Raw genomic sequence first — 144179 nt, 5'->3', positions numbered from 1 at the left:
GACCTGTAAGCTCAGGAAGAACCAGTCACATTGGGTTTACAGATATTTGTTTCGCTCCTTCTCCTCATTTATCATCGGCAGCAGCGACACCTGACAGAGGATTCATGAGACGGCGCTGGATGTCTCGCTGCCCCACAGTCGCCTGGAGAGAACGCCAATATCTCACTTACCTGGATGTCTCGCTGCCCCACAGTCTCCCGTCTCCTGCAGAGAACACCAATATGTCACTTACCTGGATGTCTCGCTGCCCCACAGTCTCCTGCAGAGAACGCCAATATCTCACTTACCTGGATGTCTCGCTGCCCCACAGTCTCCCGTCTACTGCAGAGAACGCCAATATCTCACTTACCTGGATGTCTCGCTGCCCCACAGTCTCCCGTCTACTGCAGAGAACGCCAATATCTCACTTACCTGGATGTCTCGCTGCGCCCATAGTCTCCTGCAGAGAACGCCAATATCTCACTTACCTGGATGTCTCGCTGCCCCACAGTCTCCTGCAGAGAACGCCAATATCTCACTTACCTGGATGTCTCGCTGCCCCACAGTCTCCTGCAGAGAACGCCAATATCTCACTTACCTGGATGTCTCGCTGCCCCACAGTCTCCCGTCTACTGCAGAGAACGCCAATATCTCACCTGGATGTCTCGCTGCGCCCATAGTCTCCTGCAGAGAACGCCAATATCTCACTTACCTGGATGTCTCGCTGCCCCACAGTCTCCCGTCTACTGCAGAGAACGCCAATATCTCACCTGGATGTCTCGCTGCGCCCATAGTCTCCTGCAGAGAACGCCAATATCTCACTTACCTGGATGTCTCGCTGCCCCACAGTCTCCTGCAGAGAACGCCAATATCTCACTTACCTGGATGTCTCGCTGCCCCACAGTCTCCTGCAGAGAACGCCAATATCTCACTTACCTGGATGTCTCGCTGCGCCCATAGTCTCCTGCAGAGAACGCCAATATCTCACTTACCTGGATGTCTCGCTGCCCCACAGTCTCCTGCAGAGAACGCCAATATCTCACTTACCTGGATGTCTCGCTGCCCCACAGTCTCCCGTCTACTGCAGAGAACGCCAATATCTCACCTGGATGTCTCGCTGCGCCCATAGTCTCCTGCAGAGAACGCCAATATCTCACTTACCTGGATGTCTCGCTGCCCCACAGTCTCCTGCAGAGAACGCCAATATCTCACTTTCCTGGATGTCTCGCTGCCCCACAGTCTCCTGCAGAGAACGCCAATATCTCACTTACCTGGATGTCTCGCTGCCCCACAGTCTCCTGCAGAGAACGCCAATATCTCACTTACCTGGATGTCTCGCTGCCCCACAGTCTCCCGTCTACTGCAGAGAATGCCAATATCTCACTTACCTGGATGTCTCGCTGCCCCACAGTCTCCTGTCTCCAGGAGAACGCCAATATCTCACTTACCTGGATGTTTTCTGTGTCTATGGGAGAAGCCGAACAACACAACCCGCCCCCTCAATAACGGACAAACATATTATAACACGATGCTGTTTTTTTTTTTTATTATTATTATTATTATTATTATTATTATATTTATTTATTTTTTATTTTATTTCTCCAAAACAGCACAAACATTCTTTTGCTCGGACGCCAAACAGACGTTGCGGATTATAAAGCAGAATAAAGTGTTTTCTAAGCAGTGGTCGTTGCGCTCGGGCGGCGTGGAGCGCCTGCTTTGTATTCACCGTTTCCCGCTCCGGGACTGATTGACTTTAGACGCCGCGTAGATGTTTTTCATCTAAGTTTCATTACATGGAATAAGACAACAAGTCAACCTGAACTAAAAGTAATTAAAGAAGCGGAGAGAGAAAAAAAACCAAATCCCAGCGATCTCGACTCTGAACACAAATTACAAAACAGCCGAAAGTCCCAGAGAATCCGCTCATTAACGCCAAACCGCCGCCGTAATTACCGCAATGGTCCAGAGGCTGCAGGCGGGAGGCGGTCGGGGACACACTCACACAACGCCCCATCTCATTGGCTCTCACTTCTCATATATCAGGATATAAGTGACAACAGCAAAATGGAACAAACTCAACCAGGAGTCATCGCAACCTGCCGCCTCCAAGAGGAAGGATGGGTGCAACGCTCTGCGACACCTGTCACATTGTATATATGTATCTCAAGTCTGACACATTGCTCTCGGCTGCCACCTCTGTCCATGTCAGGAACTGTCCAGAGACGGAGAGGTTGTCTATGGGGATTATACTATTACTATTGCTCTGGACAGTTCCTGACATGGACAGAGGTGGCAGCAGAGAGCACTGTGTCAGACTGGAGAGATGACACCACTTCCTGCAGGACATACAGCAGCTGATAAGTACTGGAAGACTTGAGATTTTTAAGTAGAAGTAAATTACAAATCTGTATAACTTTTTTCACCAGTTGATTTAAAAACTATATTTGTTCTCAGGAGTGTCCCTTTAAACTATGCAGTAACTTTCCCTATTCACTACATCTGTGCCTTCCGTCCAAGATCGAACATTCACTGCACAGGTGGGCATTATTACTATATGGGGGCACAGCAGGAGGCATTATTACTATATGGGGGCACAGCAGGGGGCATTATAACTATATGGGGGCACAACAGGAGACATTATAACTATATGGGGCACAGCAGGGGACATTATTACTATATAGGGGCACAGCAGGAGACAATATTACTATGTAGAGGCACAGCAGGAACATTATTACTAGGTGAAAGCAAAGCAGGAGACATTACTATATGGGGGCACAGCAGGGGACATTATTACTATATGGGGGCACAGCAGGGGGCATTATTACTATATGGGGGCACAGCAAGAGGTATTATTACTATATGTGGGGCACAACAGGAGACATTATAACTATATGGGGCACAGCAGGGGACATTATTACTATATAGGGGCACAGCAGGAGACAATATTACTATGTAGAGGCACAGCAGGAACATTATTACTAGGTGAAAGCAAAGCAGGAGACATTACTATATGGGGGCACAGCAGGGGACATTATTACTATATGGTGCCACAACAGGGGACATTATTACTATATGGGGGCACAGCAGGAGACATTATTACTATATGGGGGCACAACAGGGGACATTATTACTATATGGAGGCACAGCACAGGGGCACATTATTACTCTATGGAGCACAGCAGGAGACATTATTACTATATGGATGGCACAGCAGGAAACATTATTACTATATGGATGGCACAGCAGAGGACATTACTACTATATGGAGGACACAGCAGGAGACATTATTACTATATTGGGGCACAACAGGGGGCATAATTATTATAGACGCACAGCAGGAGACACTTTTTTATATATGTAGGCATAGCAGGGAACATTATCACTATATGGAGACACAGCAGGGAACATTATTACTATATGGAGGGCACAGCAGAGAGCATCATTACTATAGAGACACAGCAGGAGATATTACTACTATATGGGGGCACAGCAGGAGACACTATTGCTATATGGCGGCACAGCTGGACACATAATTACTATATAGAGGGCACAGCAGGAGACATTATTACTATATGGGGATGCAGCAGGGGACATTATTACTATATGGAGGCACAGCAGTAGATATTACTATATGGAGGCACAGCAGGAGGCATTATTACTATATGGCTGCATAGCAGGGACATTACTACTATACGGGGGCACAGGAGAAGACATTATTAATATATGGAGGCACAGTAGGAGGCATTATTACTATATGGGGCACAGCAGGAGGCATTTTTACTATATGGGGCACAGGGGACATTATAACTATATAGGCATACTGGGGTTATTATTAGGGTGTAGGGTTATTATTACTATTTAGGGCACAGGGGGGGGCATTATATGGGGCATTATTAATGATTATTATACACTAATGGGGGCACCATACTCTGCATAGATTAGGAGTCGTATTTGGGAGAAGTCTTCCTTAGAAGGAGAAGAAACTGGAAAAAGAGCAACCTTAGGCAGAGATGGCGTCCCCTGTAGCCACTTTCTTCCAGAGACAGCACCGCTCTTGTCTCCAGGTCAGGCGCGGTTTAAAATTAAACTCCATTCACTTCAATAGAACTGAGTTACAAAACCTGTACCCAACCTGGAGACAAAAGTGTCTGTAAGAAAGCGGCCATGTTTCTCAAACCCTAAAGAACTCCTTTAATGATCCCTGAATGTTCCCACACACTCAACAATTAGATCTTGTCATAACAATTGGATTGAACGCCTTCAGCTCTGTGTTCAGCACCATGGGCAGGACCTCAATTGCTGCATCTCAGGGAACCATCTCAGTTGTTGCCGTTTCTTTGCTGATAACGTTTCAAAGACAAATAGCAGAACTGGTGGCGGCAATCGATGTAAGAGACAATTGAGTTCATCTCTGATCTGCCACATGATAACCTTCCCATTGATAAAAACTTGCTTGAACTAATATGGCGGCTTTCAAGATGCCGTCCATGTTCCAGACATAGCCTAAAAGATGGAACCCCTCCCCCTTGTGACTTGCTGGGGTATCAGATGCGTCATCTTCCCTTCCTTTCTGAAATAAGAGGCATCCTGGGACCCCTGACTCCCCCTGTACTTGTCATTGTGTATGGTCCCCCAAGTAATGGCCGTTCCTGGTATCCATTCCCCTCATCTGTTTCCTGGATCGATGTTTGCTGTATTTTAAATTCTTTATGTTTGATCAGGAAAATAATAGAGATAAGAATTAATTCTGTAACCTCCATGATCTGTAGATGTAGATGTCCTCCCAGCCAGCGGCTCCTGCTCCCCGCAGGTCGGCCATATTCTCCCCCTCCCAGTCCCCGTCCCCCTGTCTCGCCCGGCTGGAGAGAAGTCTCGGATTCAATATTCCTGGGCAGATCTGTGAGATTTTCTGCCAAACTCAACTATTTCCAGCCTGAATCCTCGGAGGTGTCGCTGGCATGGACGCCTCAGCCTGGTGCACCGGAGCCGCCGCTGTGTGATCCAGACTGGTTATCCATGAAGCATCTGTCCCTGTGTGACCATAGATATAACTACAGCCCCCCCATACCCCAGGACGTGTCTGTCCCTGTGTGACCATAGATATAACTACAGCCCCCCCATACCCCAGGACGTGTCTGTCCCTGTGTGACCATAGATATAACTACAGCCCCCCCATACCCCAGGACGTGTCTGTCCCTGTGTGACCATAGATATAACTACAGCCCCCCCATACCCCAGGACGTGTCTGTCCCTGTGTGACCATAGATATAACTACAGCCCCCCCATACCCCAGGACGTGTCTGTCCCTGTGTGACCATAGATATAACTACAGCCCCCCCATACCCCAGGACGTGTCTGTCCCTGTGTGACCATAGATATAACTACAGCCCCCCCATACCCCAGGACGTGTCTGCCCCTGGGTGACCGTAGATGTAAGTACAGACCCCCATACCCCAGGACGTGTCTGTCCCTGTGTGACCATAGATATAATTACAGCCCCCCATACCCCAGGACGTGTCTGTCCCTGTGTGACCATAGATGTAACTACAGCCCCCCCCCATACCCCAGGACAGAGCACCCCGTTGTAGATGATTTTGCCCCGATCTGCTGATGACGAATGTTGTTTCTGTGTATAGGAAGTTGCCCGGTTATTACCGATTCTGGCTCCGGCATTGTTCCCGGCAGATCTTGGCTTCCGAGTCTCAGTTTTCATTGCTTTCCTGTTTTTTTTTTTTTGTTGTTGTTTTTGGCCTCTTAAATCCTCTGCAAGATGTTTCCTTTAACTCCTTCTGGGCCCGATCCGCCAGCCCAGATAGACAGCGTTTGTTTTAGACACAAATAAAAGCATAAAACCTATTGCTCCTAAACAATCTTTGGGGGTCTCTCACCTGCCGGCCAAAAAGCAGAGAGGCAGCGGATATGATGGTGAGTCAGTGCGCCCGTGTCGCCTTATTTGTCTTCCGGTGGTGTATCGGTGCCAAGTCCAAGCTCCGGGAGAAGGGTCTATAAAGAGGAATATAAATGATCTCTATGGAATATAAATGATCTCTAACGTTGCTTTAGAGTCGTCTAGGGGGGCACTTGGAGCCCTATACAAATGAATATTATTGTTATTATTATTATTATGATCAGTCTTAGAAGTGACTGAGACTTATTCCTTGTACCTCAGTGATATTAATTATACTGTATAGGATGCGCCGGAACTGGAGGAGATGCACCAGAACTGGAGGAGATGCACCAGAACTGGAGGAGATGCAGTAGAACTGGAGGAGATGCATCCGAACTGGAGGAGATGCACCAGAACTGGAGGAGATGCACCGGAACTGGAGGAGATGCACCACAACTGGAGGAGATGCACCGGAACTGGAGGAGATGCACCGGAACTGGAGGAGATGCACCACAACGGGAGGAGATGTATCGGAACTGGAGGAGATGCACCAGAACTGGAGGAGATGCACCGGAACTGGAGGAGATGCACCAGAACTGGAGGAGATGCACCGGAACTGGAGGAGATGCACCAGAACTGGAGGAGATGCACCGGAACTGGAGGAGATGCACCAGAACTGGAGGAGATGCACCGAAACTGGAGGAGATGAAACACAAGTGGAGGAGATGTACCAGAACTGAAGGAAATGCACCAGAACTGGAGGAGATGTACCACAACTGGAGGAGATGCACCAGAACTGGAGGAGATGCACCGGAACTGGAGGAGATGCACTAGAACTGGAGGAGATGCACCAGAACTGGAGGAGATGCACCAGAACTGGAGGAGATGCACCGGAACTGGAGGAGATGCACTAGAACTGGAGGAGATGCACCGAACTGGAGGAGATGCACCAGAACTGGAGGAGATGCACCGGAACTGGAGGAGATGCACCGGAACTGGAGGAGATGCACCAGAACTGGAGGAGATGCGCCACAAGTGGAGGAGATGTACCAGAACTGGAGGAGATGCACCAGAACTGGAGGAGATGTACCACAACTGGAGGAGATGCACCAGAACTGGAGGAGATGCACTGGAACTGGAGGAGATGCACTAGAACTGGAGGAGATGCATCCGAACTGGAGGAGATGCACCGGAACTGGAGGAGATGCACCAGAACTGGAGGAGATGTACCACAATTGAAGAGATGCACTAGAACTGGAGGAGATGCATCCGAACTGGAGGAGATGCACCAGAACTGGAGGAGATGTACCAGAACTGGAGGAGATGTACCAGAATGGAAGTAGATGTACCAGAACTGGAGGAGATGCGCCGGAACTGGAGGAGATGCACCACAACTGGAGGAGATGCACCGGAACTGGAGGAGATGCACCGGAACTGGAGGAGATGCATCGGAACTGGAGAAGATGCACCACAACTAGAGGAGATGCACCACAACTGGAGTAGATGCACCACAACTGGAGGAGATGTACCGGAAGTGGAGGAGATGAACCACAACTGGAGGAGATGTACTAGAACTGATGTCACATATTTCTGGTTACCTGCAGGAGCCACCTGGGGGAGCTTACTGCATACAGATCTCCCATAGGAGTCAATACTAAACCTGTATGCAGTCTGCATTCCATAGTGGTGGCTGCAGGTAGATTCATTTCTCCCTGCACTGTGGATATTTACTCCAGCAGCCCCATAGAGAATGAATGGAGAGCCGGCCGCTGGGTACTCCCTACTCACTGCAGGGATGACTCTGTCCCTGTTCCCAGGATCAGTGAGGATCAGTGGTAAGACCCCATGATCAGTTTTTTATCCTATTCCCTGTGAATATCCTGTGGATAGGGACTTATGCAGAAATTTAAGCCATTCCTAAAGATTGCATTATTTCTCTTGCATCTTGGGTGTTCCGGAAGGTCTCAAACTTTTGCTTTTCCATAATTCAGAAACTGAAGTTGTTCTGTCTAATAAGCGGGAAATCCAGTGCAGTATGTGCAGAATATCTGCAGCGTCTGCCCTTACACCATTGGGTCCTGATTGATTTTGGTGCATGAAGCCTGGAATCAGTAGAGGAGAAGGTGCGGCCAGATCTAGCCTGGCCCTAGAACACGGCGCTGCTGGGGCTCCGGAGCAGGTGCATTGCTGTCGGAGGTTTCACAGACTTTGCCAACACAAGAGTCAGTGTGAAGGTGAAGCAATGGATGTGCACTGGTAGTTGCTGCCAGACTTCCCTGAGACGCCCTCATATGCCCCCTATATCATCATCAGCCATTGAAGTGGATAAAGTGCCCCATAAAAGCCATTGCATGCTATCCCGGCCCTCGTACTCTATGAGAGTGCCCGCTCCGAGCCGTTCCGTACACAGGTAATTGCACTGAGTCCCGCGATGCAAATGAGTTTTATTTTTTTCCTAAAGACGACTGTCTGCGGTTTTAATTATACGAAACAAAAATAATACGAGCGAGCACAAAGCCTGAGTCTCCGCTGAATAATAAAGAACCCATCCAACTCTGCGTTGACATTTGCTTGCAGCATTTAATAGGTTTTTTATTTCGTTACTAAACAAAACAATGAAACTTAAGCCAGACAAAAAAGAGCTGCACCTTTCCTGCGCTCCCAGAGCGGCCGTATTATCCGAGCTGGCAGGAGCAAAAGAGGGAACCAGAAAGAGCCGGATAGACAGAGCAATAGCACGCCGCCGCGCTCAGTAATGGCCGCCGCCGCCAGCCGGGCCGCAGCCCACAAATAAGTGCAGCTCTGTCAGCTTTGATAACAAAGAAAATCATCAGTTTTCACAACCCTGAATTGAAAATATTCAAGATGCGTCTGCGGCTGGAATGGCTCGCTTTCTCGTCCTCCTTTCAGAGCGGTTCACTTTCCACAATTGTTCCTGCCCGACTAACTAACCCCGGGTGACACGACAAGAAAGAGGGAGAGCGAAAGGCGCGCTGGTGGATTACAGGCCCCACTCTGTTCTCTGCGCCTTCACCTGGAATTGTTCTCAGTGCTACAGAAATGGTAAAAGATAGATACATATTACAGAGAAAGATACACAATATACATATACATACACATTACACACATACATTACATACACAATATACATATACACATTATACACATATACATACATTACATACACAATATACACATACATATTACACACATATACATATACACATTATACACATATACCTACATTACATACACAATAAACACATACATATTACACACATATACATATACACATTACACACATACATTACATACACAATATACATATGCACATTATACACATATACCTACATTACATACACATACATATATCACATACATATTACACACATATACATATACACATTACACACATACATTACATACACAATATACATATGCACATTATACACATATACATACATTACATACACATACATATATCACATACACATTACACACATATACATATGCACATTATACACATATACATACATTACATACACAATATACACATACATATTACACACATATACATATACATACACATTACACACATACATTACATACACAATATACACATACATATATCACATACACATACTTTACATTCACATTACACATACAGTACATTACATGCCTATACACACATACATACACATATGCATATATCACATACACATTAAACACTTATACATACACATTACACATACAGTACATTACATAAACAATATACATATACAGTGGTGCCTTGGATTAAGAGTATAATCTGTTCCGGGACAGCACTTGTAATCCAAATCCACTCTTACACCAAAGCAAAACTTCCCATAAGAAATCACTGATCTGCAGACAATTGGTTCCACCCACCAAATATAATGATTATTATTCTGAACAACATGTAGAAGAGATGAAACAATGAGAAGTAGCAGAATCTGTGATATTGTAAGTTACTGTACAGTATAGCAGCATGTGGTATGTAATGTATAGTAACTGTATAACCCTGATAACACAGCAGCTGGATATGTGATATATAAGTTACTGTACAGTATAGCAATCAGCATGTGGTATATAATGTATAGTAACTGTATAACCCTGATAACACAGCAGCTGGATATGTGATATATAAGTTACTGTACAGTATAGCAGCATGTGGTATGTAATGTATAGTAACTGTATAACCCTGATAACACTGCAGCTGGATATGTGATATATAAGTTACTGTACAGTATAGCAGCATGTGGTGTATAATGTATAGTAACTGTATAACCCTGATAACACAGCAGCTGGATATGTGATATATAAGTTACTGTACAGTATAGCAACATGTGGTATATAATGTATAGTAACTGTATAACCCTGATAACACTGCAGCCGGATATGTGATATATAAGTTACTGTACAGTATAGCAGCATGTGGTGTATAATGTATAGTAACTGTATAACCCTGATAACACAGCAGCAGCTGGATATGTGATATATAAGTTACTGTACAGTATAGCAATCAGCATGTGGTATATAATGTATAGTAACTGTATAACCCTGATAACACAGCAGCTGGATATGTGATATATAGGTTACTGTACAGTATAGCAATCGGCATGTGGTATATAATGTATAGTAACTGTATAACCCTGATAACACAGCAGCTGGATATGTGATATATAAGTTACTGTACAGTATAGCAGCATGTGGTGTATAATGTATAGTAACTGTATAACCCTGATAACACAGCAGCTGGATATGTGATATATAAGTTACTTTACAGCATAGCAGCATGTGGTATATAATGTATAGTAACTGTATAACCCTGATAACACAGCAGCTGGATATGTGATATATAAGTTACTGTACAGTATAGCAGCATGTGGTATATAATGTATAGTAACTGTATAACCCTGATAACACAGCAGCTGGATATGTGATATATAAGTTACTGAATAGTATAGCAGCATGTGGTGTATAATGTATAGTAACTGTATAACCCTGATAACACAGCAGCTGGATATGTGATATATAAGTTACTGTACAGTATAGCAGCATGTGGTGTATAATGTATAGTAACTGTATAACCCTGATAACACAGCAGCTGGATATGTGATATATAAGTTACTGTACAGTATAGCAGCATGTGGTGTATAATGTATAGTAACTGTATAACCCTGATAACACAGCAGCTGGATATGTGATATATAAGTTCCTGTACAGTATAGCATTTGGCATGTGGTATATAATGTATAGTAACTGTATAACCCTGATAACACAGCAGCTGGATATGTGATATATAAGTTACTGTACAGTATAGCAGCATGTGGTGTATAATGTATAGTAACTGTATAACCCTGATAACACTGCAGCAGCTGGATATGTGATATATAAGTTACTGTACAGTATAGCAGAATGTGGTGTATAATGTATAGTAACTGTATAACCCTGATAACACAGCAGCAGCTGGATATGTGATATATAAGTTACTGTACAGTATAGCAGCATGTGGTGTATAATGTATAGTAACTATATAACCCTGATACACAGCAGCTGGATATGTGATATATAAGTTACTGTACAGTATAACAGCATGTGGTGTATAATGTATAGTAACTGTATAACCCTGATAACACAGCAGCAGCTGGATACAGTATGTGATATATAAGTTACTGTACAGTATAGCAGCATTTGGTATATAATGTATAGTAACTGTATAACCCTGATAACACTGCAGCTGGATATGTGATATATAAGTTACTGTACCGTATAGCAGCATGTGGTGTATAATGTATAGTAACTGTATAACCCTGATAACACAGCAGCTGGATATGTGATATAAAAGTTACTGTACAGTATAGCAGCATGTGGTGTATAATGTATAGTAACTGTATAACCCTGATAACACAGCAGCTGGATATCTATATAATAAAAATGAAAGTCTGTCTGTCTGTCCCAAATAGACTTCCAAACGCCTAAACCGTTTGACCCCAAAATTGGCACACAGATACATTGGGTGGCCGGGAAGGTTATAGCGAAGGTCCCGTCCCCGCCAGATGTACAGGAGGGGAGGGGGAGGGGAAAGAGCGGCACCCCATAGAGATGAATGGGAAAATCTCCTCACTGCAAACACAGGTGATATAATTAGCTGCAGCAGACACAGCAGTTGGAGCCTTAGCAACCAATAGGATTACTGCTTTCATTTTCACAGGGAGCAATGGTTGCTAGGGCAGCTGCCTCACAACATCCACAGTAATAACTGGTAGACCCCCTACTCCATCTATACAGTACATGTATACAGGAACCCCTACTCCATCTATACAGTACATGTATACAGGGCCCCTACTCCAACTATACAGTACATGCATACAGGAGCCCCTACTCCATCTATACAGTACATGTATACAGGACCCCCTACTGCATCTATACAGTACATGTATACAGGACCCCCTACTCCATCTATACAGTACATGTATACAGGACCCCCTACTCCATCTATACAGTACATGTATACAGGACCCCCTACTCCATCTATACAGTCCATGTATACAGGACCCCCTACTCCATCTATACAGTACATGTATATAGGACCCCTTACTCCATCTATACAGTACATGTATACAGGGCCCCCTACTCCATCTATACAGTACATGTATATACAGGACCCCCTACCAACTATACAGTACATATATATACAGGGCACTACAGGTATACCAAACTGTGACTGGGTAACACTGCCACACCAGACCTGACCAATACCGCCATACTGTGCTGGATAACACTGTCATACCACACCTGACCAATACTGCCATACTGTGACTGGATAACACCGCTATAACAGACCTGACCAATACCACCATACCATGACTGGATAACACCGCCACACCAGACCTGACCAATACCGCCATACTGTGACTGGATAACACTGTCATACCACACCTGATCAATACCGCCATACTATGACTGGATAACACTGCCATACCAGACCTGACCAATACTGCCATACTGTGAGTGGATACCACTGCCATACCACACCTGACCAATACCGCCATACTGTGACTGAATAACACCACTATACCAGACCTGACCAATACTGCCACACTCAGACTGGAGAACACCGCCACACCAGACCTGACCAATACCGACATACTGTGACTGGATAACACCGCCATACCAGACATGACCAATACCGACACACTGTGACTGAATAACACTGCCATACCAGACCTGACCAATACCGACATACTGTAACTGGATAACACCGCTATACCAGACCTGACCAATACCGACATACTGTGACTGGATAACACCGCTATACCAGACCTGGCCAATACCGACATACTGTGACTGGATAACACCGCTATACCAGACCTGACCAATACAGACATACCCCCCTCGAAAAGACAGTCTGAATGGGAGGGTACTGCCCCTCTGCAAGGTGCCACCCTACGCACCAAACCATGGGTGCCTAATGGTAAATACGACCCTGCAGGTATACAGGACCCCAAAACTATACACTACAGGTATACAGGACCTCCACCAACTCTATACTACAGCTATACAGGACCCTCAAACTATGCACTACAGGTATACAGGACCCCCGAACTATATACTACACGTAAACAAGACCTCCACCAATTATACACTACAGGTATCCAGGACCAGGGCCGGCTCCAGCTTTTTGTGGGCCCTTGGGCGACAGAGCCTCGGCGGGCCCCTTTGAGGAGCAAATCATGGAGAGACAGGCGAGGAAAGATTTGCAGCAGAAGAAACATGCGGCTGCTGCATATCTTTCTCCTCCTGTATCTCCTGATCTCTGCAGTAGTCAGGACTCTAGAGGAGTCAGACACAGTGACAGGAATATATATATATATATCATGCTGGTGCTGCTAGTTCTCTAGTATACAGCTCCTTCTGTGTGTGTTTGTGTGTGTGTGTGTATATTTATATACATACACACACACAGAGCAGGAGCTGTATACTAGAGAACTAGCAGCACCAGCATTATATATATATATATATATATATATATATATATATATATTTATAATATGAACATGGTGAGACCTCTAGTTCTCCTATATTCAGGCCCTGCAGTGATATACAGTGTGTGTATATATATATATATATATATATATATATATATATATATATATATATACACACACACACACTGTATATCACTGCAGGGCCTGAATATAGGAGAACTAGAGGTCTCACAATGTTCATATGATAGATAGGAGATAGGGAAATAGATAGATAGATAGGAGATAGATAGATAGATAGATAGATAGATAGATAGGAGATAGATAAATGATAGATAGATAGATAGGAGATAGATAGATAGATAGATAGGAGATAGATAGATAGGAGATAGATAGATAGATAGATAGATAGATAGATAGATAGATAGGAGATAGATAGATAGGAAATAGATAGATAGATAGATAGATAGATAGGAGATAGATAGATAGATAGATAGATAGATAGATAGATAGATAGATAGATAGGAGATAGATAGATAGATAGATAGATAGATAGATAGATAGATAGGAGATAGATAGATAGATAGATAGATAGATAGATAGATAGATAGATAGGAGATAGATAGATAGGAAATAGATAGATAGATAGATAGGAAATAGATAGATAGATAGATAGATAGATAGATAGATAGATAGATAGGAGATAGATAGATAGGAGATAGATAGATAGATAGATAGATAGATAGATAGATAGATAGATAGGAGATAGATAGATAGATAGATAGATAGATAGATAGATAGGAGATAGATAGATAGATAGATAGATAGATAGATAGATAGGAGATAGATAGATAGGAGATAGATAGATAGATAGATAGATAGATAGATAGGAGATAGATAGATAGGAAATAGATAGATAGATAGACAGATAGATAGATAGATAGATAGATAGGAGATAGATAGATAGATAGATAGATAGATAGGAGATAGGAGATAGATAGGAGATAGATAGGAGATAGATAGATAGATAGATAGATAGATAGATAGATAGATAGATAGATAGATAGGAGATAGATAGATAGATAGATAGATAGATAGATAGAAGATAGATAGATAGGAGATAGGGAAATAGATAGATAGATAGATAGATAGATAGATAGATAGATAGATAGATAGATAGATACAGATATCTAGTTGTTTTGTGCATAGAGGTCCTGCTGTAATATATATATATATATATATCCTGCTGTAATAGATAGATATATTACAGCAGGACCTCTATACACAAAACAAGTAGAAGAACCAGCACATACAGAACACTTAGTTTGCAGAGCCTACCTGCTGCCCTCAGGTCATGTGTCCGATCACATGACCCGTGACATCATCAAAGGTCCTTCAGACTCAAAGGTCCTCTTTCCTACTCGGCTGTAGGGAAGATTTGTGATGGAAGACAGGTGCTCGGGGGCCCCAGTATGGATCGGCGGGCCCCTAACTGTCACATGCAGCCTCTAGGGGCCCAGTCCACTTTGTTACTACACTTTTTTTTCTTTTTTACTAACAAAAAAAATGTAGTAACAAACGGGAGTGGGCCCCTAGAGGAGCTGGGGGCCCCGGCATTTGCCCTACTTAGCCGGGTGCTGACGCCGGCCCTGTCCAGGACCCTCAAACTATAAACTACAGGTATACAAGACCTCCACCAACTATTCATTACAGGTATACAGCACCAACTATATACTACAGGTATACAGGATCCCCAAACTATACAGTACAGGTATACAGGATCTTCACCAACTGTACACTACAGGTATACAGCCCCCCAACTACAAACTACAGGTATACAGGACCCCCCCCAACTATACACTATAGGTATACAGCCCCCTGAACTATGCACTACAGATATGTGAGACCCCTAAAAACTATACATTGTGGGTGTACAGAACCCCTCCAACTATGCACTACAGGTATACACTAATTCCACTGATTAACTCAGATGAAACAATACCTTTAGCTTGGCCTCCTGGACACCTTAGAACAAATCTAATTAACACACTGACACTTTATACCCGGGCAGCGCCGGGTACATTTTCTAGTGTGATATATAAGTTACTGCACAGTATTGCAATCAGCATATGGTGTATAATGTATAGTAACCGCATAACCTTGATAACACAGCAGCTGGATATGTGATATATAAGTTACTGTACAGTATATCAGCATGTGGTATATAATGTATAGTAACTGTATAACCCTGATAACACAGCAGCAGCTGGATATGTGATATATAAGTTACTGTACAGTATAGCAGCATGTGTTATATAATGTATAGTAACTGTATAACCCTGATAACACAGCAGCAGCTGGATATGTGATATATAAGTTACTGTACAGTATAGCAGCATGTGTTATATAATGTATAGTAACTGTATAACCCTGATAACACAGCAGCTGGATATGTGATATATAAGTTACTGTACAGTATAGCAGCATGTGGTATATAATGTATAGTAACTGTATAACCCTGATAACACAGCAGCTGGATATGTGATATATAAGTTACTGTACAGTATAACAGCATGTGGTATATAATATATAGTAACTGTATAACCCTGATAACACAGCAGCAGCTGGATATGTGATATATAAGTTACTGTACAGTATAGCAGCATGTGGTGTATAATGTATAGTAACTGTATAACCCTGATAACACAGCAGCTGGATATGTGATATATAAGTTACTGTACAGTATAGCAGCATGTGGTGTATAATGTATAGTAACTGTATAACCCTGATAACACAGCAGCAGCTGGATATGTGATATATAAGTTACTGTACAGTATAGCAGCATGCGGTGTATAATGTATAGTAACTGTATAACCCTGATAACAGCAGCAGCTGGATATGTGATATATAAGTTACTGTACAGTATAGCAGCATGTGGTGTATAATGTATAGTAACTGTATAACCCTGATAACACAGCAGCTGGATATGTGATATATAAGTTACTGCACAGCAGCTTGTAGATACAGGATGGAACTGCGGATCCCCATAATCGAGAGGTTAGGAGACACAGAGATTGCAGGAAGCATGAAGGAATGAGCAGGGGGTAGAGTGAGCACAGTATAGCAGCACTCTGTCTGGGGAGCTATGAAAAGATTACCTTCACAGTCCTGTCCCCTGATGCAAGCCCCAGCCTGAAGTGGATCTGCTATGATTTGGAAGGTGAGGGAGACTTCCTGGGTCAGAGTACAGTGCTGTAGACCCCACTATGCAGACCATGCCCCTCCCCCTATCCCCCTCCCATCCACCACACGGAGCTCTTACACCAAAGCAATGCTCTTACACCAAGTTACAATTTTGAAAAACTGTGAGCTCTTTTTGCAAAACCCTCTTAATCCAAGTTACTCTTAAACCAAGGTACCACTGTACATATATCACATTACACATATATATATACATTACATTCACATTACACACATATACATACACATTACACACATATACATACACATTACACACATACATTACATACACATTACACACACACATACGTACACATTACACACACATAACATGCCTTTACACATATACATCCATTACATACACGTTACACACATATTTAGTATACACATTACATACACATTACACACATACATACATAACATAGATGCATATCATTCACATACATTACATCTACAGATATGCACGTAACATCTGGAAGAGCAGAATAAGGACACAGAAGAGGATGGCTGCCTGCGTGTCCTGCTCCTGTAGCCTCAGCCAAGGAGACAGTTCAGTATGTGGAGAGAATCATAGTGTGCACTGCCTAAAGGGAGAATCTCTGATCCTGGAGGAACCTCACGAGCCTAAAAGGGAGAAGCTCTGGTCCTGGAGGAACCTCACCAGCTTAAAGGAAGAATCTCTGATCCTGGAGGAACCTCACGAGCCTAAAAGGGAGAAGCTCTGGTCCTGGAGGAACCTCACCAGCTTAAAGGGAGAATCTCTGGTCCTGGAGGAACCTCACCAGCCTAAAGGGAGAATCTCTGGTCCTGGAGGAACCTCACCAGCCTAAAAGGGAGAAGCTCTGGTCCTGGAGGAACCTCACCAGCCTATAGGGAGAAGCTCTGGTCCTGGAGGAACCTCACCAGCTTAAAGGGAGAATCTCTGGTCCTGGAGGAACCTCACCAGCCTAAAGGGAGAATCTCTGGTCCTGGAGGAACCTCACCAGCCTAAAAGGGAGAAGCTCTGGTCCTGGAGGAACCTCACCAGCTTAAAGGGAGAAGCTCTGGTCCTGGAGGAACCTCACCAGCCTAAAGGGAGAATCTCTGGTCCTGGAAGAACCTCACCAGCCTAAAAGGGAGAAGCTCTGGTCCTGGAGGAACCTCACCAGCTTAAAGGGAGAATCTCTGGTCCTGGAGGAACCTCACCAGCCTAAAGGGACAATCTCTGGTCCTACAGGAACCTCACCAGCCTAAAAGGGAGAAGCTCTGGTCCTGGAGGAACCTCACCAGCTTAAAGGGAGAAGCTCTGGTCCTGTTGGAACCTCACCAGCCTAAAGGGAGAAGCTCTGGTCCTGGAGGAACCTCACCAGCCTAAAGGGAGAAGCTCTGGTCCTGTTGGAACCTCACCAGCCTAAAGGGAGAAGCTCTGGTCCTGGAGGAACCTCACCAGCCTAAAAGGGAGAAGCTCTGGTCCTGGAGGAACCTCACCAGCTTAAAGGGAAAAGCTCTGGTCCTGGAGGAACCTCACCAGCCTATAGGGAGAAGCTCTGGTCCTGTTGGAACCTCACCAGCCTAAAGGGAGAAGCTCTGGTCCTGTTGGAACCTCACCAGCCTAAAGGGAGAAGCTCTGGTCCTGTTGGAACCTCACCAGCCTAAAGGGAGAAGCTCTAGTCCTGGAGGAACCTCACCAGCTTAAAGGGAGAAGCTCTGGTCCTGGAGGAATCTCACCAGCCTAAAAGGGAGAAGCTCTGGTCCTGGAGGAACCTCACCAGCCTAAAAGGGAGAAGCTCTGGTCCTGGAGGAACCTCACCAGCCTAAAGGGAGAAGCTCTGGTCCTGGAGGAATCTCACCAGCCTAAAGGAAGAAGCTCTGGTCCTGGAGGAACCTCACCAGCCTATAGGGAGAAGCTCTGGTCCTGGAGGAACCTCACCAGCCTATAGGGAGAAGCTCTGGTCCACACCACACACTGTACACATCACATCTATTGGTGAACAGTGACAGAGGTGGTGGAGAAGGAATCATATAACTATATATACACAGACTGTACACATCACATCTATAGGAGAATAGCTCAGGGGCAGGGAGAAGACTGGGATCATGGCAGGACATAGTGTGGTCCTCTTATTATCAGTGCCGTGTTACTCCTGAGATCACACATCATCCTCTGCTGTCTCAGGAGGCGTGTCTGAATCTTGTCTCTGACCTGAAGCCCCACCCCCTGAGTGACATCATCACCTCTGACCAGGCCCTCCAGCCTACATCACAATCTCCCTGGCATATACACAGATACATACATATATCTTTGTTAGGACATTCAGATAACAATGAGGTGTGGTTACAGCTGCTGCTTTGTGCTGAATGATGCCACAGGCGGAGGATCAGACGGGGAAAGAATGCAGCAGCTGTTCAACAGGAAGTATTGAGAGGATTACAGGCACATTGGATTGGATTTTTGGGGAGTTTTAGACCTGGGGTATACGATGCTATATCCTTCTGCAGTAGTTTACTTTTGCACCTGATCTCAGAGAACCCCTTTAATCTCAAACTATTGGGGGGGAGGGGGGGTACAATGCTTTATATTGTAAACAGCTCCGCCTTTCACACAAAAGGTAAGAGTGTATACAGCTGTGGTGGGAAAGGGTTAATCCTCTGAAATAGAATGTAAAGTGAAGGGAATAACGGGATTGTAGATGCGGAGTCAGAAAACCATCAGATACATGGCGTATCCGAGTGTATCCAACCAAGAATCACTGTGAACGCTGATCCGATAACACAGAGACCCCCCCACCCCCATATGATGACCCCAGAACCTGATCCGATAACAAAGAGACACCCCCTCATATGATGACCCCAGAACCTGATCCGATAACACAGAGACCCCCCCCATATATGATGACCCCAGGATCTGATCCGATAACACAGAGACCCCCCCCCCCCATATATGATGACCCCAGGATCTGATCCGATAACACAGAGACCCCCCCCTCCCATATGATGACCCCAGAACCTGATCCGAAAACGCGGAGACCCCCCCACCCCCATATGATGACCCCAGAACCTGATCCGATAACACAGAGACCCCCCCATATGATGACCCCAGAACCTGATCCGATAACACAGACACCCCCCCCATATATGATGACCCCAGAACCTCATCCGATAACACAGAGAACCCCCCCCCATATGATGACCCCAGGATCTGATCCGATAACACAGAGACCCCCCCCCCATATGATGACCCCAGAACCTGATCCGATAACACAGAGACCCCCCCATATGATGACCCCAGAACCTGATCCGATAACACAGACACCCCCCCCCATATATGATGACCCCAGAACCTGATCCGATAACACAGAGAACCCCCCCCATATGATGACCCCAGGACCTGATCCAATAACACAGAGACCCCCCCCATATAATGACACCAGGACCTAATCCAATAACACAGAGACCCCCCCCCCCCCATATATGATGACCCCAGGATCTGATCCGATAACACAGAGACCCCCCCCCCCCCCCCAATATAATGCCCCCCGACGCTGTGTAAGGTTCCGGGCTCCTCTCTCTCTCATACAGATGAGTGCGGCCATCAGTGAGTTACAGGACGGAACGCGGAGCAGGGGGGGGGGTGATGAATGGGATTTCTGATAATCTGATTTGGGGAGTGCAGCGCTGCCTGCAGGGGATTAATCAGCGGGCGGTAATATGGCTGCGGCTGTCACCTGCCGGGGAGTAATGACAGCAGAGAGATAATAAGTCACATTCATGACACGGGAGCAGAACAGCTACAGCAAAGAAGGGGGGTCTGTGCGGGGGGGTCACTCACCGCCACCAACCAGGGCTCAACGGGCCACATTCTGAGCGGCTGTATACTAAATTACAGGGGAACTCCAGAGAAAGTTCTTCACATTGTTAAATTATTTCTATGTAAAAATCTCCAGTCTTCCAGTACTTAGCAGCTGCTGTATGTCCTGCAGGAAGTGTTGTATTCTCTCCAGTCTGACACAGTGCTCTCTGCTGCCACCTCTGTCCATGTCAAGAACTGTCCAGAGCAGCAGCAAATCCCCATAGAAAACCTCTCCTGCTCTGGACAGTTCCTGACATGGACAGAGGTGGCAGCAGAGAGCACTGTGTCAGACTGGAGAGAATACACTTCCTACAGGACATACAGCAGCCGATAAGTACTGGAAGACTGGAGATTTTTACATAGAAGTAAATTACAAATCTGTAAAACTTTCTGACACCGGTTGATTTGAAAGAAAAAAAAGATCTCGGGAGTGCCCCTAAAGTAGTCCTCTAACTGTCCCCTAAATATTCCAAACTATTTCAACAGAGAACTAACAGTAAAGTCTTCAGGATAATGTGTCCTGTGTGTCCGGCGGAGAAGGTCGCCCCCAAACAGCACAAGTCTGGTGTAAATAAGGGGAGGATCTCCTAGAGCTTGTTCACACTTGTGTTGCTTGGCGTCCACTTTTTCCGCCGGTGGCGCCTGCGGAGTCTGGGGGGGCCCTTTAGGGTCTGGTCCTGTGACAATGGGGTTGCAGGGCCATTCCGTGGCCCCCCTTCTCTGCTTGCGCACGTCTTGCGGGGATTGTGGTCGCTGACCGGCACAGTGATGTTTTTTGGTTAGGGACTCATGTGTATCAGAAGACCTGCACGTGGTACATGAGGCAATATGGTTTGGCCAAATTATATACTAACTCCTGATGTTGGTTTTAAATGTAGCTGAATAAGCTTTCGTTTCAGCCATGGGTGCGATGTGCAGCGATGTGTCTTTTTGGCTTATGCATATTATAGTAGTTATATCCCTGTATATAGGAGCAGTATTATAGTAGTTATATTCCTGTATATAGGAGCAGTATTATAGTAGTTATATTCCTGTATATAGGAGCAGTATTATAGTAGTTATATTCCTGTATATAGGGGGCAGTATTATAGTAGTTATATTCCTGTATATAGGGGGCAGTATTATAGTAGTTATATTCCTGTATATAGGAGCAGTATTATAGTAGTTATATCCCTGTATATAGGGAGCAGTATTATAGTAGTTATATTCCTGTATATAGGAGCAATATTATAGTAGTTATATTCCTGTATATAGGGAGCTGTATTATAGTAGTTATATTCCTGTATATAGGAGCAGTATTATAGTAGTTATATCCCTGTATATAGGAGCAGTATTATAGTAGTTATATACTGTATATAGGAGCAGTATTATAGTAGTTATATTCCTGTATATAGGGAGCAGTATTATAGTAGTATATTCCTGTGTATAGGAGCAGTATTATAGTAGTTATATTCCTGTATATAGGAGCAGTATTATAGTAGTTATATCCCTGTATATAGGGGAGCAGTATTATAGTAGTTATATTCCTGTATATAGGAGCAGTATTATAGTAGTTATATTCCTGTATATAGGAGCAGTATTATAGTAGTTATATTCCTGTATATACGAGCAGTATTATAGTAGTTATATTCCTGTATATAGCAGCAGTATTATAGTAGTTATGCGGTTCAGGGAAGAAACAGAGTGCTGCACCTCACACCTATGGCTGATACTAGTGCCGCTTGGCTAAATAAAAAACACATCAGAATTTTGTGTATGAATTGATCAAGCCATACTGCCCCATGTACCTCGTGCCGGTATCTGATACACATGGGTCCCTACACTAAGTCCACACCGTGCCAGTCAGTGGCCACCAACCCCGCAGGCACGCACAGCCAGGGAACGGGGGCCATGGGACGGCCTGGGATTAGCAGGATATGCCTGTGCTCACATGTCTGGACCTTATGTCTTCCCCATTCTGTGAGAGCAGCAATGGTAAGTGTAATACCATATCCATACTTGTGTCGTTTGGGGGCAGCCTTCCCCGCCGGTGGTGCTGGCTGGGTTTTGGTGGGCTTTTTGGGTCTGGTCCTGTGACATTGGGGTTGCAGGGCCGTTCCTTGGCCTCCCTTCCCTGCATGTGCACGCTTTGCGGGTTTGGCGGTCGCTGACCGACACGGTGTGGAGTTAGCGTAGGGACCCGTGTGGACCAGAGGACCTGCGCGGTGGTACACGGGGCAATATGGCTTGATCAATTCATATACAGACACTCTGGTGTTGATTTTTAATATAGGCCTAGCGGCATTAGTATCAGCCATAGATGGGATGTGAAGCCGTTCCACTCTCTCCAGTTTCCGTGTATTATAGTAGTTATATTCCTGTATATAGGGGGCAGTATTATAGTAGTTATATTCCTGTATATAGGGGGTAGTCTTATAGTAGTTATATTCCTGTATATAGGAGCAGTATTATAGTAGTTATATTCCTGTATATAGGGGGCAGTATTATAGTAGTTATACTCTTGTATATAGGAGCAGTATTATAGTAGTTATATCCCTGTATATAGGGGGCAGTATTATAGTAGTTATATTCCTGTATATAGCAGCAGTATTATAGTAGTTATATTCCTGTATATAGGGGGCAGTATTATAGTAGTTATATTCCTGTATATAGGGGGTAGTCTTATAGTAGTTATATTCCTGTATATAGGAGCAGTATTATAGTAGTTATATTCCTGTATATAGGGGGCAGTATTATAGTAGTTATATTCTTGTATATAGGAGCAGTATTATAGTAGTATATTCCTGTATATAGGAGCAGTATTATAGTAGTTATATTCCTGTATATAGGAGCAGTATTATAGTAGTATATTCCTGTATATAGGAGCAGTATTATAGTAGTTATATCCCTGTATATAGGGGGCAGTATTATAGTAGTTATATTCCTGTATATAGGATCAGTATTATAGTAGTAATATTCCTGTATATAGGAGCAGTATTATAGTAGTTATATTCCTGTATATAGGGGGCAGTATTATAGTAGTATATTCCTGTATATAGGGGCAGTATTATAGTAGTATATTCCTGTATATAGGAGCAGTATTATAGTAGTTATATTCCTGTATATAGGGGGCAGTATTATAGTAGTATATTCCTGTATATAGGAGCAGTATTATAGTAGTTATATTCCTGTATATAGCAGCAGTATTATAGTAGTTATATTCCTGTATATAGGGGGCAGTATTATAGTAGTATATTCATGTATATAGGAGCAGTATTATAGTAGTTATATTCCTGTATATAGGGGGCAGTATTATAGTAGTATATTCCTGTATATAGGGGGCAGTATTATAGTAGTTATATCCCTGTATATAGGGGCAGTGTTATAGTAGTTATATCCCTGTATATAGGAGCAGTATTACAGTAGTATATCCCTGTATATAGTGCAGTATTATAGTAGTTATATTCCTGTATATAGGGGGCAGTATTATAGTAGTATATTCCTGTATATAGGAGCAGTATTATAGTAGTATATTCCTGTATATAGGGGCAGTATTACAGTAGTATATCCCTGTATATAGGAGCAGTATTATAGTAGTTATATTCCTGTATATAGGAGCAGTATTATAGTAGTTATATTCCTGTATATAGGAGCAGTATTATAGTAGTATATCCCTGTATATAGGAGCAGTATTATAGTAGTATATTCTTGTATATAGGAGCAGTATTATAGTAGTTATATTCCTGTATATAGGGAGCAGTATTATAGTAGTTATATTCCTGTATATAGGGAGCAGTATTATAGTAGTATATCCCTGTATATAGGAGCAGTATTATAGTAGTATATTCTTGTATATAGGAGCAGTATTATAGTAGTTATATTCCTGTATATAGGGAGCAGTATTATAGTAGTTATATCCCTGTATATAGGAGCAGTATTATAGTAGTTATATTCCTTTATATAGGAGCAGTACTATAGTAGGTATATTCCTGTATATAGGGGGCAGTATTATAGTAGTTATATTCCTGTATATAGGGGGTAGTCTTATAGTAGTTATATTCCTGTATATAGGAGCAGTATTATAGTAGTTATATTCCTTTATATAGGGGGCAGTATTATAGTAGTTATATTCTTGTATATAGGAGCAGTATTATAGTAGTTATATCCCTGTATATAGGGGGCAGTATTATAGTAGTTATATTCCTGTATATAGGATCAGTATTATAGTAGTAATATTCCTGTATATAGGAGCAGTATTATAGTAGTTATATTCCTGTATATAGGGGGCAGTATTATAGTAGTATATTCCTGTATATAGGGGCAGTATTATAGTAGTATATTCCTGTACATAGGAGCAGTATTATAGTAGTTATATTCCTGTATATAGGGGGCAGTATTATAGTAGTATATTCCTGTATATAGGAGCAGTATTATAGTAGTTATATTCCTGTATATAGCAGCAGTATTATAGTAGTTATATTCCTGTATATAGGGGGCAGTATTAAAGTAGTATATTCCTGTATATAGGGGGCAGTATTATAGTAGTTATATCCCTGTATATAGGGGCAGTGTTATAGTAGTTATATCCCTGTATATAGGAGCAGTATTACAGTAGTATATCCCTGTATATAGTGCAGTATTATAGTAGTTATATTCCTGTATATAGGGGCAGTATTATAGTAGTATATTCATGTATATAGGAGCAGTATTATAGTAGTTATATTCCTGTATATAGGGGGCAGTATTATAGTAGTATATTCCTGTATATAGGGGCAGTATTATAGTAGTATATTCCTGTATATAGGAGCAGTATTATAGTAGTTATATTCCTGTATATAGGGGGCAGTATTATAGTAGTATATTCCTGTATATAGGAGCAGTATTATAGTAGTATATTCTTGTATATAGGGGCAGTATTACAGTAGTATATCCCTGTATATAGGAGCAGTATTATAGTAGTTATATTCCTGTATATAGGAGCAGTATTATAGTAGTTATATTCCTGTATATAGGCGCAGTATTATAGTAGTATATCCCTGTATATAGGAGCAGTATTATAGTAGTATATTCTTGTATATAGGAGCAGTATTATATTAGTTATATTCCTGTATATAGGGAGCAGTATTATAGTAGTTATATTCCTGTATATAGGGAGCAGTATTATAGTAGTATATCCCTGTATATAGGAGCAGTATTATAGTAGTATATTCTTGTATATAGGAGCAGTATTATAGTAGTTATATCCCTGTATATAGGAGCAGTAGTATTATAGTAGTTATATTCCTGTATATAGGGAGCAGTATTATAGTAGTTATATTCCTGTATATAGGGGGCAGTATTATAGTAGTATATTCCTGTATATAGGAGCAGTATTATAGTAGTTATATTCCTGTATATAGCAGCAGTATTATAGTAGTTATATTCCTGTATATAGGGGCAGTATTATAGTAGTATATTCCTGTATATAGGGGGCAGTATTATAGTAGTTATATCCCTGTATATAGGGGCAGTGTTATAGTAGTTATATCCCTGTATATAGGAGCAGTATTACAGTAGTATATCCCTGTATATAGTGCAGTATTATAGTAGTTATATTCCTGTATATAGGGGGCAGTATTATAGTAGTATATCCCTGTATATACGAGCAGTATTATAGTAGTTATATTCCTGTATATAGGAGCAGTATTATAGTAGTTATATTCCTGTATATAGGGGGTAGTATTATAGTAGTTATATTCCTGTATATAGGGAGCAGTATTATAGTAGTTATATTCCTGTATATAGGGAGCAGTATTATAGTAGTATATTCCTGTATATAGGAGCAGTATTATAGTAGTATATCCCTGTATATACGAGCAGTATTATAGTAGTTATATTCCTGTATATAGGAGCAGTATTATAGTAGTTATATTCCTGTATATAGGGGGTAGTATTATAGTAGTTATATTCCTGTATATAGGGAGCAGTATTATAGTAGTTATATTCCTGTATATAGGAGCAGTATTATAGTAGTTATATTCCTGTATATAGGAGCAGTATTATAGTAGTTATATTCCTGTATATAGGGAGCAGTATTATAGTAGTATATATCCCTGTATATAGGAGCAGTATTATAGTAGTTATATCCCTGTATATAGGAGCAGTATTATAGTAGTTATTTCCCTGTATATAGGGAGCAGTATTATAGTAGTTATATTCCTGTATATAGGGAGCAGTATTATAGTAGTTATATTCCTGTATATAGGAGCAGTATTATAGTAGTTATATTCCTGTATATAGGAGCAGTATTATAGTAGTATATTCCTGTATATAGGAGCAGTATTATAGTAGTAATATTCCTGTATATAGGAGCAGTATTATAGTAGTATATATCCCTGTATATAGGAGCAGTATTATAGTAGTTATTTCCCTGTATATAGGGAGCAGTATTATAGTAGTTATATTCTTCAAAAAAAATGTAAAAAATAAATTCATCAAAATGAATAAAGTTTTTTGTGTTTTGATGAAAGTTCCCGATGTCCTTTGTGTTAGAGGGAAATCACGTACAATCCGCCCACCCCTCTTCTCTCTACTTCTCCATGAAGAATCTGTCACAATGGCGATAATACTGACAGTGGAGTCAAATATTGGATTCTTTAAACATATTAAAAAGTAATTTCTCATCATGGTGGAGTGTCGGTGCGGGGCGCGCGGAGAACATTCAGTGCGGCTTTTATTATTATAGACAGATGAACATTTTACTTGCTTTAGCCTCTCGGATTTTCGGCATTTCGCTGCACAATATTGTGTTTTTGTGCTAGGATATTAAATATTCACGCCTCCAGAGTTCTGCTCATTATCATCTTTACAAGTGTTACTCTGAATGCTGTAAAATGTTTCTAGCAAAGCTGTAAATGTCGGGATACGGAGTGTGTGACACGTTCTACATGAGGTGGGGGGGGGGGGATCAGCTGCTCCTTGTTATATGACTGATCCCCCAATATTCCCTTGTTTATCACCTTGACCTTCCGGCACTCAGCAAGGTCATGTATCTGGCATAGAGACTAAATCAGCTGCCTATGGATATAGATATATATATATATAGATAGATATATTTATCGATTCTTATATATACAGCCCATTCCTGTGTATAATGCACAGCGGTGTATACGGTGTCGTGTCCGGGACCACGGAGGGTTAAGGACGCGCAGCCCTTCAGCTGTGATATGTGATGGTACAAATCCTGAGTGATTACAATAAACTCTCGCTTATAATAAAATATGTATAAGAATAGAACAGCGTGTAATAAAGCACAACTGTAAAAATGAGGTATATACAAGGGATTGTTTGCCCACTGGCAGATAGATGCCGCCTTTATGGGACGCTGTCTCCACTTTCTGCAGGAGATTTTATCAGCCAGGAGATATGATTGCAATATACAGATGCGGTGGCCCGGGCAGGATTCGTGTGGTCACAGTGCCACCTAATGGCCGCTCTGCAGAATGCAGCCGCAATCTGGGAACAGGAGAAAGGTTTTCTGCAAATCTCAACGAAATTATTGTAAATTATATTTCATTAAAGGGGAACTCCATAGTGAATAAAGATGTAGGACTTCCATACTTTATACGAACAGCTCATAGTCATAGTATATGTATTATTATAGAGGGCACATGACAGGGCTCCACAACGGCCAATATCCTCAAGATTACATCACTGGGCCTTGTAATTACATAACAGAGCCCTCATAATGACATCACAGAGCCCTCATAATGACATCACAGAGCCCTCATAATGACATCACAGAGCCCTCATAATGACATCACAGAGCCCTCATAATGACATCACAGAGCCTTCATAATGACATCACAGAGCCCCCATAATGATATCACAGTGCCCAATAATTACATCACAGTGCCCAGTAATTACATCACAGAGCCCTCATAATGACATCACAGAACCCTCATAATGACATCACAGTGCCCGGGAATTACTTCATAATGACAGCTATAGTGTTCTCATAATGACATCATAGTCTCCCATTATAACAGTCTCAGAGCCCCCAAACAGCAGCAGAAATGTTACCTCCATGGGTCCCTTATTCTGACCCGCAATATCCCATCCCAATCCCAGTGCCCTGAATACTAATCCCATCCTCCATTATATAACCCATAAAGTGCAAACCAAACCTACTTCTATATGGAACCTTGGAGACGGACATCTCAGCCCCTATAGATCCCAGCAGAGCACAGTATAAATATGCGTCATATTGTGTGGGGATGACATCACTTCTCTATATACAGACGGGTCTACAGACCTTCATATGTAATGGCTGCCTAGTGCAAAACTACCACTCCTATCATGTACCTGCAGCTTCCACAGCAGGGTAGGAGGAGGAGTATATCAGCATCTAGAGAACCACAAAGTGACACAGCACACAAATAGTAGTGACCACGAGGAAGACATAGCCCCTCTACACCCTCACATAGTAGAAAGGCTACCATCAGTGCCCTCATATAGTAAATAAGACCATTTGTGCCTCCATGTAGAACATAGGCCCTCTCTGTGCCCCCATATAGTAGTCAGGCCCTCTCTGTGCCCCCATATAGTAGTCAGACCCTCCTCTGTGCCCCCATATAGTAGTCAGGCCCTCTCTGTGCCCCCATATAGTAGTCAGACCATCCTCTGTGCCCCCATATAGTAGTCAGGCCCTCTCTGTGCCCCCATATAGTAGTCAGACCCTCCTCTGTGCCCCCATATAGTAGTCAGGCCCTCTCTGTGCCCCCATATAGTAGTCAGGCCCTCTCTGTGCCCCCATATAGTAGTCAGACCCTCCTCTGTGCCCCCATATAGTAGTCAGGCCCTCTCTGTGCCCCCATATAGTAGTCAGGCCATACTCTGACACCGTATAGTAGTCAGGCGCCCTCTGTGCCCCATATAGTAGTCAGCCCTCCTCTGTGCCCCCATATAGTAGTCAGGCCCTCTCTGTGCCCCCATATAGTAGTCAGGCCCTCTCTGTGCCCCATATAGTAGTCAGACCCTCCTCTGTGCCCCTATTTAGTAGTTAGGCCCTCTCTGTTCCCCCATATAGTAGTCAGGCCCTCTCTGTGCCCCCATATAGTAGTCAGGACCTCCTCTGTGCCCCCATATAGTAGTCAGGCCCTCTCTGTGCCCCCATATAGTAGTCAGGCCATACTCTGACACTGTATAGTAGTCAGGCGCCCTCTGTGCCTCATATAGTAGTCAGGCCTCCTCTGTGCATCCATATATGTGACCTCCAAACATACTCCCTGGCCAGTAGCATAGTCTGTTAAATTTCCTATAGAAATTATTAGGGGGCAAGAGAGGGCAATCTGTCACAAAGACCGGGATCGTCGAACAGTGTGTTGCCTTCCTGGCGCTCGAGTTCCTCACATCGCGGATCGGGCTGACAGATTACTGGGAGGGGCTGGCGATGACCCAGCAGTCATGGTGCACATTGGCACCAATGATAAAGTTAGAGGTAAGTGGAGGGTGCTTAAAAACGATTTCAGGGACTTAGGCAGGAAGCTTAAGACTAGGACCTCCAAGGTGATATTTTCTGAAATATTACCTGTACCACGAGCCACACCTGAGAGACAGCGGGAGATTAGGGAGGTAAATAAGTGGCTCAAGAGCTGGTGTAGGATAGAGGGGTTTGGGTTCATGGAACTGGGCCGACTTCTCGGTCGGTTACAGGCTCTACGGTAGGGACGGGCTGCATCTCAATGGGGAGGGGGCAGCCCTGCTGGGGGAGAAGATGGCTAAGAGGTTGGAGGAGTGTTTAAACTAGGGACCGGGGGGGGGGGGGAGGGCAACTACAATACAGTATTGAAGACAGAGTAGATGAAGATCTAGGCCTAGATTATGGAACTGGGGGTGGAGCGGCGGGAGGGGTTAGGTCACTAGTGACAAGAGGAAAGGGAATATGGGCAAACATATTAAATGTAGGTATACTAATGCTCGAAGCCTCACTAATAAAGCTGAGGAATTAGAACTCATAATGGTTGAAGAGAAATATGATATAGTGGGGATAAGCGAGACCTGGCTGGATGAGAGTTATGATTGGGCGGTTAATATCCAGGGTTATAGTCTATTCAGAAATTACTGTAAAAATTAGAAAGGGGGAGGGGTCTGTCTATATGTTAAATCATGCCTTAAGCCCATTCTGCGGGAGGATATAAGTGATGATAATGTGGAGTCTCTTTGGGTAGAAATAAGGGGAGGGATGAAGAATAATAAAATTCTTACAGGAGTGAGTTATAAATCTCCAAGTATAATGGAAGAAGCAGAAAATCTTCTTATAAGATAAATAGATGCGGCAGCAAAGCAGGGGGACGTCATTATTATGGGGGACTATAACTACCCAAATATACAGGAAAGCAGGGGGACGTCATTATTATGGGGGACTATAACTACCCAATATATACAGGAAAGCAGGGGGACGTCATTATTATGGGGGACTATAACTACCCAATATATACAGGAAAGCAGGGGGACGTCATTATTATGGGGGACTATAACTACTGTAGGGATCTTCCCGGGGGATGGTGTGTTTGGACACAGTTCAGGCAGCAAACTTGGGCTCATAAAACAGCTTTGGGTGTTTATTTGTAGCATAAACAGTCCAGTAACATAAATACAGCAACACTGTGCAGTGAGAATAAACAAAACAAAAAGTCCTGCCCGTCTGGGCGCTTACTAATACATCAGGTTACCTCTCTGGCACTTCAGTGATCAGTATTGCGGGGTGTGAACAGGCCCCCAGCAGCGGCTGTCTTCCCAGCTCTCACCAAACAGCATGCAGGCTGTTCACTCCTGGCTGAGAGAGAGACCTGTCCACTGAGCACAGCTTTTGCCTTCTCAGGCTGATTGGGATCAGAGCTCACCTGATCCCAAAACCCACACTGGATCGAGGGGGAGGGAATGGCAAGTCCCACTACCAAAACCTACCTGCCATTCCATGTAAGTCCAGGCCCGGCAATAATAAATAATAGCTCAGCAGCATAACACTGCTGAGCACAGATGCCTCCTGGACTCACCATCTCACACTGTGTATCAACCTGGGTGAGATGTACATCCCCTCGAGCACTTTACCAGTGACATGTCCACATATCCCCCCCCTCTTCTTCAGACCGGAGGGCTGAGCGTATTGTCCCCACAGGCAGTGTACCCTTGATAGGGCGTCAGCATTTGCCTGTAATTTCCCTGGCCGGTGTTCCACAGTGAAATTAAAGTTTTGTAGGGACAGAAACCACCTAGTCACCCTTGCATTCTTCTCCTTGTTTATTTTCATCCATGTTAGGGGGGCATGGTCTGTCACTAACTTAAACCTCCTGCCTAGTAGGTAGTACCTCAGGGATTCTAGGGCCCACTTCACTGCCAGACATTCTCGCTCAACTATGGCGTAGTTTTTCTCGGCCGGGGATAGTTTCCTGCTTAAGTACATCACCGGGTGCTCCTCGCCATTCACGACCTGTGAGAGGACGGCACCTAACCCTGTGTTAGAGGCGTCTGTCTGTACCAAAAACTCTCGCCTAAAGTCAGGGGTAACTAGCACAGGCTGTTGGCACAGGGCAGACTTGAGGCTTTGAAAAGCCTTCTCGGCCTCTGGAGTCCATGTCACCATTGCGGACTTCGCACCCTTTGTCAGGTCAGTTAGTGGGGCTGCAACTGAGGCAAAATTTGGCACAAACCTACGGTAATAGCCCGTAATACCCAGGAAAGCTCTGACCTGTTTCTTTGTGAGGGGTTGAGGCCAATTCTGTATTGCCTCGATTTTATTTAGTTGTGGTTTCACTAACCCCCTCCCAATAATGTAGCCCAAGTATTTGGCCTCCTCTAAGGCTAATGCACACTTCTCTGCATTGATGGTTAAACCCGCATCACTTATGGCATCTAACACCGCCTGGACCTTACAGAGGTGACTTTCCCAATCCGTGCTAAAAATGACCACATCATCGAGGTAGGCAGCGGAGTAATCACGATGTGGTCGCAGAATCAAGTCCATCAACCTCTGAAAAGTGGCAGGGGCTCCATGTAACCCGAATGGCATCACTACATATTGGAAGAGCCCATCAGGGGTGGAGAATGCAGTCTTCTCTCTAGCCTTAGGAGTGAGTGGGATCTGCCAGTAGCCCTTAGTGAGATCGAGGGTAGTTATGTACCTGGCATTACCCATCCTTTCTATTAACTCATCTACCCTGGGCATGGGGTAGGCATCGAACTTGGAGATCTCATTTAACTTTCTAAAATCATTACAGAACCTCCAAGTTCCATTGGGCTTTGGGATTAACACAATCGGGCTGGACCACTCGCTCTGGGACACCTCAATGACTCCTAGGTCAAGCATACGTTTTACCTCGGATGATACCGCCTCCCTCCGGGCTTCTGGTATCCTATAGGGCTTAAGGTTTACTCTGCTTCTAGGCTCAGTTTCAATATGATGACTAATGAGATGCGTACGCCCTGGTAGGTCAGAAAACTTGTTTTTATTTTTCTGCAGGAACTCCTTAGCTTCCTGCTTCTGGGATACTGATAGGGTGTCACCAATCCTGACCGGAGGGATTGGTGGTGACAGATGACCAACAGGCTTTGTCGCCACCAAGGATTCCCTGTCTTTCCAGGGCTTGATCAAGTTTATGTGATAAACTTGGAAAGGCTTCCTTCTACCTGGTTGGTGTACCTTGTAGTTGACCTCACTGATCTTCTCTACAATTTCATAGGGACCCTGCCACTTTGCTAAGAATTTGCTTTCTACCGTGGGAACAAGTATGAGTACCCGGTCACCTGGGCTAAATGTCCTGATTCTTGCAGAACGATTGTAAATTCTGCTTTGGCCCTCTTGCGCCCTCTGGAGGTGTTCCCTTACTAGGGGCATTACAGTGGCTATACGGTCCTGCATTTGTGCTACATGCTCTATAACACTCTTGTATGGGGTGGACTCACTTTCCCATGTCTCTTTCGCTATATCCAATAAACCCCTAGGGTGACGACCATAGACTAATTCGAAGGGAGAGAACCCTGTGGACGCTTGGGGTACTTCCCTAATAGAAAACATCAGATAAGGTAGTAAGTGATCCCAATCACGACCATCCTTTTCCACCACTTTTTTTAACATATGTTTCAGGGTTTTATTAAACCTCTCCACTAACCCGTCTGTCTGTGGATGATATACAGAGGTACGTAGGTGTGAGATTTTAAACAGTTTGCATAGCTCTTTCATCACCTTTGACACAAATGGGGTACCTTGGTCAGTCAAGATTTCCTTGGGGATCCCCACCCTGGAAAACATATAAAACAATTCCCGTGCAATTGTTTTAGAGGTAGTGTTTCTTAGGGGTACAGCCTCAGGATAGCGGGTCGCGTAGTCCAACACCACTAGAATGTACTGGTGTCCCCTAGCCGACTTTACAATGGGACCCACCAAGTCCATTGCGATCCGGTCAAAAGGTACCTCTATGATGGGGAGTGGGACCAAAGGACTGCGAAAATGCGACACTGGAGCGCTAAGCTGACATGTGGGGCACGACTCACAGTATTTTTTTATGTCAGCATAAATCGCAGGCCAATAAAACCTCTGGAGGACTCTCTCCTGTGTTTTATCTGTCCCCAAGTGTCCCCCAAGGACATGATTATGGGCCATGTCGAGTACCTGACGCCGGTACGACTTAGGCACCAGAAGCTGTTCCACCACCTCATCATTAATTTTAGTGACTCTGTAGTAGAGATCATTAGTCATAGAAAAATGTGGAAATTTTTTCTCAGCTTCTGGTTCCTGAGGTACCCCATTCATAACAGTGACCTGCTCTCTCGCATTTTGAGAGTGGGGTCCTGTAATTGTGCAGTACCAAAATTATCCCTAGACACCTCTAAGTCTGGAACATTTTGCGCAGTGGGAGGAGCCTCTTCCTCACCAGCCAGGACCTGCAAAGGAAAAGCATCATATTCCTCCTGTACATTTTTATCATTTACCGTGGGTAATGCAATAGGCTTAGGGGTCTCCTCACTCCTTTCAGGGGATTGTTGTTTTCCCCATAGAGCCCAGAACAAAGGAAAATCACGCCCCAATATAACATTATGCATAAGGTTTTTAACCACACCCACTTCATACTGTACAGCGCCTAGTTCAGTCCCGACATTAGCCCGTACTATAGGGTAAACCTTTGTATCGCCATGTATGCATACCACACTCATATGTCTTGCTGGCACAAAGTCCCCAGTCACCAGGCTGGCATGCACCAGGGTGACAAGGCTTCCTGAGTCCAGCAACGCCTTAACAGGAAAGTCATTTACAGTAATGTTGCAGACTTGTGGTTCAGTCTCTAGTCCAGTGACTGCAACAAAAGACGGCTCCGCAAATAGCGACTGACGCCGGCTAGCGTCACACTCCATGGGCTCAGAGGTAAGAGGGCAATGGGCAGACATATGTCCCGTCTCGTGGCATCTCCAGCACTGGATAGGGCCTGGTCTCCTTGGCAGGGAGTCCTTTTTAGGGCCACTTAGCCACCGGGGTCCCCCACCAGTCTTTTGCCCCTGAGACACCTCCTGAGCGCTCTTCCCTCTATCAGCACCCCTCCACACTCCCCCAATAGATGGAAGTCTCTTACCAGATGATGGCACAGATCTGGCACTCCGGGGAGGTGACGGTGCTGCAGGAACATCACGGAGGTAGTCCTCGGTCGCCTGGAACCTCTCCACAAGGCTGACGAGTTCGTCGGCACTCCTAGGGTCGCCTTGTCCCACCCAGCGTTGTAGATCAGCAGGAAGGGCACGGAGGTAGCGATCCATCACGACCCTCTCTAGGATCTGGGCAGGAGTAGAGGTGTCTGGCTCCAACCATTTTCTTGCCAGATGAATCAGGTCGTACATCTGGGACCTCGCTGACTTGTCCAGACTGTAGCTCCAGTTGCGGACCCTCCGGGCACGGACAGCAGCAGTAACTCCTAGTCGGGCGAGTATCTCTGCTTTTAGCCGAGGATAGTCCTTGACCTCTTGCTCACTGAGGTCATAATAGGCCTTTTGAGGTTCGCCTGTTAAATAGGGAGCAATGACCTCTGCCCACTCAGTGGAGGGTAACTTTTCTCGCTCAGCCACACGCTCAAAGACAGTTAAGTAGGCCTCAACATCGTCATCAGCAGTCATCTTTTGCAGCGCACGCTGCACAGCTCTTCTCACAGACAAAGTCTCTGGCGCGGCTGCTGCCACCAGCTGGGGATTAGCACCTGCAGACGCCTCTTGCTTTGCTATCAGGTGCTCAATAAGTCTCTGTTGTTGAGCCATTGCTTGCTGATGTGCAGCCATTGTCTGTTCATGGCGCAGATTAGCGGCTGCCTGATCCTGTTTAGCGGCTGCCTGAGCCTGTTGTTGTGCGGCCAATGCCTGTTGTTGTGCGGCCAATGCTTGCTCATGGCGTAGGTTAGCGTATGTCAGAGCCTGTTGTTGCTGCATATTCACTTGCATTAACTGCTTCATCATCTCCTCCATGTTGCTTGACTGTTTTTGGAGTGAAGCCGCAGCCTTCACCCAGGACATAAGCAGCTGTAGCCAAGTTGATGCACACCGTTGCCCCTAGCAACCGTTTTGCCCGCTCCGCAGCACCAATTGTAGGGATCTTCCCGGGGGATGGTGTGTTTGGACACAGTTCAGGCAGCAAACTTGGGCTCATAAAACAGCTTTGGGTGTTTATTTGTAGCATAAACAGTCCAGTAACATAAATACAGCAACACTGTGCAGTGAGAATAAACAAAACAAAAAGTCCTGCCCGTCTGGGCGCTTACTAATACATCAGGTTACCTCTCTGGCACTTCAGTGATCAGTATTGCGGGGTGTGAACAGGCCCCCAGCAGCGGCTGTCTTCCCAGCTCTCACCAAACAGCATGCAGGCTGTTCACTCCTGGCTGAGAGAGAGACCTGTCCACTGAGCACAGCTTTTGCCTTCTCAGGCTGATTGGGATCAGAGCTCACCTGATCCCAAAACCCACACTGGATCGAGGGGGAGGGAATGGCAAGTCCCACTACCAAAACCTACCTGCCATTCCATGTAAGTCCAGGCCCGGCAATAATAAATAATAGCTCAGCAGCATAACACTGCTGAGCACAGATGCCTCCTGGACTCACCATCTCACACTGTGTATCAACCTGGGTGAGATGTACATCCCCTCGAGCACTTTACCAGTGACATGTCCACACTACCCAATATATACAGGAAAGCAGGGGGAAGTCATTATTATGGGGGGGGGGGGGGCTATAACTACCCAAATATATACAGGAAAGCAGGGGGAAGTCATTATTATGGGGGACTATAACTACCCAATATATACAGGAAAGCAGGGGGAAGTCATTATTATGGGGGGGCTATAACTACCCAATATATACAGGAAAGCAGGGGGACGTCATTATTATGGGGGCGGGGGGCTATAACTACCCAATATATACAGGAAAGCAGGGGGAAGTCATTATTATGGGGGGGGGGGCTATAACTAACCAATATATACAGGAAAGCAGGGGGAAGTCATTATTATGGGGGGGGGGCTATAACTAACCAATATATACAGGAAAGCAGGGGGAAGTCATTATTATGGGGGGGGGGCTATAACTACCCAATATATACAGGAAAGCAGGGGGAAGTCATTATTATGGGGGGGGGGGGGGACTATAACTACCCAATATATACAGGAAAGCAGGGGGAGTCATTATTATGGGGGACTTTAACTACCCAAATATAAACGGGAAATCAAAGACCTGCAGCTCCAGGAAGGGAAGCGGAGACTGGAAATAGTAACATATAATTACCTTTCCCAACTAGTACAGGAACCAACAAGAGGGGGGGGGCACTCCTGGACTCCTGAGATATAAGAGGGAACTCCGGGGACATAGACTGGGGGGGACACTGCCCTGAGATATAAGAGAGGACCCCGGGGACATAGACTGGGGGGACACTGCCCTGAGATATAAGAGAGGACCCCGGGGACATAGACTGGGGGGACACTGCCCTGAGATATAAGAGAGGACCCCGGGGACATAGACTGGGGGGACACTGCCCTGAGATATAAGAGAGGACTCCGGGGACATAGACTGGGGGGGACACTGCCCTGAGATATAAGAGAGGACCCCGGGGACATAGACTGGGACACTGCCCTGAGATATAAGAGAGGACCCCGAGGACATAGACTGGGGGGACACTGCCCTGAGATATAAGAGAGGACCCCGGGGACATAGACACTGCCCTGAGATATAAGAGAGGACCCCGGGGACATAGACTGGGACACTGCCCTGAGATATAAGAGAGGACCCCGGGGACATAGACTGGGACACTGCCCTGAGATATAAGAAAGGACCCCGGGGACATAGACTGAGGGGGGGACACTGCCCTGAGATATAAGAGAGGACCCCGGAGACATAGACTGGGACACTGCCCTGAGATATAAGAGAGGACCCCGGGGACATAGACACTGCCCTGAGATATAAGAGAGGACCCCGGGGACATAGACACTGCCCTGAGATATAAGAGAGGACCCCGGGGACATAGACACTGCCCTGAGATATAAGGGAGGACCCTAGGGACATAGACTGGGGGGACACTGCCCTGAGATATAAGGGAGGACCCTAGGGACATAGACTGGGGGGACACTGCCCTGAGATATAAGGGAGGACCCCGGGGACATAGACTGGGACACTGCCCTGAGATATAAGAGAGGACCCCGGGGACATAGACTGGGGGGACACTGCCCTGAGATATAAGAAAGGACCCCGGGGACATAGACACTGCCCTGAGATATAAGGGAGGACCCTAGGGACATAGACTGGGGGGACACTGCCCTGAGATATAAGGGAGGACCCTAGGGACATAGACTGGGGGGACACTGCCCTGAGATATAAGGGAGGACCCCGGGGACATAGACTGGGACACTGCCCTGAGATATAAGAGAGGACCCCGGGGACATAGACTGGGGGGACACTGCCCTGAGATATAAGAGAGGACCCCGGGGACATAGACTGGGACACTGCCCTGAGATATAAGAGAGGACCCCGGGGACATAGACTGGGGGGACACTGCCCTAAGATATAAGAGAGGACCCCGGGGACATAGACTGAGGGGGGGACACTGCCCTGAGATATAAGAGAGGACCCCGGGGACATAGACTGGGACACTGCCCTGAGATATAAGAGAGGACCCTGGGGACATAGACTGAGGGGGGGACACTGCCCTGAGATATAAGAGAGGACCCCGGGGACATAGACTGGGACACTGCCCTGAGATATAAGAGAGGACCCCGGGGACATAGACTGGGACACTGCCCTGAGATATAAGAGAGGACCCTGGGGACATAGACTGGGGGGACACTGCCCTGAGATATAAGAGAGGACCCCGGGGACATAGACTGGGGGGACACTGCCCTGAGATATAAGAGAGGACCCCGGGGACATAGACTGGGGGGACACTGCCCTGAGATATAAGAGAGGACCCCGGGGACATAGACTGGGGGGACACTGCCCTGAGATATAAGGGAGGACCCTGGGGACATAGACTGAGGGGGGGACACTGCCCTGAGATATAAGAGAGGACCCCGGGGACATAGACTGGGGGGACACTGCCCTGAGATATAAGAGAGGACCCCGGGGACATAGACTGGGGGGACACTGCCCTGAGATATAAGAGAGGACCCCGGGGACATAGACTGGGGGGACACTGCTCTGAGATATAAGAGAGGACCCCGGGGACATAGACTGGGGGGACACTGCCCTGAGATATAAGAGAGGACCCCGGGGACATAGACTGGGGGGACACTGCCCTGAGATATAAGAGAGGACCCCGGGGACATAGACTGGGACACTGCCCTGAGATATAAGAGAGGACCCCGGGGACATAGACTGGGACAATGCCTTCAGAAATAAAAGTACAAAAGTTGAGAAATGGGACATGTTTAAGGGCATCCTGGGTAAATCGTGTGAACGACACATACCATATGGGAATAAAAGTAAGACTACTAAAACAAGAAGGTGGTGGGGAAGCATTGAGCAACTACAGACAGAAGAATAGAATGTGTAAAAAAACAAATAAAATAAGCAAAAATAGCAACAGAAAGAAGGATAGCCACAGAAAGTAATAGGAATCCCAAAATGTTCTTCACTTATATAAACAACAAAAGACTTAAAACCGAAAAAGTTGGTCCCCTCAAAAATAATCTGGGTGCAATGGTGGAGGGGGAAGAGGAAAAGGCCAATCTACTAAATACATTCTTCTCTACTGTATTCACAGAGGAGAATCCCATAACAGACGACATGACTAGGGATAACATAAATCCTCCCATAAATCTCACCTGCCTAACACAACAAGAAGTGGGGAAACGCCTTAAAAACATTAAAATCCATAAGTCACCGGGCCCATCCGCTGTACTCAGCTCCTCAGTAGAGAGCCCCAGTATGTAGAATTCCCCATGCATCAGACCTGGACACAGCTTCTTGTTGTAGCTGTACTAGCAGAATACTTTTAGTGTTGCTATAGGTTACACATACACAGTCCGATTGAGATGAGGCTTTCAGATGATTCTCTCTCTTGGGGCAGGAACACGATTGTAGGATCAGCACCACAACCTCCAGTCTACAGCCGCACCCCAACCTCCAGTCTACAGCCGCACCACAACCTCCAGTCTACAGCCGCACCACAACCTCCAGTCTACAGCCGCACCACAACCTCCAGTCTACAGCAGCACCACAACCTCCAGTCTACAGCAGCACCACAACCTCCAGTCTACAGCCGCACCACAACCTCCAGTCTACAGCCGCACCCCAACCTCCAGTCTACAGCCGCACCACAACCTCCAGTCTACAGCCGCACCACAACCTCCAGTCTACAGCCGCACCCCAACCTCCAGTCTACAGCCGCACCCCAACCTCCAGTCTACAGCCGCACCACAACCTCCAGTCTACAGCCGCACCACAACCTCCAGTCTACAGCCGCACCACAACCTCCAGTCTACAGCAGCACCACAACCTCCAGTCTACAGCAGCACCACAACCTCCAGTCTACAGCCGCACCACAACCTCCAGTCTACAGCCGCACCCCAACCTCCAGTCTACAGCCGCACCACAACCTCCAGTCTACAGCCGCACCACAACCTCCAGTCTACAGCCGCACCACAACCTCCAGTCTACAGCCGCACCCCAACCTCCAGTCTACAGCAGCACCACAACCTCCAGTCTACAGCAGCACCACAACCTCCAGTCTACAGCCGCACCACAACCTCCAGTCTACAGCCGCACCCCAACCTCCAGTCTACAGCCGCACCCCAACCTCCAGTCTACAGCCGCACCCCAACCTCCAGTCTACAGCCGCACCACAACCTCCAGTCTACAGCCGCACCCCAACTTCCAGTCTACAGCCGCACCACAACCTCCAGTCTACAGCCGCACCACAACCTCCAGTCTACAGCCGCACCACAACCTCCAGTCTACAGCCGCACCACAACCTCCAGTCTACAGCCGCACCCCAACCTCCAGTCTACAGCCGCACCACAACCTCCAGTCTACAGCCGCACCCCAACCTCCAGTCTATAGCCGCACCACAACCTCCAGTCTACAGCCGCACCACAACCTCCAGTCTACAGCCGCATTACAACCTCCAGTCTACAGCAGCACCACAACCTCCAGTCTACAGCCGCACCACAACCTCCAGTCTACAGCCGCACCCCAACCTCCAGTCTACAGCCGCACTCCAACCTCCAGTCTACAGCCGCACCCCAACCTCCAGTCTACAGCCGCACCACAACCTCCAGTCTACAGCCGCACCACAACCTCCAGTCTACAGCCGCACCACAACCTCCAGTCTACAGCCGCACCACAACCTCCAGTCTACAGCTGCACCACAACCTCCAGTCTACAGCCGCACCACAACCTCCAGTCTACAGCCGCACCACAACCTCCAGTCTACAGCCGCACCCCAACCTCCAGTCTACAGCCGCACCCCAACTTCCAGTCTACAGCCGCACCACAACCTCCAGTCTACAGCCGCACCACAACCTCCAGTCTACAGCCGCACCACAACCTCCAGTCTACAGCCGCACCACAACCTCCAGTCTACAGCCGCACCCCAACCTCCAGTCTAAAGCCGCTTCACAACCTCCAGTCTACAGCCGCACCCCAACCTCCAGTCTATAGCCGCACCACAACCTCCAGTCTACAGCCGCACCACAACCTCCAGTCTACAGCCGCACCACAACCTCCAGTCTACAGCCGCATTACAACCTCCAGTCTACAGCAGCACCACAACCTCCAGTCTACAGCCGCACCCCAACCTCCAGTCTACAGCCGCACCACAACCTCCAGTCTACAGCCGCACCACAACCTCCAGTCTACAGCCGCACCACAACCTCCAGTCTACAGCCGCACCACAACCTCCAGTCTACAGCCGCACCACAACCTCCAGTCTACAGCCGCACCACAACCTCCAGTCTACAGCCGCACCACAACCTCCAGTCTACAGCCGCACTGCAACTTCCAAAATGTGTTGAAATGTAAGACAACCATTGCCCGATGCCAGCAACTTTCTGAACACAATGCAAACCGACTATGTGTGTCGCCCTCTAGTGACTCGCTGCAGACTTGTTTTTGAGTTTGCAGCAGTATTTATTATATATTATACGGCCATGGCTGTGGAATATGTGTGATATGTTACTTTGTACAGCAGATGGATGGTGACAGCTCTGACAGACAGGGCCCCCTGACTCCACATACAATATGCATTCCCCTCCCCAATACAAACTCCGTAACCTCTAAGGCTGCAACATGATGACTTCAGAGGCCGGAACTGAAAACTTCTGATCATTCTGTACAACAGATATAAAATAAAGCATGAAGCTGTCAGTGGATGAGAACAACCTCCCCCCCACACCACCACCACCCCCCCCCCTCCAGAGGAAGAAGACCCCATACACCCGAACCCAAAGGCCCAGATGCGTGTTCTCTTTAGTTTTCACTGAACAAGACAAATCAATGAAAATGCTGTGATCATCTATGATAAAACCCGAAACATGTCAGGAGCCGTGAAACCCGCCATCTCCAAGACCATCCATAGCTATAGCTTACTGACATCTATGTGACCTCCTGTCAGCAAAACAAGCTGAATGATAGTGACAATGAATCCCTATAGAAACCCAACAGCGAGAGATCCAAAAGACTAATCATTAGGAACTCACCCAGGAAAAACTACTTGTACATAGAGAACAGTAGTATAGTAATGTCCCTGTATATAGGAGCAGTATTATAGTAGTTATATCCCTGTATATAGAGAGCAGTATTATAGTAGTTATATTCCTGTATATAGGAGCAGTATTATAGTAGTTATATTCCTGTATATAGAGAGCAGTATTATAGTAGTTATATCCCTGTATATAGGGAGCAGTATTATAGTAGTATATCCCTGTATATAGGAGCAGTATAATAGTAGTTATATTCCTGTATATAGGAGCAGTATTATAGTAGTATATTCCTGTATATAGGAGCAGTATTATAGTAGTTATATCCCTGTATATAGGAGCAGTATTATAGTAGTTATATCCCTGTATATAGGGGGCAGTATTATAGTAGTTATATTCCTGTATATAGGAGCAGTATTATAGTAGTTATATTCCTGTATATAGGAGCAGTATTATAGTAGTTATATTCCTGTATATAGGAGGCAGTATTATAGTAGTTATATTCCTGTATATAGGAGCAGTATTATAGTAGTATATTCCTGTATATAGGGGGCAGTATTATAGTAGTTATATTCCTGTATATAGGAGCAGTATTATAGTAGTTATATTCCTGTATATAGGAGCAGTATTATAGTAGTTATATTCCTGTATATAGGAGCAGTATTATAGTAGTTATATCCCTGTATATAGGAGCAGTATTATAGTAGTTATATCCCTGTATATAGGGGGCAGTATTATAGTAGTTATATTCCTGTATATTGGAGCAGTATTATAGTAGTTATATTCCTGTATATAGGGGCAGTATTGTAGTTATATTCCTGTATATAGGAGCAGTATTATAGTAGTTATATTCCTGTATATAGGAGCAGTATTATAGTAGTTATATTCCTGTATATAGGAGCAGTATTATAGTAGTTATATTCCTGTATATAGGGGGCAGTATTATAGTAGTTATATCCCTGTATATAGGAGCAGTATTATAGTAGTTATATTCCTGTATATAGGAGCAGTATTATAGTAGTTATATTCCTGTATATAGGAGCAGTATTATAGTAGTTATATTCCTGTATATAGGGTAGCATAATGAATGAAAAATAAATTTGCACCAAAGGAAAGTGTTCAGACTGTGCGGTAATCTAGATGAGCAGGATATTCTTGCCATGGTCATCAGCCAGTAGGATGCAACACAGTAATAAAACAAATAGAAATAAGAGTTGGCACTCACCTCAATGCTGCAAATTCCGTCCTTTGTTCTGACATCACTCACTTGAAAGGGAGGGAGATGAATACAGGAGCGTCCCGGTGACAGGCTGTAACGTGTACGTTTGTGTATGTAGATTCCTCAGGGTTGAGCACACAGCATAGCACATCAGTGAGTGGCGGGATCGATCATACAGTTAGTGTCTATACTGCATCAGCCAGACATTTGTAGATTAGAAAGTGTAGCCCAGACCCTTGTTGGCAGGCCCCCCCATATATACAGCCCCTCCATCTTATGCTCGGATGAAATAACAAACTGTTGTCTGACTCATAGTCCCTTTCTCGCACTTTCACAATATTTGCTCATGGTGTGAAGTGTTGAACAAATCCTTTCCTATTTTTCTATATTTTTATGTGTGTGTGTGTGTGGGGGGGGGGGGGGGGGGGGTTAGTGTGTTTTATTAGGTTTTCCTCAAAAACACTGCTGATGAGGTAAAGTAGTACAACGATTTCACCACTAGATGGCAGCATTGTCTCTTTACCTGGGGAGCTATGGCCGCCAGCGACATTTATATCCTGCTGCCGCGCCTATCACCCCCGAGGTGACCAGCGCCCGTCCCCACCGACATAAATAGGTGTTAAAAGAGATGATAAAAACTTTAGCTACAACAGTAAAAATGTCGCTGCCTGAAATAAGAGCAAATAAATGTCACATCTACAATCTACCGCAAAAAGGAACGCGACGCCGCTGCCGAGTGCAAAGGCGAAACGCGCCAGGTGGAATCCATGTATACTGGCTGTATATACCGCTCAGAGCCTGGGAATATTACTGTGTATATAAAGAAAGTATCAGTGATGTCACAGATCTCTAGTGATGGATAGGCTGTATTCTCAGTGATGTCACTGATCTCTAGTGATGGATAGGCTGTATTCTCAGTGATGTCACTGATCTCTAGTGATGGATAGGCTGTATTCTCAGTGATGTCACTGATCTCTAGTGATGGATAGGCTGTATTCTCAGTGATGTCACTGATCTCTAGTGATGGATAGGCTGTATTCTCAGTGATGTCACTGATCTCTAGTGATGGATAGGCTGTATTCTCAGTGATGTCACTGATCTCTAGTGATGGATAGGCTGTATTCTCAGTGATGTCACTGATCTCTAGTGATGGATAGGCTGTATTCTCAGTGATGTCACAGATCTCTAGTGATGGATAGGCTGTATTCTCAGTGATGTCACTGATCTCTAGTGATGGATAGGCTGTATTCTCAGTGATGTCACTGATCTCTAGTGATGGATAGGCTGTATTCTCAGTGATGTCACTGATCTCTAGTGATGGATAGGCTGTATTCTCAGTGATGTCACTGATCTCTAGTGATGGATAGGCTGTATTCTCAGTGATGTCACTGATCTCTAGTGATGGATAGGCTGTATTCTCAGTGATGTCAAAGCTGATCTCTAGTGATGGATAGGCTGTATTCTCAGTGATGCCACTGATCTCTAGTGATGGATAGGCTGTATTCTCAGTGATGTCACTGATCTCTAGTGATGGATAGGCTGTATTCTCAGTGATGTCACTGCTGATCTCTAGTGATGGATAGGCTGTATTCTCAGTGATGTCACCACTGATCTCTAGTGATGGATAGGCTGTATTCTCAGTGATGTCACCGCTGATCTCTAGTGATGGATAGGCTGTATTCTCAGTGATGTCAAAGCTGATCTCTAGTGATGGATAGGCTGTATTCTCAGTGATGCCACTGATCTCTATTGATGGATAGGCTGTATTCTCAGTGATGTCACTGATCTCTAGTGATGGATAGGCTGTATTCTCAGTGATGTCACTGCTGATCTCTAGTGACGGATAGGCTGTATTCTCAGTGATGTCACCACTGATCTCTAGTGATGGATAGGCTGTATTCTCAGTGATGTCACCGCTGATCTCTAGTGATGGATAGGCTGTATTCTCAGTGATGTCACTGATCTCTAGTGATGGATAGGCTGTATTCTCAGTGATGTCACTGATCTCTAGTGATGGATAGGCTGTATTCTCAGTGATGTCACTGATCTCTAGTGATGGATAGGTTGTATTCTCAGTGATGTCACTGCTGATCTCTAGTGATGGATAGGCTGTATTCTCAGTGATGTCACTGCTGGTCTCTAGTGATGGATAGGCTGTATTCTCAGTGATGTCACTGATCTCTAGTGATGGATAGGCTGTATTCTCAGTGATGTCACTGATCTCTAGTGATGGATAGGCTGTATTCTCAGTGATGTCACTGATCTCTAGTGATGGATGGGCTGTATTCTCAGTGATGTCACCGCTGATCTCTAGTAATAGATAGGCTGTATTCTCAGTGATGTCACCGCTGATCTCTAGTGATGGATAGGCTGTATTCTCAGTGATGTCACTGCTGATCTCTAGTGATGGATAGGCTGTATTCTCAGTGATGTCACCACTGATCTCTAGTGATGGATAGGCTGTATTCTCAGTGATGTCACCACTGATCTCTAGTGATGGATAGGCTGTATTCTCAGTGATGTCACTGCTGATCTCTACTGATGGATAGGCTGTATTCTCAGTGATGTCACCGCTGATCTCTACTGATGGATAGGCTGTATTCTCAGTGATGTCACCGCTGATCTCTAGTAATAGATAGGCTGTATTCTCAGTGATGTCACCGCTGATCTCTAGTGATGGATAGGCTGTATTCTCAGTGATGTCACTGATCTCTAGTGACGGATAGGCTGTATTCTCAGTGATGTCACCACTGATCTCTAGTGATGGATAGGCTGTATTCTCAGTGATGTCACCGCTGATCTCTAGTGATGGATAGGCTGTATTCTCAGTGATGTCACTGATCTCTAGTGATGGATAGGCTGTATTCTCAGTGATGTCACTGATCTCTAGTGATGGATAGGCTGTATTCTCAGTGATGTCACTGATCTCTAGTGATGGATAGGCTGTATTCTCAGTGATGTCACTGATCTCTAGTGATGGATAGGTTGTATTCTCAGTGATGTCACTGCTGATCTCTAGTGATGGATAGGCTGTATTCTCAGTGATGTCACTGCTGGTCTCTAGTGATGGATAGGCTGTATTCTCAGTGATGTCACCGCTGATCTCTAGTGATGGATAGGCTGTATTCTCAGTGATGTCACTGATCTCTAGTGATGGATAGGCTGTATTCTCAGTGATGTCACAGATCTCTAGTGATGGATAGGCTGTATTCTCAGTGATGTCACTGATCTCTAGTGATGGATAGGCTGTATTCTCAGTGATGTCACTGATCTCTAGTGATGGATAGGCTGTATTCTCAGTGATGTCACTGATCTCTAGTGATGGATAGGCTGTATTCTCAGTGATGTCACTGATCTCTAGTGATGGATAGGCTGTATTCTCAGTGATGTCAAAGCTGATCTCTAGTGATGGATAGGCTGTATTCTCAGTGATGCCACTGATCTCTAGTGATGGATAGGCTGTATTCTCAGTGATGTCACTGATCTCTAGTGATGGATAGGCTGTATTCTCAGTGATGTCACTGCTGATCTCTAGTGATGGATAAGCTGTATTCTCAGTGATGTCACTGCTGATCTCTAGTGACGGATAGGCTGTATTCTCAGTGATGTCACCGCTGATCTCTAGTGATGGATAGGCTGTATTCTCAGTGATGTCACCGCTGATCTCTAGTGATGGATAGGCTGTATTCTCAGTGATGTCACTGATCTCTAGTGATGGATAGGCTGTATTCTCAGTGATGTCACTGATCTCTAGTGATGGATAGGCTGTATTCTCAGTGATGTCACTGATCTCTAGTGATGGATAGGTTGTATTCTCAGTGATGTCACTGCTGATCTCTAGTGATGGATAGGCTGTATTCTCAGTGATGTCACTGCTGGTCTCTAGTGATGGATAGGCTGTATTCTCAGTGATGTCACTGATCTCTAGTGATGGATAGGCTGTATTCTCAGTGATGTCACTGATCTCTATGAATGGATAGGCTGTATTCTCAGTGATGTCACTGATCTCTAGTGATGGATGGGCTGTATTTTCAGTGATGTCACCGCTGATCTCTAGTAATAGATAGGCTGTATTCTCAGTGATGTCACCGCTGATCTCTAGTGATGGATAGGCTGTATTCTCAGTGATGTCACTGCTGATCTCTAGTGATGGATAGGCTGTATTCTCAGTGATGTCACCACTGATCTCTAGTGATGGATAGGCTGTATTCTCAGTGATGTCACCACTGATCTCTAGTGATGGATAGGCTGTATTCTCAGTGATGTCACTGCTGATCTCTACTGATGGATAGGCTGTATTCTCAGTGATGTCACCGCTGATCTCTACTGATGGATAGGCTGTATTCTCAGTGATGTCACCGCTGATCTCTAGTAATAGATAGGCTGTATTCTCAGTGATGTCACCGCTGATCTCTAGTGATGGATAGGCTGTATTCTCAGTGATGTCACTGCTGATCTCTAGTGATGGATAGGCTGTATTCTCAGTGATGTCACTGCTGATCTCTACTGATGGATAGGCTGTATTCTCAGTGATGTCACCGCTGATCTCTACTGATGGATAGGCTGTATTCTCAGTGATGTCACCGCTGATCTCTAGTGATGGATAGGCTGTATTCTCAGTGATGTCACTGATCTCTAGTGATGGATAGGCTGTATTCTCAGTGATGTCACTGCTGATCTCTAGTGATGGATAGGCTGTATTCTCAGTGATGTCACTGCTGATCTCTAGTGATGGATAGACTGTATTCTCAGTGATGTCACCGCTGATCTCTAGTGATGGATAGGCTGTATTCTCAGTGATGTCACTGCTGATCTCTAGTGATAGGCTGTATTCTCAGTGATGTCACTGATCTCTAGTGATGGATAGGCTGTATTCTCAGTAATGTCACTGCTGATCTCTAGTGATGGATAGGCTGTATTCTCAGTGATGTCACCGCTGATCTCTAGTGATGGATAGGCTGTATTCTCAGTGATGTCACTGATCTCTAGTGATGGATAGGCTGTATTCTCAGTGATGTCACTGATCTCTAGTGATGGATAGGCTGTATTCTCAGTGATGTCACCGCTGATCTTTAATGATGGATAGGCTGTATTCTCAGTGATGTCACCGCTGATCTTTAATGATGGATAGGCTGTATTCTCAGTGATGTCACCGCTGATCTCTAATGATGGATAGGCTGTATTCCCAGTGATGTCTTGTTATGTAATTTATAGTTTTATGATGATGAGTTTCTACGTTTACTGATCCCTAAAGCAGAAGCTTCTTAATAAATTCAGATTTCATAGTTTAATAGCGCAGGGTAAATGACACTAAACCACAACCATCTGCTCAGTGAACTCCGCGTTTATGCGCAGGTGACTTGGATAATGGACGCCATGCGATCAGCGCGCGGTCTGTAATGCAGCCTTTTATTTGCTCCTGGCAGATATTTCCAGGTAATAATTGCTGCGTTCGCACTTTATGCCGCCGTGCGAAGAATTAAAGGAAGTTTTACAAACTCCCAAATGTAAATGAAGGAGAAAGTGAGAAAATAAAGAGATCAGTTTTGTTTTTTCCCCTGATGAGGACTGAGAAGAATCACACAGGCTGGAATCTTCTTACCATAACTTCTGCCTCCAATCTTCCCCGTATTCGGTATGCCTAATGCCTCCAACCACAAGAGGGCGCTCTCTTCCTGAGCTCCAGCACTCACTGCTTGCACAGAATAGGATGAAAGTGGCGCTGGTGGACTGTGCAGGAGCCAGTATGGCTTTTAATAATTCTCTTTAGGCTGGATGGGGGTTGTATTCCCTGGTGGGGGTCAACTACCAGGGTCCAGGAAATTATAATCAGGGTGAATGTCTAAAGGGTGGGGGGGAAATAACTACTCGGGGGACACCTTTATGGGGCATACTATCTGCTGAGGAGGGGTGGCTACAGGGGGATAGTAACATTAAAAGAAAGTTCCCACTGGAGGCTTATCGATATGTATATAGATTGAGGGGGCCTAACTACCATGTGGGAGCACAGAGGGGCCTTATACTGTATGGGGACACATAGAGACACACAAGTGCTATATGAGCTGCACAGATGTGGCCTGACTACTGTATGGATGCGCAGTGGGGGCCTTCCTACTATATTTGGTAACAGAGAGAGGCCTAACTAACATATGGATGGACAGAGGGAATGTAACTACTATATGGAGGCACAGAGGACACCTATTATATGGGGGGACAGTGGTCCCAAACTACTATATGGGGGCACAGAGGACACATATTATATGGGGACACAGGTGGACCTAACTACTATATGAAGGCACTGTGTCTATTATATAGGAGGTCAGGGGGCCTTAACTACTATATGGGGGCATAGAGCACACCAATTATATGGGGGGACACGAAGTGACCTATCTACTATATGGAGGTACAGAGAACACCTATTATATGTGGGGACAGGGAGCAAAAACTACTGTATGGACACATAAGTGCTATATGAGCTGCACAGATGTTGCCTGACTACTGTATGGATGCGCAGTGGGGGCCTTGCTACTATATTTGGTAACAGAGAGGCCTAAATAATATATGGATGGACAGAGGGAATGTAACTACTATATGGAGGCACAGAGGACACCTACTATATGGGAGGACAGGGGGCCTAATTACTATATGGGGGCACGAAGAACACCTACTATATGGGAGGACAGGGGGCTGAATTACTATATGGAGGCACAGAGAACACCTATTATACGGGGGGCAAGGGGCCCTAACTACTATTATATGGGGGCACAGAGTGACCTATCTACTATATGGAAGTACAAAGGGCACCTAACCACTATATGAGGGCACAGAGGAGCCTAATTAAGTATGTGCTGGAAGAAGGAGCCACTGTGGATTGCACTGTCACTCTATTTACTTACCTTAGTCTCTGGGCAGCACAATCCATACGGAGTGACACAATGATCTGAGTACATGTGACCCTTGTTGTGGCCTAAGGGCGGGTGACTTTCTAGCAGCACCATCGGTCATGTATGGAATGGAGATTTTCCATTAAGTCCCAGGTGTTCAGGACTGCACCATATTCTCCATCAGGAGGGGGACATGGAGCGCGCCACCCTGTACCATATATTGGGGTGGTATGCCAACGTCAAGTAAGAGTCAGAGTCCAACATGGGGATAACTCTTTATTGGATGTAACATAACAGGTGGACAGGTGTAACAACGTATTCAGGACACGCCTATACCTGAGCCAAAAACACAACAGGACACACCCACTTAGATTCATCTCCTTCCCCCCCAAACAACTTTTTTATTTTTATTTTTTCAAATTCAAAATGTCTGCCAGTCCTTATAATAGTAATAAAAACGATTAAATAGTATTGACAACTTGCAAAACGGCCTCACTGCATGACATCACAGTGACATCATCGGTGACTGGCCACTGACCGGCAATCTGAGGAACTTACTTTATTTCCTGTAAACTTAACCCCTTGTTGTCTTTCTTCACATTTATTATGTACCTTAAGCCCGACAGCGGCGGAGGCGGCCATTTTTTAGCGTTATCTGTGTCGGGGTGGGGCCATGGATTAATAGTGGCGGCACGGGTGACAAGCTTATACCAGGTGGATGGACATAGGTTGCAGTATATTTTTCTTGGTAAAAAATGGTGCAATGTCAATCTGGCGCTTGTTTTATATATATATATATAGTTACTGTTTATCAGATGAGCAGAAAATGGCAGCCTCCTGGCGTCATGGCGGTCGTACACCTTCCCTTTAATATATACTACATGCTATAAATAAATTCTGTGCGCCGCTCGTCCTTCCATAGTGTTTGTTACAAAATAATAATAATAGACAAAAATATATATATATAATAATATGTTGCTGACCGGTCAAGTAATGCAATCCCGTGTGTGTATGGAGGTCGCAGCAGCGGCAGAGCGGCCACTAAACTTTGGATAAGGTTGTTCCTGTGTTCGTCCTACGTGACGCGCTGGCAGCGACGTCCCTGACAGGTCATGTCATACAGTATAAAACCATCACAGTTCTGTTAGCTATAGATGAACACGCACACAAACAGTCCTTATAAAAACACAAAGAGTTAATGTCCCATCTCAGGCCTCACCGGCCGCGGAAGAGGGGAGGAGCTATGGGAAGCGGTAGGGGGTGGGGCCTACCGGGCAGATTCGGGGTCAAGCCAAAATGATCAACATTTCTGCATCTGTAGGCGGTCAATAAGGGCCGCAGGAAATAAAGGCATCAGGTCCCTGAAGTCCGTAAGCCTCAATGGAGGAAACCGGAGGGCTATCTGAAGAAGGTCTGAGTTATTAGATCAGTGCGCTGACTTATTATCTCAGAGCACTGACTCATTATCTCAGAGGGCTGACTTCACAGCACAAACTCTTTCATACTGCTAAATTATTATTGCAGAATACCAAATTACCTCAGTCTCAGCCCGACTTTCCCAAGCAGAAAACTCTGACTTATCTCAAAATCTATCCTCTAGGATCGCTGAGCTATTATCGCGCTGATATGTTACAGTCTCAGAATTCTGAGATAATATCTCATTGCCAGCCAGGCATGTCTGCCCCCTAATATATTGTCTTATACACTATCTCGGCCAGTGACATCTTATCTGAGGGTCTGACGCAGAGATACTATCTCAGAGCCAGAGCCATCTCACTCAGTCACTTGAGACAATGAAACCCGAGATACTGTGTGTGATCATATCAATTCCAGTGTTTTGGCAGTGACTTCTCAGATGGTACGGGTGTCTGCTTACAGATCACTGGGCAATAAATGAACATCTGAAACCATGAGATAATATCACAGAGCACCAAGATAACTCTGACTTATTACCTCAGAGACTGGTGATATTATCTCAGTTGTTCACTTTCTGACAGCAAAGGCTTATTATCCAAGAGTCTGAACCGCTGTACGACATCATGTTAGTCTAGGATTTATTACTACTGAGCACTGACTTATTATTGCAGATCTGGGATATTAGGTCAGTCTAGGATATATTATTACTGAGCACTGACTTATTATCTCAGATCTGGGATATTATGTCAGTCTAGGATGTACTATCACTTAGCACTGACTTATTATCTCAGATCTGGGATATTATGTCAGTCTAGGATGTATTATTACTGAGCACTGACTTATCTCAGATCTGGGATATTATGTCAGACTAGGATGTATTATTACTGAGCACTGACTTATCTCAGATCTGGGATATTATGTCAGACTAGGATGTATTATTACTGAGCACTGACTTATTATCTCAGATCTGGGATATTATGTCAGTCTAGGATGTATTATTACTGAGCACTGACTTATCGCAGATCTGGGATATTATGTCAGTCTAGGATTTATTACTACTGAGCACTGACTTATTATCTCAGATCTGGGATATTATGTCAGTCTAGGATGTACTATTACTTAGCACTGACTTATTATCTCAGATCTGGGATATTATGTCAGTCTAGGATGTACTATTATTTAGCACTGACTTATTATCTCAGATCTGGGATATTATGTCAGACTAGGATGTATTATTACTGAGCACTGACTTACTATCTCATATCTGGGATATTATGTCAGACTAGGATGTATTATTAGCACTGACTTATTATCTCAGATCTGGGATATTATGTCAGTCTAGGATGTATTATTACTGAGCACTGACTTATTATCTCAGATCTGGGATATTATGTCAGTCTAGGATGTATTACTACTAAGCACTGACTTATTATCTGAGTGTCTTATTTACTGACCTATCATACAGTGTAACACTTTCCTATCATACCATGGCCAGTGCACTGACTCTACTACTACTGAGATAACATTTCCTTATTTTCTTTATACCACAGGTTCTTGAGTTATAATCTTGTTACAGATTCTCCAGATTCGGAAACACTATGGATTCTTTATTACAAGCCCAGAGACCACCAGGAGCAAGGTGGAAGTGTCCTGTCTGCTGCTGCTCTATATAGTTACTGGGATCCAGCCCGCTGAAGCCAATATTTAGCCCACCCGCTCTGCGGCACCTTCCATTAAACATTTGGACAGCTCAAAACAAAAAAAAATTGGGGATAAATTAAAAAAACAAAAGGTGATCACCATGGAAACAGCAAAGCTGATATAACTTTAATTAGAAATATCACAAACCACGTATATCAGGTATAGAGAGCACTGAACCTTTACAGCTGCTGACCGGGGACAATGAATGCGACGCAGCTTCACGGTTTTTTCTCAAATTTTTTCAATGACAATGAAAATGACCAGAATATAGACAGGCGAAGTAGAAATGATTGGATGAGGGGGAGTCCAGGCCCACAGAGAGTCCTATATGTAATACTAGTAGTGATACTGTGTGCAGGTACTGCTGGGGGGATCCAGAATTTATCCCGATTCTAGGTAATTAGGTCGGGTTTACGCCACGTTTTCTGTAAACCGTTGATTATTCGGGATGATAAAAACGTAGTGTGAACACAGCTGACTAGGAGGAGGATAAAACAAGGATACGCAGCGTAAACTATCCATGAACTGTGGAATTTCCGGTCACAAAAAAAAAATAAAAAATCCCATCCTATAACCCAACACAGAGCTGTCCAAATATTTGATGGTTTTAGTGAAATAGTGTAGGAGCGGACATCGGAGGAGGAAGCCAACACCAAGGTGACCACCACCATATCCTAAGTCTCCCCAGACGCCATTGTTACCATGGTGACACATACTTGATAATGAATGGGGGGTACATTGACACAAGGTTAATAGTTTTTCTCAGAACATGATATCAGTGATATTTATCACTGTACCATGTCTGAATGTGGCTATGCACAATGGAGGCGGCCATACTGGATGGAAATAGGCGCTAGTAGACGTTGGTTGGACACACAATGGCCGGCTTCACTGTCAAAGGGAGATATCATACAACTCACACCCTATCTGACATTCTCACATAGCATCCAACAACATGGGGACCCTCCACAACCAGTCGACCTGTGACAGACTGATGATCGGCCGAACCTCGTCCGCCTGAGGAAATGGGGCACAAACATACACATTGTAGCATTCCAGGAACTGTATCTATGGACTAAACTTGCGTCTATTATTGAACGAAACCTTTAAGTTGACACTCGCAGGGTTAACTGTTCAATTGAACGGAACCTTTAAGTTGACACTCGCAGGGTTAACTGTTCATAGGGTAGACGTGGTTTCATAATTTTCACAGAAAATTGCATTATATCCCCGAGGTAAAGGGCGGCTCTCCCTCACTGATGTCGCTCCGTAAAGTTTTCTGGGAAGACTCCTTTATGTTGATCAAAATCCTTATTCTGAAGCCAGTCGGTCTCCTTAATGCCCATCAGCCATCCGTCATCCTGGAAGAGACGAGACGTGGGATGTCATATGGGAAGGGTTGTCAGTATTATTAGAGCTTACACATCAACAAGAGTCTGAGGGCGTTCTCCAACCTGTGACACCCCATCAGCTGCTAAACTACAAGTCCCAACACTCTCCCTGACAGCCCAAGGCTGCGGGAAAATCTGATCTAACAGGCCTAAGCTGGGAAAACCTCAGATCTAAACAGGCCAGAGCTGGGGAACCTCGGATCTAGCATGCCTGATAGCTAAGGAACCTCGGATCTAATAGGCCAAAGCTGGGGAACCTCAGATCTAACATGCCTGATAGCTGAGGAACCTCGGATCTAATAGGCCAACCTCAGATCTAACATACTCTGATAGCTGAAGGCTGTGGAACCTTGGATATAACATGCCCTGACAGCTGAGGAACCTCGGATATAACATGCCCTGATAGCTGAAGGCTGTGGAACCTTGGATATAACATGCCTGATAGCTGAAGGCTGAGGAACCTCGGATCTAACATGCCTGATAGCTGAAGGCTGAGGAACCTCGGATCTAACATGCCTGATAGCTGAAGGCTGAGGAACCTCGGATCTAACATGCCTGATAGCTGAGGAACCTCAGATCTAACATGCCCTGATAGCTGAAGAACCTCGGATCTAACATACTCTGATAGCTGAAGGCTGTGGAACCTTGGATATAACATGCCTGATAGCTGAAGGCTGAGGAACCTCGGATCTAACATGCCTGATAGCTGAAGGCTGAGGAACCTCGGATCTAACATGCCTGATAGCTGAGGAACCTCAGATCTAACATGCCCTGATAGCTGAAGAACCTCGGATCTAACATGCCCTGACAGCTGAAGGATAGGGATCTCACAGGCCAATGCCAAGGCTAGGGAAGCCAATCTCCATGCTCACCTGCTCCTCAGGGTTGTCAAATTGAGTGACTAGAACAATATCTCCAGACTTCAGGTTGAGTTCATCACTATCGGTTGCTCCATAGTCATGTTGGGCCCGAACCTGAAGAAAAAACATAAAATGTGTCAGAAAGATCTCAATATTTCCAATAATCCGTGCTGGTACTGATGTGGGTATGGTGACTGGCTGGCATAGTAAACTTATTTTTTAGATTAATAGATACAAAATTTCCAATATAATCTGGAATCTGATAAGTTATAAAAGCCACTAATTCCCACCTTATACAGGAATCCTGGGGGCATGCTCTTTGGAGGAGCGCTCTCTACTGTGCCATTTACTGTAGCTGTGATCGTCTCTGCAACGACGGCCGGTAGAGAGCTGGACTGCTGCAAAGCAACAACAAGAGCAACAAGTTATAGAGTAAAACATCCCACCTGAGATCTGCAAAACCCCCTGATATCACAGACACTAAATGTCCCTTAGTATCATAGACACTGGCACAAGCGTTCCTGCCATTCTGCTCATGACAACACTTCCTGCTGCTGTGCTGTTAGTGTTATCACAGGGACACCGGGTAATCACATTCAGCTTTCATTTTCATAGTATAGATTAGAAAACCTGACTGTCTGGTTTCTAGGAAACTCAGTGTCCTTATGATAATCCGATATTGTGACAGGGAGTGTAGTCATAGGGACACAAGGAGATAAAATTCTAATGGTGATTTCTGAAAATCTGATTGTCTAGAATCTGGAGAGTTTCTCTGGATGAGAGACACCTTCATACCCTGTTGGTAAGTGACCGGCGACCATACACCCCCCCCCCCACCCCTACGGGACTTACATCAGAGTCAGCCGCCACCGGCTTCACCTCGGCTTCTTTTTTCGGCGTTGTGTCGGGAGCCGGCTCTGAAGGCTGAAATATAAAATTCACCGATTAATCCCTAATATACCAGAACCCAACAGTCCCGACAGAAGGACAAGAGTAACGGAAATAATGCCAGACTCCGGGGCAATACGGGGGCAGTCTATGATCCAGGGGTAACAGGGCGATCTGCGGGCGTGCTTAGAGAAACGTACAGGGGAGTTTACTTTCATAAGACAAGGAAAGACGTTTATTATGTCACATGTGGGAATCTCAGATAAACTTCATTCTTAAAAACACAAATCTGACACCTGCTGACTCCTCCCACACATACAATAACCCCGCCCATAAATACATAAACCCCTCCCACAAATCACATATACATCTTATCCTAATGCATAAACTTCTCCTAGAAGCACTATAGCCCCTCCCATACACACATGACTCCTCCCATGAAACCTAACTTCCCCTTTCCACAAATATAACTCCTCCTCCAAGTTATACACCACCTCCTACACATATAACCCTAAAAGACATATCATTTTGTGGGAGGAGTTATAATATTTAGATGAGGGTGTTACTCCTCCCACAAGCATAGTCACTTCTCTAAATAATAAAACTCCTCCCACAAACATTCTTCCTATTTTAACTCCTCAATCAGAAAAGATCCCAGGGGCCGGACGGCTCATTCTCTGTCCTGTAGACCTTGGGGCTTTGTGTCTCCTCGGATCCTATATCTAAAGCTGCAGTATTAACCCCTTAGCTTCCAGCCTTATGCCAACTATGCGCGTTACAATAATCATTACATCTACGGCGCCCAATCCATGCGTATCAATTCCACCCACAACTTGGACCAGTAGATACCATATACAAAGAGCACTGGTCGGTTCTGGCGCACAGCTCCGTGTCACTGTCCGACCATACAGAGATCAGTCACATGGTAGGAGTTACCTCAATATTTAAGAATATAAAGCTGACTATTCTGCAGATAACATTGTTGCAGCATCAAATCGAAACGATATTGTGCGCCGCCGTGTTCTATTACTATGTCTTAATAGTGAATGGACAGATGCCAGACGGAATCACTGGGTCACCAGACAACCTGTCCACAATACGGCGGGTGTGTTATGCCATAGCACACATTATAACCACATCGGGGCTTATTTATTTAATGTGCAGCTCAAGTGGCTTCTAGCGGATCCTACCAAGAGTCAACCAGGACTCCACTTGTAGCCCAACTGGCGGACTCTATGGCAGGGGCTATACTATGATATATACGGCTCAGTTACAGGATCTGCATCGTCCCAAAGTCCTAAAAAAATGTTTGACAAAAAATTTACATTAAAAAAGGCGGCCAAGAAAAGTAAAGGGCGGTTGTGGTGACGAGAATGTTCTGGTGACTAATGTCATCTGCCGATCAGCCGGACGCCTACGAAATCTATGTACAATAATAAGGTCACTTACTTGGTCAAACTCGCTAGGCTGACTGGACCAGTCTACTACAAAAGAGGCGTCAGCATTGTTATCGCCCTGGTCCGAGCCGCCAGGTGGGTTCTGGTCAGGCTGGCGGCCAATAAGACAGATTGATAGAAGATGATGGGAGGAGGAAGGAGGGGGGAGATAAGAATAGACAAAAAAATGCAGTGAGGTTGACAGGAAAATGACGAGGACTATACAGATGGAGGGTGGAGTCCGATGACTCTACACAGCTATCCTCAATGCGAGTGGTCCCCAACAAAACTACAACTCCCAGCATACCCAACCCCAAAATCTCAAAACTACAACTCCCAGCATGCCCAACATTTTCAACAATTTTATCATGATGAGAGTTGTAGTTTTGTAACAGCTGGAAGGCCAGAGGTTAGGAGTCCTGGACAGCCCTCGGCTCCTGCACAGGCGGCCGCCCTCGGCTCCTGCACAGGCGGCCGCCCTCGGCTCCTGCACAGGCGGCCGCCCTCGGCTCCTAGCGATCACAAATCCAGAGATCTACACCTCCCACATATCTGAGCAAATGCCATTTGGAGGCCTTGGACGTAACAACCAGCTGAACACACAGAGAAGCACTTGGGTGGTGCTGAGCGGAGTTGCCGAACTGTTTGGGTCCGGCAGTGTTCTTCAAACCCGGATGTTTGACATTTGACTCCTGGTGTCTGGAGAAGTTGGATGCCGCCGTATGGCTGCCAGAAAAACATGGATGCAGCCAACCTGAACAGTTCAGTAACTCCGCACAGCACTAGACTTGGGATGAAGGTTTTTGGTTATGAGGATTTCTAATAATAATATCTGCATTTCATCCGTCTCCACAATGCAGACTGATGTTTAACTAGGATATAGATAGATGGTGTCTGGGTAGTAACACATTGGACGCTTCCCTCCATGACTAAATATATTCATTTTATGCCCCCCCCCACCCACCCAAAAAAAAAATATGTCTTATTCTTGTTTATTAAAAGAATTTTCTAGACAATCTCGGCCTCACACGGGAACCGGAGTGCCGACCAGTGGATTGGATTTATCCCGAGGGATTCAGAACGCCTCATTCCTGTCACTTCTGGCAAACCTCTAAAGGGGTTATCCAGCGCTACAATAACATGGCCACTTTTCCCCCTACTCTTGTCTCCAGTTCAGGTGTGGTTTGCAAATTAAGGGGGAAAAGTGGCCATGTTTTTGTAGCACTGGATTTAACTGAACAAGTGACACAACTCAATAAGACAAAGGGCCCTATTCCACCGGACGATTATAGTTTGCATAATCGTTAACGATTAACGATCTCAAACGACTGCTATTGCGAAAGACCTGAAAACGTTCACTCATTTCCATGGAACGATAATCGTTACTTATGATCGTAATTGCGATCGTTTTTCTTCGCTAATTATTCGCTATTGCGTTCGTATCTATTGCGAACGGCGTCTTATTCAATGCGAATGTTTTGCAAACGAGCAAAGATAAAAATAGGTAGAGGTCTTATAAAGCGATCAACGATTTCTCGTGCGGTCGTTAACCGTTAACTGCATTTCAACCGAACGATTATCGTTTAGATTCGAACAATTTAACGCTAATCTGAACGATAATCGTCCGGTGGAATAGGGCCTGATGAGGGGAGGAGGGGAATACCCCAGCCGGATGCCTGGGGGGAAGGGGAGAACAGAAATACCCCAGCCGGATGTCTGGGGGTGGGGAGGGAAATACCGCAGCTAGGTGTCGGGGGGGAGGGGAATACCCCAGCCAGGTGTCGGGGGGGAGGGAAATAGCCCAGCAGGATGTCTGGGGGAAGGGAAATACCCCAGCTGAGTGTCTGGGGGTGGGGAGGGAAGTACCCCAGCCAGGTGTCGGGGGGAGGGAAATACCCCAGCCAGGTGTTGGGGGGGGGGGGGGGGGGAATAGCCCAGCCAGGTGTCAGGGGGGAGGGAAATACCCCAGCCAGGTGTCAGGGGGGGGGGGGAGGGAAATACCCCAGCCAGGTGTCGGGGGGGGGGGGGGGAATAGCCCAGCAGGATGTCTGGGGAGGAGGTAAATACCCTAGCCAAGTCAGACTCCAAACTAGTAGCCAAACAGACCCCACTAAACAGTGAGGCTGAATACCACTCTGTGTGCTACTGCATAGTATCTGACTAATGGTAGGGTCCAAGCCAGTCAGTGTCTAACAGGCAGAGATGTATTTACCACCAATGTGAAGTCCAGAACCTATGGCGGCACCAACCATTGTTAATAATAAAGAATATGTAGAGATATTGTTACAGCTGTTCAGGTAACTGACTGCATAGAGCTCCATACTATAAACCCAATGTTGTGTGCAGCCAAGGTGTAAAGTGTTCCCAGACGCTATAAGACACAGTGGACATGGGTTCTGCTCATGGAGCCAAGCGAGGTGTACGGTTCGAGGATGAGGTCGGTCTGCGAGACAACAAACACAATCGGGGAGGACTGCTTACATTACATAACCTGGCGGCCAATAAGCTTCACATGATTCACTCAGCAGGTGCGTGGGTCCTGCTCAAGGAAAGCTACAACCCCCCAGATTATTAATACAGTATACCCCAAGAGCAGAGACCCGGGTGATTAACCGGCTGGTTACACCACTGTATGGAGCTCATACACCGATGACTATCGCAATGAGATCTTAGAGACTACAGTAGGAACAGAAGAGCAGTGAAGAGACAAGAACACATGCAAGGCGGATTACAGGGTTAGTCGGGTTTCTTACCTCCCAGAGATCCCATGACAGAGGCTGATACGCAGCAAAAATGAAAAGAATAGACACATTTTTATACAGATAGTAAACCTCATCTCCATAAATGTTATCAACCCTTCTGTCTGCCCGACCACTGTCCACCAATCTGCTCAACACCATCCATTACACAGGCCCCACCATGTGTCCATCACACCAATCTGCTCAACACCATCCATTACAAAGGCCCAACCATGTGCCCATCACACCAATCAGCTCAACACCGTCCATTACACAGGCCCCACTATGTGTCCATCACACCAATCTGCTCAACACCATACATTACACAGGCCCCACCATGTGTCCATCACACCAATCTGCTCAACACCATCCATTACAAAGGCCCAACCATGTGTCCACCACACCAATCTGCTCAACACCATCCATTACAAAGGCCCAACCATGTGCCCATCACACCAATCAGCTCAACACCGTCCATTACACAGGCCCCACTATGCGTCCATCACACCAATCTGCTCAACACCATCCATTACACAGGCCCCACTATGTGTCCATCACACCAATCTGCTCAACACCATCCATTACACAGGCCCCACCATGGATCCATCACACAAATCACATCCAGTATACAATCCTCTCATGACTTTATTGTCCTATATTTATCACTTTATCAGCGAAACTCATCTGTCCACTATCCATCCAACCACATATCCATCCATCCATATATTTATCTATCAACATACCCATCCATTGCCTCCTGCATCCACATACCCATCCATCTGTTTGTCATCTAGTGACTGACCCATCCAACCAACCACTAATCCATGCACCCATTATGTGTCTACCCATCAACTTTCCATCATCTATCCATCTATCTACCCATCCATCTACCCATCCATACAGCCATCATCTATCTACCCATCCATACAGCCATCATCTACCCATCCATCATCTATCTACCGATCTACGTATGATCTATCCACCCACCCACCCACCTAATATCCATAAACCTCTCTTTGCTCTGGTTCGGGAGGACAGTACAAACCTGGGAACCACCCGCAGGGGCCACACCAGAACTGGAACCAGGTTTGAGAGGATCAAAGTCCAGATCCAATAAGCTGGGCTCTTCTGCTTGGGGCCACACAGCCTCAAACTTTGCAGCACAAGGAAAAAATGTTAGTAGGAAAGTTAGATAAATGTTAATAAGAGATAAAGACCCTGGAGTTCTCAGGACCTATAGACCTGACTACGACCAAAATCCAACCAGTCCATCCCCTCAACATGCCATAATGGAAGATCATGGGACTGGGGAACCAAGAGCATGCAAAGAGATCACCGGAGATGTTGTAGTACAGTGTAATGCCCTGATACAACTTCTCGGCACAATGTTGAGCCTTCGGATTTCATATACAAGTCAGACGATGATCCATCGGTCACAAGGTCTCATTGACTCTTCTGAATTGTCCATTTTCCCAGTTCCTGGTTTATGGGTCGGGGTTAGATAGTTTGCTGGGACTTCTAGGGTAACCGTAAGGGGCAGTGGGGGGTCCCCTAATGTGCCTTGTGACCGGCTGTGCTTCGGTGCATAGATAGAGCAGCTGTGAGGTTAATGTACAGCATCCACACCAATGCGACCATAAAATCTGCTCTAACTTAGGGCGACGCCATTACCGATATGTAACAAACGTGGTGCAACCAGTACAGCTCTACAGAAGCATCTGAAAACCAATACTGTAAGCCAGTGATGGGGAACCTTCGGCTCTCCTGCTGTTCCGGAGGGCTGAAGATTCCCCATCCCTGCGGTAAGCATAAAAACACATGCACAATAAACAAGCAACAACTACAGCATGCAACAGCTAACACCAGACATGCACAGGATTGGGCCCCAGCGGACAGTGGCTCCTTAAAAGGGACAGACTATAGGGTCCCCTCTTATGTTACCAGAGCACTGTCCATCCCCGCTACAGGGGAGGATCCGAAACTAGTGATGCAGGGACAAGAGGCGTCACCAGGGAACTGACTGAACAATAACCCCGTATCCACATGTCGGCCAATAAGTCAATCCAATCAGACTTCAGCTCTCATTAGTCAGACACAAAAGCTGTGTTGTGATTGGCTGTCAGCTTTTCTCCCACCTGTTGTGGCCAGTGTCCGCTGGGGAGAGCGCAGTGGTCTGCAACCTGGGAGAACATGCTAAGACTTGTAGTTGCAGAAGGATTGCAGGTTGCAGGCCATTGTTTTAAAGGGTAAAAAGGTTATTTTAGTAGAGGTGTCACTTCATCCAGAATCCAGATCCCTGACACTAACCAAAGGCAGACAGATACTCTGATCCTCCAGCGCAGTGACTGGGGAACCCCGGGAGACAGAGACAGCCAATCCGGTCATCACCAGGTATATGCTGGAGAACATACAAGATGCTGAGCAAATCCCCACAATCATCTAATTCAGTTACCTCCCGAGCTGCGTGCAGAAATCTCCCAGTCTACAGGATTGCACGTTCTCCTGCTGCCCCCAACTGGCTAGAGGTTAGTGCTGCCATGGTGGAGTATTGGGGTATGTGCACACTATGGAATCCTGGCAGATAACCCGCCACAAGATTCCGCAGCTTGCCCCTCCTTGCGGTGTGCGCATCTCCACTGCTCCCATAGGCTTCATTCTATGGTTTGCCAGATTCCGCCGTTCGCCTGAAGAATGAACCCTCTTGTTCTTTGGGAGTACAGCGGAATCTGGCAAACCATAGAATGAAGCCTATGGGACATGCGTGCGGCTGCTGGCGGGGGCAAGCTGCAATATCCGCGATGGGTGTTCCATTGGGATTCCGTAGTGTGCACATTATGTAACAGCAGAATAGTGAGTGCAGCTCTGGTGGTAACTATAGTATGAGACTGCTCAGCATTGTGTGTATACTGATGTTCAGCCGGGACACCAGGACTAATAAGAATGAGAGGACACTAGGGATGAATATTCCCTGTCCCCCACTCTTCTCCATGAGTGACACCTCGTGCACTTCTCATGCAATGTTAGTAAGTGGTGGGTGGTGGGCGGCAGCCGCTAACCTGTGAGGGGGTGGTCACACTTATCTCGGGCACAAAATTGTCATCAAACAGACCGATGATGTTCTCCTGCTTGATATCCTTGGAGGGCGTATGTTTTGGAGGTGGCGGTACTGGAGGGCCTTTCCTCAGCTACATGCAAGTAAAATAACAGCAAAGACAATCCACACGACCCCCACCCCAAAAAGAAAGGGGAAAAAACACAAAACATACAAAAAATATAATTAGCAAAAAAAAACAACAACACAGAACCTGAGGATTCATCACTTCAGGTGACAGTCATGTGACCGCTGCCATGGATGAACCTTACAGAGAGCTATCACTTATCACCGTACACAGACAATACAGACACACAGACAGCACAGAGCGAGGACATGGAACGGCTTCATGTCGTGACAGTGTGCCAGCATGAATTAGGCCACAACCACTTACATTGTACTAGGAATGAATTCTAAAGGTTGCAGCTTGTTATGTTGCCCATAGGGGGCAGACATGCGGCGGCTATGCGGTTAATGCCATCATACAGTGTCCCCAACTTGTGGCTCTTCTAGAATGACAAGGCCCACCATGCACCAACAGACACCGGAAGTTGTAGTTTTGCAACATCTGTACAAATGCTAAAAGTTTCGCAACATTATAGTTATGTGACCGATTTGTCAGGGCACGATGGGAGTTGTAGTTCTGCAACAGTTGGAGATCTGCAGCTGCACTAACATAATAGGTGACAGAACTGTGTTTAGAGCAAGTGTCACTCGCTCTTACTGGGGTTTATACACAGAAGGGGGCGACAGTGAGCAAATAGCGCAAAATAAACAGAATCCATGTTTCCTTTGACCCTTTGGCGGTGCTAGGAACGTGGCTGAAATACCAGGTATAATACTTGCTGCTGAGTGACGTATATAGATAGGTATATACTGTGGGTACGAATACAGGTGTCATTTTTCAGTCACCCAGCAGGAGGCACTGCTGTATGACCACAAGTGTCATTTCTCAGTCACCCAGTAGGGGGCACTGCTGTATAAATACAAGTGTCATTTCTCAGTCACCCAGTAGGGGGCACTGCTGTATGACCACAAGTGTCATTTCTCAGTCACCCAGTAGGGGGCACTGCTGTATAAATACAAGTGTCATTTCTCAGTCACCCAGTAGGGGGCACTGCTGTATAAATACAAGTGTCATTTCTTAGTGACCCAGTAGGGGGCACTGCTGTATGATCACAAGTGTCATTTCTCAGTCACCCAGTAGGGGGCACTGCTGTATGATCACAAGTGTCATTTCTCAGTCACCCAGAAGGGGGCATCATCAGCAGTCAGGCTTCAGGCTGACCTAGGTAGCTGCCATCACGGCTGGCCACTATAGCAGAGAGAGGGATTTCTGGAGGTAGATGGAAGCAGCAGAGGGTTCAGCATCAGTGACTGCCTCCAGCCCTGCACAGCTCACCATGGCAGCCGCCCCCTCACCGCCAGGCAACAGACGAAGCTTCAGCTTACTGTTCAGACTAGAAAGCGTAACAGAATAAGGTTAGTAATTATTGCCTGTAACCATCCAGTGCAGTGTCACAGCAGATGGGAACAGTGGCACTCTGCTCTGCTCAATTATATATATTACATATACAATGGGAGTCACTGGGTGATGTATGGCGCTGTATACCTAGGGGACCACCAGGGTATATACCAGGGAATACTCTTAACATATACATCTAATGGCAGCATAAAGCCAGATGTGAACAGAGGCTTACAGTGGATAGATAGAACAGAGGCTTACAGTGGATAGATAGAACAGAGGCTTACAGTGGATAGATAGAACAGAGGCTTACAGTGGATATCAGATAGATAGATAGATAGATAGATAGATAGATAGATAGATAGATAGATAGATAGATAGATAGATAGTAACATTGTATGTACTGTAGTTTCCTGGCTATTGACCCTTTACACCCCTGTCTGCTCTCTAGATCTGGAGACGTCACATACAGATGGAGCTGATCCTCCAGTGATAAGATGATACAGGGACGTCAGGTTGTCCTGGTTTCTCTGTAGATCTCTGGGTAGAGCAGATCCTGGGATCCACCACTCACTATAGTCTACACAATCTCTGCAGATCTCAGCAGAAGATGAGAGGGAAGAGGAGGGATGGCAGTCAGTGACCCGCACAGGGCGAGGAGCGTCAGGAGGAAGAGAAGAGGTCGGAGCTTAAAGAGTCAGAACTTGATTACTGGAGATAATCAAGTGAAATCCTGAAGGTCTACAACCGGGAGAGAAGGGGAAGGCTGCACACGGAGGGACCAGCTATGATCCACAGACAAGGTCACTTACAAGGAGGACACAAGCAGATCATGGTGATGGAGCGGCTACATCTTCCCCATAATAGTGAGGAGTGGCCCATGAGCTGAGACCCCAGAGATTCCCACTACAGAGGCCCTGCTGCTTTATAGACCCCTAAACAAGTTAGAACCAACTCTACATCCACAGTAGACAAGAATGACACAAAGGGGTCTGGGCCTACAGAACATCATGGTGTTCTCAACGTGGGAATCAGTGGGATCCAAACTCGTGGATCCTCCAATGATTTGTCTATAAGACATGGTAGAGGATACAGTGAGGTGGCCATGGACACCAAGATTTAGCCCCTTTAAGTACCAAGTGCTCAGGTCCTACAGCAACATCCAGAGGTCATCACAACAGCCACTGGTGCCGCCAGGGTCATCACAACAGCCACTGGTACCGCCAGAGTCATCACGGCAACCACTGCTTGTCATCAGGACACATGTCCGACCAATGGAGCAGAGGTCAATGTTTTTTTAGGGCAAATATCTGGATGCCTATGGGCAGCTCTATGACTGGATACGTCTTCAAGTTCATCAAATAAGATAAGAATAGGATTAGGAGAGGGTCTCCTGACCGATGGCCCCTTTAGCTCTCGGAGTACCTGAGAAGGTGATTTGGACACAACCACCGACGGGGTGTCCACCAAGGAGGAGGCAGCAGCGGCTGGCTCGGCAGAGTCATGGTTGGTGGTCTTGGGCTCTGTGCTTGCGGCAGGAGGTCCATCAGGGGGGGAGGACGGGGTCTTATTTGCCTTTGCCGGGCTGGAGTCACTATGGAAAGAACACAGACTAGTAAAACAGAGTCCACACTCCTACAGACCCTGGCCCGGGTAATCCACACTCCTACAGACCCCGGCCCGGGTAGTCCACACTCCTACAGACCCCGGCCCGGGTAGTCCACACTCCTACAGACCCCGGCCCGGGTAGTCCACACTCCTACAGACCCCGGCCCGGGCCATTCTAGGAGCCATTTCCTGTTCTTCAGAGGTTACAGAACGTCTCAGCCATGAGATGATCCCTTCAGGGACCCCAGAGGGGAGGACAATAGAAATGTGCCATATAGTGCACACAGTCCCCCCCAGTAAGCTGCTCTAGGGGAGCACGGAGCACCCCTTCTCCCGTGTGGTACCCCAGCGGCTCATAGCCATTTATACTCGGCAGCCATGGCCGGAGAAGCATGCAACAATACAGGAGAAACCGGAAATCAGCATATTACAGGTTATGGCACACAACATAAGTATCTAGACATGGGGCGAGTATGTAAACATGGGGCAAGTATGTAAACATGGGGCAAGTATGTAAACATGGGGCAAGTGGGTAAACATGGGGCAAGTGGAAGTGTTTACCTCTCAATCCTATCATTGGTGTATAAAGGGGGCTATAGGCCTATAAAATATTATATATATAAATAATGGGGGGGGCATCTGGGACAGATCTAGCTCTGAGGTCCAAGAAGTTGTACAGGTGTCTCTCAAACAGCGCCACCCCTGTCCAAAGGTTATATGTGATATTGCGGCTCAGTCCCATAATACCGTTATATATATAGCTCAGTCCCATAATACCGTTATATATAGCTCAGTCCCATAATACCACATTGAACCCACAGGCCGGGGTGAAAGCAGTCAGCCCTCCCTCATACTGTAGCCCCCCGATTGCTTGGGTTATAAATGCTCTCTAGGGGCACTTTGAAGGGGTACTATAGCAAAAAAAATATAGAGATTTGTAATTTACTTCTATTTATAAGTCCCCAGTCTTCCAGTACTTATAAGCTGCTGTATGTCCTGCAGGAAGTGGTGTATTCTCTCTAGTCTGACACAGTGCTCTCTGCTGCCACCTCTGTCCATGTCAGGAACTGTCCAGAGCAGCAGGAAATCCCCATTGAAAACCTCTCCTGCTCTGGACAGTTCCTGACATGGACAGAGGTGGCAGCAGAGAGCAGTGTGTCAGATTGGAGAAAATCCTGCAGGACATACAGCAGCTGATAAGTACCGGTAGACTGGAGAGATACACCATTTCATGCAGGACATACAGCAGCTGATATGTACTGGAAGACTAGAGATTTTTAAATAGAAGTAATTTATAAATCAATATAACTTTCTGACACCAGTTGATTTAAAAGAATTTTGGCCGGAGTACTGCTTTAAAGGGACACTCCATTTGATCTCTTTGGTGCACAGTCTGAGAGATCACCAGGAAGGAGTGACATCATGAGGCGTTGTGCATCTCCGACCTCCTGGGAATCCATCTTGCTGTGTACAGGGATGGCCTGGGCACTGCCACACATCATGCAGACGGGGGGTCGGGTTATGCTCAGACGGTCAGACGCCATATTGTTAGTGGGGATTATTTGGCGCACAGGCCGGTCCGTATCACACACGTTAGATGCACACTCTGCGACTATGCGCCATGCTGCCACCGCTACCTGCTCCTCTTTAGTCTCAGTCGGGAGAAAAGGTTTTCCTTCTTTCTGTTGGGAGGGGCAGGGGGCAATTACTTTACTGATTGGCAAAAGAGTAAGACAATGAAACAAATGATTGCAATAAAATCAGGAAACCACCTAAGGGGGCGGTAGATCACAGCGACCACGACCAACGTCTGCCTGCCTTATATCACAGGGGACCCCCATCAATGACCGCCTGCCTTATATCACAGAGGACCCCCATCAATGACTGACTGCCTTATATCACAGGGGACCCCCATCAATGACTGACTGCCTTATATCACAGGGGACCCCCATCAATGACCGCCTGCCTTATATCACAGAGGACCCCCATCAATGACTGACTGCCTTATATCACAGGGGACCCCCATCAATGACCGCCTGCCTTATATCACAGAGGACCCCCATCAATGACTGACTGCCTTATATCACAGGGGACCCCCATCAATGACCGCCTGCCTTATATCACAGAGGACCCCCATCAATGACCGCCTGCCTTATATCACAGAGGACCCCCATCAATGACTGACTGCCTTATATCACAGGGGACCCCCATCAATGACTGACTGCCTTATATCACAGAGGACCCCCATCAATGACTGACTGCCTTATATCACAGGGGACCCCCATCAATGACTGACTGCCTTATATCACAGAGGACCCCCATCAATGACTGACTGCCTTATATCACAGGGGACCCCCATCAATGACTGACTGCCTTATATCACAGGGGACCCCCATCAATGACCGCCTGCCTTATATCACAGAGGACCCCCATCAATGACTGACTGCCTTATATCACAGGGGACCCACACGCAGCAATGTGATTGGCCGGCAGAGATCACCTGACAGTCACAGCCAGTGATTCCTCCCCCCCCCCCCCCCCCCCCCCCGAGTCTTGTGACCACCACATGGTAAATGTGGCCTCCATAACAGCGCTGATATACTCCTAGTTACAATACAGCAGCAGGGTGACAACTGCAGCCTCACAGCGGCCATACTGGTTTCATCTATTCCTCTGGAAGGTTCTGTGCGTCCGTCCTCTGGGCCGTGTAACGTAAGCTGCATATTAATACTCACGGCTGAATCATCGCCGCTGGCAGCGGGCACCATTGAAGCCCAATGAAAAGAAAAATGTCACCTTGTGGATTGACTTACAGAGAAGAGCGGGCAGCCAGAAGCTGAGACAGACGATACATCAGAATAACCCTCATTTATGCTGTGTGTACACCTTTAAGGGGGTGAGACAGAAGACAGAACCAGAACCCCAACAATAGCTAAAGAGTCAGAAGATGGGGCAAGGTCTCTATAGAAAAGGGTCTCTGTGTCCCTATGACAACACTTCCTGCTGCTGTGCTTGGACAGCTCCCATCATGCCCTGACAGCCCTAAACTACTCCCCAGAGATTACCGAGTCACCTGCTCCCATCAAGGTGATAACACTCTACAATAGCCATGCAGCTCTATGGATTCTCAGAGTATATGACTCTAGACGCTGCACCGGCCAACCCCCCTCCCAAACCGAATCCCCCAGACACTGCACCGGCCAACCGCCCCCCCAAACACTGCACCAGCCACCCCCCCCAAACCAAACCCCCCCAGACGCTGCACCGGACAACCCCCCTCCCAAACCGAACCCCCCCAGACACTGCACCGGCCATAAGCCCCCCCCCCCCCCCCAGACACTGCACCAGCTAACCCCCCCCCCCTAAACACTGCACCGGCCAACCCCCCCCCCCCAAACCGAACCCCCCAGACACTGCAGTGGCCAACCCCCCCGGACACTGCAGTGGCAAACACCCCCCCTCCCCCAAACCAAACCCCCCACACACTGCACCGGCCAACCCTCTCCTAGACGCTGCACCGACCAACCTTCCCAGACGCTGCAACGGCCAACCCTCCCCCCCTTTCTGCACCAGCCAACCATCTACATACTGCACCAACCAACCCTCCCAGACAATTCTGCAGACGCTGCTCCATAAGCCAGAGCCGACACTCACCTAGGCTGGGCTTTCACAGTGAAGGTGTTAGTGGAAGGCTTGCCCTCCTGAGTCTCCAGTGTCTTCATGACATCATTGAGGTTTTGGTGCAGCTGAGAAAATTACAGGAAAAATATCAGAAAATGACAAGTCGCTGAAATAAGCTTTTTTATTGCAAACATTTTTTCTATGGTTTATGAAGAGGTTGTCACTTTTCACCCAATCTCTTGTTATATATTGCAGTTCCCTCACTGTCCACTAGAGCAGGCACTTGCCAGCTGTGCTGTGTAGCTTGGGACAGAGTAAGCAGAGTCATCTCATCATTAAAGGGCAGTGGGGTAATAACAATGCTATTATAATGTGGACACTTCTCTGACCATTACTTCGCCTTCACTGAAGCGGCCATAAGACACAGACCCTGCTGCACAGTATATAGAGTATATAGTAAGGAGTTGGGTCCAGATCTGGGGTGGGGGTCTTACCTTACTCATCTCTTTATGGAAATTCTCCTCCAGCCCAGCGATACTCTGGAATGTGTTGACATAGAAACCAACACGGCTGCCAAACGAAACAAAAACAGTCACTGAATTTCCCCTTAAATCACAAAATCTGAGATTTTATGAGCTCCGGGGCCCTGAAAGCATTCAGACCCCCCCCAAATCCAGCGGCTAGTACATAAAGTGACTCATAAACCCTGTGATCGGCCAGAGTTTATGGCCGTGCTTCTGATTTTACTCATCTGCCGGGGCCAAAAACTTTGATTCTTTCACTTTTTAAAGACTTTCTAGAAATTAAACATAAAAAAAAAACAAAAACGAGGAGGAAAATCTCACAATCGTTTTGCTGCCGGTGACCGAAAATATTCTCACAAAACATTCTCTCGATCAGTGATTCCTAACCTGTGGCAGAACTACAACTCCCAGCATGTCTTGACATCCTGACTGGGGTTACAGAGAGTTTTACAACAGCTGGAAAGTTTGGGATCATCGTTCTATACACCAACCACATTAGATGCATGAGCAAATAGAGGTGACACATCCATCTACTGACAGCAAGAGGAGGTCTGGAGAATGGGGAGGGAGTGATAACCTATAGTGCAGTGTCCCAGTATGCAGTGTCCCAGTATGCAGTGTCCCAGTATGCAGTGTCCCAGTATGCAGTGTCCCAGTATGCAGTGCCCCAGTACCCAGTGCCCCAGTACCCAGTGCCCCAGTGCCCAGTGCCCCAGTACCCATCTACCAGCTGCTGTAGGATAATGGTTGTCGTCATCCTGAGATCACAATCCATGCACAATCCATCCAGACAACAAAGCTACCAAGACCACATACTAGATACACTACTACCCCAGCTGCCCAGCACTACAAGTCCTATCCTCCATTTTCATTGTAAAGGCTTCACAACTATAGACAATGTTCCTACAGAGACGCAAAAGGTAAAATAAGTCTCTGTTCACACATCTTCACTCCACGGCAGAAATCTGCATCAGATCTGATCCATGTGAACAAGGCTGAAAAAATGGCCCCCAGCAAACAGCTCCATATCTCAGCTTCCAGGACCCCTGTGGATATGGAGGAGGGGCAGGGAGAATGTGTAGGCTATAGGCCCGCTCTTGTATCCTCTCTACTTACCTATTCCATAATGAAGGCAACTCCTCCTGGAGGTCGACGTTCATTTCCTCAAACACTTTCTGGGACTTTAGCAGCTCTTCTTCGGCCTACTCAACACAAGAGGAGAGATGTGAGAACACAAAGCAAAAGTAGTGATTACTGTGGGGTGGGGTGGTCTGTTCTTGGTTTCCCCGACCAATCAGCAGCTCCCTTTCCCCTTTCACAGCCTGAGAACCTGCAGCTACATCTCCCCTCTGTCTTCCCTTCTTACAACCTACAGCTACATCTCCCCACCTCCCCCTCACCGATCTTCCCCTCTCACAACCTGCAGCTCCCTCTCCCCTCTCACAGCATGAGAACCTGCAGCTATATCTCCCCTACTCTCTACCCCCAACTCTTCGCCTCTGTCTTCCCCTCTCATAACCTGCAGCTACATCTCCCCTCCTCCCCCTCCTCTTTCTTCCCCTCTCACAACCTGCAGCTACATCTCCCCTCATCCCCCTCACACTCCTCTGCTCCTCCTATACAGACAGGGAAGAGGCTACTGGAAGGGAGGAAGATGCAATTCTCCCTAATAAATATAATGTACGATTATTATGGATTTAAGAATAAATAGTCAGGTATCCTAAGCTCACCACAAATTTCTATTCTGTATTAGAAGTAAAAAAAAAAAAAAAAAAATCCGTAAACCTTACATTATATGAATCAGTATATAGATGATCACACACAGGGGCATGCGTCACACACAGGGGCATGCGTCACACACAGGGGCATGCGTCACACACAGGGGCATGCGTCACAGAGGAATATAGTAGGGGGCTCACAGAGGATTGCTTGTGGTACTAGCATTACACCTATCCTGCAGATGTATCCACCACCAGGGACCACAGGAGGATACAATGTATACACCACCAAGAACCATAGGAGAGGATACTATGTATACCCCATCAGGGACCACAGGAGGATACATGCGTAACCCACCAGTGTCCACAGGAGGATACAATGTATACCCCACCAGGGACCAAAGGAGGATACAATGTATACAACAAAGAACCACAGGAGGATACAATGTATACCCCACCAGGGACCAAAGGAGGATACAATGTATACAACAGGGACCACAGGAGGATACAATGTATACAACAGGGACCACAGGAGGATAGAATGTATACCCCACCAGGGACCAAAGGAGGATACAATGTATACAACAGGGACCACAGGAGGATACAATGTATACAACAGGGACCAAAGGAGGATACAATGTATACAACAGGGACCACAGGAGGATACAATGTATACAACAGGGACCACAGGAGGATACAATGTATACAACAGGGACCACAGGAGGATACAATGTATACAACAGGGACCACAGGAGGATACAATGTATAGAACAGGGACCACAGGAGGATACAATTTTTACAACAGGGACCACGGGAGGATACAATGTATACAACAGGGACCACAGGAGGATACAATGTATACAACAGGGACCACAGGAGGATACAATGTATACAACAGGGACCACAGGAGGATACAATTTTTACAACAGGGACCACGGGAGGACACAACTACATTTAACTACACACAAGACACAATGTAGATGACACTACTGAACACCACAGATACAACTACCGGGAATGTCACCAGAGCACCGCACTCCCTGACAGGACCGGACAACCCAGCGGGCGATATCTAGACAGTTATCAAATTTCAGAGATGTACACATATTTCAGACTAGGGGGAGGAGTCTGTCCTGGTCATGTGACGTGGGCTATAACAGTACAGGTAGCGGAGATCTGCTGTGAGATTAGTGACGGCTTCTATCCAATCACATGAAGCAAATGTAGAGGAGAGCAGAGCCTTTCATTATAGACGATTATTACACAATGCAACCACTAGGGGCGCTGTACCGGGGGGAGAGGGTCTATACCACCTGCTGGACCCATAGGGACACCCCATCCTGATGACTACAACTCCCATCAGGCTCATGTGACATTCCTCTAGCAGAGAGACATACAGAGTGCAGAGGCCTGAGCTCAGTCTGCTCCGCCATCACATCACTGCCATCACCTCAGCCCCCACCATTGCCGCTGCCATCCCACCACCGCCCTCACCCTCACCGCCGCCGCCATCCCACCACCGCCCTCACCGCCGCCGCCATCCCACCACCACCGCCGCCGCCATCCCCACATCACCTCATTTATAAATTAACTGAATGTGAAAAATACATCTTTGATGCTAAAGAATTTGGTTTCCTTTCAATGTCGCCGACGTATACTGTAGAGAAGCCTGTGAGGGGATACGAGTATCCCGCATAGATACACTGCCCCGGTGGACAGTATCACACATATTAGGCTTAGATACAGCAGCCCAGCAAACAGTACCACACATGACAGGCTTAGAGAATCTGGATAATCCCACTCATGTATTGTTGTCGCCCATAGCAACAAGCAACCAATCACAGCTCGGCTAATAAATATGAATGAGCTCTGGTAAAATGAAAGCTGAGCTGTGATTGGTCAGTGGTTGCTATGGGTGACAGAGCTTCCTATGAGGTGGCCTGTGTTTAGCAGCTCGCTGTCCCTGGAGGTGAGGCTATAGTAATGGCGGCTCCTGAGACTGAGCGCAGCTCCGGAGGCACATGGCAGCTCTCTGCTCATGCAGGGTTAGGAGGGATCCAGGGAGTCACCTGGTTTCGGAGTAGGTTAGTCTGGGCAACCAGATGTGCCTGTATTTTCCCCTGGCACCACTGCGGTGCGGCTTTTTCAAGCAACGAGACGGGCTGCAAGCGTTTAACAGAGAGAAACAGACAGAAAGAGACAGAAGAAGAGACTTCAGTACGTGACACTCAGTGAGTAGGTGACCCGCAGCGCCAGGCGACACCATCCTGCGCCACATGCCAAGAAAGAAGCTGTTAGATCCACAGAGACTGCGGAGAACAACGAGAGCCATTATTACAGGTCAGGACCTCCCCACATTGCAGCAGTTTCACTTTACAGCTTTTATTAGATCAAAATCAGTGTTAATTTTCATGCTCAAGACAAAAAGAAGACATTCGGACGTAAAGTGGCGTCCCCTGATCCTGAGTTACATCACATCCCATACTCCAGTCACTGCCGGAGCTGCACTCCAAATTCTGCTGGTGGCCATCATGGTCCTGATAAAGACACAACCCAGACATAAGCAGGGTCCTGGGGTAAAACTGCTCTGTACGGGGGGCCGGGGTAACAGGGCAGCCTGCAGCTGCTGGATCAGCAGGGGACGGTGGGTGGGTGTGAGGTAGAACTGACAGAAAAGTAGCAGAATGGTGAATGCAGCTCTGGAGGTGACCGACCATCAGACATGATGCAATTCATGATCAGGATCAGATAAAGCATTTATTCCTGTACATTATATACAGCTCCGCCTTAGGAAGTGACAATGATGAGAGGAGTAGTAGTGGTATCACCTGATTATCTAGGAGCAGTGTACCCCGATCAGCCATGACATAATCCATTACATCTGAATGGTTGCTATGGGTTACGGCACAGTCATGATATAAGGAACCTGTGTATACCGCCACATGTGTGAGCACCGCAGCGGAGGGCAGGACGCTACCTTGGCGATTTTTGTCTCATCTTTCTTCTTTGCACTTTGTAACGATTCAAAATGATGTCTCGCACTGTCGTAATCTACAAGTTTCCTTCCTCGTTTTGCGATGCGCGACTGAAATAAGAGAAAGAAACGTGAAACAACAAGATGGAGGGAGGATGGAAGGAAGGGAGGGGGGAGGGAGGAGGGGAGGAAGGAAGGAAGGAAGGAAGGAAGAAGAGGCGGGAGAAAGGAAGGGAGGAGATGAGATGTGGGAGGGAGGTAGGAGAGGAGGAAGGAAGGGGGAAGAGGCGGGAGAAAGGAAGGGAGGAGATGAGATGTGGGAGGGAGGGAGGGAGGGAGGAGAGAGGTAGGAGAGGAGGAAGGAAGGGGGAAGAGGCGGGAGAAAGGGAGGAGATGAGATTGGGGGGGGAGGGAGGTAGGTAGGAGAGGAGGAAGAAAGGGGGAAGAGGCAGGAGAAAGGAAGGGAGGAGATGAGATGTGGGAGGGAGGGAGGGAGGAGAGAGGTAGGAGAGGAGGAAGGAAGGGAATAGGCGGGAGAAAGGGAGGAGATGAGATGTGTGGAGGGAGGAGAGGAGAGGAGAGAAGGAGGGAAGGGAGGAGAGGAGAAAGGAAGGAAGGGGGAAGAGGCGGGAGAAAGGAAGGAGATAAGATGTGGGAGGGAGGAGAGGAGGAAGGAAGGGAGGAGAGGAGGAAGGAATGGGGAAGAGGCGGGAGAAAGGAAGGAAGGAAGGAAGGAAGGAGATGAGGAAGGAAGGGGGAAGAGGCAGGAGAAAGGAAGGAGATGAGATGTGGGAGGGAGGAGAGGAGGAAGGAAGGAAGGGGGAAGAGGCGGGAGAAAGGAAGGGAGGAGATGAGGAAGGAAGGGAGGAGGAAGGAAGGGGGAAGAGGCGGGAGAAAGGAAGGAGATGAGATGTGGGAGGGAGGAGAGGCGGGAGAAAGGAAGGGAGGAAGGGAGGAGATGAGGGAGGGAGGACAGGAGGAAGGAAGGGGGGAAGAGGCGGGAGAATGGAAGGAAGGAGATGAGGAAGGAAGGGGGAAGAGGCGGGAGGAAGGGAGGGGATGAGATTCGGGAGGGAGGGAGGAGAGGAGGAAGGAAGGGAGGAGAGGCGGGAGAAAGGAAGGGAGGAGATGAAATGCGGGGGGGAGGGATGGAGGGAGGAGAGGAGAAAGGAAGGGAGGAGAGGAGGAAGGGAGGGAGGGAGGAAGGGAGAAGAGGAGAAGAGAAAGGAGGAATAAGGAGGAGGGTGGCACGGAAAAAAAAGGGGACAGGAAAGGAAAGATGGAGGAGTATGAAGTATTCTGTATATAGTGTATTTTACAGTAGTATTAGGGTATAATTCTATCACATTGGTGAAATATAGATGTATATTTTTCTACACAAGATCAGGAACAGTAAGCTTGTGAATAAAATCATAAACTCATATCTTTTCATGATAATGTGACAACCATAAAGCGTGTTTCTGATGATGCGGCGCCCCCAGGAGGCAGTCCCCGGTAGTGTGGTGGCCGTGTGTACGTCCTTTCCCACCACCAGTATGAATAGGCGTATGTAAGCTGATGACTCTGATACACAGTGGCTGCTTACCTTGATGTCAGGGAACTGGCCCAGGTAGGTGTCCATGGTCAGGAGGGCCTGGTCCACAAGCTTCTGGTGATAGTCCGTCCACAGCAGGTCATTGTTCTACCAAAAACACATTACTTGTATTAGATTTCCTTCACTATACGACAGTCACTGTGAAGGCTACTGCTCTCTGTTATCAGCCACTATCAGACTAAGATGATTGTTTTATGGCCGTCTCTGATCTTTGGCTCCCATAGCAGTAGCAGTGGTCACGATGGGCCCCTCCCTCCCCGGACATTATTTCTATTTCTGATGAGAAAACAGGAGATCTTGTTCTTATAACTTCACATTCCCAGAACACGGTGGAACATTTGGATCCCGCTCACATTGGGATTTTTCCCAGACCGCATGTTTGATTACGAGCTCTGATCTGATAAGACTGCGGCATGCGCGGCATAAAATACGGAAGTGGAGAAATAAATGTCACATGTGACAGACGTTACTCTAGAAATTAAAGTATGTGGCGCGAGTATACACGTACACTCATTGTATACTTTTCATACATAATAGGATTAGATACACCAGCTAACAAACTGTATCACACTTGTAAAGCTTAGCTACAGCAGCTTGGTAGGCAGTATTATACATGTCAGTCTACACTGGCTTAAAAGGGTATTCCACTCAGTCTACACTGGCTTAAAAGGGTATTCCACTCAAACATAACTTTTGATATGTTGCTGCCCATTGTAAGACTAACAATTCCTTCCATACTTGTTATTATCTATTCAGTCTCCTTCCCCCAGTTTTCAGCAGCTGCTTTCTGCTGAAAACACAAAAATCTGTGTGTCAGCTTTTCTCTCTTTCTCCACCTCCTCCCCCTCTCTACTGAGCCAGCTGATGTAAACAAGTCCATGGCAGGCTGTATCTGCAACATTGTAGCTTCTTTGTAATGCTGGGAGGGTTATTCAGAGGTAAAGTCACTGATTATCTTGCTGTGATTAACCCTTCCAGCATTACAAAGAAGATACAGCCTACCAGGGACTTGTTTACATCAGCCGTCTCAGAAGGGAGGGGGGAGGGGGAGACAGAGAGAAAAGCTCACACACAGATTTTTGTGTCTTCAGCAAAAAGCAGCAGCTGAGAACTGGGGGAAGGAGACTGAATAGATAATAACAAGTAATGAAATAATGAAAGGAATTGTTAGTCTCACCATGGGCAGCAACATATCAAAAGTTATGTTAAAGTGGAATACCCCTTTAACAGACAGTATCACACCTGAAAAGTTTAGATATAGGGAGTCAGGTAGTACCACACCTGACTAAGATGCTGAGGCTTAACAAATTGTATCACACCTGAATTAAGACTTCGATACAGCAGATAATACACCTGACTGCTTCTAGGCCTATCACCCGTATCAAATATGATGGGCTTAGATACACTGGTTCAGCATAAAGGTTTGATAACAATAGTGTTAGATACACTCATTAAGGCAGGTAAGGAAATTATATAAACATGATATACTTAGATATGCTGGCTAACAGAAAGTATCACCACCAATGGAGGAGGGGACGGCAGGATTGAGGGGTCAAGGAGGATTTACTATAGTTGCAATAATGTTCCGGGGTCACTGTGCGCCCCCCTGTTCCATTTGTTCTGAGTTCTGTGACTGCATCTGATCCCTCTAACATAGGGAACCCTCAGACAACCTTGTTATGGGGCCCCAGCCTCCTCTAGTTACACGGCCTGGAGAACACGTGTGAATGTAAAGCAGGGGGATGAGACGGATTGCTGAGTAACTATGTCATCCTGTATCTAAGGATAAGAGCAGCTGCCTGGGGCCAAGGCTCCGCAGATGGATGGAGACGCCGATTCTCAACATCAATGGTTGTGGTCACTTAAATCTACAGAGCGACATGAACGAAAGGAGGCAGAAAATGGAAGAAACACAGGAAAATATTCACAGCAAAAGTATAAAGAAGAAATAGCAGAAGAGTGCGTCTACCTCGGCAATCTTATTGGTCTCCTCTCGCCCCGGCCAGTCCGGCTCGTAGATTTCCTGCAGACATTCTGTCAGCTTCTTGGAGGCTTCGTGCATTGCTGCAAAAGAGGTAAAGAAAGGGCTGAAACGGTGCTGCAGATTTGGCCACAAAATAATAACATTATAAAAAACCTGACGATTTGAGAATGAGCCCCGATGTCTGCAGGGACCACAGGACACTTTACATCAGGGGTCCACAACCTGAGGTTGCTGGGAGTGTAGTTTTGCCACATGTAGACAATAATGCTGTATATCAACTAGGGATGGTCCGAACCTGCCGAGGTTCGGGTTCGTATGAACCCGAACGCTCGGCAGCAGATTCCCGATGTCTGCCCGCTCCGTGCAGCGGGCGGATACAGCGGGAGTAACGCCTGGAAAACTGGGATACAGCCTATGGCTATGGCTGTATCCCAGTTTTCCAGGCGGTCCTCCCGCTGGATCCGCCCGCTCCATGGAGCGGGCAGACAGCGGGAACCATTACCGAGGGTTCGGGTTCGTACGAACCCGAACCAAACTCTGTTCGGACCATCCCTTATATCAATAAAAATGGTATTAAGGAGAAATAGAGGGAATTACAATGGACACTGTCACTTTAAAGAAAAAAAAACCTACCCACTACTGCCACCTATTAGAGGCATCATCTCTTCCAGTCATTGCTTAGGCCAGGACCCTTGTCAGGGACCAACAGACTTTATTTCTTATGTAAGTAACTTCAGCTAGCATGCAGAGCTAGACACCTCAGGAGGAAATGATGTCCTCTGAAGATCACCTTGTCCACGCCAGGGATACTTTCAAGAGATACAGGGCAGTATACCTGAGTATGGTACTGACCCCAGCGGGACAAAGCTGCCACTTGCCTACATATCCTGCTGTAACGCATGGCTGTTCTGAAATTTTTCAGCGCAGGAATCTGGGGCCTCATACTACCCTCTTAGGACGGGTATCCTGACACTGTAGGGTATTAGGCGGTCAGATACGCAAGTATGAGTTTCTACTTCTTCTCTTCACTACGCAAAGTACACAGCTAATTCGGAAAGAGCCCTCAAGACAAGTGCCCAAGTGACCCACCTAGCAGCCACAACACCACCAAAGCTACCCCGGACAACGGCAACCCAGACTGCCCTATACCTCAAAAGACATTGCAGAGATTAAGCAGGACAGCACAGGGCGTAAAGTGGAAGGGCAGGGTGAGGGGTTACACAGCTCCCAGTAGGATATCATTCTGCAGCTTGTGTTTTTATTTCCATCTTACTTTGGTACTGAGGACCCCAATGTTATCCCCCCCCCCAGTCACTGATGTCTATACCAAGTGCTGAGGACCCCAATGTTATTACCCCCCCCCAATCTATGATGTCTATACAGAGTGCTGAGGACCCCAATATTATCCCCCTGGTCACTGATGTCTATACCAAGTGCTGAGGACCCCAATATTATCCCCCTGGTCACTGATGTCTATACCAAGTGCTGAGGACCCCAATATTATCCCCCTGGTCACTGATGTCTATACCAAGTGCTGAGGCACAAGATCTATATCCGGCTTCATCACTTCTGCAGGAGGGATCCAGTTACTTGTCAATGATGCAGAGTGAGCAGAGAATAACACAACCATTTAACAAGACAGTCAGCAGATCCAGTCAGGACACCGGCTGATGGGGCTGGAAAAGTGCAACCCAGAAATATGCCGAGAGTAGTTGTCACTTCCCTTCACCCGCTCCTCATACAAAGTAGATTGCGCAGCACATGCTGTGGGGGCCAAACACTAACCATTCATGGCCAATCCTTAAACTGTCTGATCAGTGGGATTCGGATCACTGAGACTCCGCCAGTCAATAGTTTGCTCTAATGGTCTCCTGACCTCACAGCTATATACAGGGTCAGCAGTCTGGAAGCACAGACAGATATATGAGGGGTCCCATGTGTGTCCTGACCTCACAGCTATATACAGGGTCAGCAGTCTGGAAGCACAGACAGATATATGAGGGGTCCCATGTGTCTCCTGACCTCACAGCTATATACAGGGTCAGCAGTCTGGAAGCACAGACAGATATATGGGGGGTCCCATGTGTCTCCTGACCTCACAGCTATATACAGGGTCAGCAGCCTGGAAGCACAGACAGATATATGGGGGGTCCCATGTGTCTCCTGACCTCACAGCTATATACAGGGTCAGCAGTCTGGAAGCACAGACAGATATATGGGGGGTCCCATGTGTCTCCTGACCTCACAGCTATATACAGGGTCAGCAGTCTGGAAGCACAGACAGATATATGACAGGTCCCATGTGTCTTCTGACCTCACAGCTATATACAGGGTCAGCAGTCTGGAAGCACAGACAGATATATGAGGGGTCCCATGTGTCTCCTGACCTCACAGCTATATACAGGGTCAGCAGTCTGGAAGCACATACAGATATATGACAGGTCCCATGTGTCTCCTGACCTCACAGCTATATACAGGGTCAGCAGTCTGGAAGCACAGACAGATATATGACAGGTCCCATGTGTCTCCTGACCTCACAGCTATATACAGGGTCAGCAGTCTGGAAGCACAGACAGATATATGAGGGGTCCCATGTGTGTCCTGACCTCACAGCTATATACAGGGTCAGCAGTCTGGAAGCACAGACAGATATCACCCATCAGGAGCCCGGGAAAGCTGAGTGACAGCCCTGCAGGTGGGGATCTTTTTCCTCCCAGATGTCTGGGTCACGTTCTTCCTCCTCCGGATGTAAATCCATCATTTCTGTAGATGACAGCAGAACGGCCACATCTGGGAGGAATCGCTCACCTTTCACTGACGCCAGATACGTCCTAAGGTCCTTCTGGAGTTTGGAGCCTTCTGTCTGTAAGAGAAGATCGGGGGAGGGGGGAGAGGGGAGCGGAGGTCATTATATACAGTCATCCCAAAATGGAAACAAATGATCACAATGTATCGGGGCTGCACTGCTGTGGGGGATGCGAGACACCCCCCCTGGGCTGCACTGCTATGGCGGGGGATGTGAGACCCCCCCCCCTGGCCTGCACTGCTGTGGGGGATGCGAGACCCCCCCCCCCTGGGCTGCACTACTGTGGCGGGGGATGTGAGACCCCCCCTGGGCTGCACTGCTGTGGGGGATGCGAGACCCCCCCCTGGGCTGCACTGCTATGGCGGGGGATGTGAGACCCCCCCCTGGGCTGCACTGCTGTGGGGGATGCGAGACCCCCCCCCCCCTGGGCTGCACTGCTATGGCGGGGGGATGTGAGACCCCCCCCCTGGGCTGCACTGCTGTGGGGGATGAGAGACCCCCCTGGGCTGCACTGCTGTGGGGGATGCGAGACCCCCCCTGGGCTGCACTGCTGTGGCGGGGGATTTGAGAGCCCCCCTGGGCTGCACTGTTGTGGCGGGGGATGTGAGACCCCCCCCCCCCCCCCCCCCCCTGGGCTGCTCTACTGTGGCAGGGGATGTGAGACCCCCCCCCTGGGCTGCACTGCTGTGGGGGATGTGAGACCCCCCCCCCTGGGCTGCACTGCTGTGGGGGATGTGAGACACCCCCCCCTGGCCTGCACTGCTGTGGCGGGGGATGTGAGACCCCCCCCCCCCCCCCCCTGGGCTGCACTACTGCAGCAGGGGATGTGAGACCCCCCTGGCCTGCACTGCTGTGGCAGGGGATGTGAGGGGGGTCGAGCAGCATCAATGGTTAATGCTGAAGGTATAGGGACGGTTGTATAATGTGAAGCAGCTGCGGGCGGCACATGTGTTTTCTATCTCTAGGTCAGTTCTTATGGGGCATCCCATTCCAATACTAGGTCATCCTTGGGGGGGGGGCTGCCTGGCCCGGAGTCACGCGCTCCATGTGATTGTTCTCCTGTCCCTGATGCCGGCTTTACCGTACAGATAATGAAGGGATAGCGGTCACATCGGAGGAAGCCGCTCATACTACACCAGGATTATACATAGAACATAGTAGGTGGGGGTCCGACTCCACTTATTGGGGGCCGGGGGTTATCATAGACTTGTGAGATGCTAAGGCTATGGGCGGGATGCAATTCTGCAATGTTCTGCAGTCTAGTTGATGCTTTTTGTGTGATCTTCCCAATCTCTATACTTGGCTTCCATCATCTGGACCTGAGCTTGTCTTTCCAGGAATCCAGAATAGTTACTCCAGATCTCTTAAAGGGGTACTCTGGCAAAAATCTTTTTCTTTCCAATTAACCGATGCCAGAAATTTGTATAGATTTGTAATTTATTTCTTTTTAAAAATCTCCAGTCTTCCAGTACCTATCAGCTGCTGTATGTCCTGCAGGAAGTGGTGTATTCTCTCCAGTCTGACATAGTGCTCTGTGCTGCCATCTCTGTCCATGTCAGGAACTGTCCAGAGCAGGAGAGGTTTTCTATGGGGATTTGCTGCTGCTTTGGACAGTTCCTGACATGGACAGAGGTGGCAGCAGAGAGCACTGTGTCAGACTGGAGAGAATACACCACTTCCTGCAGGACATACAGCAGCTGATAAGTACTGGATTGCAGTAGATTTTTTTTAACAGAAGTAAATTACAAATCTGTATAACTTTCTAACACCAGCTGATTTGAAAGAAAGATTTTTGTGGGCGTACACCTTTAAGATTCTGATCTCCTAATCCAAGTGTTGCTGCTCTTGTAACATTGTAAGATCTTCTATTCCACCACGTTCTCACCTCAGCAATGAAAGTCAGTCCCAGCAGGGACCCTGATGTTCAGCAGAGGACCACCCAGACTGCAGGCTACAGCACTCAGTCCTATAGAGATAAAAGGGCACACCGGCACCCATCCTGGACCCCTGGGGTACATGGGGGGGGGGGGTGCCATGTCCGCTGGCCTGCCGTTTTATCTCTATAGGACTGAGTGCTGTGGGACCCCCAGCAATCAGGCACTTGTCACCATCATATGGATAAGGGACAGCTGCCCCTTTAAGGATAATCCCTTTTATCCATCAGTTCTTATTGAGGACATAACCAGTATGACGAGTCCACAATGCACCTGGTGATCCATGGGAACGTACCATAGGGGGCGCTCCTGCACAAGCTACCAGGGGTTGGATGCATCCCTATAACTACTCCCCTGAGTATATGGCGGGACCAGACTGGGGTCATCCCTGATCTCCTACAAGGGATGGGAAGGGGGCCCCGAGATCCAGCAATAGTTGGAGGCATCTATCGGGTTACATCGTCTTCATACAAAATAAGGTCAATGAGGGATCATTATGTGGCAGCTGTATGGAGGATCATTATGGGGCAGCTCCATAGTCACAGCTGCATGGAGGATCATTATGTGGCAGTTGTATGGAGGATCATTATATGGCAACTGTATGGAGGATCATTATGGGGCAGCTCCATAGTCACAGCTGTATGGAGGATCATTATGTGGCAGCTGTATGGAGGATCATTATGGGGCAGTTGTATGGAGGGTCATTATGTGGCAGCTGTATGGAGGATCATTATGTGGCAGCTCCAAAGTCACAGCTGTATGGAGGATCATTATGTGGCAGCTGTATGGAGGATCATTATGTGGCAGCTCCACAGTCACAGCTGTATGGAGCATCATTATTGGGCAGCTCCATAGTCACAGCTGCATGGAGGATCAGTATGTGGCAGCTCCATAGTCACAGCTGTATGGAGGATTATGTGGCAGCTCCATAGTCACAGCTGTATTGAGGATCATTATGTGGCAGCTCCATAGTCACAGCTGTATGGAGGATCAGTATGTGGCAGCTCCATAGTCACAGCTGTATGACCCGAAACGCGCGGCCCATAACACGGTTTACATTTCTTGCTGACTTTTCTGTAATGTAAGGTAAGAGTTTTCCACTGGAGCGTGACTATGGCGTAACCATTGTGAAAGCTGTGCCACATGTGTGTCTTTCCTAGGCCGGGCCCCAACCAACCACACGACCCCAGGACGGCCGCCGCACCATTACACCCCCCTCTCATCCCATGCAGAGGATACAGCCGCCAGATGTTGTCGTGACCCTGAAGTCCTTGCTCAGCATCTCGCCCGTCTTCAGGGCTGAGTCATTTCTATGGTGGAGACTTCTAGGATGAAAACATCCTGCAGGACACATGGCGGCTTCCTGTATGAAGCAATCGTCGCCGCCCTGGCAGTCACACGTCAGCCCGGGCATACAAAGAAACCTGCCCAGCGCTGATCGGGACACTAACCTGTGATGAATGGGACTGTGCAGTCTGACATTACAGCAATGCCAGGTATACAGCAGTGTTTGCCAACTCCGCCATACCTGTCATACTTTGGCCTCTCCCCAGCTCTGACTCTACCTCCATGATACAGGTTCCACCCTGACTTACACACATTAGTGATTGCCTCACACCCCGGCCTCTCGTAGTCTCTGGAGATTGTGAAATATTTCCAGGAAAGTGTCAGGATAAGGGGTGATGGGTGAGAGCCGAGGAAGAACAGAGCAGAATGTGGAAACCGGGCAGCAGGCTGAGGGATTATAGAAGACATCTAGGCCTAGTTCACACACAGCATCCGGTTTATCCCGCGTATTCTATGTTGTCTATGTAGTGTGTGTAGTCTGTGTAGTGTATGTAGCCTATATATTGTATTTACTGTGTGTAGTGTATGTAGCCTATATAGTGTATGTACTGTGTGTAGCCTATGTAGTGTATGAAGTGTATGTAGTGTGTGTACTGTGTGTAGCCTATGTACTGTATGTAGCCTATGTAGTGTATGAAGTGTATGTAGTGTGTGTACTGTGTGTAGCCTATGAAGTGTATGTACTGTGTGTAGTGTATGTAGTGTGTGTACTGTATGTAGCCTATGTAGTGTATGTACTGTGTGTAGCCTATGTAGTGTATGAAGTGTATGTAGTGTATGTAGCCTATATAGTGGATGTACTGTGTGTAGTGTATGAAGTGTATGTAGTGTGTGTAGTGTATGTAGTGTGTGTAGCCTATATAGTGTATGTACTGTGTGTAGTGTATGTAGCCTATATAGTGTATGTACTGTGTGTAGCCTATGTAGTGTACGAAGTGTATGTAAGTATGTAGCCTATTTAGTGTATGTACTGTGTGTAGCCTATGTAGTGTATGAAGTGTATGTAGTGTGTGTAGTGTATGTAGTGTATGAAGTGTATGTACTGTGTGTAGTGTATGTAGTGTATGTAGCCTATATAGTGTATGTACTGTGTGTAGCCTATGTAGTGTATGAAGTGTATGTAAGTATGTAGCCTATTTAGTGTATGTACTGTATGTGTCGGACTGTGTGTAGTTTAAGTACTGTGTGTATAGCTGTTCTGCACCTGAATTAACTTCATTCAATGTGGAAGCAAGCAGAGCTACAGGACAGGTATTGCATGCTCCAAAAAGCGCAGTATGAACAAGTTCTAAGAGTAACCTGCAAGGCACAGGAAAATGCTGAGGTCTCTCCATGATGGAGATTGCTGATCCGCTGAGTTTGCCCATCCGCTGGGTCTGCTGCTGCTGCTATGGATTTGTAGGTTATTTGTCCAGCCCTATCGCTTTATGCTCGGGATTGCTATAGAGGCAGTTTCCTGTTGTCTTTACACACACACACACACACACACACACACACACACACACAACGTTCTTTTCTCTACTTTACTATTGATTACGTACAGAGTGACAGATGCCAAGTGTCCCCCCCACACACACACACACACACAGGTTTCTTCCTCCCGCGCCTCCTTGGCGTTCGCCCTCCTGCCACAGTAAACAATTGCGCGGTGCCATTTTTTGACTCACCAGCTGTTTGTTGAAGTTTTGCACGCATTGCTCAAACTGCTCGTCTTTCGTCTCATCCGCTTTCCCGAGTTTCTGTAGCACCTGGTCAAAGAAAAAAAAGAAAAAAATTCAATCAAATTTTTGTGGCAAAACTACAACTCCCATCTTTCCCCTAAAGCGAAGGACTGTGGTCTAATAGGCAGATGTGAAGAAGAAGTCCAGCTTTACCCCATCACTCAGCATTTGATTCCAATGGCTGGAGAAGATGGATGCAGCACTAAGGCGGCCTGGAAAACATGTACACATCCCCTGCCATAGGCGGTATCCTTATGTTCCAGGCAGCATTAGTGCTGCATCCATATGTCCCAGGCAGCATTAGTGCTGCATCCATATGTCCCAGGCAGCATTAGTGCTGCATCCATATGTCCCAGGCAGCATTAGTGCTGCATCCATATGTTCCAGGCAGCATTAGTGCTGTATCCATTGCAATCAAATGCTGAGTGATCGGACAAACCCAACCTTTGTAGAAGTTCGCTCTTCTCCATTTGAGATCTTTCTATAGCGAAAATGTTTAAGCAGTGGGAATGAGGAGCCCCCGGGGATCACTGCGCCCCCCAACCCACCAGAGCTCCATCATCGTGGAGCTTTACCAGGTCCTGACACAGTCCCTGGTAACCGTAAGGCTCTAAGACAACACAGTAACAACAACCATATTCATCATGTAATTCCACAGTAATCTGGACAATGTTCCTTCATTCTCTGGAGATACGGGGTGTGTCTGGGGGTCCTCGTGAACGCTCATCATGCCAACAAGTTTAAATCCAGCGCAAAATCTAACATACTAATCTAATATCCAATACAGCACATTACACAAAGAACAATCCCACAAGCCCCTCCTAAAAGGAGCTGACAATGGCGCCTACCAATACACCTCACACCAACGTTCACTCCAGATCTGCTCCTCTCTGCAGGAAACAAATCTAATATTGTAAAATAATAACTATATATAATAGAATAGGAAGTTTCTATTATTTAGCTTAAATAGACAGAGGTTAGTATAGACCCCATCGCTCTACACCAGACACACATCCACCCATAATCCTTCACTGCCTGAACAGAAACATGGACACCATCAAGTCTGAGTGATGACAATGACAAAGTGACCGCTTACAGCTACTTGTCTCTTATCTGCAATTCTCCTCTCATCCCTGCACAAGATATCTATATAGTACTGACCCTCCTGACCTGTATATAACACTGTCCTAGTGATATCAAGTACGATCAAGTCCTTAATACTAACATCACTGACACAATTATACTACTCCATACATACAGGAATACAATCAACCTGCTCCTATAAACAACATTATAACTACTATAATACTGCTCCTATAAACAACTACTATAATACTGCCTTTCTATATACAACAATATAACTACTATAATACTGCTCCTATATACAGGAATATAACTACTATAATACTGCTTCTATATACAACAATATAACTACTATAATACTGCTCCTATATACAGGAATATAACTATTATAATACTGCTCCCTATATACAGGAATATAACTATTATAATACTGCTCCTATATACAGGAATATACTACTATAATACTGCTCCTATATACAGGAATATAACTACTATAATACACGAACTGGAGAGAATGGAACTGCTGCACATCCCATCTATGGCTGATACTAATGCCGCTAGGCCTATATTAAAAATCAACACCAGAGTGTCTGTATATGAATTGATCAAGCCATATTGCCCCGTGTACCACCGCGCAGGTCCTCTGGTCCACACGGGTCCCTATGCTAACTCCACACTGTGTCGGTCAGCGGATATGCCTGTGCTCACATGTCTGGACCTTATGTCTTCCCCATTCTGTGAGAGCAGCAATGGTAAGTGTAATACCATATCCATACTTGTGTCGTTTGGGGGCAGCCTTCCCCGCCGGTGGTGCTGGCTGGGTTTTGGTGGGGCTTTTTGGGTCTGGTCCTGTGACATTGGGGTTGCAGGGCCGTTCCATGGCCTCCTTCCCTGCATGTGCACGCTTTGCGGGGTTGGCGGTCGCTGACCGACACGGTGTGGAGTTAGCGTAGGGACCCGTGTGGACCAGAGGACCTGCGCGGTGGTACACGGGGCAATATGGCTTGATCAATTCATATACAGACACTCTGGTGTTGATTTTTAATATAGGCCTAGCGGCATTAGTATCAGCCATGGATGGGATGTGCAGCCGTTCCACTCTCTCCAGTTTCCATAACTACTATAATACTGCCCCCTATATACAGGAATATACTACTATAATACTGATCCTATATACAGTAATATAACTAATATAATACTGATCCTATATACAGGAATATAACTACTATAATATTCCAAAAAGGGAGACAAAGAAGCTTGCACTCACCAAAAAACTGCTGCGGTATAGATCCGTTTATTTCATCTTCATAGACGAGAATGGGGAGGGGAAGTGAAGGCAGGGGCGTCCGATGGCTACAGCCCTGTCACGTGAAACGGCTGTAGCCATCGGACGCCCCTGCCTTCACTTCCCCTCCCCATTCTCGTCTATGAAGATGAAATAAACGGATCTATACCGCAGCAGTTTTTTGGTGAGTGCAAGCTTCTTTGTCTCCCTTTTTGGAATACTATACACCCTGTTTAAGCACTGCACCCCTATGCTGCACACCGTTAGCCTTACATCCTCCTTGTATACGTCCTAGTTCATGGGCATGTATAATAAGTTACTGGACTTTGGTGCAAACTCAGAATTTCTCTCCCAGTTTTGATATAACTACTATAATACTACCTCCTATATACAGGGATATAACTACTATAATACTGCTCCTATATACAAGAATATACTACTATAATACTGCTCCTATATACAGGGATATACCTACTATAATACTGCTCCCTATATACAGGGATATAACTACTATAATACTGCCCCTATATACAGGGATATAACTACTATAATACTGCTCCCTATATACAGGAATATACTACTATAATACTGCTCCTATATACAGGAATATAACTACTATAATACTGCCCCCTATATACAGAGATATAACTACTATAATACTGCCCCCTATATACAGAGATATAACTACTATAATACTGCTCCTATATACAGGAATATACTACTATAATACTGCTCCTATATACAGGAATATAACTACTATAATACTGCCACTATGCAGGGGTGGATAAACTTTACAATAGGGCCCGGGCTGTTCGAAAAACACACACACACACCAACCCACTGTAACTATGGCAGCACTAGTGTAGTGTTCATAATACGGGATAAACAAAGTCATGATGCCCTGAATTGTGCAAAATTGCTGTAGAAAACAGTGTTTTTTGGAAATCATGGCAGAACTGTAGCCAGGAGACATTTCACCACTAAAATTATCTTTTTGGCCATGGGCCCCCCAGGAGCTCAGGGCCCCGGGCTACCGCCTGAAATGGGCCTATTATTATCCGCCACTGCCCCTATGTATGAGGGTGGACTTTCTTTATATCTGGGCTCGGATGCGGCTGATTACGGGAGTGGTCTCTATCACAGTTGCCTGTATATATGGCGGTATTATTCTATGATTTTGTCTGGACTCTCTGGTTCTGATGTCACATTCTCCCTTTATTATTATTTATCTTCAGTATAACAGAGGGAATCCGTCCATTATTCGTGTATCTCCCCTGAGCAGGAAATGTCGCTATAACCCTCACTGAGCTGCGGTTTGTTTTTTCCGTATTATACGTTACAGTTCTGACCTTGCTTGACATGAGCAGCAATTGACCTTCCCAGAATCCTCTGGTGCTGCTATATTTTACTGATATCAATACATTATTTAAAGGGCCACGCACAATCAGACGTTGCTGCAACATGGAGAACACCGTCTGGAACCGTCACTTTAGGCTCCTAGTGATGTCTGGGGAGCAGCCGCTAAAGACCCCCCAGAATCTGCCCCTCTAGGTGACAGCATGAAAGCTGCGGTATTATAAAGGAGTCCTCCAGGGAATAAGGTGGGAGGACACACAACAGAACTAAGCCCCTGCTCCACTAATAGCATGATGGGAGTTGTAGTTCTGCAGCAGCTGGAGAACACTGCACCTAGGGGACACACACACCTCAGGGTGACGGCAGGCTTCCCGCAGAGAGATCCCAGGACGGCGGGTGACTCACCACAACGGGTCTGACTGGAACTCCAACCAACACAGCCACCATGGGGGTTGTCAATGTGAAACAGCTGGAGAGACGCACACATGCTGGGGGTTGTAGTGTTACAATAGCTGGGGAGCGGCACAAATGCTGGGGGTTGTAGTGTTACAATAGCTGGGGAGCGCCACACATGCTGGGGGTTGTAGTGTTACAATAGCTGGGGAGCGGCACACATGCTGGGGGTTGTAGTGCTATAAGAGCTGGGGAGCGGCACACATGCTGGGGGTTGTAGTGCTATAAGAGCTGGGGAGCGGCACAAATGCTGGGGGTTGTGTGCTCTAACAGCTGAAGAGCGCACACATGCTGGGGGTTGTAGTGCTATAAGAGCTGGGGAGCGGCACACATGATGGGGGTTGTAGTGCTATAAGAGCTGGGGAGCGGCACACATGCTGGGGGTTGTAGTGCTATAAGAGCTGACTTCTGTGTGAAGTTATTCTGGTCCATAGACCATGTCTGCTCCGTTAACTTCCACAGCCACACCGTCCGTCTCAGTAACCATGGTAACAGGATATTATTACAGGAGTCTGCGAGGGATGTGGCGGGAGAGCTGGGTTACTGTTTCAGACAATGTATCCATGGGATAGCAGGATATTGTATTAAACCTCTTCAATGCGCCACAGTGTGTCCGGCCATTGTTCAGCGATCCACATGAGCCACGACGTGTGATATAGACGGGGGGGCACGCGTCTTCTCCTGCGGTTTTACTGTTCAACGACCGGTCCACAAGAATAACACAGCCCGACCCCCCGATCAGCAAACACCATAGCGAGCGGATGAGAGAGCTCAGAGCCAGCCAATGTATCAATGATGGAACAGATCAATAGCAGAATGTATCAATCCATAGTGTATCCATAATAGGAGAACATATCAATAAGAGATTGTATCAACAATGATATCAGGTATCAGGGCAGCAACACAAGTCTGATACATTGTGATTATGCTGCTTCAGCCATCGGATATCCTTCCTGCCCCCCATATACTGTACATGCACACTCCCTCCTTCCCCCTATATACTGTACATGCACGCTCCTTCCTGCCCCCCATATACTGTACATGCACTCTCCCTCCTGCCCCCATATACTGTACATGCACGCTCCCTCCTGCCCCCATATACTGTACATGCACGCTCCCTCCTGCCCCCATATACTGTACATGCACGCTCCCTCCTGCCCCCATATACTGTACATGCACGCTCCCTCCTGCCCCCATATACTGTACATGCACACTCCTTCCTGCCCCCCATATACTGTACATGCACACTCCTTCCTGCCCCCCATATACTGTACATGCACGCTCCCTCCTGCCCCCATATACTGTACATGCACACTCCTTCCTGCCCCCCATATACTGTACATGCACACTCCTTCCTGCCCCCCATATACTGTACATGCACACTCCTTCCTGCCCCCCATATACTGAACATGCACGCTCTCTCCCTCCTGCCCCTCATATACTGTACATGCACACTCCCTCCTGCCCCCCATATACTGTACATGCACACTCCCTCCTGCCCCCCATATACTGTACATGCACACTCCCTCCTTCCCCCCCATATACTGTACATGCACGCTCCCTCCCGCCCCCCATATACTGTACATGCACGCTCCTTCCTTCCCCCCATATACTGTACATGCACGCTCCCTCCCGCCCCCCATATACTGTACATGCACGCTCCTTCCTGCCCCCCATATACTGTACATGCACGCTCCCTCCCGCCCCCCATATACTGTACATGCACCCTCCCTCCTGCCCCCCATATACTGTACATGCACGCTCCCTCCTGTCCCCCATATACTGTACATGCACGCTCCCTCCTTCTTCCCATATACAGTACATGCACACTCCCTCCTTCCCCCTATATACTGTACATGCACACTCCCTCCTTCCCCCTATATACTGTACATGCACGCTCCCTCCTGCCCCCATATACTGTACATGCACGCTCCCTCCTGCCCCCATATACTGTACATGCACGCTCCCTCCTGCCCCCTATATACTGTACATGCACTCTCCCTCCTGCCCCCATATACTGTACATGCACACTCCCTCCTTCCCCCTATATACTGTACATGCACACTCCCTCCTTCCCCCTATATACTGTACATGCATGCTCCCTCCTGCCCCCATATACTGTACATGCACACTCCTTCCTGCCCCCCATATACTGTACATGCACACTCCTTCCTGCCCCCATATACTGTACATGCACGCTCCCTCCTGCCCCCCCAAATACTGTACATGCACGCTCCCTCCTGCCCCCCATATACTGTACATGTACGCTCCCTCCTGCCCCCTATATACTGTACATGCACGCTCCCTCCTGCCCCCCATATACTGTACATGTACACTCCCTCCTGCCCCATATACTGTACATGCACTCTCCCTCCTTCCCCCTATATACTGTACATGCACTCTCCCTCCTGCCCCCCATATACTGTACATGCACGCTCCCTCCTGCCCCCCATATACTGTACATGTACGCTCCCTCCTGCCCCCTATATACTGTACATGTACACTCCCTCCTGCCCCATATACTGTACATGCACTCTCCCTCCTTCCCCCTATATACTGTACATGCACACTCCCTCCTGCCCCCCATATACTGTACATGCACGCTCCCTCCTGCCCCGATATACTGTACATGCACGCTCCCTCCTGTCCCCCATATACTGTACATGCACGCTCCCTCCTGTCCCCCATATACTGTACATGCACGCTCCCTCCTGTCCCCATATACTGTACATGCACGCTCCTTCCTGCCCCCATATACTGTACATGCACCCTCCCTCCTGCCCCCATATACTGTACATGCACTCTCCTTCCTGCCCCCCATATACTGTACATGCACGCTCCTTCCTGCCCCCATATACTGTACATGCACGCTCCCTCCTGCCCCTATATACTGTACATGCACACTCCCTCCTGCCCCCCATATACTGTACATGCACACTCCCTCCTGCCCCCATATACTGTACATGCACGCTCCCTCCTGCCCCCTATATACTGTACATGTACGCTCCCTCCTGCCCCCATATACTGTACATGTACGCTCCCTCCTGCCCCCATATACTGTACATGCACGCTCCTTCCTGCCCCCCATATACTGTACATGCACGCTCCCTCCTGCCCCCCTATATAGTGTACATGTACGCTCCCTCCTGCCCCCTATATACTGTACATGTACGCTCCCTCCTGCCCCCTATATACTGTACATGCACGCTCCCTCCTGCCCCCATATACTGTACATGTACGCTCCCTCCTGCCCCCATATACTGTACATGTACGCTCCCTCCTGCCCCCCATATACTGTACATGTACGCTCCCTCCTGCCCCCCATATGTGGTATCCCACTAGGGGTGTTGCTGCCGTTCACACCCGTCACAACTTTTCACACCCTTCGTACTTTTTGTGGTCTTATTGTAGTCAAAAGTAGTATTTAAAGAATCTTCATAACATCTACTGGGTGGTGAAATCCTTGAACGATTCTCATGGTGATGTAGCAGAGCTGAGCGTGTCATTCAGCTCTCTAGGAATTGCCCAGGCTACATGTTGAGACTATGCACGGTGTCCTGCTGCGTCTCCACAGACATTCCCACATGGTGGACGTGCCAGATGGGAGGACTTACTGACTAGAAGGCAAACCTAGCTCCGCTCCCCTGAAACACTCAGATTCCAAAAAAATTGGAAAAGCAGATGTTTGAGCGCAGAGCTGGCGAGTGTCCGCGGCGTCCTGCTGGACTCACAAACCAACGTGACTCATCTTCTCCAAAATGTACAAACTTTTCAGAGTGGACGAGGACATGTGAAAGTTCACAAACAGGATTTAAAGGGAAAGGACAGTGAAGGGCCTGGAGGCAAATACCAAGAGGTCATAGCAGCCTGACCTTCATGGCCTACTGTCTGCTCCAGTATGTCCTGAGAGAAGAGGTCAGAGAATGATGAAGGTTACAGGAGACAGACCAGTAAGGGCCCTATTACACGGGACAATTATTGTGGGAAAAATTGTTATATTGTTCGAATTTAAACGATAATCATTCTGTGTAATTGCAGGCAACGATCGAAAAATCGTTTGTATGTCGTTGATCATTGATTTAGATCTGAACCTAAAATTATCATTAATTGTTCTCTAATTGTTCGCTGTAATTCCACATTCGTTCCCTCAAGTTCCGCATTCGGTCACTAACCATTGAGTGTAATTACATATTGTTTATTGTTTTGCTGGGATCAGAAGGAATAAACAATCGCAATAACAATCGTAGTAACGATCGTATCTAACAACCATCGTTCTGTGTAATATGGTGAATGATTTCAGGTTAACGATAAACAATCTAGTTTGCGATAGTTTATCAATAATCATTAAAAATTGCTCCGTGTAATAGGACCCTTAGTGACCAGGGAGTATATACCAATCACCCCAGGCCGCCAGTACATCTCACTATGTATACAGGGCGCGTGCGACCACTACAGGGTGATGGGTCACACGATCAGCCAGCAATCATTCATGTGGTCACACAGTGATTCAGCCATCACCCGGATTCTCTTTTATCCATTACATGTTCTTCTTCTCTAATCTGTTTCCATTTTCTGGTTGGAGTTTTTTTGTACACTATTAGGGGGCACCATCTTGCCTAAACAGTTTTTAACAGCATTTAGTGACATGCTTTACAGCACACCCCATAGACAAAGACAATGGACAGGACTCATCCCTTAAATGGCAAACTACAACTCCCAGCATGACAAAACTGCTGCAAAATTAAAATGTTGCAAAACTTGAAACCCTTTACAAATGTTACACAACTTAAAACTCATCATGCTCTGACAAAGCTGCAGCTACACTAAAAAAAAAAAAACTACAACTCCCAGAATGCCCTCCATGCTTGGAGTTGTAGTCTTGGAGAGTCATAGGTTAGAACACATGTCTGTATACTCTTGCCCTCTGTATACCCAGCAGCCTTCAGTATATCTGTATACTAGACCCCATATATTAGATACCTCCTCCACATCCTCTGTGCTGCTGTGGTGAGGTGCTTATAGGCAGTGTCCCCTGTAGATGATCCCCCCCATTTGCCCTTGGATAATGGCGGCTCTTTAACCAGTTTGTTTGGTCTGGGATTTCGGCTGCTGCCGTGTTAGTTCCCGGCCAGCGGCCATGTCCTTCTCAGTCTATGCTCATCCTGCTCACTTTATTAGACGCCATTCTTTTATCTATTAATAGACTGTCTCCATGGCGAAAGGATGAAAAAGATCCAAGGAGGAATCTCCCGGATTTTATATCAGGCGACGCCAGTTCTTATCAACGGGGAAAGAACTGTAAGAACAAGAAAGCATCGTACCCAGAAAAAATGATACCGCCACACTGTATAAAAAGATTACATACAGGAGCACAACTACTGCAAGGTCTGGTGACTGAATAATACCACCACACAGGGCCCAAATATTACTGACCGAATGATACCACCATACAGTGCCCAAATACTACTACCACCATAGAGAGCCCAAATACTGCTACCACCACCACTACCACCACACAGTGCCTAAATATTAATACCACCACCATACAGGGCCAAAATACCACTACCACCACACAAGGCCCAAATACTACTACCACCATAGAGAGCCCAAATACTACTACCACCACCACTACCACCACACAGTGCCTAAATATTAATACCACCACCATACAGGGCCAAAATACCACTACCACCACACAAGGCCCAAATACTACTACTACCAGCAGCATACAGAGCCCTCCTATGACTACTACCACATCCACCATTCAGGTCCCAAATACGACTACTACTACTGCCACCACCATATAATGCACAAATACTACTACCAACCACCACCACCACCATGATACGGTGCCCAAATACTACAAACTACATGCTGCCTAAATATCCAGTGCTCAAATATTACCACCACCATACACTGCAACCCTACAACCACTGCATACCACCTAATACTACCATCACCATACTCTAATACAGTACCAAATAGCACCATACAGTGCCCATATAATACAGTCACCATACAGTAACCAGATAGCACCATACAGTGCCCATATAATACTGTTACCATACATTAACCAAATAGCACCATACAGTGCCCATATAATACTGTCACCATACAGTAACCAAATAGCACCATACAGTGCCCATATAATACTGTCACCATACAGTAACCAAATAGCACCATACAGTGCCCATATAATACTGTCACCATACAGTAACCAGATAGCACCATACAGTGCCCATATAATACGGTCACCATACAGTAACCAAATAGCACCATACAGTGCCCATATAATACTGTCACCATACAGTAACCAGATAGCACCATACAGTGCCCATATAATACGGTCACCATACAGTAACCAAATAGCACCATACAGTGCCCATATAATACTGTCACCATACAGTAACCAAATAGCACCATACAGTGCCCATATAATACTGTCACCATACAGTAACCAAATAGCACCATACAGTGCCCATATAATACGGTCACCATACAGTAACCAGATAGCACCATACAGTGCCCATATAATACTGTCACCATACAGTAACCAGATAGCACCACAATATAGTAATCTGCCCCCAATTGTGCTAAGAATGAAGAATGAGAGGGCAAGAGACAAGCAATAAGAGAGACGGTCGGCAGCAGAGTGGATGTGGTATAGACACCATCTACATGAGGCGTCAAGTGTAACATCCTGCTACTTCTCACGTAAATCACTAAATCCTTCTATTATTAGAGACGTGAAGAGCATTGAGCTCCGTCATCAGCAGCGGTGGCAGAGACTTATATATCATAATATAACGTGATAAAACACACATGTGGTGCGGATTCTGGGAGATGGCGGCCAGGTTTTTGTAGGCCTGGAAAATCCCTTTTTAAAGAGGTTATAGAAAAAACCACAGTGACTTTCTGGCAAAAACAGCGCCACCCCTGTCCTCAGGCTGCGTGCGGTATTACAATTAAGCTCCATTAACTTCAATAAAATGGAGCTGCATGACCGCACCCAAACTGGGGACAACAGTGGTGCTGCTTCTGGAAGACAGAGGCCATGGGTTTTTTTAGGCCTGGATAACCCTGTTAAGTAGGTGTATACTCATCACATCTCCGACCCCTACAGGCACCGAGAAGACTCCGCTCAGTGTCCCAATGTACACAGCAAAGCTAAAAAGTGAGCAGCAGGAAATAAGTCACATGATCCAGAATGACACACTGTGCCCTCCCCAAATTCCCCTCCACTAGACAGACAATGAACAGGTGGCCGGCGTCTCAGGATGGATAATAAGACTGATGCTTCCATGGACTACAATTCCCAGAATTCCCTTTATAGCCTGAAGGCGGAGCTTTCATCAGACATGTCTGTATAGCGCTGGGCCCGGCTGCCAGAAGGCCCTCAGGGTTACAGGTGACACATAATACCTCACCTGTCCTGGCAGTGCCAAGACGGTCACATATCTGCCCCCCCCCGCCCTCAGGGGCCAAAGAAAGTACAGCGCAGGAAGTGCAGCACGGGGGCCGCAGAAGTGCCGTGTGGGGGCAACAGCTCTGCAGTATTATACAGGATGCAACTCAGGATCAGTAATGTAATGTATTTACACAGTGACCCCACCAGCAGAATAATGAGTGCAGCTCTGCAGTATAATACAGGATGTAACTCAGGATCAGTAATGTAATGTATTTACACAGTGACCTCACCAGCAGAATAGCGATTGCAGCTCTGCAGTATAAGGCTATGTTCACACTATGTATAGAGACCGGCCGTTCCGTGACCTGTCAGTTATTTGCGGCCCCGTGCAGGATCCCGTCTGGAGCACATAAGATGTGTATACGCTCCGGCTGGAATCCCATTGAACAATAGGCATTGTTCACCCGTACAAAGTACGGCTGTACTTTTACGTAGTGTGAACATAGCCTAATACAGGATGTAACTCAGGATCAGTAATGTAAGGTATGTACACAGTGACTGTACCAGCAGGATAGTGATTACAGCTCTGCAGTAGAATACAGGATAAGTTATCTTATGCATGTGTATGTGATTCCACCTCTTTTGTACATTCATTCTGTATATAAACTATAGAGTGGAGCCCCTGGACGTTGCTTTGCTCGGCTATTATATGTGACTTGGTGTTGGACGGTTTCTCCCTCTGATAACTTTCTCCTCCATCATCTTTTGCTGTGATCTGGAGACCAGCGCTGATCTCGGCTCTCACTTTCCTGGCCGTCTTGGCCGCATAGATCTCCAGCTCTCAGATAACAGGATCAGGTTGAGTCTCAGCAGTTTTATTTTTACTGTCTGGATTTGGTTACATGGTCTGTGGATGTGAAGGAAGGAAAAGCTGTGAACTGGGGCAACGTGAGGATGGAAGATGGTCTCTGGGGGGGGGGGGGGGGGGTCACTGCACTCCCATCTCTCCCCCATTCACTTGGCTCCTATCAAACCTCCACTCCACCAAATCCTCACAATGGGATGCTGTAGTCTTCCCTGGAGGTCCCATCACCAGTGTGAACAGGGTCAGATATGGATCAAGAGCTGAGCATGCCCTATTGCTGTACATGTCCTACCCCAATGCACTGTGGGAAATACAGTAATCAATGAAAAACAAAAAACAAATAGACATACAAACTCTCACCTGATATACCTGTAATCACTATAATAAGTAGATTCCCGACCAAAAGGGAAGGAAAGTCAGAAGACGACAATGTACTCAGTACTGCTGCTCATACTGAGCTCCCTGCTTCCTGTATAGAATGTCACAACTACAGTTAAAGCGGACACCCAGAAAACACAAGAAGGGATGTGACCTAGAACAATGGATCCAGGGAGGGCGGCGGGATACAAGGACGTGGCTGCCATCAATGGACGTCACATAATAAGGAATGGCTGAGAGAGTAAGGAAAAAGCTCAGTGATCTCTGCTTCCATATACTATACATACAGCGAGCAAAGAGGAACCTGAAGATACAGAGCCATTCTCCACACCCACCCCTCCCCCGAGGATACAGAGCCATCCCCTCCCCCGAGGATACAGAGCCATCCCCCTCCCCCCCCAATCTCCTCCCCCCGAGGATACAGAGCCATCCCCCTCCCCCCCCCAATCTCCTCCCCCCGAGGATACAGAGCCATCCCCCTCCCCCCAATCTCCTCCCCCCAAGGATACAGAGCCATCCCCCCCAAGGGTACAGAGCCACCCCCCACCCGAGGATACAGAGCCATCCCCTCCCCCCCCCTGAGGATGCAGAGACATCCCCCAAGGATACAGAGACATCTCCTGAGGACTGTGAGGATACAGAGCCATCCCCTCCCCCCGAGGATACAGAGCCTTCCCCTAGGGCCCCCCGTAAACAGGCAGATCAGGCTGATGAGATATCATCAGCAATCATCGGAAACAATCCCCCCCCGTCTGCTGCTTCATAACAGATCATTAAATCCCATCCCATAATGTGCCGCCTATAAAATGTATGATAAGGGCACCTACAGAAGTACGGAATGCGGCGTATATAAATGTATGGTATGTGAGCTTACAGTCCTCCCTATAGACGTGCAGTATGTGAGCCTATAGACGTACGGTACGCGCCCCCCCATAGACGTACGGTACGGGCCCCCCTATAGACGTACGGTACGGGCCCCCCTATAGACGTACGGTACGGGCCCCCCTATAGACGTACGGCACGCGCCCCCCTATAGACGTACGTACCGTATGCGCCCCCTATAGATGTACGGTACGCTACCCCCTATAGATGTACGGTACGCACCCCCTATAGATGTACGGTACGCTACCCCCTATAGATGTACGGTACGCACCCCCTATAGATGTACGGTACGCTACCCCCTATAGATGTACGGTACGGCCCCCCCATAGATGTACGGTACGCCCCCCCCTATAGACGTACGGTACGCACCCCCTATAGATGTACGGTACGCACCCCCTATAGATGTACGGAACGCACCCCCTATAGATGTACGGTACGCACCCCCTATAGATGTACGGTACGCACCCCCTATAGATGTACGGTACGCCCCCCCTATAGACGTACGTACCGTACGCGCCCCCCTATAGACGTACGTACCGTACGCGCCCCCCTATAGACGTACGTACTGTACGCGCCCCCCTATAGATGTACGGTACGCGCCTCCTATAGACGTACGGTACGCGTCTCCTATAGACGTACGGTACTCGCCCCCCTATAGACGTACGGTACGCGCCCCCCTATAGACATACGGTACGTTCAGTCTCCTATGGTTTATGTGAACTGCAAGGATGGCCGCCCCTATAGTCAGACACTAATATATTAGAAGTAAGCAGGCAGCAGATTCCCCCTGTGGGCCAGAGCTGTGCGCCTCTGTATTGTTATACTGTGTATACCTCTTCCTATTATACCACTTCCTTTGTTTTGTATCCTGCCCCAAAGCTGTACGTGTGATTCCAACCATATAATTCCGCCATATAGTGGTCATATATGAGCAGATACATAATCACACCATATGGTGCCCACATAGTAGTGACATACAACACTGATATAACACCACCACACAAGGCCTCAGTGAGACTACAGAAACACATTCACCTCCAAGGGAAGCGGCTCAGGAGGTCCTGCCCCTCGGGGGCACACAGCAGGGTACAGAGCAAGGTCCTGCCCCTCGGGGGCACACAGCAGGGTACAGAGCAAGGTCCTGCCCCTTGGGGTCACACAGCAGGGTACAGAGCAAGGTCCTGCCCCTTGGGGTCACACAGCAGGGTACAGAGCAAGGTCCTGCCCCTCGGGGGCACACAGCAGGGTACAAAGCAAGGTCCTGCCCCTTGGGGGCACACAGCAGGGTACAGAGCAAGGTCCTGCCCCTCGGGGGCACACAGCAGGGTACAGAGCACAGTGTGCCATACAGAGCCTTTATAATAACACCATTCATTGCTTCAATAACAATTCCTCACAGCACCTTAATAACAGTGCCACCAATGTACAGGGCCTCATATACAAATACTCATACCATACAATGTGTCAATAACAGTGCCTATATAATAACACCATACAGGGCCTCAATAACAGTGCCATACAGTATCTATATAATAGTACCATACAGGGCCTCAATAACAGTGCCATACAGTATCTACATGATAGTACCGTTCAGGGCCTCAATAACAGTGCCATACAGTATCTACATAAAAGTAATGTACAGGGCCTCAATAACAGTGCCATACAGTATCTATATAATAGTACCGTACAGGGCCTGAATAACAATGATACACAGTCCCCTCACATTTCCTCTATAATCATCCCATACAGTGATCAGCATAGTAGCTTCTAGAACCCACATCACTGCACAAATACAGTGAATAAAAGACACCGCCAAACAGTGCCTCATCTGTACCACAGCCTATTATATGATCTAAGACTATGGAAAGCATCAGGGAAAGCCCATGTGGTGAGATGAGGGCTCTGACATAGCGGGGTCCCAGGGCCCGGTCTCATTCCTTATTCTGGCCCTGAATTGCTATCGATTGTGGGGGGGGGGGGGGGGGGGGGGGGGGGGTTAACCCTTCATAGTCCATCCCCGAAACGTGGTTATTATGTGGCCGTTACTAGGTTTGTTCCCCAGTGACTATGGCGCAGAGTCTCATAGGGAATCAGTCATTCATATGGCCACCTGTTCCTCGTGTTCACAACTAATGTGACACATTAACAGTCTCTTTTCCTTCGAGAACTCTGGTAGTCTATAATTAGACAGCCCAAGAGAAGCCATTCCGAAAAGGTCACCAGAACTAAACCCCCAAAATGGAGGCCGAGTGTGGGCGGGCGGTGGAGACCCTGCCAGGGAAACGACAGGACAGATCACTGTGTCACCGCCCCGCGTCCCCAGCTGTCTCATCCAGCACATGTGCTGTCTATTCTCAGACCACTCTCCAGCCAGCAGTCTAATGGTGGGAGCGCCTGGAGAAAGACATCAATGTCCAAGGACAAAGCGGAATTTTACCATCACTTGGCGGCTTAGATACACATAATAGTGATACAGAGAAGCAAAAGACCAGACAAAACCACAGGAGGATAAAAGAGCATCAAACTATAACAGGAGATCTGCAACACATTCATAATTCTGCTCAGAAGCCAGGATTATATCCCTGTATATAGGGGGCAGTAGTATAGTAGTTATATCCCTGTATATAGGAGCAGTATTATAGTAGTTATATTCCTGTATATAGGAGCAGTATTATAGTAGTTATATCCCTGTATATAGGGAGCAGTATTATAGTAGTTATATTCCTGTATATAGGGAGCAGTATTATAGTAGTTATATTCCTGTATATAGGAGCAGTATTATAGTAGTTATATCCCTGTATATAGGAGCAGTATTATAGTAGTTATATTCCTGTATATAGGAGCAGTATTATAGTAGTTATATCCCTGTATATAGGGAGCAGTATTATAGTAGTTATATTCCTGTATATAGGAGCAGTATTATAGTAGTTATATTCCTGTATATAGGAGCAGTATTATAGTAGTTATATCCCTGTATATAGGAGCAGTATTATAGTAGTTATATTCCTGTATATAGGAGCAGTATTATAGTAGTTATATCCCTGTATATAGGGAGCAGTATTATAGTAGTTATATTCCTGTATATAGGAGCAGTATTATAGTAGTTATATTCCTGTATATAGGGAGCAGTATTATAGTAGTTATATTCCTGTATATAGGGAGCAGTATTATAGTAGTTATATCCCTGTATATAGGGGGCAGTAGTATAGTAGTTATATCCCTGTATATAGGAGCTGTATTATAGTAGTTATATCCCTGTATATAGGAGCAGTATTATAGTAGTTATATTCCTGTATATAGGAGCAGTATTATAGTAGTTATATCCCTGTATATAGGAGTAGTATTATAGTAGTATATTCCTGTATATAGGAGCAGTATTATAGTAGTTATATCCCTGTATATAGGAGCAGTATTATAGTAGTATATCCCTGTATATAGGAGCAGTATTATAGTAGTTATATTCCTGTATATAGGAGCAGTATTATAGTAGTATATCCCTGTATATAGGGGGCAGTAGTATAGTAGTTATATCCCTGTATATAGGAGCAGTATTATAGTAGTTATATCCCTGTATATAGGAGCTGTATTATAGTAGTTATATCCCTGTATATAGGAGCAGTATTATAGTAGTTATATCCCTGTATATAGGAGGCAGTATTATAGTAGTTATATCCCTGTATATAGGAGCAGTATTATAGTAGTTATATTCCTGTATATAGGAGCAGTGTTATAGTAGTATATTCCTGTATATAGGAGCAGTGTTATAGTAGTATATTCCTGTATATAGGAGCAGTATTATAGTAGTTATATCCCTGTATATAGGAGCAGTATTATAGTAGTTATATCCCTGTATATAGGAGCAGTATTATAGTAGTTATATCCCTGTATATAGGAGCAGTATTATAGTAGTTATATTCCTGTATATAGGAGCAGTATTATAGTAGTATATTCCTGTATATAGGAGCAGTATTATAGTAGTTATATCCCTGTATATAGGAGCAGTATTATAGTAGTTATATTCCTGTATATAGGAGCAGTATTATAGTAGTTATATTCCTGTATATAGGAGCAGTATTATAGTAGTATATTCCTGTATATAGGGAGCAGTATTATAGTAGTTATATTCCTGTATATAGGAGCAGTATTATAGTAGTTACATTTCTGTATATAGGGAGCAGTATTATAGTAGTTATATTCCTGTATATAGGAGCAGTATTATAGTAGTTATATTCCTGTATATAGGAGCAGTATTATAGTAGTATATTCCTGTATATAGGGAGCAGTATTATAGTAGTTATATTCCTGTATATAGGAGCAGTATTATAGTAGTTACATTTCTGTATATAGGGAGCAGTATTATAGTAGTTATATTCCTGTATATAGGAGCAGTATTATAGTAGTTATATTCCTGTATATAGGAGCAGTATTATAGTAGTATATTCCTGTATATAGGAGCAGTATTATAGTAGTTACATTTCTGTATATAGGAGCAGTATTATAGTAGTTATATCCCTGTATATTGGGGCAGTATTATAGTAGTTATATTCTTGCACATAGGGGGCAGTATTATGATAAGACTACTAGACATTTAGCAGAATGCCTACATGGTCTTTCTGATGTCCCCTAGAAGTGATTACAACACCAGTAATGTTACTATCCAGGTTGGCTGTAAATCCCCTGTAAGACGCCTGGTTGTGCCCCCTCCCCTTGTTAGTGGATAGAGCCCCCATTAGCGTTCGGACAATACATCTCAGTTATACTCATTATTCTCAGCTGTTCCTTCTTCGGCCCAAGAGGAATGAGCCCGGGTTACATTAGGGGGTTAAGCTCTGCACCTGCTCGGACCCTGTAGCTATTTTGAAGGAGATTATGAGGAGCAAACAGCTGTATATCTGTATCTATGTTAGGTTGGGGGGGGGGGGAATCTCGACCACTTCTCTCCTAGTACTTGGCAACAAATGACTCATAGAAGCCATAATCTGCAGATTCTCTAACACAGGGCCCAGAGAATCCCTATTCTAAGCCATGGGGTGGGCGGGCGTCACGTCTGAGTGTGGTGGTACAGTAATATCCCCTCCATGTGACAGCTGCACAGGAGGGGACGTATTAGCAGCAGCTGCTCCACATTCTCATGTGATGCTCCAACACGACAGAAAAAGTATCCAGGAGATTATCTGGAGACGTGAATGGGATCCTCATGTCCCCGGCCGCTGCACAACCATCTCCATGTGTGATGTCATGTGGTGTAGAGAGCGGCCCAACATGGCGGCCGCATCCAGCACATGACACATTATAACATTATTCGTTGGATATGTATGGGGTCAGGGGTCAGGTTACTGCCTCTGCATGGGCCCCTATTACACACACACACACACACGATAGCCAGGCGGCCACATAACCCATACAGTACAGAATAAGAGTGCTCCACCCGTACAATGGTGATATCCTGCCCCAATGAGGTGACCTAATGTTACCCGCCAGGTATTCCATTATTGCAGTCAGAAAAGTTCCTCAAAAGTGACCCATAAAGTGTGATTGTGAGAATGTGTGGGGGTCTCAGCTCAGGTACTGCCCCATTCAATCTCTACTAACAAAAGATTCTCCCAGGATGGAGATTTTTACATAGAAATCAATATAAGCTCCATCTGAGCCCCCGTTACATCCTATAGCACAGATACAGACCGCAATCTGTGCAAAATCCCTTAAAATGTTTTACAACCACCCCACAGCAGTACCAGGGTGTCATATTTAAAGGGGAATACTCATCTTTTAATATGTCAAAGATGTAAGGGGTGAGGAGGTCACCTGCCAAAAACGCTATTCTATAGGTCACATGACCACAATACAAGGAGATTTGCGGATATCAGGGGTGTCAGGAGCCAGAGACATAACACAAAGCACAAAGACCTTGACCCTTGATGTATATTGGAGCTTCTGGAATCTGTTACAGATGTGTCGGGGTCAGAGCGGAGGGTGGCAGTATGTGAGCGGCGGGTGGCGGTATGTGAGCGGCGGGTGGCGGTATGTTAACAGCATCACCTGTATCCGCTTCACCTTCCTGAAGTGGAATTTATTTCCAGGCTTTTCAGGAAGCAAAGAAATATTTATGGCAAATAGTTTATATTCTGTGAAAACTGCAGAGCGGCCGCTGCGCCAAACCTTGCACGCCGCCCCGACCCGGGCCAAAGGGGGCAGTCTTTCAGTACTTATAAGCTGCTGTATGTCCTACAGGAAGTGGTGTATTCACCACCTGTCCAGAGCAGGAGAGGTTTGCTATGGGGATTTGCTGCTGCTCTGGACAGTTCCTGACATGGACAGAGGTGGCAGCAGAGAGCACTGTGTCAGACTGGAGAGAAGACACCACTTCCTGCAGGGCACACAGCAGCTGATAAGTAAAATACCTAGAGGAGGAGGACAGAGAAGTCTGGAGGAGGGAGGGGACAGAATATTCTGCAGCAGGTAGTGTATGTGTATGCGTCAGTGTTTCTCCAGTCCTCATGTACCACCACCAGGTGATGATGTGGGGGTCTCTGTATAGGAAATCCTCCCATGACCTCCAGATACACTGCTATAGGAGCCACCATCGTGCAGTAACAAGGCAGACATACTATTAGAAACATATGTAATCCCTGGTTATTAGGTGCGGCTACAGTGAGTCATACCGCCCGTGCTCTGGGTGTGACATATCATCACTGGATATAACGCCCAACGATACCAGACACACCGGGAGGATTCTTCTAGGGTCCAGTAATGGCTGATAGCTGGGCCTATTCTGACCTATGGCTACAAACTGGAATCTATTTTTGACGGTGCCCTGATATATACAGACAGTATACAGTGGAAACGTGGTGTGAACAGCCCCTAAATGATCCTACATGTCCTCTGTAACAATAGAAAAAAAATAGCAGACTGGCAGGAGAAAGGAGGAGGGAGATGCAGCTGCAGCTTCTGTGTTACTGTATGACTGCATGCTGTGAGGATGAGAGGGGAAGAGGGGATGCAGCTTCTCTGTTACTGTATGACTGCATGCTGTGAGAATGAGAGGGGGTGCTGTGGGATCATCTCCTAGAGAGCTGCACAGAGCACCATGGGACGTGCGAGCGGCTGGAAGCTACAAAAATGTTACAGAAAACCTCTCACTGGGAAGAGCAGGAAAGGAACAGGAGGCAGAGGGAGGAGAGGTCCTGAAAGCAGTGGTACTGTTCCCTCTGACCCTGTGGTCCTGAGCTCTGGCTGGAGCCTGGGCCTGACCTATTTCCTGCCATCATGGGGGATTGATGTGGGTTACTCCTCCCTAAGAGCATCGCTAAGAAGGAACTCTCATTGATAGGGGACGTTTTACTATGAGAACTCAGCATCTCCATCTGCAGAGAAGGTCACCGCGATCCATCCCAACCAGGGGGTCACCGCGATCCATCCCAACCAGGGGGTCACCGCGATCCATCCCAACCAGGGGGTCACCAGAAGAAGTCGATATCTCATAGACGCCTGAGAGATCTACCATCACCCAAATGAGTGGAGCCCCCAAGTCAGACCCAAGCCCAACCCAGAGTTACGGCCTGTGAACATTCAGAGACCAGGGCCGTGTCAGTACAGTACCGCGGAGCTTTAATTATTTCAGATTGAATTATGATGAATTCTGCAGATTACGTAGATCAGGGACGAACTGTGAAGAAACAACCCACTACAATACAGCAAACAGTTCTATGTACGGCTCCACTACTGCCACATGGAGGGGGAGAACGTCACAGAGAGGCACCAGACGCTGAGTAATACGAGCGCCATGGATGTGATACCTGATCCCCACCTGTCCATCCCAGATTCAGGCCAGTACATCAAGAAGGTCATGTCTGGTGGGAAATCCGCCATTCTTCAGAAAGGATGGGAAATGATCTAGAACAAAGGATGCATATCCCCCAGCACTGATCTGGAACAAAAGATGCATTCCCCCAGCACTGATCTAGAACAATGCATGCAGATCCCAGCACTGATCTAGAACTAAGGATACAGAACCCCCAGCACTTATCTAGAACTAAAGATATGCAGACACCCCCCCCCCCCCCAGCACTGCTCTAAAACAAAGAATACAGAACCCCCAGCACTTATCTAGAACTAAGGATATGCAGACCCCCCCCAGCACTGCTCTAAAACAAAGAATACAGAACCCCCAGCACTTATCTAGAACTAAGGATATGCAGACACCCCCCCCACACACACACACACAGCACTGCTCTAAAACAAAGGATACAGAACCCCAAGCACTTATCTATAACTAAGGATACAGAACCCCAAGCACTTATCTAGAACTAAGGATACAGAACCCCAAGCACTTATCTAGAACTAAGGATATGCAGACCCCCCCCCCCCCCCCCCCCCACAGCACTGCTCTAAAACAAAGGATACAGAACCCCAAGCACTTATCTAGAACTAAGGATACAGAACCCCAAGCACTTATCTAGAACTAAGGATACAGACCCCCCCAAGCACTGACCTAGAACTAAGGATGCAGATGCCAGCACTGATCTAGAACTAAGGATGCAGACCCCAGCATTAAACCTCAACCCGGACCCTCTGTACCCCTGTAATTAAATTGCAGGCTACAGCTCAAGGTTCCCAGGCCCCCCAATATAAAAGCTAAACCCGGGGCCCATCATAAACACTGACATAGTAACCTACAGGGTCTGTATACACCATGATGACATCATCTCATGTTATTACATTATTCTGTAACTATCATGATGGAGCATAACAGCCCTGTCCCACCTGGCTGCACAGATGAGGAGAGGAGAGGAGAGGAGAGAGGAGAGGAGATAGATACTAAGGGGTAGTCTATCCTGTATTACAGCATTCTGGATTTACTTTCTTGCCTATATAATGGACACTCACCACCACTATTTTCACAGTGCCATCTGCTTCATCCCAGCTCAGCTGCAGCCATACATTACTGTACCTGATCATGTGACCACCACATATGTAACACAGGAAGTAGTCAGTCCTGTGTCAGCTGACTTCCTCTGAACTACAGTATGAGACAAACCCATGAGATCCCTCCTGGCAGCTCTGCTTCTCCTTCCCCCTCCACCTGTACCCGGCTGCTGCTATACATTGCTGCAACAGGGAGAAAAGGAGCCAGGCTGCAGCTGTATCTCATACAGTCCTCTACAGTGGGAGTTAGGGGGCAGAGGTTCTGTGTCACTCATCTATCACTTACTGCACTTAGTCAATGATATTTCTGCACTTCTGCAAACTCAGAGGCATCGTAGGAAATATAGCAAATGTGACATAGATTGGTTTTCAGCCATGTTGCATCCCATCAGGTAACGCAGGACGTATCCTCTAATAATAACCAATACTGCATGACATCCCAGACGGCTTCTCTACTGGGCAGAGTCAGAGGCCGAGAAGCGGGGTGACAACCTGCTTGGCATCTGCCCCCAGACTGAACGCCATGCATGAGGAGGGGGCCAGCGTGAGGAAGGGGGCCAGCGTGAGGAGGGGGGGTCACATATTTTATGGTCTCATTCCTGGACTCTCCACGACAGTCGGATTTGCAGCTTTGGGATCTGGATTTAATAACTGCGCTGCAGAAAAACAATGCGGCAGAGCTGAGTGCACAGAACCGCAGAGGTCGCTGCTCCATACAGGGCCCTCTGGGCTGTAACTGCTGGTGGAGCATGAAGACCCCGGAGGGGAGGGGGCTCCGTGTCCATAAATAGCAGAGACTGAATGGGGCAGAGAGCAGGTGCTCCCCAGCCGCCACCATCTGACAGTATGTATCACCGCAGTGACATCACACACCCAGCGCTGTCTCATCACCATTCACACTCTCTCATGAGAAGTGACAGTCAGCATTCCTGGACCCCAAAGCCCCCTCCCCGCCAGCGTACGGCCCGTCCAGGAATAGGGGTAATCCGCCATCTCCGGGAATCGCTCACATAGTAACTCCCCAAACACTGAACGAAACCTCCGCTGTGTGAGCCCGACCAGTGCGCGTTATCCTCTACAAAGACTGCAAAAATAATATTACTGCAGCTCTGCATGGCGGTATTACGTGGCAGTACTATCTCAGCTTTACACGGTGATATTACAATATTATATGGACAGCATATGGCAGTACTATCAGCCCTACACGGTGATATTACAATATTATATGGACAGTATATGGCAGTACTATCTCAGCTCTACACAGTGATATTACAGTATTATATGGACAGTATATGGCAGTACTATCTCAGCTCTACACGGTGATATTACAATATTATGTGGACAGTATATGGCAGTACTATCTCAGCTCTACACAGTGATAGTACAATATTATATGGACAGTATATGGCAGTACTATCAGCCCTACACGGTGATATTACAGTATTATGTGGACAGTATATGGCAGTACTATCAGCCCTACATGGTGATATTACAGTATATGGCAGGATTATCTCACCCCTACACGGTGATATTACAGTATTATGTGGACAGTATATGGCAGTACTATCAGCCCTACACGGTGATATTACAGTATTATGTGGACAGTATATGGCAGTACTATCAGCCCTACACGGTGATTTTACAGTATTATGTGGACAGTATATGGCAGGATTATCTCAGCCCTACATGGTGATATTACAGTATTATGTGGACAGTATATGGCAGTACTATCAGCCCTACATGGTGATATTACAGTATTATGTGGACAGTATATGGCAGTACTATCAGCCCTACATGGTGATATTACAGTATTATGTAGACAGTATATGGCAGGATTATCTCAGCCGTACACGGTGAAATTACAGTATATGGCAGTACTATCAGCCCTACATGGTGATATTACAGTATTATGTGCACAGTATATGGCAGGATTATCTCACCCCTACATACAGTGATATTACAGTATACAGCAGTACTATCTCACCCCTACATACACAGTGATATTACAGTATTATGTGGATAGTATGCCTTGAAAACTTTGTGTGTGAACGCGATCTTACACATAGTTGTGATTCTGCTGGGGATGTTCAGCTGTTCGTGCTGACGCCATACCTGCAAACAGGTGGACACAGAGACCCCCAGCCCCCCCAGCTCGAAGGGCCACACAGGTCACGAGAGAGGAGAAGGGTCGGTGTCACAGACACCTGTGTGATCCCCTGAAGCAGTGGTAATGGTCCCTGTAAATAAATCTGCCGGTCTCATTATGGCCCCCGCAGCTGCCGGCGCCCATCACAGCTTCATTTTTTTTTTCATGTTCTTAAGTATAAAAAGATCCAAACAGATAAAAGAAAAAGTGATTGCATATCCCAACACCGAGATGACTTAAAGGGGAAGTGCGGAACATGCAGAGATCTGCCCCAGGGACAGCTGAATGACGGGCGGGATGTTCCTACAGCGTCCAGGGGTCTGCCACCTAACCTTCCTATAGTCGTATAAAGGATCAGAAAGGGCAACGCCATTACAGTCCAGAGACACTATCACCCAGCTTTCCGCCATCCTGAATGGCAAATTGGCCTGGTGTAATATAGGAAAGTGAAGGGCAACACAGCTGCCATGGGGAGGTACCCAGCTTTCCCAGGCTCCAGAGATAATCTGCCCATCTGATACAGCGCCATATATATCCTCCCGCTGTAACAGAATGGGGTAAAAACTACAACTCCCATCATGGCCAGGCAGCCAGAGAATACAGTATTACAAGCCGGTACTTTTATAACTTGTGGGTTTTTCTGCTCTCTGGTAAATCTTATGGCTTCCATACTGACTCGGTTGTCACCCAACTTTCCTGAATACCACCATGTACACGATTGTGGAGTATAGAGAATCACTGTACGGGTCACATGTCAGTCCTGGAATCCTCCGGTGAAATCACCAATGGCCTCCTAAAGTCAGTGCACCCCCAGTGACCATAGCCACGTCCAGGGCCGATCCCAGCCTCTCTGCTGCCTGAGGCAGAAACTGAAATAGCGCCGCCTCTATCTACAGGTTGGATGTGGTATTGCAGTTCAGCTCTATTAATGTAAATAAGGCTGAGACGCAACCCGTGGCTAGAGGGGGCACAGTTTTCAGAAAAAGAGCAGCTGTGTCAGCAAGACGAAAGCTGGGAGGGTGACAACCACAGTCATTACTTACACTGGTTGTCACCCGCAGAATTCTGATGACTCAAAGTGATAGGAAGAACCTTCCAGGAGGATGGCAGCATATGACGGTGTGTCCTGGTAACCGCACCTGCCACAGTAATGGCGAGCGCCTGGCTGACTTATAGGGCGTATATACAATAAGGGCCTAGTATATGGCCCCGACTGGTTCCCACACTCCCGGGATTCAGATCACATTTTTCCATTCTACGTACGTTGTTATTTTCCCATCGGTCGGGGGGGTCACATGACAGCTGCGGTCGGTGGGGGTTATCTCCATGACAGTGATGACTGATGTGGGGGGGATTGTCGTGACAGGGACCACTGATGTGGCCGGTGAGGGGTAGGGTGAATCACCATGACAGCGGCGACTGATGTGGGGGGGAAATCGTCGTAATGTTCCCTTTGATATCTGCGTCTGTAAACTTCTGTGAAGACACAACTTGCCAGTAATTCTTCGCCTCTGGGAATCATGGGAAAGTGACAGCAACAAAAAATAAAATCTTTACATCTGATCAAAAAAAACAAACAACAAACAGTGAAAATGGCTTCAGAGGTCAAAAAGAGGAACGCCCAGAAAGGGGAGAGGGGATTATATACAGCCATCACCGTATACAATGTATATAGATCCTATACAGAGCCGTCACCCTGTACAATGTATATAGATCCTATACAGAGCCGTCACCCTGTACAATATATATAGATCCTATACAGAGCCGTCACCCTATACAATGTATATAGATCCTATACAGAGCCATCACCCTATACAATGTATATAGATCCTATACAGAGCCGTCACCCTATACAATGTATATAGATCCTATACAGAGCCATAACCTTGTACAATGTACACTCACCGGCCACTTTATTAGGTACACCTGTTCAACTGCACGTTACCACTTAATTTCTAATCAGCCAATCACATGGCCGCAACTCAGTGCATTTAGGCATGTAGACATGGTCAAGACAATCTCCTGCAGTTCAAACCGAGCATCAGTATGGGGAAGAAAGGTGATGTGAGGCCTTTGAACGTGGCATGGTTGTTGGTGCCAGAAGGGCTGGTCTGAGTATTTCAGAAACTGCTGATCTACTGGGATTTTCACGCACAACCATCTCTAGGGTTTACAGAGTATGGTCCGAAAAAGAAAAACCATCCAGTGAGCGGCAGTTCTGTGGGCGGAAATGCCTTGTTGATGGCAGAGGTCAGAGTAGAATGGGCAGACTGATTCGAGCTGATAGAAAGGCAACAATGACTCAAATAGCCAACCGTTACAACCAAGGTAGGCAGAAGAGCATCTCTGAGCGCACAGTACGGCCAACTCTGAGGCAGATGGGCTACAGCAGCAGAAGACCACACCGGGGGCCACTCCGCTCAGCTAAGAACAGGAAACTGAGGCTACAATTTGCACAAGCTCATCGAAATTGGACAGTAGAAGATTGGAAAAACGTTGCCTGGTCTGATGAGTCTCGATTTCTGCTGCGACATTCGGATGGTAGGGTCAGAATTTGGCGTCAACAACATGAAAGCATGGATCCATCCTGCCTTGTATCAACGGTTCAGGCTGGTGGTGGTGGTGTCATGGTGTGGGGAATATTTTCTTGGCACTCTTTGGGCCCCTTGGTACCAATTGAGCATGGTTGCAATGCCACAGCCTACCTGAGTATTGTTGCTGACCATGTCCATCCCTTTATGACCACAATGGACCCAACATCTGATGGCGACTTTCAGCAAGATAATGCGCCATGTCATAAAGCTAGAATCATCTCAGACTGGTTTCTTGAACATGACAATGAGGTCACTGTGCTCCAATGGCCTCCACAGTCACCAGATCTCAATCCAATAGAGCATCTTTGGGATGTGGTGGAACGGGAGATTGGCATCATGGATGTGCAGCCAACAAATCTGCGGCAACTGTGTGATGCCATCATGTCACTATGGACCAAAATCTCTGAGGAAGCTTCCAGCACCTTGTTGTATCTATGCCACCAAGAATTGGGGCAGTTCTGAAGGCAAAAGGGGGTCCGACCCGTTACTAGCATGGTGTACCTAATAAAGTGGCCGGTGAGTGTATATAGATCCTATACAGAGCAGTCACACTATACAATGTATATAGATCCTATACAGGGCAGGACACAGGGTTATCTCAGAGTCAAATACAAAGTTGTGTAAACGGCCCCCAGCAACCAATCACAGCTCTGCTTCCATTATACCAGAACTCAGCTGTGATTGGCTGCTGTGGGAAGTTTCACCAGTTTATGTTTTACAATCTGTGCCACTTCCCATTACCCATAGCCGTGTACATTACCCATAGCCCCATCCCATTACCCATAGCCGTGTACATTACCCATAGCCCCATCCCATTACCCATAGCCGTGTACATTACACATAGCCCCATCCCATTACCCATAGCCGTGTACATTACACATAGCCCCCTCCCATCATACATACCCCCTCCCGTTATACATAGCCCCCTTCCATAATACATACCTCCTCCCATTATACATAGCCCCCTTCCATTACCCATAGCCGTGTACATTATACATAGCCCCCTTCCATAATACATACCCCCTCCCATTATACATAGCCCCCTACCATTACCCATAGCCGTGTACATTATACATAGCCCCCTTCCATCATACATACCCCCTCCCATTATACATAGCCCCCTCCCATTACCCATAGCCGTGTACATTATACATAGCCCCCTTCCATCATACATACCCCCTCCCATTACCCATAGCCGTGTACATTATACATAGCCCCCTTCCATCATACATACCCCCTCCCATTACCCATAGCCGTGTACATTATACATAGCCCCCTTCCATCATACATACCCCCTCCCATTATACATAGCCCCCTCCCATTACCCATAGCCGTGTACATTAGACTTAGGCCACATTCAGCATTTTTTGTGGCCCGTATACTCAGGCAGATCTACAAAATGTGAAGTTGACTGAAAAAAAAAATAGAGAGAATGAATCCGTAATTCGCCAATGTTATCTCCATAACGTCCACAAATTACAGGCACTCCCATTGACTTCTCTGCAATGACCGGATGTCCGGATTTTTTTCAGCACGGGTCACGGCCGAAACACAGATCCATAAAATTACGGAGGTGTGAACGGGCCCTATAGAAATCAATGGGGCCGTAAATATGGACAAACACTGGGGACGGGGGACTGTGGCCTTAGGTGGGCTGAATCCAGTAATGTCACTGGGATCAGCCTTCTAATACAAGGGGAAGCTATGCTGCTGCAAAACTACAACTCCCATCATGCCTGGACAGCCAAAGCTTAGAGGAGCCAAGCATGCTGTGTATGAGGGAGAAGCTTTCAAGTGTATGGCCACCCTAAGGGAGCAGTCACACACCCCTACATAGGGACGATGGGCTACCGAACAGGGTTTGGAAAGGGCTGTGTCAGTACAGTAGTGTGATCATTCGGAGCTTGTGAATGATGAAGTCGGGAGCTCTGAACATTCCGATCTGTAGCCATCGTCCCTATATAGGGACCACACCCGGAGCATATGAATGACCCCTAAGGCTGGACACACATATGCAGTTTATGGTCCAGGAATCCCCCGCACATTGTATAGGCTTGATGTCCGCTCGGTTACAGTCTGCTTTTATCGTAACAATTGAGATTTGGTCGCCACTCTGGATAGGGGTGCCCGGACCCAACACAGTCTAGGTAGAGTAAAGAATTTTTCCGGCACTCACCGAATCTTCTGCACAAGATTTATTCCCATATATACATACAGAGTAGGTGCTGCATACCACCAGACAGGACGCGTTTCGGCTCTCTTGCCTTTCTCACCTTGTTAGTTATCTGTTATGCAGCACCAGCACCGACTCTGTATGTATATATGGGAATAAATCTTTTGCAGAAGATTCGGTGAGTGCCGGAAAAGTTTTTACTCTACATAGACTGTCTGCTGTTATGTCTGTGACAACTCTCTCCTCCACAGCAGGTAGTTGTCAGGAAATGGGGCCTTATAGGGAAGGATCAGCAATGCTTCCACCACTAAACAGGGGACAGGGGCCAATCTTTGGGACGTTATCACCAAAAATCAGTCCGGAAAACCTGGATAAATGCGCCATGTTCCTGCCTGATCTTTAGAGGAGGGGGGCAGGGCAGCATGGACCATCATGTCCGTATGGAGCTGTAGTGATCTGGGCTGGAAGCATTTGTCGCCTTCATGGAGCGCTTCCTCTCTACTAAACTCAATGAAAAAGAGCAACTCATGGGTTAAATAGAGGATCCCATTTCCAAAACCAGCTCTGACCTCTGATCTACTTGTAGCCACACGTCTCCCCTGCTACATATCAATCAGTGCTCCATCCTCTATATACCACAGCGGCCAGTCAGGGGCAGCCCCCTCTATATACCACAACGGCCAGTCAGGGGCAGCCCCCTCTATATACCACAGCGGCCAGTCAGGGGCAGCCCCCTCTATATACCACAGCGGCCAGTCAGGGGCGACCCCTCTATATACCACAGCGGCCAGTCAGGGGCTGCCCCCTCCATATACCACGGCGGCCAGTCAGGGGCTGCCCCCTCCATATACCACGGCGGCCAGTCAGGGGCGACCCCTCTATATACCACAGCGGCCAGTCAGGGGCTGCCCCCTCCATATACCACGGCGGCCAGTCAGGGGCGACCCCTCTATATACCACGGCGGCCAGTCAGGGGCGACCCCTCTATATACCACAGCGGCCAGTCAGGGGCTGCCCCCTCCATATACCACGGCGGCCAGTCAGGGGCGACCCCTCTATATACCACGGCGGCCAGTCAGGGGCGACCCCTCTATATACCACGGCTGCCAGTCAGGGGCTGCCCCCTCTATATACCACAGCAGCCAGTCAGGGACAGCTCCCTCTATATATCACGACGGCCAGTCAGGAACAGCCCCCTCTATATCCCACGGCGGCCAGTCAGGGGCTGCCCCCTCTATATACCACAGTGGCCAGTCAGGCCGCTGTACACACACTGGGGCCCTGCAGCTGGGGGCTGTACACACACTGGGGTGCCACAGCAGGGGTGCACAGCTACAGATTCCAGCATGCCGTGACCAGTTGGGGAACATAAAGAACCATTGAGGTCGATGAGGGAGGTTACACATTATTATAGCATTAAACCAAGCATCCAGCCCATCCACAACCTGCAGGAAAGGAAATTACTGACCATTTTATTTACACAACAAAGAATCCACATTGTAACAAAATGTAACTGGGCTGAGAACACACACAGCTCTGCTGCTCCCCGAACACACACAGCTCTGCTGCTCCCCGAACACACACAGCTCTGCTCCCCTGCAGGAAGCCTTCTAGCTGTCACATTTCCCAGCCATTCAATGACAGCAAATGTTACATGGTGTCACCATGTCTTCCCAGGCTGCTCCAGCAAGGGAGGAGGATTACAGCTAATACCTGGACCCTGCAATGTGCTGCTCACTTACATAACATGGACTCAATGATAGTGCCTGACTGCCATGCAGAGCTCTGCTACATACAGCACTGCAGAGCTGACATGCAGCCTGCCCCAGTAACACCACACAGCAGGCGCCTGACACTGCTGGCCAGAGCTGCAGATTTCCTTGCATTACATTGCCGGGCAGAGCTGCAGATTTCCTTGCATTACATTGCCGGGCAGAGCTGCAGATTTCCTTGCATTACATTGCCGGGCAGAGCTGCAGATTTCCTTGCATTACATTGCCGGGCAGAGCTGCAGATTTCCTTGCATTACATTGCCGGGCAGAGCTGCAGATTTCCTTGCATTACATTGCCGGGCAGAGCTGCAGATTTCCTTGCATTACATTGCCGGGGAGAGCTGCAGATTTCCTTGCATTACATTGCCGGGGAGAGCTGCAGATTTCCTTGCATTACATTGCTGGGAGAGCTGCAGATTTCCTTGCATTACATTGCCGGGGAGAGCTGCAGATTTCCTTGCATTACATTGCTGGGAGAGCTGCAGATTTCCTTGCATTACATTGATGGGCAGAGCTGCAGATTTCCTTGCATTACATTGATGGGGAGAGCTGCAGATTTCCTTGCATTACATTGCTGGGCAGAGCTGACACTCTAAGCAGCAGCAGCTGTCAGTGACTGCAGCACATGCAGCACATACAGCACAGGCTCTCCCCAGCCCCTGACACAGCAGCCTGAGCCCCCAAACCTCACACTGCTCCCCACCACTCTGGATTCTGATTCATAGAGCAGCAGCTGATCTCCCATAGACTATAAGGCAGAGCTGAGCCTCACATGGCTGTCACAGCAGCCTGACCTCCATACCCTCAGCCCCATGGCAGCCTTACCTTCTCCTGTGCCCTGGTCAGCTTCTTCTGCACATTGCTGGCTATTTTCCCCGCAGAGACTCCCTTCCCCATCTCAGCCATCTTGCCTTTCCTTTAACTGGAGTTAAAATAATCAGATCAGAGAGAGAAGAAAAAAAAACCTTGGCAGTAACAATGGCTATACCCCCCCTCCTGGCTGCTGGAACAGCCTTTTAAAGAGACAGCACACACAGCAGCTAGCAACTCCTTAAAGGGGCAGAGCTGGGAGGAAGGCAGAGAGGTGTATGCAGGCTGCAGTGTCACAGTGACACATCCAGGCCATCTGCTATGCCAGGGATCAGGAGGGCGGAGGGGCCTAGGTAAACAATCCTGAGCCTGGAAGCAGAAAGGAATGGGAGGTCCCTGCAGCCGTAATATACAGGAGATCAATGAGAACCCATCATAATACATAGTGCTGCCTGTGCCCTATACAATCATATAGTATGCAGTAAGCCCTCGCAGCAGGATATTCCCTCTTATAAACCTTTCTGTTGTTTACTTTATTCATCTAGTTTTTTCTTTGATTTTGGTTACATTCCATATGGTATCTCTGTATCATATGTGTAACTGAACATAATACTGCCCCTATGTACAGGAATATAACTACTATGATACTGCTCCTATATACAGGAACATACTACTATAATACTGCTCCCTATATACAGGGATATAACTACTATAATACTGCTCCTATATACAGAGATATAACTACTATAATACTGCTCCTATATACAGGGATATAACTACTATAATACTGCTCCTATATACAGAGATATAACTACTATAATACTGCTCCTATATACAGGGATATAACTACTATAATACTGCTCCTATATACAGGGATATAACTACTATAATACTGCCCCTATATACAGGAATATAACTACTATAATACTGCTCCTATATACAGGAATATAACTACTATAATACTGCCCCTATATACAGGAATATAACTACTATAATACTGCTCCTATATACAGGAATATAACTATTATAATACTGCTCCTATATACAGAGATATAACTACTATAATACTGCTCCTATATACAGGGATATAACTACTATAATACTGCCCCCTATATACAGGGATATAACTACTATAATACTGCTCCTATATACAGGAATATACTACTATAATACTGCCCCTACATACAGGAATATAACTACTATAATACTGCTCCTATATACAGGAATATAAATACTATAATACTGATCCTATATACAGAGATATAACTACTATAATACTGCTCCTATATACAGGGATATAACTACTATAATACTGCTCCCTATATACAGGAATATAACTACTATAATACTGCTCCTATATACAGGAATATACTACAATAATACTGCTCCTATATACAAGAATATAACTACTATAATACTGCTCCCTATATACAGGAATATACTACTATAATACTGCTCCTATATACAGGGATATAACTACCATAATACTGCACCTATATACAGGAATATACTACTATAATACTGTCCTCTGTATACAGGGATATAACTACTATAATACTGCACCCCTCCTTTCCCCCCATATAGTGCTGCTACTCTAATAGCTGGTTACTTTGCATACCATTTTATGTTTTACTAGAAGTGTTTTTCAAAATTTCTTAAGAAAATATAAATCAGTAAAACTAAAAATAAGTGACACAGTTGTGCAATAAACTACAGAGATTGTGCTGCGCTGTGTTTTAGTGTTTCCTGTCCAGACTCTATAGACATGACACACATCAGAAATTTTACTTTGGTTTCTCTTTTATAACCTCAGAGGTTGTTATAATATATGTGATTATCAGGAAACTGCACCACACTACAGCACTGGGCAGCATTTTATAATACCGCCCAGCTACGTGCTTTATGCCACTCCGTGTGTATTATCCCTGTACTGTGACATCACTGTGTGTATTATCCCCCCTGTACTGTGACATCACTGTGTGTATTATCCATGTACTGTGACATCACTGTGTATTATCCCTGTACTGTGACATCACTGTGTGTATTATCCCTGTACTGTGACATCACTGTGTGTATTATCCCTGTACTGTGACATCACTGTGTGTAGTATCCCTGTACTTTGACATCACTCTGTGTATTATCCCTGTACTGTGACATCACTGTGTATTATCCCCCCTGTACTGTGACATCACTGTGTGTATTATCCCCCCTGTACTGTGACATCACTGTGTGTATTATCCCTGTACTGTGACATCACTGTGTGTATTATCCCCCCTGTACTGTGACATCACTGTGTGTATTATCCCTGTACTGTGACATCACTGTGTGTATTATCCCCCCTGTACTGTGACATCACTGTGTATTATCCCCCCTGTACTGTGACATCACTGTGTGTATTATGCCCCCTGTACTGTGACATCACTGTGTGTATTATATCTGTACTGTGACATCAGTGTGTGTATTATCCCCCCTGTACTGTGACATCACTGTGTATTATCCCCCCTGTACTGTGACATCACTGTGTGTATTATCCCCCCTGTACTGTGACATCACTGTGTGTATTATCCCTGTACTGTGACATCACTGTGTGTATTATCCCCCCTGTACTGTGACATCACTGTGTGTATTATCCCTGTACTGTGACATCACTGTGTATTATCCCTGTACTGTGACATCACTGTGTGTATTATATCTGTACTGTGACATCACTGTGTGTATTATCCCCCCTGTACTGTGACATCACTGTGTGTATTATCCCCCCTGTACTGTGACATCACTGTGTGTATTATCCATGTACTGTGACATCACTGTGTATTATCCCTGTACTGTGACATCACTGTGTGTATTATCCCTGTACTGTGACATCACTGTGTGTATTATCCCTGTACTTTGACATCACTCTGTGTATTATCCCTGTACTGTGACATCACTGTGTATTATCCCCCCTGTACTGTGACATCACTGTGTGTATTATCCCCCCTGTACTGTGACATCACTGTGTGTATTATGCCCTCTGTACTGTGACATCACTGTGTGTATTATATCTGTACTGTGACATCACTGTGTGTATTATCCCCCCTGTACTGTGACATCAGTGTGTATTATCCCCCCTGTACTGTGACATCACTGTGTGTATTATCCCTGTACTTTGACATCACTCTGTGTATTATCCCTGTACTGTGACATCACTGTGTATTATCCCCCCTGTACTGTGACATCACTGTGTGTATTATCCCCCCTGTACTGTGACATCACTGTGTGTATTATGCCCTCTGTACTGTGACATCACTGTGTGTATTATATCTGTACTGTGACATCACTGTGTGTATTATCCCCCCTGTACTGTGACATCAGTGTGTATTATCCCCCCTGTACTGTGACATCACTGTGTGTATTATCCCCCCTGTACTGTGACATCACTGTGTATTATCCCCCCTGTACTGTGACATCACTGTGTGTATTATCCCCCCTGTACTGTGACATCACTGTGTGTATTATCCCCCCTGTACTGTGACATCACTGTGTGTATTATCCATGTACTGTGACATCACTGTGTATTATCCCTGTACTGTGACATCACTGTGTGTATTATCCCTGTACTGTGACATCACTGTGTGTATTATCCCTGTACTTTGACATCACTCTGTGTATTATCCCTGTACTGTGACATCACTGTGTATTATCCCCCCTGTACTGTGACATCACTGTGTGTATTATCCCCCCTGTACTGTGACATCACTGTGTGTATTATGCCCTCTGTACTGTGACATCACTGTGTGTATTATATCTGTACTGTGACATCACTGTGTGTATTATCCCCCCTGTACTGTGACATCAGTGTGTATTATCCCCCCTGTACTGTGACATCACTGTGTGTATTATCCCCCCTGTACTGTGACATCACTGTGTATTATCCCCCCTGTACTGTGACATCACTGTGTGTATTATCCCCCCTGTACTGTGACATCACTGTGTGTTATCCCTGTACTGTGACATCACTGTGTGTATTATCCCTGTACTGTGACATCACTGTGTGTATTATCCCTGTACTGTGACATCATTGTGTGTAGTATCCCTGTACTGTGACATCACTGTGTGTATTATCCCTGTACTGTGACATCACTGTGTGTATTATCCCCCCTGTACTGTGACATCACTGTGTATTATCCCCCCTGTACTGTGACATCACTGTGTATTATCCCCCCTGTACTGTGATATCACTGTGTATTATCCCTGTACTGTGACATCACTGTGTGTATTATCCCTTAACTGTGACATCACTGTGTGTAGTATCCCTGTACTGTGACATCACTGTGTGTATTATCCCTGTACTGTGACATCACTGTGTGTATTATCCCTATACTGTGAAATCACTTTGTGTAGTATCCCTGTACTGTGACATCACTGTGTATTATCCCCCCTGTACTGTGACATCACTGTGTGTATTATCCCCCCTGTACTGTGACATCACTGTTTGTATTATCCCTGTACTGTGACATCACTGTGTGTATTATCCCTTTACTGTGACATCACTGTGTATTATCCCTGTACTGTGACATCACTGTGTGTATTATTTCTGTACTGTGACATCACTGTGTGTATTATCCCTGTACTGTGACATCACTGTGTGTATTATCCCCCCTGTACTGTGACATCACTGTGTATTATCCCTCTGTACTGTGACATCACTGTGTGTATTATCCCTGTACTGTGACATCACTGTGTATTATCCCTGTACTGTGACATCACTGTGTGTATTATCCCTGTACTGTGACATCACTGTGTATTATCCCCCCTGTACTGTGACATCACTGTGTGTATTATCCCTGTACTGTGACATCACTGTGTGTATTATCCCCCCTGTACAGTGACATCACTGTGTATTATCCCTGTACTGTGACATCACTGTGTATTATCCCTGTACTGTGACATCACTGTGTGTATTATCCCCCCTGTAGTGTACTGTGACATCACTGTGTGTATTATCCCTGTACTGTGACATCACTGTGTGTATTATCCCTGTACTCTGACATCACTGTGTATTATCCCTGTACTGTGACACGACTGTGTGTATCATCCCCCCTGTACTGTGACATCACTGTGTATTATCCCTGTACTGTGACATCACTGTGTGTATTATCCCCCCTGTAGTGTACTGTGACATCACTGTGTGTATTATCCCTGTACTGTGACATCACTGTGTGTATTATCCCTGTACTCTGACATCACTGTGTATTATCCCTGTACTGTGACACGACTGTGTGTATCATCCCCCCTGTACTGTGACATCACTGTGTGTATTATCCCTGTACTGTGACATCACTGTATTATCCCTGTACTGTGACATCAGAGTGTAGTATCCCTGTACTGTGACATCACTGTGTATTATCCCTCTGTACTGTGACATCACTGTGTGTATTATCCCTGTACTGTGACATCACTGTGTATTATCCCTGTACTGTGACATCACTGTGTGTATTATCCCTGTACTGTGACATCACTGTGTATTATCCCCCCTGTACTGTGACATCACTGTGTGTATTATCCCTGTACTGTGACATCACTGTGTATTATCCCCCCTGTACAGTGACATCACTGTGTATTATCCCTGTACTGTGACATCACTGTGTATTATCCCTGTACTGTGACATCACTGTGTGTATTATCCCCCCTGTAGTGTACTGTGACATCACTGTGTGTATTATCCCTGTACTGTGACATCACTGTGTGTATTATCCCTGTACTCTGACATCACTGTGTATTATCCCTGTACTGTGACACGACTGTGTGTATCATCCCCCCTGTACTGTGACATCACTGTGTGTATTATCCCTGTACTGTGACATCACTGTATTATCCCTGTACTGTGACATCAGAGTGTAGCATCCCTGTACTGTGACATCACTGTGTATTATCCCCCCTGTACTGTGAAATCACTGTGTGTATTATCCCCCCTGTACTGTGACATCACTGTGTGTAGTATCCCTGTACTGTGACATCACTGTGTGTATTATCCCTGTACTGTGACATCACTGTGTGTATTATCCCTGTACAGTGACATCACTGTGTGTATTATCCCCCCTGTACTGTGACATCACTGTGTGTATTATCCCTGTACTGTGACATCACTGTGTGTATTATCCCTGTACTGTGACATCACTGTGTGTATTATCCCCCCTGTACTGTGACATCAGAGTGTATTATCTCTGTACTGTGACATCACTGTGTGTATTATCCCTGTACTGTGACATCACTGTGTGTATTATCCCTGTACTGTGATATCACTGTGTGTATTATCCCTTTACTGTGACATCATGGTGTATTATCCCTGTACTGTGACATCACTGTGTGTATTTTCACTGTACTGTGACATCACTGTGTGTATTATCCCCCCTGTACTGTGACATCACTGTGTATTATCCCTGTACTGTGACATCACTATGTGTATTATCTCCCCTGCACTGTGACATCACTGTGTATTATCCCTGTACTGTGACATCACTGTGTGTAGTATCCCTGTACTGTGACATCACTGTGTATTATCCCCCCTGTACTGTGACATCACTGTGTGTATTATCCCCCCTGTACTGTGACATCACTGTGTGTATTATCCCCCCTGTACTGTGACATCACTGTGTGTATTATCCCTGTACTGTGACATCACTGTGTGTATTATCCCTGTAATGTGACATCACTGTGTGTATTATCCCCCCTGTACTGTGACATCACTGTGTGTATTATCCCTGTACTGTGACATCACTGTGTATTATCCCTGTACTGTGACATCAGAGTGTAGTATCCTTGTACTGTGACATCACTGTGTATTATCCCCCCTGTACTGTGACATCACTGTGTGTATTATCCCCCCTGTACTGTGACATCACTGTGTGTAGTATCCCTGTACTGTGACATCACTGTGTATTATCCCTGTACTGTGACATCACTGTGTGTAGTATCCCTGTACTGTGACATCACTGTGTATTATCCCCCCTGTACTGTGACATCACTGTGTGTATTATTCCTGTACTGTGACATCACTGTGTGTATTATCCCCCCTGTACTGTGACATCACTGTGTGTATTATCCCTGTACTGTGACACCACTGTGTGTATTATCCCTGTACTGTGACATCACTGTGTGTATTATCCCCCCTGTACTGTGACATCACTGTGTGTATTATCCCTGTACTGTGACATCACTGTGTATTATCCCTGTACTGTGACATCACTGTGTGTATTATTCCTGTACTGTGACATCACTGTGTGTATTATCCCCCCCGGGTACTGTGACATCACTGTGTGTATTATCCCTGTACTGTGACATCACGGTGTGTATTATCCCCCCTGTACAGTGACATCACTGTGTATTATCCCTGTACTGTGACATCACTGTGTGTATTATCCCTGTACTGTGACATCATGGTGTGTATTATCCCCCCTGTACAGTGACATCACTGTGTATTATCCCTGTACTGTGACATCAATGTGTATTATCCCTGTACTGTGACATCACTGTGTGTATTATCCTTGTACTGTAACATCACTGTGTGTATTATGCCCCCTGTAGTGTACTGTGACATCACTGTGTGTATTATCCCTGTACTGTGACATCACTGTGTCTGTGTGTATTATCCCTGTACTGTGACATCACTGTGTGTATTATCCCTGTACTGTGACATCACTGTGTGTGTGGTCCCTGTACTGTGACATCACTGTGTGTAGTATCCCTGTACTGTGACATCACTGTGTATTATCCCTGTACTGTGACATCACTGTGTGTAGTATCCCTGTACTGTGACATCACTGTGTATTATCTCTGTACTGTGACATCACTGTGTGTAGTATCCCTGTACTGTGACATCACTGTGTGTATTATATCTGTACTGTGACATCACTGTGTATTATCCCTGTACTGTGACATCACTGTGTATTATCCCTGTACTGTGACATCACTGTGTATTATCCCTGTACTGTGACATCACTGTGTGTAGTATCCCTGTACTGTGACATCACTGTGTATTATCCCTGTACTGTGACATCACTCTGTATTATCCCTGTATTCCTCCGCTGCTCTTTCTCCCTCTGCTGTAGTTTTCCTTTAACTAGGAGAGAGCAGCGAGGACGCAGTTACCAAAGTCCAACTAGCGGCGGCCATATATACATTCCTCTGCAGCCGCCTGGTTAATCTTACTACAATGAGATGGCGGCTGATCCGAGATAACGCAGCCATACCGGCAGATATTACAGGATCTGCAGCCCGGCGCGCCAGGTGCTGCCTATACCGCATATAGTGTCTGCGCCATTCTGGAGATGTGGAAGACAGAACCGAACAAATCCCACACGCCACCGTGTCTGTTCTGAAATCGCCCCCGGAGCAGCAATCAAAGTTCAGTCAGTTGCCATTGGATATTAACAGAAGTCATGTGACCTAAAAGGAATAAAACTAAGAGAAGAAAACTTCAAAATAACTGAGCAGAAATGTTTTTTCAGTATCTGTAACCTGTTAAACTCTGTCCAGTGATATGAAGAGTTTCCCTTTAGGCTGGGTTCACACACAGTATATTTCAGGCAGTATTTGGTCCTCATGTCAGGCCTCATAGCAACCAAAACCAGGAGTGGATTAAAAACACAGGTTCTCTTCACACAATGTTGAAATTGAGTGGATGGCCGCCATATAACGGTAAATAACTGCCATTATTTCAATACAACGGCCGTTGTTTTAAGATAACAGCAAATATTTGCCATTAAATGTCGGCTATCCACTTAATTACAACATTGTGTGAACAGATCCTTTCTGTGTTTTCAATCCACTCCTGGTTTTGGTTGCTATGAGGACCTGACATGAGGACCAAATACTGCCTGAAATATACTGCGTGTGAACCCAGCCTTAAGCTGTAGGACGCTGCACTGGAGGAGCGTGCGGAGTGTGACATTCAGGGGAGGACGGCGGGGTCACACACTCAAGAGGTGCCCCCTGAAACGCAGCATGAGAGCAGGTGTGAGGCCGGGGTCACCCGAGGAAACAGCCGCAGCTTCTATAGTCTGTACATCCCTGCCAGAGACCCGGCTAATAATACCGCAACTCACTGTACAGCATCAGATCTAATATCTATCTCCTCTATCTCTAGTTAAGAACTTGCAGCACATCCAAAATAGTGAAAAAACTTCTTGTGTTTTATTAGTGCATAGGCAAAAAATCTGCAGATTTTTTGCCTATGCACTAATAAAACACAAGAAGTTTTTTCACTATTTTGGATGTGCTGCAAGTTCTTAACTAGATTTGAAGAGGAGACGGGATCCACTCTCCATCGCTGGCACTCCGAGCACTGTTCCTGAGAGTGCACTCCACCTTTCTATCTATCTATCTATCTATCTATCTATCTATCTATCTATCTATCTATCTCCTATCTATCTCCTATCTATCTCCTATCTATCTCCTATCTATCTCCTATCTATCTATCTATCTATCTATCTCCTATCTATCTATCTATCTATCTCCTATCTATCTCCTATCTATCTCCTATCTATCTCCTATCTATCTCCTATCTATCTATCTATCTCCTATCTATCTATCTATCTATCTCCTATCTATCTCCTATCTATCTATCTATCTATCTATCTATCTATCTATCTATCTATCTATCTATCTCCTATCTATCTCCTATCTATCTCCTATCTATCTCCTATCTATCTATCTCCTATCTATCTCCTATCTATCTATCTATCTATCTATCTATCTATCTATCTATCTATCTATCTATCTATCTATCTCCTAATCTATCTATCTATCTATCAACAAAAGCGAGCAGCGCTCAGGAGAAAGGAGCTTGCTGTGTGCCAGCGGTCTCACCTTAATTCGCAGGCGTCTATGTAGATAAATGCAGAAAGCGACAGCAGCTTATCTTGTGATTAGTAAATTTTTATTGCATCAAAGCAAAATAACAAAATACAAAAAGCCCCATATCACACATCACCTATCACACATCACATATTACACATAACATATCACTTATCACACATCCATTATCATACATCACTCATCACACATCCCTTATTACACTTCCCTTATCACACATCACATATTACACATATCACTTATCACCAGAGGTGTAGCTAGGCTCTCCTGTACCCGGGGCAAAGATTCAATTTTGCGCCCCCCCCCCCCCCATCTTGTGTGCGCAGTAAGCACAAGGCACAAGGGGGGCCCATGTTGTCCCTTCACTGCTGGTATATAACATATATATATATTTTTATTCTTTTTTAACCCCTTAACGACATCGGGCGTACGTATACGCCCCCGCAGGGTGGGCTTTAACGCAAACGGGCGTATACGTACGCCCGATGTTTCCCCGATCGCTGTGTGTTCACACACAGCGGTCGGGGAAGATGGCCTGCTATAATGTATAGCAGGCCATCTCTGCTCGTCGGCACGGGGGGTGATTAACCCCTCCCGTGCCGACGATCGCTGCTATATGCTGATCAATACAGATCAGCATATAGCAGCTGAAAACAGCTTTCCGGGTCATCGGTGACCCGGTGGCCCGGAAAGCAATGGCGATTGGTGCTGTCCGAGATAGCACCAATCGCCATTAGTGTCCCCAACAAAGATGGCGCCAATGCCACCCCCACGATCGCCGTGATAGGCCGGCCAGTACCGGCCGGCCCATCATGGCGATCTAACTGTAAAAAACAGTGTTGCCGAGTTCTGCACCCCTCAGCTAAGTAGCTGAGAGGTGCAGAACAGGTGTGTGTGGTGCAGGTGTACCATACTCACCTGATCTGGTCGTCCGGAGCGAAGATCTTTGGTCCGCGTCTTCTTCGCGTCGCTTCCGGGTTCGTTCGTCCAGCGTCGGAAATCTTCGGAAACACTCGGGTCTTCTTGTTCGGCGGGCCTCGGTAATCTCTGGCAATCTTCTCTCTACTGCCCCCTAGCGGCTGATCAGTGAATATCATTCACTGATCAGTTGCTTTGGGTTAAAAAGATTTTTTTTTTTCTTTCCCCAATTTTTTTTTTTTACTTTTTTTGCGCCCTAACGCCGCTGAGTACTGATCAGCATCGCATGTAAGTGCGCCACTGATCAGCAACTCCTCCTTTTTGGCGTAGGAGCGTTTTTCCCCCCTATATCCTACCGCCACTGTCTGCTGAAAAGTGCCGCACATAAGTGTGGCATTTATCAGCAGCTCCTTTCTTGGCGTAAAAAACTTAAAAAACACTACATTACACTACACTACATGAAATAAAGTTTTACAATAAACATTTACATACCCCATATACTAGTCCCCGTATAAAGATGGCCCCCAGGGTGTTTTCGGCGTCGGAGGCATACGTTATTATTGCCTCCAACACCGAAACAACCAGAGAGAATGAATGGGGGGATCCTGCTTTCCTCCATTCATCCTCATCATCATCATCATCATCATCATCATCCAGTGACGTGTCTGGGGGTAGCGTAGCGTACGCTGCCCCGCAGACACGTCTTTTCCGCCAGTACCGTCCCAATAAGAGATCACGGTATGGCGTGAAATTCTCCAAACTCTGTGACAGTACCTCAGGGTACACTTACAGATTTAGGGTAGGTGCATACTGCGGAATGGCGAAGGATAACCCTTTGTGCATTCCGCAGCTGGCACCCGCCGGCGGACTGATGCGGGCGTGCGTCTCCACCCGTGTCATAGACTCCATCCTATGCACGGGCGGATTCCGTTGTCCGTCCAAAGAATGAACACGTTCATTCTTTGGACAGAGGGCGGAATCCGCCCGTGCATAGAATGGAGTGTGACACGAGCGGAGACGCACGCCTGCATCAGTCCGCCGGCGGGTGCCAGCTGCGGAATGCACAAAGGGTTATCCTTCGCCATTCCGCAGTGTACATGTACCATTACAGTGTATGAAGGGACACCCGAATCCTGCCCCCAGATGCCCCCTCCCCCCCCATCCTCGAAGTTAGTGGGGAGATCGTCCGGGAACTGATCTTCCCACTGCTGGATAAAGGTCACCATCTGTACTGGGATAACATTTATACCAGCACCCCCTCTTCCGGTCCCTCGCTGCCCTGTAGCTTGCGGCACAATCTGAAAATATCAGAAGTAGTAATAGAAACCTAATATTTAGCAGCCATGGAGCGGACCCAGCGCTTCTGGATATGAAGGACCCCGGATCGCCAGGACAACATTTTCCAGGTGACGTCCCCCACACTGGAAAACAGGAGACCCCAGAAAAAGTGCAGAGTGTGGCGTAACAGGGGGATCAGGAAGGACACCATTTTCCTGTGTGACGCCTGTCCTGATCCCCCCGGCCTCTGCATACTGGATCGCTCCAAGGCGCACCACACGTCACTGGGGTTCTACATTATCTAAATTCTGTCCCTTATTCCTATTTCAGAGGTCACGCTGATCTGGGGATTGTTCTGATCGCCATTATGGAGTCAGGAAGGAATTTTTCCCAGTGATGAGGCTACTGTCGTCTGCCTCACTGGGGTTTTTTGCCTTCCTCTGGATCAACACAGGTTGAATTTGATGGACACCTGTCATTTCCAACCTTATAAACTAATAATTGGCCTAATACCCCCAAATAAATTAGAATTGTCCCTTTTCCCCAGCTAAGTAGGCATGGCCGCCATTCCCATTAGAGGATGCCATGATGCAATTACAAAGCCTCTGTGCGGCCAGGACAGTAGAAACCCCCCACAAGTGACCCCATTCTGGAAACTACACCCCATAAGGAATCTAACAAGGGGGGCAGCGGGGATATGGCCCCCTGGTGACGCCCACATTTAGGACGTGAAAATAAAAAAAAATTATTTTTTATTTTCACGGCACATGTTCTACATATGTGTATATCACCAGTGGGGTCCATATGCTCACTGCACCCCTCGTTAGATTCCTTATGGGGTGTAGTTTCCAGAATGGGGTCACTTGTCGGGGGTTTCTACTGTCCTGGCAGCACAGGAGCTTTGTAAATGCGACATGGCCTCCATCCTCCATTCCAGCCTCTAAATGGCGCTCTGTCCCTTTGGTGGCTTGCCCTGTGCCAATATGGCACATTATGCCCACATGTGGGGTATTTTCGTACTCAGGGGAAATTACCCTACACGTTTTGTGTTCACTTTCTTTTTTAACCCCTTGTGGAAAAGGAAAAAATCAAGGCTAGACCAACATTTAGTGTAAAAAATGTTTAATTTTTACACTAAATCATTTTTCTTGTCTTGATTTTTTCATTTTCACAAGGGGTTAAAAGATTAAAAAAAACACTAAATGTGTAGAGCAATTTCCCCTGAGTACGGAAATACCCCACATGTGGACATAAAGCGCCATGTGGGTGCAGGGTAAGCCTCCAAAGGGACGGAGCGCCATTTGGTTTTTGAAGGCTGGATTTGGCTGGAATGGATTCCGAGGGCCTTGTTGCATTTAAAAGGCCCCTGTGTTGCCAAGACAGTTGAACCCCCCACAAGTGACCCCATTATGGAAACTACACCCCTTAGGGAATGTAACAAGGGTTGTAGTGAGCATATGGACCCCACTGGTGACGGGCACAAATGTGGAACAATATGGCATGAAAATTAAATTTTTTACTCTATAATGTTGGTTTAGCCTTAAATTTTTCATTTTCACAAGGGGTTAAAAGAGAAAAAAACACACAAAATGTGTAGAGCAATTTCCCCTGAGTCCGTAAATACCCCACATGTGGACATAAAGCGCCATGTGGGCGCAGGGCAAGCCTCCGAAGGGAAGGAGCGCCATTTGGATTTTGGAGGCTGGATTTGGCCAGAATGGATGATGAACGCCATGTCGCATTTACAGAGCCCTCGTGCTGCCAAGACAGTGGAAACCCCCCACAAGTGACCCCATTCTGGAAACTACACCCCTCAAGGAATCTATCAAGGGGTGCAGTGAGGATATGGACCCCTTGATGACGGGCACATTTGTGCAGAGAAAGTGAAAAAATGAAAATTTTCCCTTTCACGTCACATTGTTCCACATTTGTGCCCGTCACCAGTGGGGTCCATATGCTCACTGCACCCCTTGTTAGATTCCTTGAGGGGTGTAGTTTCCAAAATGGGGTCACTTGTGGGGGGTTTCCAGTGTCTTGGCAGCACGAGGGCTCTGTAAATGCGACGTGACCCTTGAAATCCTTTCCAGTAAAATCCAGCTTGCAAAGGCCAATTGGCGCTCCTTCCCTTTGGAGGCTCGCCCTGCGCCCGCTTTGCACTTTATGTCCACATGTGGGGTATTTCTGTACTCGGAAGAAACTGCGCTACACGTTTGGTGTTTTTTTTTTTTTCTTTCATCCCCTTGTAAAAATGAAAATTGAAGGCTAGAACAACATTTTAGTGTAAAAAATAGAATTTTTCCTTTTTTACACCACATTGTTCTGAAAATCTGTGAAGCACCTGTGGGGTCCAGATGCTCACCGCACCCCTTGTTACATTCCTTGAGGGGTGTAGTTTTCTAAATGGTGTCCTTTTAGGGGGGTTTTTAATGTTTTGGCACCCCAGAGCCTCTGCCAACCTGAAGTGGTACAGTCAAAAATAACCAAATATAACGGAGGCGTTGAAATTCACTGGGCGCTCCCTTATATCTGAGGCTTGTGGTTGCGTCAAATAGCGCAATAGGGCCACATATGGGGTATTTCTATAAACTGCAGAAACGGGGCAATCAATATTGGGGTGCATTTCTCTGCTAATAGGTTTATCATTATGAAAAATATTGGATTACAATAAAATCTCTGCACAGAAAATAAAAATTTTCAAATTTCTTACACACTTAGCTTTTATTTCTGTGACTCCCCTAAGGGTTAAAACACTTTCTGGATGTGCTTTTGCAGAGTTTGGGGGGGTGCAGTTTCTGAAATGGGGTGCTTTGTGGGGCTTTCTAACATACAGGCCCCTCAAATACACTTTAAACCTGAACAGGTCCCTGAAAATATCTGATTTTGAAATTTTACAGAAAATTTGGAAAATTGCTGCTAATGTTTTAAGCTTTCTATTGTCTAAAAAAATGAAATATAGTTTAATAAATGCCGCCAACATAAAGTAGACATGTTGCTAATGCTATTTAATATATAATTTATGTGGCATAACCATTTTCTGTATAAGCAGGAAGGTTTCAAAGTTGGAAAAATGCATTTTTTCAAAATTTTTCACGTTATTTTGGTGTTTTTCATAAAGATTCGTTATGAGTATCGACTCCATTTTACTGGAAATGTGAAGTTCAATATGTCACGAGAAAACAATCTCAGAATCAGCCAGATAGGTAAAAGCATCCCGAAGTTATTAATGACTAAAGTGACACAGGTCATATTCATAAAATTTGTCTCTGTCCTTAAGGCCATTTCAGGCTCTGTCCTTAAGGGGTTAAATGAAGTTAAGATTAGCGATTGGCTCATCTCTACCGGCAGCACTAGTGCGGTGTTCACAATATGGGATAAATAATGTCATATTTACTGTGTACCTGGAATGTTTTTATGAAGAATGATTATCAGGCAGCTCTGGGCTCAATCATCATTTTTTAAAGTACTTTCATTTTTCCCATTTAAAATTTGGTCCCTAAGTACCTTAACGGAGGCGCCATTGTCTCAGCTCCCTGCTGTCTGTACCTGAGGAGGCGCCATTGTCTCCGCTCCCTGCTGTCTGTACCTGAGGAGGCGCCGTTGTCTCCGCTCCCTGCTGTCTGTACCTGAGGAGGCGCCGTCGTCTCCGCTCCCTGCTGTCTGTACCTGAGGAGGCGCCGTTGTCTCCGCTCCCTGCTGTCTGTACCTGAGGAGGCGCCGTTGTCTCCGCTCCCTGCTGTCTGTACCTGAGGAGGCGCCATTGTCTCCGCTCCCTGCTGTCTGTACCTGAGGAGGCGCTTGTCTCCGCCCCCTGCTGTCTGTACCTGAGGAGGCGCCGTCTTCTCCGCTCCCTGCTGTCTGTACCTGAGGAGGCGCCGTCTTCTCCGCTCCCTGCTGTCTGTACCTGAGGAGGCGCCGTTGTCTCCGCTCCCTGCTGTCTGTACCTGAGGAGGCGCCGTTGTCTCCGCTCCCTGCTGTCTGTACCTGAAATACCTCTGCTGATCAAGTTAAAATCATCTCCTGTCTCCCCACACTGACAGAGGGCAGGAGCTTCCAGGCTGCCTCATCCTCTGGGATCCTTCTCTCTGCTCCCTGTGATGGCGCCCCCCCTGGTCTCTGCGCCCGGGGCAGCTGCCCCACCTGCCCCCCCCCGCCCCCTCCCTGCAGCCATCACTTATCACACATCACCTCTCACACATCATCCAGGGGCAGGAGGTCTCAGCAGTTTCTCATGGTTAGTGACAAAGCCGAATGGAAATAAGGAGACAAAATCTTTATTGATATAAAATCACACACAAAGGGACGATATTCAGATGTGGAAGAGATGATGGGAGAGTCCCCAGCCATCACTCCTCCTGCCCCCCCCCCCCCGGGCCATTACTCCTCCTGGCCCCCCCCCCCCCCCCCCCCCGGCCATTACTCCTCCTGGCCCCCCCCCCCCCCCCCCCGGCCATTACTCCTCCTGCCCCCCCCCCCCCCCCCCCCCCCCCGGCCATTACTCCTCCTGGCCCCTCTACCCTCAGCTGTGTTTGAGAAGAGACGTTGTTTCTGGCTTTACTGGTTTATTGATGTCGCTGATCACGTTCCTCCATTTCCCTGCACTGATCCATTCCTATTATCTCCGAGCAATGTCTAACTCTAGGGCCCAATCAGGGGTGTAGCTAGGATTCATGGGGCCCCATAACCCTTCATATACATACTCACAGGGGCCGGCGCAGTCTCACATCCTTCGGTTCTCCCAGCTCCCCGGCTGGTGTCACTGTCACACAAGCTGGTGAATGCCCAGGGAAGGGGAGTGCTGCTGGTACCATAAAGCCAGACCACACTATGCTGGGGAAACCAAGCCTTCCCCTTGCTTTATACTTCTTTCTCTGTCCTCCTCTATCAGCCAGCTTCCTCAGGGACCGGATCTCTGAAGGATTAAGGCTTTACCTTTGAGGCTCCTTTAAAATGAGAGAAGTCCATGTAAGCTCCTCAGCTCTGCTACATCTTGCCGACCTATAAGTAACATGGAGAGTAAACTGCAAGATGAAGCAGTTGTATATAATGTAGTAATATAGTACATGGCGTCTGATAACCCAGAATGGCAAATAATTTGGCGCTTCTTTCGTCGTCCATCTATAGGTCCTCTAACCTTTTAGGACCGGCAGATAATCCCGAATATGTTCATCTGACTTTCATTAGGTTAATGCCGGTTGAAAGACATTTTATGGTATTTTTTGTTACTGTGTTACGGCACATGGTATATTCCTGTAGACAGGAGGGAGGACAGGAGGAGGTGGGGGAGGGGGGGAGACGTAGCTGCTGTTCCTATACCTCCAGAATTACCAGGGCAGGTGGGAATTCTGCAGAAGATTCCACTCAGTGGTCACAGATCTTTAGGATCAGAATGTGCTCATGATATCTTATCTAAATATAACCCTGTCCCAAAATACCGTCTGCTGAGCCCTGCGGATTCCTGACCACCACCTCCTGGATCCTCTCCCACTGGAAGGAGAGAAGGGGGATCGGGGGCGTAACTAGAAATGGCTGGGCCCATAGCAAACCATTGACTGCCCCCCCCCCCCCCCCCCGACTGACCACTAAGCTGTGGTGCTAAACGGATGTTACATGGTTAGGAATAACACACATACAGTGTATACTATGAGGGGGAATATTATAGCGCCAGTATATAAGGAGTAAACATTATTACTGTCACACTGCTATGGTGCGTTTACACAGAGATTTATCTGACAGATTTGTGAAGCCAAAGCCAGGGACAGACTGTAAACAGGGAACAGGTCATAAAGCAAAGACTGAGATTTCTCCTCTTTTGAAATCCATTCCTGGCTTTGGCTTCAAAAATCTGTCAGATAAATCTGTCTGTGTAAACGCACCATTACTGGCCAAACCCTGTATACCTGATATTACCAATATACAAGGGGCAACTCTTACTGCCACACCACGACCATTAACATTACCGCCATCCCTTACTGAGTAGTGCTGAGCAGACCTGCCGAACGCTCTGACTCCCGGCAGCTCCAGGAAGCATGGATATAGCCATAAGCCATAAACTGTATCCATGTTTTCCTGGCAGCCCTAGAGCGGCATCCAACTTCTCCAGCTGCCAGGAGTCAGATGCCGAGCGTTTGGGTTCAGAAGACGTTGCCGAACCAGAATATTGACCAATAATACAAACAGTACCAGTTTACAAGGGACAAATATTACCACCACATGCTGACCGATACCACCACATACTGACCGATACTGCCAAATACTGACTCATAGCCCCACATACTGACTAATGTCACTACATATTGGATGATGCTGCCACATACTGACTGATGCCACCACATACTGACCGATGCCACCACATACTGACTGATAGCGCAACATACTGATACCGCCACATTCAGACCAATACCACTGCATACTGACTAATACTACTGCATACTGACTGATAGCCCCACATACTGACCGATACCACCACATACTGATACCGCCACATACGGACTGATGCCGCCACATTCAGACCAATACCATCGCATACTGACTAATACTACTGCATACTGACTGATAGCACCACATATTGACCGATACCACATACTGATAGCCCCACATACTGACTGATGTCACTACATACTGACTAATACCACCACCACTCATATAGTGAGGTGATATATAGCAGCAAATATCAGCTCTGCCCACCATAAGCCCTCATATAGTGGTTAGTTCCCACTGTAGTCATAGTAGTAGTTAAACCCCAGTTAGATTATATATACTGTAGTAGTTAGGCCTCTCTGTGCCCCCCATGTAGTAGTTAGGCCTCTCTGTGAAGATAGCCCCACAGTAGCTAGTATTCCCCAAGTAGCTATTTCCCCCATAGGCAGTGTCCCTTTTAGGTAGGCATCCCTCTGTAAGTAACCCCCCCCCCCCCCCTCACAGGAGTTAGTCTACCAGTATGTAGTATACCAACATGTAGGCACTCCCCCTGTAGGAGATAACCCCTGGTAGTTAACCCTCTTCCCCTATATAATCATCTCCCTTGGGAGTCAGCCCCGTTGTCCCCCATGTAGGCATCTCCCCAGTGGTCCCCATTCCCCCAATGTAGGCACCCCCACATTGCCTTCCTCTCCAGAGCGTTGGGGGAGGGAGCGGCCTCTTGTGGCCCGAGGCAGAAAACAGTCTGCAGCTGCAAGAGTGATTGACAGGACGGGAGCCAATGGCTCCAATGTTTGTTGTAGCTATAATTTACTGCAGTTTCTGGTGTGAACTATAAAGGATCTGTTAGCTGTGGGACACTTACTGTACGACCAGGTGGGTTTACCATTCAGGACTATGGGAAAGTTAAGTTACATCCTGTATTATACCCCAGAGCTGCACTCACTATTCTGCTGGTGGGGTCACTGTGTACATACATTACATTACTGATCCTGAGTTCATCCTGTAGATCTTTTATTTAAAAATATAAAACATAACAAACCAATAATATAAACATAACTGTACAATATATACAAGTGCATAAAAGTCCATAAAAGTATTGGCTGGTCCAGCCTCACACTCACCAAACGCACCGCTGTATTATCCCCCACACGTGCAAACTAGACTTTCCCACAAACACCACAATAATAACACTATGAAACTTAACTTAACAATAACTAACATAACTATACACTAACCCCCTGGTCCGGTTGCGTTCCACAAAACTAAATAAATGCACAAATAAATACATAAATGAATAAATACATAGATGAATATATACATAGAGCCCTACACCAAACACCAAAACATTTTTATAATTTTTTTTTTTTTTTTTTGGGCCCTGAGCTGGTCCTGCATCCCATGCCCCCAGTACATGATAACAGACGTCCATGAACCAGCCCAGGATTTTCTGTTTATACTAAAGTCCCCAGCAGGGGCGTAGCTAATGTCTCCTGGGCCCTGGTGCGAGAGGCCAACTTGGGCCCCCCCCCTCCTTTCACGACCAAGTGATGCTATTGTTGTGTGTGTGTATATATATGTGTATATATATATATATATATATATATATATATATATATATATATATATATATATATATATATATATATATATATATATATACACACACAGTGGTGCCTTGGATTATGAGAATAATTCGTTGCAGGACCGTGCTTGTAATCCAAATCCACTCTTAAACCAAAGCAAATTTTCCTATAAGAAATCATGTAAATGCAGACAATTGGTTCCACACCCCAAATATATTTATTATTCTGTACTGTACAGTAATGGAGAGGATGGGAAACACAAGGACTGACAGAGACTGCAGGGAGTATGAAGGAATGAGCAGGGCAGATGTGGGCGCATACATGCAGCACTCTCTGTCCGGGGAGAGAGGGGTTACAGCTATGGAGAGATTACCCCCCCCCCCCCCCCACAGTCCTGTCCCCTGATGTGAGCCCCAGCCTGAAGGGGATCTGCTATGATTTAGAAGGTGTTTAGAGTACAGTGCTGTAGACCCCGCTATGCAGGCCATGCCCCTTCTCCACTCGCGCTCCCACCCAATACAGGAAGTTCTTAAACCAAAGCAATGCTCTTAAACCAAGTCACAATTTTGAAAAACTGTGAGCTCTTAAACCAAAACGCTCTTAAACGAAGTTACTCTTAAACCAAGGTACCACTGTATGTATATATATTTATATATATATATATATATATACACACACACACACCAAGACAGATATTACCTATTACCGCCATACTGTTACCGACCAAATCCTGTATACTGAGACCAATATTACCAGTAATACCAGTATATAGGAAGGAAACATTACCGTCACACCACAACCACTACCATCACCACCATATTGTTACTGACCAAATCCAGTATACTAAATCACCTCATCCAGTCATATAGAGGTGGCCCCAGCTCTACACAGGCTCTATACACCATATACATTACAGTGCAGATATATCAGGTGACTCACAGGGGACGTCTTTTCTGATCGGAGTTCTTTCCTTTTCATCTTCTTCTCCATCCGTCCTAGGCCGTTATGAGAACTTCTCCGAGCCACGAATCCACAGAATCTGCCAGACAGATATATTAGGCTCCTCACTCTGACACCATCTCCATCTCTCTACACACTGCACATCTGTACTGTCCCCTTTACACCCTCATTTAGTGGGTAGCCCTGACTCTATGTGACCTCCTAATAATATATGCCCCCCTCTGTGTATTCCCTCTCCCCCTATGTTGCCCCCCCCAAATAGATGGCCCCCTCTACCCCCTCCCTTATAGATGGCCCCTCTCTCCTCACCCTCCCTTATGGATGGTCCCCTCTCCCCCCACCCTCCCTTATAGATGGCCCCCTCTCCCCCCACCCTCCCTTATAGATGATCCCCTTTCCCCCCCCCCTCCCTTATAGATGGTCCCCTTTCCCCCCCTTTATAGATGGTCCCCTTCCTCCCTCCCTTATAGATGGTCCCCTTTCCCCCCCCACCCTCATAGATGGCCCTTCTTTCCCCCCACCCTCATAGATGGCCCCCTCCTTCCCCCCACCCTCATAGATGGCCCCCTCCTTCCCCCCACCCTCATAGATGGCCCCCTCCTTCCCCCCACCCTCATAGATGGCCCCCTCCTTCCCACCACCCTCATAGATGCCCCCCTCCTTCCCCACCACCCTCATAGATGCCCCCCTCCTTCCCCCCCACCCTCATAGATGCCCCCCTCCTTCCCCCCCACCCTCATAGATGCCCCCCTCCTTCCCCCCCACCCTCATAGATGCCCCCCTCCTTCCCCCCCACCCTCATAGATGGCCCCCTCTTTCCCCCCACCCTCATAGATGCCCCCCTCCTTTCCCCCCCACCCGTACAGGCTGATAAAAAAACAAAACTTAACTCACCTGACATCGTGCTCCCACGTTGATCCTCACTCCTTCGATCTGTCCCCGGCAGCGCGCGCATCCCAGAACTCCCTGCGCGCCGGAAACCGGAAGTCAGGGCCCAAGGTACGCAGGGAGTTCTGGGATGCGCGCGCTGCCAGGGGTAAAACGGAGCCAGACTCTTGTGACCGCAAGCAAAACAATGCTTGCGGTCACAAGAGTGATTGATCGGGGGGCCCCGCGGGTGGAGACAAAATATGCAAACTATATACACAAACACACTAATAATATACACACTAATAATATACACAAACATACACAGCAAACCATAGTGGGACTTCTCAGCCCCACACACAGCCTGAAAGCCCAAGTTCAGTACCTGCAAGCCCTATATTCCTATACAGCTACAGCACAAAACAAAAGACTAAGGTGCCAGCATCAGCCCACCACCAGGAGAGGAGACGCAGGCTAAGGAACCTTAAAGGCAGAGCCCCTCCAAAGACAAGAGGCCCTACCAGCCCCCAGCCTCTCGTACTCCAGAGAGCGCACCTTCACCAAATCACCGAGTGTGCCCCTAACCACCTCATCCACAGGGGGCGCTGTGCCCCTAACCACCTCATCCACAGGGAGGATTTTACGTTGCGTCGACACTAAACACCGTGCACTCCACGTGTGGTACCTGATCACTATGCTGACTAGGAATAAAGTGCTCCGGTCCCAGCCACCAAGGTTTCTGAATGCTCCATAGGCCCATTCCGCATAGGAGAGGCGGGCCAACCTGGGCCACCCGATGGAAGCGCCCACCCTGTTGTAAACCTCTGTATTAAAGGGACAATGAAGCAGAAAATGCTCCATGCTTTCCAGCATGCCTCCACACTCCTCCCGGGGACATCCCCGATGCTCAGAGCTCCTGTACTTCAGATTGTCCCTCACATACAGTTTCCAATGGAAGCAACGCCAAGCCAAGTCCCAAAATTTCAAGGGGATCCTGATGGAATTCAATAGGCCCAAACCAACCTCCAGATCGCGGCTTGGGCAATCCTTGAGCGCCAGCGGTTTTTGGAAATGGGATGACAAGACCCTATTGTTAAGGAATTTCCTCGACAGAGTCCTAATCTCCCACATCCCCAAACCCCACCGACGAATGACCTTCAGAACCAGGGTAGCATAAGCCGGAAGATGCCTGTGTGGTGTGCGGAGATCCTTCACTTGCCCTCCTGTCTCCCATTCCTGGAAGAAAGGCCGAAACCATCCCCTACAGGAGAATACCCATGGAGGAGCCCTCTCTTTCCAGAGGTTTGCAATGTTGGTCTTAAGAAAGGTATTCACAAGGAACACCACGGGGTTGACCATACACAACCCCCCTTGGCTCCTCGTACGGTAAGTAACCTCCCTCTTGACTAGGTTCAGTCTATTCCCCCATAACAGTTGGAAGAACACACTGTAGACCCGAGTCCAGAGCGGTTCTGGCAAAATGCAAACACTGCCCAGATATATCAGCAAAGGGATCAGGAATGTTTTGATCAGGTTAACCCTTTCCCTGAGGGTCAAAGACCAACCCTTCCACTGATCCACCTTCTGAGCGGCGATCTTAAGCCTGCTGTCCCAGTTTTGTTTGGGGTAATCCCCTTGGCCGAATTCGATGCCGAGAACTTTTGCAGACTCCTGGGGCTCTGGAAGGGTGTCCGGGAGATCAAATCCAGGATCTCCACCTCCCAGCCAGAGACTCTCACACTTATCCTGGTTGATCTTGGACCCAGATGCCTCTGAGTAGCGCTCCACCTCTGACATCACACACTGCACCTCCTCTTGAGAGGAGACGAATATGGTCACATCATCGGCGTACGCTACCACCCTCAGAGTACAATCCGGGACCGCAGGGTCCATTCTCACCCCTGCCAACGGTCCACAATCAATCCTCCTAAGGAATGGATCAATTGCAAACACGTACAACAGTGGGCTCAAAGGGCAACCCTGACGGACACCAGACCCAACCTCAAAAGAGCGGCCAATCCAACCATTCACAAGCGGGAAACTCTCTGCCCCTGCATACAAGGTCTTAAGCCAATCAACAAACCCCCCCCGGCAGGCCATATCTCAGAAGAACAGACCAGAGGTACTCATGGTTA

The 144179-nt window shown here is 46.6% G+C and overlaps 1 protein-coding gene across 5 annotated transcripts; it reads right to left on the bottom strand.

The window, feature by feature from the left end:
- Positions 1-51479: 51479 nt before the first annotated feature.
- Positions 51480-120293, bottom strand: BIN1 (bridging integrator 1). Of its 5 annotated transcripts, XM_069982396.1 has the most exons (17): positions 120179-120293; positions 87980-88060; positions 83034-83088; positions 80211-80305; positions 78233-78328; positions 76651-76758; positions 73072-73157; positions 71926-72001; positions 71465-71556; positions 69448-69492; positions 67628-67796; positions 64703-64831; positions 58922-59020; positions 57437-57508; positions 56875-56982; positions 56597-56698; positions 51480-55694 (listed from the first exon to the last, which is right to left on the bottom strand). In XM_069982396.1, exons 1-17 carry the CDS (start codon positions 120257-120259, stop codon positions 55587-55589), a joined length of 1602 nt encoding a protein of 533 aa, XP_069838497.1. In that variant the 5' UTR covers positions 120260-120293; the 3' UTR covers positions 51480-55586. The 5 variants fall into 5 exon arrangements, with proteins under 5 accessions (XP_069838497.1, XP_069838499.1, XP_069838500.1 ...); XM_069982398.1 differs by lacking the exon at positions 58922-59020; XM_069982399.1 differs by lacking the exon at positions 64703-64831.
- Positions 120294-144179: the final 23886 nt, after the last annotated feature.

This window comes from Dendropsophus ebraccatus, chromosome 9 (assembly GCF_027789765.1).
Source record: "Dendropsophus ebraccatus isolate aDenEbr1 chromosome 9, aDenEbr1.pat, whole genome shotgun sequence".
NCBI classification, from domain to species: Eukaryota; Metazoa; Chordata; class Amphibia; order Anura; family Hylidae; genus Dendropsophus; species Dendropsophus ebraccatus.
This window is presented reverse-complemented; position numbering and strand designations above follow the sequence as displayed.

Bases quoted from the DNA above. Each gene is read 5' to 3' on its own strand.
- BIN1 (XM_069982396.1), bottom strand. From the start codon at position 120,259: ATGGCTGAGATGGGGAAGGGAGTCTCTGCGGGGAAAATAGCCAGCAAT. The intron at 67,797-69,447 runs GTAGCGGTGGCA...TTCTTTCCATAG, and splicing joins CTGAGACTAAAGAGGAGCAG to TGACTCCAGCCCGGCAAAGG. The intron at 56,983-57,436 runs GTAAGTCCCGTA...GTTGCTTTGCAG, and splicing joins CGGTGGCGGCTGACTCTGAT to CAGTCCAGCTCTCTACCGGC.